General features: G+C 41.2%; 1 protein-coding gene across 3 annotated transcripts; it reads right to left on the bottom strand.

Moving 5' to 3' along the window:
• Positions 1–37,193: 37,193 nt before the first annotated feature.
• Positions 37,194–131,946, bottom strand: ZNF831 (zinc finger protein 831). 3 transcript variants are annotated; one of them, XM_038750611.1, is made up of 8 exons: positions 131,841–131,946; positions 97,411–97,480; positions 90,741–90,793; positions 60,682–64,762; positions 59,107–59,231; positions 48,232–48,404; positions 40,504–40,670; positions 37,194–39,821 (listed from the first exon to the last, which is right to left on the bottom strand). In XM_038750611.1, the coding sequence occupies exons 4-8, from the start codon at positions 64,723–64,725 to the stop codon at positions 38,985–38,987; spliced, it is 5,346 nt and encodes a 1,781-aa protein (XP_038606539.1). In that variant the 5' UTR covers positions 64,726–64,762; positions 90,741–90,793; positions 97,411–97,480; positions 131,841–131,946; the 3' UTR covers positions 37,194–38,984. The 3 variants fall into 3 exon arrangements, with proteins under 3 accessions (XP_038606539.1, XP_038606541.1, XP_038606540.1); XM_038750613.1 differs by having other exon boundaries at positions 59,107–59,228; XM_038750612.1 differs by lacking the exons at positions 90,741–90,793; positions 131,841–131,946 and having other exon boundaries at positions 97,411–97,431.
• Positions 131,947–144,179: the final 12,233 nt, after the last annotated feature.

Genomic DNA, 144,179 nt, shown 5'->3' with positions numbered 1-144,179 from the left:
GGAAGCGTTTGGGCTGGGTTGTAATGGGAGAGGAACAAGGATAAGTAGATAGGAGAGAGCTGATTGAGTGCCTTGATCTGACATTGAGGAATTTCTGCTTGATGCATAGATGGACGGGCAACCATTGGAAAGTTGCACAGAATGATTTTTTAGAAAAAGATCTAGGCAGCAGAGGGAAGAATGGACTGGAGAGGGGAGAGGCTGGAGACTGGGAGGTCAGTGAGGTGACTGATGCAGTAATCAAGATGGGATATGACGAGTATCTGAACCAGTGGGGTAGCAATTTGGACAAAGAAGGAACAAAATCTAGAGGTGTTATGGAGATAGACTCATCAAGATTTAGTGACTGACTAGAATACAGGTATGAAATTACACAATTAGAGAAAGATAAAACAGCCATGGAGGAAAATCAAGAATACAGATAACATAAGTATATACACAAGATTCATATTTAGGTAGTTGCAGTGAATGGTTAAACTAGGGCAGTGAGATATTCTGGGAAAGGTTTCTTACAGGAAATGGACTTTTTAGTAGAGGTTTGAAGGATGGTTTGGTAGAGCTGAGTGATTAGGGCATTTCAGGTCAGGGAAATGCTGGGTGTGCTGGTGTAGATGAAATAGCTTTATGTGGGGGATGGTGAAGAGGTTTCTTTGGGTGGAGCAGGAACAGAAAAAAATGACACCTAGGTTTTATCGTGCAAAGTGCTGGAGTCCCATGAAACCCACAGTCAAGAACTTCAGTCTGATTCAATCAATTCATCATATCTATTGAGCTCTTACTGTTTACAGCGTACTGTACTGAGGGCTAGGGAGAGTGCAATATAACAGAGTTGATAGACACATTTCCTGCCCACAGTGAGCTTGCATTCAAGTGTTGACAGAACCATGAAATCTTTTGAGAGTCTTGCAGAATAGACCACTGATTGTAATGACAGACTGGAGGGGGAGAATCTGGAGTTGAAGACCGGTAAGGAGGCTAATACAGTTGAAAGTTAAGAGCTGATACCAAGGTTGTGCTTTAGGCGCAGTAAAGGAAGGGATCATGAAACACTGCTGAGGAAGAAGCTGCAGGATTTGGTGACCTATAGGGTGTGGAGAAATAAGCGATAGTAATAAAAAAATGCCCTGGTTCTCCAAGGCAATGAACACTGTACTCTGCAGCTCTGAAAAAGCTGGAGTAAAAGATTTAGGAAGGGAAGATGACCAGTTCAGTTTTTACCATAAAATATTAACTTTGAAGTGATGACAAGCATCCAGATGGGTCTGTGTCCCAGAAATAGGAGGAAATATAAGACTGAAGATAAGGCAAGAAACACAGACTTCAGAGTCATTTTTATGGTGTTTTGTAAGTGCTTACTATGTGCCAGGCATCGTCCTGAGCACTGGAGTAGATGCAAGGCTAATCGATATGGACTCAGTCAACGTCCCACTTAGGGCTCACAGTCTTGATCCACATTTTGTAGATGAGAAGTTAAACGACTTGCCCAAGGTCACACAGCAGGCAAGAGGTGGAGCCAGGATTGGAACATAGAGGGGACATTTGAAACTGAGAGTGGATGAGCTCCACAATAGAGTGAATATTTATTAGAAACAGGAAAAACTCCAGGATTTAGGTAGGGCTTCAATTAAAGAGTGAGGAGAGAGGCCAGCAAAAGAGGAAGATAAGCAGCTGCCTGAGAGGTAAAGGAGAACCAGTCTAGGACTGTGCCCTTGAAACCAAGGTAGAGATGATATTGAAGGCAGCAGGGGGAATAAAAAATTTAGCACAAAAAATGAGTCCTTTGGATTTGACCAGCAAAAGGTTGAGAGGAGAGTTTCAGTGAAGTGGAGTGTAAAGCAAGATTTTGATAATATTCTCAAAAGGGAAGTTTTAGCATAGGCAGATGGTTATTTGGCAATTCTTGGTAAGAGATTTTACAATGTTCAATCAATCAGTGGTATCTATTGAGCCCTTACTGTGTACAGAGCACTGTATTAAGCACTTGGAATAGTACAATATAACTATTGTTGGAAGACACATTCCCTCCCCACAATGTGCTTAGAGTCTATTATTCTTTGATAACTTGTCCAGATTATTAATAACCACATTCTTCTGTGGTAGAAGTTGATTTCCCCCTCTGCTGTTTCTAGTTTTAATTTAATTTGGGAGGTTGGCTGGCCATGTGCGGTATATTTGGGATACAGAAGATAAATGCTTTATTGCCAAGACCCTTGCTATCTCTTCTCAGCTTTCCCTTTCCTTGTCTTTCTTTCACCTTCTGTAAAATAGAAAATAGGAAGTAGCTTACACCGCATTCATACCAACAGTCCAAGAATTAATGAAAGAAACGGGTAAAAGTCAGCCAGTCAACCGTATTATTGAGCACTTTCTGTGATCAGGGCACTGTATTTAGCCCTTGGGAGAGTACAATAGAACAGACACATTCCCTGCCCACAAGCATTCTATGCTCCTTAAGAGCTAGGAAGCCTGCATTTTCTCTTCAAAGACATCAGTTGTAAGGGACTGCAGTATTGATATCAATGATCTAAAATCCATTTTAAGATTCATTTTACTAAAATACAATACTGTATGCCTAAAAAACTCATGGCATACCCACTCAGTGTGTGCAGTGTATGTTTCAGAATACACGGCAACAATATATTTGAACTGAAGAGATGCTGATGGAAATGGAATGAGTTTTCTTTCTAATTCACTGTGGATGCATTTTCTCCTTCAATGGATAATATTCATTTAAATTAATGAAAAAAGAAGACAATAGATTCTAATTCCACATCTAACAACTAAAATCCTCCTGCAGTCATAAGGAAATTGCTTAAGATCTAGCCCTACCCTTATGTACTTTTGCATATGTTTCTATTACCTCCATTCATTTTGCAGTTTAGCTGAATTAGCGATTAAAAACACTGAAGGACCTTAAAATTTTACTAACTCATATGGTTTGTTAATAATTGTCAGAACTTTCTGGATCTTTTTATTTACATTGATGAAGAGTAATTATCTTCTCAATCTGCAAAGTTCTCTCCCTCCCATGATCTTTGTTGAAAGGTCACATTAAGAAATGGTCCATCACATTCTTTCTCTAGAAGCTATTAATTAATTGGACTCCTTTTTTTATGCCTCCAAATCATATTTCTGAGCCTCCTTAACTGTTTCCGCTATTCACACAGCTGAAAAAGTAATCTGTGTCCCTGTGTAGTTATGTATTTCAGTCTCTCTGTTTTGTTTTTTAATCATCTTACCCATGTCAGCAGTCGCCTTGTGGACCATCCACGTTCTCGGATTCCAATTTGAAACAAAGCTCATAAGAATTTTTATTTTACTTTATCTTAGATAACTATCCCCTCATGTTTCCTCTTTGCATGCATTATGACTCTTTTGAAGATTTTTTTTCAACTTAATTTAGGGGATTTAAATGGGAGTAATATAATACATTCTGTAGTTTTCCAGCATCTCAGCTGCAGTCTTATTGCAGGAAATGATCCTTTTTTTCAGATTATCATGGCTAGTACCTAGAGGGGTACCATGGAGTGTTTTCAAAGTTGATGACTAATTCTTTCTTAAATCAGGCTTAATGTGATGGCCCTGTCCGATCCTGGTGGCAGGAAGCAACATTAGAGAGGGAGCTGCTGCCATCTCAAACTGGGCCATAGTGGAAGCCACTGTGAGAGAGAATTGTCCCAGAGGTGTTAAGAGGCAGAGAAGCAGGAGGATCTGGATGAGCCTAGACCGAAGAAATTCCATCTCAGCTGACCTAACCTCAGTTTCCCAAAGGCAGGACTTACAAGTTATGGTATTAATTCAACACCCATTGGGTGTATTTTGTTGTATTAAGCACACTTGAGTTTCTTCAGCCTCTCTGCCACTACTGTCTGGCATTTTGCTGTTAATTCTGTAGCAATCCTGACAAATACAGGATTTTCCAATCATCAACAGTGATGGGTTAATGTACAATATAGCCACATCTTGGAAAGAAGAACTTGATTTCAAAAATTTGAGACTCAAACGTCTTCTGCCTTATCCTGAAATCAATTCAATCTAAGGCTCAAAGTGAAATGAATTTATTGATCTTCATTTATCTCAGGGCAAGGTTTATGTGCAAGGGATAACTACACGTTACATTGGCCAAATAGATAGGCACATTCCCATGCACTCATTACTTAAAAGAAATCAGTCTAGGGGCAGACCAAAGGGATACTAAACAGACTCTTCCTCTTCGTTCGACAACATTTTTAATTTGTTATTGTGATCATTGTGAGGGAAATCCTGTAGGTGGTGATTGTGTTCTCTCTGCTTTAGAAGAAGATTTAGGTACAATCAATCAATCAATTGTATTTGCCTGGGAGAGTATGATAGAGCTGGTATACATGATCCCTACCTTCCAGGAACTTGCAGTCTAACGGGTCCTCACTAGGAACGTTGGGAATATTAAGAAGGTGTTTCCCTATGGTTAGGATGAAGATGGATTATGCAGTAGGGCAACTATCACTTTGTTCTTCCCTGAATACTCTGGCCACGGTCAGAATCAGAATCTTGGGGTGGATGGACCATCAGGCTGCCCTGGGAATTGGCATTTCTTTCACTCTTATTTGAGATGAAAGTGAGCATGCCTGGAAAAGGGATGGGATTAGAAGTTGCAGAAGAAACCAATGCAAATTTTTGTTGCTGTCTACAAGATGCTTTCAAGTAGCTCGTACTTCAAGCCCCATATCACAGAAATACAAGATTGTCTGAAGAAGGAGAGCAGTCTACCTTCTCTGGCCCCAGGAGAGCAGGGAGAGCCCACCTTCCTCAGACTGGAGCAATAAGGAGCCTGAGGCTAGTTCCACCCCATGGAATGTTCCACACTTCTTCTTGCTTTTTGAATTGTTATTGCCTTTGCTGAATTTAGCCTGCCATTCTTTCGCTATAGATCTGTCTCTAGATCTTCCCTTCTTCTTTCCCCTTCCATCTCTTCCCTTTGATTGGAATTAGGAGCATTTCTGAAGCAGGGTCCTTGTATTTCATCCCAGTGCCAGGTAAAAGGTTACACACATTGTAAGTTTTTCCAAATACGCTTGATTCTCCACATGAAATACCACAAACCCAATTTTCCCAAGTAGGAGTCTTTATTTTTGCAGTATGTTTTGTAGAATTAGCCATTATTCAGTTGCTGCACTAACCTCTCCTTCCTCCTCATCTCCTCAAAATGTCTTCATAATAAGTTATAATAAATTCATGAATGAAGTGCCTGACTACAAGAGGCAGGAGTTCATTTTAGCATTCCTATATGGAATTTGGGCAAAGCAGCATAGCCTATCGGATAGAGCACCGGCCTGGGAGTTGACCTAGAAGGACCTAGGTTCTAATCCTGATTCCGCCACTTGTCTGCGGGGTGACCCTGGGCAAGTCATTTCACTTCTCTGTGTCTCAGTTACTTCATCTTTAAAATGGGGATTAAGGTTGTGAGCCTCATGTGGGACAGGGACTGTGTCCAACACAATTAGACCGATTCCGTTGTGGACAGGGATTGTCTCTCCTTATTGCTGTATTGCACTTTCCAAGTGCTTAGTACAGTGCTCTGCACACAGTAAGTGTTCAATAAATATGATTGAATGGTTCTCTTGTATCTACCCCAGCACTTAGAACAGTTTCTGGTACATAGTAAGTGCTTAACAAATACCATAAAAAAACTCCCATGATGTAGTATTGAAAATCAGGCTACCTTTCTGTTTCCAGGGGATGTACTGAATTTTTTCAGCTTGTTTCTTATTTGAAAGAATTTGTGACCCTCACCTACTAGTTACATTTCATAGAGTTATAGGAGAAAGATAATACCCTTGCATGAGTTCTTCAGAGGTATGCATCTCTTCTCTGCACATCCCCAAGTCACCCTCATATCTGTGGAATTGCCTTTGAGGCCAGCATGGTTGAAGGAAGGAGGAGCAGGAAAGAATAAATGTGACACATTTCTGGTCTGGATGAAAGTTTTTCATAGTTTGAAACTGAATCTGTCAAACTTCTATTGCTAAGAAAAAGAGACGCTCCAGCTTTATGGCAATTTCACAAAAATCTCCATAATGAGGTCCATATTTTCTCATGTTCACTCATTTCACCCTAAGAGACCAGTGGTTCCTTGTCAGCAAAAGGCGAGTTAAACAGAAAAAGTAATATAATACTGTGTATTTGAAAACTCATAGAGGACAGGGCTTGGTACCTTTTCTGAGATGTGGGGAAGGGTAACTAAATGTTGTTTGTGTTGTACAAAGAACACTGAAGCAGCAGTTCAGACACTATGCATCTTTCTTGTATTGTTAGTCCTCATTGTAGGGTTTGAATGAGAGATCGTTCATTCCAGTGAAAATATTAATTTGAAGGTACTGGATAGAGAATTAGAAATACAGACCAGTCCAGTTCTACCCATGATTAGATGTGTACTCTTCATTTAATTCACACCTTGGATTTCCCATCTGTGAACGCTTGGCCCAGCTCCTTACCTCATGGTGAGCTTCTAAGATAAACGAAATCCTTGGATGCTTGAAAGGCTTTACAGCAAAAATGCAGGATACCATTATCACTATTATATTTCTGTTACATGAACTGTTTCCTGAAAGACCTATAAAACTGTGTGAGTTGCGGTGAGTTTTTCTAGGTTCTGGAATAGTGTTTCCCCTTCAGGGTGTTTCCTGTTTCAAGCTTAACCAACCAGCACATACTTATATCTGATGAGCTAATGCCTCTGAAAACCATAGACGAAACAGCTGCTCCACTCAAGGAGGATTTCCAACCAATTCCCATACTCTCTGGCACTGAGCCAAAGCAAGGCACCCTGAAAAAATGAAAATGATTTGAGTGTGGAAAAGAATGAAGCCATGGCTCTCTGAGTGAATGTCATGCTCATTCCAAAGCTATTGGTGAATTTGTGTCACCATGGTGACCTTTAGCATCTAGGCCATATCAAGGGGTGCTGGAACTTGCCCAGGACTCATTCCTTGATTAGGAAGTTAGTCAGGACTTCCAGAGAGCTCTGGAACCAATTGCATAGGGGCTGTCCAAGAGGAGTGTCCAGCAGAGAATTCTGCCCTTTGATTTTTGTATTTAAGCTCCCACAACTGAAGTCTACAAATGCACTTCCACCTCAATTTTCTGGGCTATGTAAGCTCCTTGTGGACAGGGAATGTGTCTACCAACTCTGTTGTACTCTCCCGAGCACTTAGTACAGTGGTCTGCACTTAGTAAGTGCTCAGTAAATACCACTGATTGATTCAAAAACAAATCTACTTCAATTGTATGATAAATTCAGGCTAAACTGTATTATGGGGACTGAGTTTTCTGGGGGATTTGCTTTTGTAGATCCAGTCTCTCACTGCAGATCTGCCTCTCAGGAGAGTAGTTCGCGCTTGAAGTAATCCTGAATCTCAAAAGACAATTGTATCTATCTCCCTGTCTGCCTGAAATCGGAAAGCTAACATGACACCACCCTGAGAGCTTGGGGCAAGACCACCCATTCATCATTTGATGTAGACAGCTGATTTTTGGCAGATTTCAGGGGCTCATCATTTAGGGATTCTCTGACAACACCATCTTGGCTTCCTTTATGAAAATGTTCATTAAAATCATAGGATCTGTCTGGCCCCTACCTCAGGTGTCTCTGAGTTCATCTGTGTAGGTATTAGGTTGATTGCTCAAACTGCAGCTACATCACAGAGCCCTGTCCCCACCAGACAGTGGGAGAAGGAATAGGCACAATAACTTGAAAGTCTGTTTTAAGTTTATGGGGTGCTCCGGGCCTTTGCAGCCTTGGCAGTGAGATTGGAATTTGGCCAGGAGACAAACCGAAGGTAAATTATTAATTTCGCCAATTAAAAAAAAGTATGCATATGCGCACGCATACATACACACATGCACACACACACACACACACAGAAATGAGCTCTTTGCTAGTACTTGTATGTTTCTTGACTCATTCCTTCTCACAAGCAGATGGGTAAGATCAAGAATGCAAGACCAAAACCAGGGTTCTGTGGCAAGAAGAGAACCAGGATAGCATAGAACCTAAGAACCCACAGTACCGAGAGACTGATGCATGTACAGTGGAGGGTTTAAGGGTTCTCTGGGGAAAAAAAACAGTTTTATTAACAATTGTGCTTTTCTATCTCTCTTTCACCTAATCCTTCCCCTTCTGCTTTAAACCTTTGGCACATCTCCTAAAAAATGTTCATCCTCCTTAGAAATAAATATTATATTCCTGGCATAGTGCCTGTTTCTCATTAGTGTCTCAGTGGGCTCTGGAGTGAGTATAACCTTTGTCATCTAAGTGTTCCCTGCCACACTTCACTTTGTGCTTCTTTTGCCATAAACATCTCCTATCACAGCCCAATCCCATCAGTCTAACAGCAAACCTGACAGGTGTTTGTTTGGTGACCTTTATTCTCTCTTCCCTCTAATCCATCTCTCCACACTGAAGAAGCTTCCAGTGAAAAAATAAACAGGGATCTCTTAACAAGCTTGTTCCGAACTGAAGACAGAAGGAAGTGACAAATGAACACCTTTACTTAAAGAGATTAGAAAGATGAATTGCAAAGATTTGGCCACACAAATGATTTGGAACTTTTGACCATGGATTCACTGTAAATGAATGCCTGTATGATCCGGAAGCCTCCTCATTTAAACTTTCCGCAATCCCTGGAGGACAGCAGCTGCCTGCCTGCAGAATCTCCCGGTGCTTGCTATCCTTTCAGGGATGCTGCTGAGCCTCTGAGGGGAAGCAGGGTTAAAGGCAGAGTTGCAGGCTGCATGCCTCTCACCTTTGGTCATGCCCATACCCTGGGGACCAGGCCAATTCTTCCCACCAACACTATGTTATTGGCTGCTGTATCCGTCTTTGGCCCTTGTGGTGCAATACTGGAGTATGCTCCCATTCTGTTAAAAACCTGAGAAACAAGAGATGAAATTGCACATGGGACAAATAAGGTAAGAATGGTGGCAGTAAAATGTCACAGCTCTGTTAATTTTGAAAAAGCCCATCAGTCATCTGCTTCTGTTTTAAACTTTTTTGTCGTTATGTTTATGAAATAATTGCAGTCATCATCATGGGAGAAAAAAGGTAAAGAAAGTGAATAAAGCACACTGGGAGTAAAAAGAAGGGAAGGAACCACCAAGAGCTGGAATTCAAATAAAGCATTTGTCCCGTCCCTCTCCACTCTACTTCCATTTTTTCTTTAAATCATGGAAAAATCTTCAGAAGATTTCTCTAAGGGTATGGCAAGTGGGAACCTGTCCAGAGAGTCAAGGATCAACATGTTTCCAATAGAATATCTTGTTCTAGCTGAAAGGTTGAGCGTGCGGATCTTGAGTTTTCCACAGACTCCACTTTTACCCCAAGTAAAAGTGATGTATTCATCTTCTCATACAGCAGTTGAGACATTCTCATCCCTCATCTTTGGAATCAGAATAATTTGGGGGATTTGCTGGTAATAATTCCTGAATTCCATTCTTTTCGTTTTTCCCTTTTCTTTTTTACTATGTAGCCAATTACTTTTTTTGTCCTATAAACAATATTTATTCTACCCTTCTCATTCCAGATATTTTTTCCTGAAAGAAATATACCACTTAATATTTATATTATTTGGAATTTTAATAAAAAGTTTTGTTACCCATAATTTGAATTACCAGTACTAAATAATGAGATTACTTAAATTTTGCAATTTCAAACTCATTTTAATAGTATCTCTAGGCTGCTCCTCTCAGTTTCCCTTATAAAGTTACCTTAGTTTTTATTAATGGTATTAAGCACTTACTATATGCCAGGCACTGTACTGAGTGCTGGGGTAAACACAAGGAAATCAGGTTGGACACAGTCCGTGCCCTACATGCTGCTCACAGAGAAGCAACGTGGCTCAGTGGAAAGAACGTGGGCTTCGGAGTCCGAGGTCATGGGTTCAAATCCCGGCTCTGCCAATTGTCAGCTGTGTGACTTTGGACAAGTCACTTAACTTCTCTGTGCTTCAGTTACCTCATCTGTAAAATAGGGATTATGACTGTAAGCCCCCCATGGGACAGCCTGATCACCTTGTAACCTCCCCATCACTTAGAACTGTACAGATGAGGTAACTGAGGCACAGAGAAGTTAATGTTTTGCCCAAGGTTACACAGCAGGCAAATGATGGAGCTGAGATTAGAACCTGGGCCATTTCCAGGTTGTAATGCAATTGTAATGAGAAATACAATTAAAACTCCAGAGCTGTGGTAAATTTGGCTAAAAATTCAACCCCTTCAGACTAATCCCACACTCACTCCCCAAAGTGGTTAGCAGTTCCCTAAGGTTCTCACGTTTCCAGGATAAAGGAGACAAGAGGATGCATTTCAACCATAAAATCTAAGTACCTCCATTTCTGATACAACAATTACTGTAGAAAAATCTGAGAGCAAACAAACTTTTTGTTGGGCATGGTTCTAAATAAGGACTGTGAAATTAAGTAAACTTCCACTCAGTTATGAGCCTTTATATAAAAAAAAGAATAACAAAAGGGAAAACTTAAGTTTGAAAAACTTAGAAACAAACGGGATAAATTGAAGATGAGGTGTTCAAGCTGTCCAGTTGTTCAGTTAAGCTCAAAGGAAAACCAATACTAAAGTGTTTTATATTCACGATTATTTCAGCATTTATTCAGGGGAGGTCATCAAATTATCTGAAGAACTGTACTCTATTCAGCTTCTTATGTTTGCTAATCGTCACCGTACGATTTCAGGTAAAATTCTTCTAAACTGACATATATTTTTACAGAAAAAATATGATGAAGTGTGTAGACAATCGGGAATAAGAATTTGGTAGGTTGTGCTTTCACCCAAGACTCAAGAGGAGCATCACAGCCTAGTGGAAAAAGCACAGGCATGGGAGTCGGAGGACCTGGGTTCTATCCTGTCTCCAAACTTGTCTGCCATGTGACCTAGGACAAGTAACTTAACTTCTCTGTGCCTCTGTTTCCTCATCTGTAAAATGGAAATTAAGACTGTGAGCCCCATGTGGAACAGGGCCTGTGCCCAATCTAATTATCTTGTATCTACCCCGGTGCTTAGTACAGTGTCTGGCACATAGGAAGCACTTAACAAATACCAGTCATTATTATCATTTCCAATGTTTGTGTGACAATAAATGCTTTTATGAAAACTATATTATGACTAATGACACCTTCCTAAGGCATATTTACAGATGCCCCTTTCTGCACCATTTCATTTGCAGCATGTTTGCATTTCTTCCTTTTTTCTTGATCTTCCTAATTTCTAAACCTCAAGGTCATCCTGTTTCTGATTGCAGCATACCAGGTTGACATGTCTTCTGCTGTTGCCTCCTAATCCCGGCCACCCCCAGACTACATAATTTAAAGATTTTTTTATTATACTTTTAAAGTTTTTGTTCTGTCCAACATTATCCAAGAATAGACCCCATTTCAGCTCACAATACAAATTCTGCTTGCATGTCCTGTTTGTTGTCATCCATTCTTCTCACATGTCCCAACCAGCAAAGGCGAGGTTTACTGGGCATGAAAACTAAAATGAAAAACTGAAAATAGTGGAAATTTTTCAATTGTCCTGTGCCTTTGATGAGTGCTGCAAGCCTTTAATATTTCTGGCATTAACCAAATTGGGACGATACCTTTATTCCTTCAGAGCTCAGGTGCTATATTTAAAAAATGTTTAATCAATTACATTTATTGAACACGTACTATACTAAATGCTTGGGAGAGTATAGTATAAAAGAGTTGGTAGACATGTTCCCTGTCCACAGTGGGATTACAATCTAGAGGGGACATCATTTTTTTTAGCATACCTGTTGTTTTTATGCATAAAGATAGCTGCTCTTCCTACACATGGAAAAAGGAGTCTGTAACACTTTGCTTTTTCCATTGTCTTTAGAGATTTATTCTTGCATCGGTTACCCTTCTTTCTGATGCTAATTTTTTCCTTAAAAAATAGCTTTATTTGGCACCTAATTCAAAAACTTCTATATGATATACATTGACAACTTTTAGATAAGTTTATATTTTTCTGTATACTCTGACAGTTATTGGAAGTATTGTTAGCTGCATATTCCAAGCCTTTAAAGAGATCTAGTACATTTAGGATCAAAAGTTAATGTTGGTTGCCAGGGGGAAGCTTCATTTTTATTTTGTAGGTAAGGTGAAGAGGTCAATTTCAGGTTAAGGGAGGCTCAAGTGCTTACATGTTTCAATTGTTTTAGTGGGTGATTAGACACTCCTGGAGGAAACTTACTTATGTAAATTAAGCCAAAGTGTAATTAGTCGTACTGTACAATTGAACTCTCACTGGAAATAAAATGTTGGAGAAAAGGTGTCCAATATGAAAAATGTCCTTCTTCCTGCAGCCAATTTCTAACAAGGCTACATCATTGAGTCTAGGGTCTTCTTCTAGGTAGGCTTCTTAGAAGCTCTAAAATCTATCCAACTTGTACTTCCCAAGCACTTAGTACAGTGCTCTGCACACAGTAAGCGCTCAATAAATACGATTGAATGAATGAATGAATATCATTGGAAAATCTCTGAAGCACATCAGAAATCTGTAACCCTTTGAGTCTCAATTATCCCTAAATTAACCTCACCTACAAAATACGAAAGAAAAAAGTTTCCCTTTGGTCTGATCCCATTTTTTTTAACAGTAAATGGGAATTTATGTCCATGTCTCTAAGGTTACAAAATGTTCTTGTCATTTCAATGAAATGGATTTAGAACAAAGTAATTAGGACTTTAGGATTTAAGTTATCAGGGTGTTAGTTCTTTTATGTGTGGATTAAGGTGGTGTTGGGTTTAGGGTGGGGGTTTTGGCTGAAGGAAAATTGCTAGGAACAGAAAGGTCCTTTTGGGTGATTCAGCAACAGATTGTTTCCTCATCAAAGGGTGGTGGGGAGGAGAGACAGAGAATGAGAGGGAAAGGAGGAAAGAGAGAAAACTGTCCTCCCTATAATGAAGGCTTAATTGTGACAATTGTAATGCATCAAAATGGCTCATTTGATTGTAATATTTCACTAGGATGTCTCTCTCATCTTGGTGCCTTTATAGTCAAAGTTGTTGCCGCTTATAGTGATATTATCATTATGACCAATTAGGCCAGAAATGGCCAATTCTCAATCTGGTCCTTTGCGTTCTAAATGAGTATGTGTTCTGTCTTTTCCCTGGGGAGCAGCATGGCTCAGTGGAAAGAACACGGGCTTTGGAGTCAGAGGTCATTGGTTCAAATCCCGGCTCTGCCACTTGTCAGCTGTGTGACCTTGGGCAAGTCACTTAACTTCTCTGTGCCTCAGTTACTTCATCTGGAAAATGGGGATTAAAACTGTGAGCCCCACGTGGGACAACCTGATCACCTTGTAAACTCCCCAGCGCTTACAACAGTGCTTTGCACATAGTAAGTGCTTAATAAATGCCATCATTATTATTATTATTTTACTATGTTACTATTGGATGCGCTGTTACATAAGAACCTAAGCAGTCTTTCATCCCTAACTCTGACAATGACTACAGAACAGAAATTCTGTAGTGTATTCAAAATTCATCATAGAACTGAGTAGTAACTTAGAACTTAGTAGAAAGTGTGCCCTTGTAAGAACCACCCCCACCCCACCACACACACACACGCATGCACGCACTGAAATCTTACCCACATACCTCCCTAAAGTCTGTCCTACACCTCACTGTGGTGGAGGTACAGTCAGAAGTAGAAAAACTGGGGCTATGCCATCAGTGATTAAGGTTTTTGACTAAAGGACCACCTAGGAAGGCCCAACAGGAATTCTGAAAATAGCCTCTGTGATGATAAAGACTACAGCAGCTACTGAGTTGGTTACCCTGGAAACTACCTGATAGTCTATGATGCTATGGCACAGCACTGATACTATATTGTAGTCAGTGGCTGTAAATGGGCTTTATACATACAATTCTTGCCTACACTGTGCAACGCACTGCACCTCTATCTGCCTATTCACTTATTGCTTCCCCTACCCTAGCAAGAACATGAACGACACAGATAAAAAATTGCAAATAGTACTATGCTAACCACTAATAGTATAATCAATTTCTTCACCCAGACTAGTGGTCCCAAAATCTTTGCAACTCTACCAAGGCTCATCCATCATTTACAGTGGGAGACTTCATCGCCTAAGAGGAAGGCATGAAAGAAAATACATGTCTGACAATCTATTCCGTACTTTAGACTAATAACATAGTTCTTTATTCCGCTGATGCACTTGCCGCGTAGAGGGTCTGCTCTATTTTTAAGACTTACTACTGTTCTCTCCACCTTTGTGAAGCCTCCATTCCGAAAGAGCAACCTTTCTTCTGATTGTTGCGTTTGTTAAGCACTTATCGAGCACTGTATTAAGCCTTGGGGAGATACAATATGATCAGGACCCATATGGGGCTGACAGTCTAAGAAGGAGGGAGAATGAGGATTAAAACCCCATTTTGCAGATGAGGGAACTGAGGCAGAGAGAAGTTAAGTGTCTTGGCCAAGGTCACACAGCAAGTGGTGGAGCCAGGATTAGAGCCCAAGATCTCTGACTCCCAGGACCACGTTCTTTCCTCTAGGCCATGCTGCTTCTCCACTAGGCCATTGCTGCCCTCTTCTCCCCTCCTCACCTCCCTAGGCAGGCTACTCTGTCTGCCGCAGTGGGGTCCCAACAATACACAGCTATATCACATTTAACTTCTCACTGGAAAACTATTCCCACCCTCCTGAAGGCCGAGGGGCAGAGAAAGAAAATGGGTTGGTTAACTTCCCAAGGGACACATCCAGCATCACAGAGGCTGGGAAGTCTTGCACAATATTGGAGTTGCCCAAAGCCTCGAAAGGAGTAATTGATTTAGAGGAATGTTAAAACTACCTCCTCTGACCCTCTGTAAATCTTAGCTAAAACTTCATTCTGTCTGGAAGAATTGAAAAATGGTTCTAGGGGGAGCATATGTACTGACCTGGACAACAGGAAATAGTCTGAAGGCACCTTTATAATTGCAAAATCCAGAAATAACAACCTTTTCCTACTTCAGGAATTCAAAAAGCCCACAGCTGTGTCCAATTATGAGACACGACCTTCCCACCTAACACCCCACATTCTCACACATTTTCACTACTGACTTGAAAGACAACAGCAGTTCTTCAAACAAATTATATCTTCCAAACACTTACATGATGAAGAAAACACAGGCTCTCAAAGGATCCTAGATTTGGTATTTGTTCACTCACTACTAGCTTCTCTCCTAATACTGACCCCAGGAAATGTGCCGCATGATCTCCACCAGACCCAATCCATGTAGGTCCTGACTGAAGTCCTAATCATGTGGAGAGTATCAGCTGGGCTTATTCCTTGGGCTCATGCCCTGAAGGAAGCCCTCATTCCCTAACTAAGCCCTCATTTCTCTGATCCACCCTCCCCTCCCTGTATGCTCTGAACTTAGCTGTGTACCCCTTTAAGCACTTTGATACTCTCCCCAGACCCATAGCACTTATGTACATATCCTTATACTCTACTATTTCCACTTATCTGTAATTTATTTTATTGTCTGTCTCCCCCATAGACTGTAGGCTTCTTTGGACAGGGATCAAGTCTACGAACTCTGTTATATCGTACTTTCCCAAGTGCTGAGTACAGTGCTCTGCACATAGAAAGCACTGAAGAAATATCATTAATTGATTGATTGATCTATAGGAACCAAAAAATATGCTTTGGGAATGAGCTAAAAGCCTTTGGCAAGCATGTTTATGTGCCTTGTATAGGCCAAGTGCAGCAATAAGTTAGAACCCTTGCCTCTCTCCTCATTTGCCTTTACCTCTCTCCTTTGCATTCCCTCCTACCTCCAGGCTGTCTCTACATGGACATCTCCCAGTCCAGAACGTTGTTCTGAACTAATTTATTTACTCCTAAAGCTCCTCCAGTGATTTCCAATTCCTCTCTGCATCAAACAGAAAGTCCTGCCATCAGATTTAAGATGTAAAACAGACCTAGATGCGATGTTGGAAGACACTGCCACACTCTAGGAAACATCAAATTCAACAGACTCTGCATCATCCAAAGTTCTGGAAGTAGTCATTTTAGAATTATTGTATTCATATGACTTTGTTCTAGCAGCCTATGCCAAAGAAGATATGCAAATAATTGCCAACTAATTCATCAAATCAGCCAGATGTTATGGGCTGACAGTAACTCAATTCAATTGTATTTCTTGAGTGCTTACTGTGTGCAAAGCACTTTACTAAGCTCTTGAGAGAGTATAACAATTAACAGGTACATTCCCTGCCCACAATGAGCTTACAGTTTAGACATCTAAAAAAAACTGAAGTGATATCCTATTCTGTATCAGGGAAGCCATAAATCCAACCAAAACTTCATATTGACAATGCAGAGCTAAATGCTGTCAAAGAATTCTGTTACCCAGGCTGCACCCTCACCATCAGTGCAAAGAAAGATAAAAGTAGAAAAGAGTTAAGAAGAACAAGACATCCTTTAGGAGTCTATCAAAAAAAGTGTAGCAGAAACCTGGTATCAGGTTCCAGAATAAACCTAATGTTTACAGAACTGTAGTGTTTTCCAGCCTTCTCCAAATTCTGTGACACAGCCACCATTCATATTCATATCCTTGAGTAGTTCCATCAACATCATTTAGAGCTATACTCAATGTCAAATTACAAGATCATCATAAGCTATGAAGTTGTAGAAAATGGTCAGTCTCCCAGCACCAAAACTCTCCTCACCTTAACTCAGCGACACTGGGCAGGATGTGTGACAAGAATGAGTGACATTCAAACAACTTCTCTAAGGAGAGCTGAAATTTGTACACCAAAATCAAGGAAGACAAAGGAAAAGTTTCAAGGATATGGTAATCTGTGAGTCAGTTGCTTAGGATAAGCCAGCAATAAACCAGCAAGAATGAAGTGGCTCATTTAGAGCAAATGTTTTGTAAGGAATGAGAGCCAAGGAGGAAAAAGAGAAAACAGCACCAGGACTGCAAGCATTAAGCAACAAAGGACAACTTACTGCACAATGTGGTTGGGACTGTGGGTCCCACATTGATCTCTTTAACCACTAATAACAATAACAATAATAATAATAATTATGGTACTTGTTAAGCGCTTACTATGTGCCAAGGACTGTTCTAAGTGCTGAGGCAGATACAAATTAATCAGATTGGATGCAGTCCCTGTCCCTTATGGGACTCATACGTTTAATCCCCATTTTACAGGTGAGAGAGCTGAGGCCCAGGAAAGTTAAGTGACTTGCCCAAGGTCACACAGCAGACATGTGATGGAACCCAGGTCCTTCTGACTTCCAGGCCTGTGCTCTATCCACTTAGCCACGCTGCTTATCATGGATGAATTTCACCGCCAGTGATGCTGTCTTCAAACACAAAGGGTAGATAGATAGATAGATGATAGATAGATAGATAGATAGATAGATAGAAATAGATGGATAGAGATATACAGATTCATCTGTATATCTTCAATGAATGAATATTCTGTCTTCCCCTGAAATGGAATGCAACTATTCCCCACCCCCTGAATGCATGTGAGCTCATAACTTTTAAGAAATATGAGCTCCACTATTAGCCCAGTGGAAGGAACATTGATCTGATCTGGCTTGGGTTCTAATCTCAATTCTTCCTGTAGCTCCCTAACATAGGTGAAGACAGCATGTGTACTTCGCAGTGTGCCACGTCTACCTACTTGCTTGCTCACTATCAATCAATGGTATTTATTGAGCACTTACTGTGTGCAGAGCACTGCACTAAATACTTGGGAGCATACAATGCAACGGAGTTGGTAGACGTTCTCTGTCTGCAATGGACTTACACTGCGATCACTTTGTGCCTCAGTGGGAACAATCCTGGTACAGAAAAGGCCCCTGCACTATAATCAATCAATCAATCGATCGTATTTATTGAGCACTTACTGTGTGCAGAGCACTGTACTAAGCACTTGGGAAGTATAATCAATTCCTCTGCACAGGTTCTTGGTCCTGAGACTCCTCTGTCATTCCTAACAGAAGTTTCCTTCATCCATGTTTAAGAGAGGTTTGTCCATAAAAGGTGGGTTCCCTATATTCTGCTATTTCTGGAGTTCCTTTTGCCCTATTTATTCATACAGATGGTACTGCTCAACTAGTCCGTCTGTAATGAATGGTTATTTTCTCAAAATGTCTTTAGCTTTCTCCATCTGGGAACAACTAAGCAATTTCTCTGACTTATCAGTGCATCAGTTTCAGCACTATAATGTTAATGTTAATGACCTCAAGAAACGAGCTTCTTGGGAAAGATTGTCTTGGAGATTTATAACTGCGGTGACTTTCAATCTAGTTCAATCTTGTGTTTAGACTATTTTGAATAGGAATCCCCTCTTGTGACATTAAATAATTTGCAAATAGCATTAAGTTTTTGATTTTATTAGTTTTTCTCTGGGCTCCCAAAGACATTTTCTTAACTTATGTAATCTAGAACATTGTGCTATTGAATTGCGGTAAAAGGAACAATCACCAGGAGCCACTGAGTTGGCAACTCTGATAGGCCCTGAAATAATTCACTAAAAAAGTTCAATAGCAGATGGGTCAGAGCATGAACAGAATTCAGGAAAACTTTTAGAATTAGCAGAGACCCATAAACACACATTCTTAGTCTTTGCCTGTCATTTTTTGGTTTGTTTGTTTTCCTTTCCTGTCTGTCTTTCTTCCAGTATTTTGCATCTGGCACTGTCCTCCTTCAGCCTGGTACTCCTCTACTGCACTCTCTAAGTGCATATATGTGTCTGTATTCCTATGTTATTTATAGGCTCATTCATTCATTTTTTCAGTTGTATTCATTGAGTGCTTACTGTTAGCAGAGCACTGTACTAAGCGCTTTGGAGAGTACAATACAACAGTAAACAGATACATTCCCTGCCCACAAGGAAATGAGCTTACAGCCTAGAGAAGGGGGAGGCAGGAGTCACGCTCCTGCTTGAGATTTCTGCCTCTGTATAAAAACAGGTTTCTTTATGTCCCTGTATGTGTGTAAGTCTCTCTCCACTCTGATTTTAAATTATTCGTTCTTTCTTCCCTGCTCACATATCTGCATTCTCTAACAGTGTGATTCAGCAGTGAACTGTTGGAAGACCACTGCAGAAGACAGACCAGCCTCAGGGGCAACGTTCAGGAGAGTAGTTACTCTTCTTGCACTGTGGTCTGGTGAATAAGGTATGGGCCTGGGATCTGGGTTCTAATCCTGGCCCCTCCACTTGCCTGTTGTGTGACCTTAACTTCTCTGTACTTCAGTTTCCTCAACTGTGAAAAGATTAAATACCTGTTCTCCCTCCAACTTACACTGTTAACTCGTTTCCGACCTGATTAACTTGTATATTGCCCAGCACTTAGTACAGTACTTGACATCTAGTAAGTGCTTAACAAGTGCCATAAAAAAGAAATATAATACCGGGTTCCTGCCCTGGAAAAGTCCACCAATTAGAAAAATTTACAATGATTGAGAAGCATGCAAACTGACAAAGATAACAGACACAAGATAAACAACTCAAAGGCTAATCAGACAATGGTATTTAAGTGCTGACTATTGTATTTTACACTCCCAAATGCTTAGTTCAAACCTTTTACTCAACATTTGGGAGAGTAAAACACAATTAAGTTGGTAGACATCTTCTCTGCCCACCAGGAGCTCAAATGTTTAATGAATATCAAGTGCTTACAGGGTACAGTCTAAGTACATAGGTGATGCGGAATGGAGAGGGAGTAGGAGAAATAAGGGCTTAGTTGGGGAAGGCCGCTTGGAGGTGTAGTTTTAATCAATTGGTCAATGGTATTTATTGAGCACTTACTGTGTGTAGAACACTGTACTAAGCGCTTGGGAGAGTACAGTACAACTTGGAAGACATGTTCTTTGACCACAATGAGATTAACGGGCTTTGAAGATGGGGAAAGTGGTGGTCTGTCACATACGAAGGAGGAGGGAGTTCCAGCGCTTAGAACAGTGCTTTGCACATAGTAAGCACTTAATAAATGCCATTATTAATATTATGTGGACAAGGGATCAGCAGTGAGGAAGATGAGATTGGCTGACTGGAATGGTGGAAGAATTCATCGAAGAATACCTCCAGCAGTGGGTGATTTTTTTTAAAAAAAGGCTTTGATATTGAATCAGGAGGCCAATCTAGGTGGAGGGATGAGCAGTGAGTGGAAGGGTCAGGTAGGAGATTGCTAGGAAGGGGTGGAAAAAACTAGTTGGAGTGTAGCAGGAGCAGGTGGCTTGGGGATAGGAAACACAACTGGTGAGTAACTTGGTGTCAATGGTCAAGAGACGATGAGATGTTGTCATGCCATCACAATAATTTATCATAAAAAAATTGAATCCTTTCAATCAACCATAAATCAGGGCTAAGAAGACCCATTTTGAGAAGGACTCAAATGTTTTCTAAGTTGTAATGCACATCTGGTTTGAATTGTTTCGAAGCAGGATCATTTTTATGTTTTTCAATCTGGGGGCCAAGAACATTGAATATTTTCTTTTACCCAATTATTTTTTTTCTACCAATCTAGACCTCTAAATCCTCCTTGCTACAGTCTTGTCTGATCTTTCTTAAAATCATACAGGATGAGAGAGATTTTTATGCTTCATCACTGTTTACTTTTTCAGATCCTGTCAACCTTTTCAGAAGGTCTCATAGACCTGTTGGTCTTTCCAAGTTCATTTGCTCCTTTCAACCTTTTGCTCTGGTTGCATATAACATGTTTCTATAACACCCACATCAACAAACTTACTTGAACTCTTTCATAAACTGAATAATATGCCTTTGAATGAAAATAAAAAAACATTTTTGTCTTCCAGCAAATTCTGCCAGAATGCTCTGTAGTGGTTCTATTTGGTAATAACAAAGAATGCTGAATGGCAAATCTTCAGCTCACCAAAATCACAGCTCTTTCTCCCATTGTGGCAGTCTTCTTTGCACCTGCAGAATTACTCAAGACATTAGAATTGCACAAAAATAATTTGCATATGCCAGTGAGTAAGGAATGAGTGGAGTTGGTCACACTTAAACAAAGGTTGAAGTTGTAGCTTTCTACAGATCAATAGGCTGTGTTGATTTAAAAAAGGCTGTTATTTTTATAGTCATATATAGTGTGTCTGATTTAGATAGTATGGCTGCTGGAGGGATTTGTTCATTCATTCATTCATTTAATCATATTTATTAAGTGCTTACTGTGTGCAAAGCACTATACAAAGCATTTGGGAGGTACAATGTAACAGTAAAGACACATTACCTGCCCATAATAAGCTTACAATGAATTGATTATTGTGGTGCCTCGTTCAGTGATTTCCTCAGAAAATGCTTGTGTTATCCATCATACCTCATAGCTTCTACAGTCTTTGTCACTGATCCCTGGAAGTCTCAGTAGAAATATCACAGTCAAAATGGGAAGGTTTCATAAACCTGCCTTTTACTCCCTTAAGATCAAGATTGATTCTCGAAGCAAACAACAATAGTTGGGAGCTCCCCCAGACTGTGGTAGGAGTAGAAGGAAACTGCCATTTTTTCATCATTGATGCCCTTGTGTGGACTTCAGTTTTCAGGGGCTGCATTTCAGTCCCTTTCCACGGCACTATATCCTTTGTAAATAGTAAGTCTCAAAATCTAACTGTCCTCCCCAAGGGACAAGGGCATTGCTGGAGTCTTCTGAACTCAAAGTCCATTCAAACAGTTGCTGTTACGATCTGTGATGTTATCAAAAACATCATTGTTCCTTCTAATTAAGGATGGATGCACAAGCTCAGATAAAATCAGGCCAAATCTTGCTCAGACCTCTACTAAGCATAGCTTAACTCTTGAGTCTTGAAAGACTCTGGAAGAATTTTTGGAGGTTTTTTGTTTTCCCACCCTTATTATTACTATTAAAATGCAAGTCCTTTGCTCTCTGAAGACATATCCAGTAGCTCAGGATTTAGAGTTCTCAGAGAAGGCCACCCAAATGCAAATTGAAATAAAATTCCCCCTTGGTGTGTGGTGAATAAACTAAATCTACTAAGACAAAACACTTAATGATATTTGTTGACTAAGTCAAAGGAGAAGGTGGTGAAAAAGCATTGAGAATGCCAGACTGCCAAGAGTGTTCATATCAAACAGCCTGAGTAAATAACCCACTACACTGACTCCTTTTTGCATCACCTTTATACTTGGATTTTCACCCCTTATTCACCCCACAGTACTTAGGTACAGATCCATCATTTATTTATATTAATGTCTATCTCATCCTCTAGACTGTAAGCTTCTTATGGGCAGGAAATGCTTCTGCCAACTTTGTTATATTGTACTCTCCCTCGTGCTTAGGACAATGCTGTGCACGCAGTAAGCACTCAATTAATATGATTTATTGATTGATATTGAGTTATTGGGACTAAGCCACTTGAGTTACCATTGTTTCCCCAAAAATTTCAGCCATCCTTTCTGTTCTTGCCAGAGTCTGAGTTGTGATGTCTTAGATAGGATGAGGCATCTGCCTTCTAGCAGTATTGAATCGCTACTCTGGAGCATAATTTTACCTTTTATCAAAACTTAGTTCCCCATTGCCTGATTTTTTTTTTTTAGGGTTAGTCTGATTTCTTTCAGGCCCTCAACTTGTGGGTTTTGCCAATATACTAGGTCACAATATATCTTCAAAACTAAACAATTTTTATTTCATTTTAAGCATAATACCACTCCTGTAGTGAATCTGGTCTTTAAACATAGTAATGATGGTATTTGTTAAGCACTTACTATGTGCCAAGCACTGTTCTAAGCCCTGGGGTGATACAAGTTAATCAGGTTGTCCTACGTAGGGCTCACAGTCTTAATCCCCATTTTACAGATGGGATATTGAGACACAGAGAAGTTAAGTGACTTGCCCAAAGTCACACAGCTGAAAAGTGGCACAGGTAGGATTAGAACCCACGACCGCTGACTTCGAAGCCTGTGCTCTTTCCATCAAGCCACACTGCTTCTCTTTAGAGAGCAACCAGTCACTGCTTATTTACAGAACTGCTTTCTGAGGCTTACTTTAAAAAATGTAAGCTTTTGGATTCTCTGGTCTCCCCAGTCTAATTTTTTTTTCTGTATATAACTCTCTCTCTCTCTCTCTCTTCCCCCCCTAAAAAAAATCATTCAGTGCTTTCTTGTTAAAGAAAAACAATGCTAGCTCTCATGTCTGACCCTGGGATAACAAACCAGTGTATTTGTGCACCAGAGGAAGTCACAAGGGAGTTTTAACAGTGTAGATTTCCATTGAAGGCTCCTAGAGAACGGTTATTAATGGTAAATTACAGAAGAGTGAGAAGTCTGTTGTGGATATTCCTCCATGCTATGTAACTTTGCTTTAGGATATTTTGAAACAAACTTTGTTGTTTATTCAGACCCTGAAATACCGGCTGCCTAAATTCTGGAATAATCAGTTGAGGCCACTATCCACCATCAGCCCTTTCTTTTGGAGGTTAAAAATAGCTCATGCATCTAAAGTTTTTATTTCAGATAAATACCCAATCTGTACGGGGCAAACAAAAGACCATTTGGAGGAAAAAAAAATACCCTAGTGTCAAATTTCTTAATAATGGAAATACTCAGGACCTCGATCTCAACCCAGTTGGGGAGATAATAGAAGGCAGATTTTGTCAGTTACCTGTATCGGCTGAAAGCTTTTTGGATCCATCTAGCTGACTGCAATAATGGTATTTTAAGTTTCCTGATTGGCCCAGGGAGGGTTCTCCAAGATTGACACTCCCTGGGAGAAAGTATCTCTCGATCCTTACCAGTTCTCACTACTGTTGACTAGGGGGCCAATTGTTCAGTGGCACCAATCAGATTAGGAAAATAAGTGGTCTTCCCAATAAAACCAGCTCTGAGAAAAGGACCAGGAGCAGGTGTGGGAAGACAATCAGAATAACCATCATGGATTTTGTGGCCAGTAAGACACTGCTTGACACAAGGGTTCAAGTTCAAGGGAATGGGCAACAGCTGTGGCAGCAGGGTAAGCCCTACTTTTCGAGGGAGGCGGTGGGGAGGAGGCCTAAAAGGAGAAATCACAGCTACCTCTATTTGCTTTTTCAAGAATCCCTCCCACTTCACCATTTCCTCCTACCATCCTTGGGGTACTGAAGTGATTGACTGCTGTTATTGCTTCCCATAAGTATAAGTATGTAAATGCATCTATAGCAAAAAAAGGCCCTGTGACACTACTGCCTCTGTCCTTTATTTCAATCCTGTTCTGCCTGTATCTATTTTCTTCCTTTGCTCAGATAGAAGTGTCATTCATCTCCCACCATGTTGAGTAACATCTTCTCAGAGATTCTCTCTTATTGCCAAAGCATCATGGCTTAGTAGAAAGAACATGGAGTTGGACAAGTCACTGTAATAGCTCTGGACTTCAGTTTCCTCATCTGTAAAAGGGGATTAAATACCTGTTCTCTCTCTCCCTTAGAATGTCATCCCCATTAGGGTCAGGGACTGTGACCTGATTATGTTATATCATATCTATGTCAGCTCTTAGTACAATGCTTGGTTAGCTACTATTGTTACTATTCTTAGAATATAGCTAGATGTATACTATATAGCTATAATTCTATTTATTCTGATGATATTGACACCTGTTTACTTGGTTTGTTTTCTTGTCTGTCTCCCCCTTCTAGACTGTGAGCCTTTTGTTGGGTAGGGACCTTCTCTATACATTGCTGATTTGTACTTTCCAAGCACTTAATATAGTGCTCTGCACACAGTAAGTGCTCAATAAATACAATTGAATGAATGAATGAATAAGTGAATATTCTGTTTTCTAAACTGCTCAGGACTACAGTACAACCAAAGGGATAACGGAGCAATACTTAGAAGGCAGGAAGAGGTCCTGACCTGTCATCAGTTTCAGGGTTCCCTGGCCAGACTCTGAGGCAGAACTCGTGGTCTATGCTTCCACAGACAAGGATTTTTGTTTGGAGCAAAACTCCTCTTTTTCACAACAAATTTCCTCAAATGTAAGTTCTTCTTCCATTCAGACTTCTTCCAAATGTTAAGTCCCTACTAAATGTATTTCTATATAATTTAAAGCCCAAAGTGTACTTTGGCCTAAATTACTGATTCCAGGTTAAATATTTTTGGCTTCTCTGTGAGTGTGAGGAGCTTTGGTTTCAATTGTCCAGCTATTTCCCCATTTTTTGATAATTTGGTTTCAAAATACTTGACCTCCAACCATTCATTTTAGGTCAGAAGTATCACTTTAGCTTAAAGTAGTTTGATATTCGTGGCTCAGTGGAAAGAGCATGGGCTTGGAGTCAGAGGTCAGGGGTTCAAATCCTGGCTCTGCCAATTGTCAGCTGTGTGACTTTGGGCAAGTCACTTAACTTCTTTGTGCCTCAGTTACCTCATCTGTAAAATGGGGATTAAGACTGTGAGCCCCCTGTGGGACAACCTGATCACCTTGTAACCTCCCCAGCTCTTAGAACAGTGCTATGCACATAGTAAGCACTTAATAAATGCCATCATTATTATTATTATTATTATTATATTTGCAGTTCTGGTATATTCTGGTGAAGCATAGGGTTTTCAATAGATTATCTAGATAACAGAAGTGTAAATGTAGAGTTATCTCTGGCAGTTCTGGTATATTCTGGTGAAGCATAAGTATTTCAGTGGACTCTAGGTAGCATGCTAGTGTAAATTTAAAGTTGTCTCTTGCCCAAGTGTCCTTCAATTCATATTGCCTTCTGCCTGAAAAGTCCAGCCTAATGCACACTATATCGTCACTTTGAAATTTATATATAGGTAGTTGAAAACTACACTTTCTTAGCCTGCATATGAAACAGCTCACCACTGAACAATGTGATTAATATTGAGGCATCAGACAAATTTGCGCCTTCAATCTCTCAATTTTCCTTTTTCCAATATTATTCTTGTGATCTTTAATTTTTTACCAATATAGTTATGAGCTGCAGAAAATAAAATCTACGAAATTTCTATTACTTCTTTCTTAAATGTTTCCCAGGTGAAAGCATGATGGAATTTAAACAATTATGAAAAAGCCCCATTCATCTTTTAATGGCAGAATCCTATCTTTCTGTTCTCTCCTTGAGTTTTTTTCCACCCTTTCAACTCTGTTGGTAACACTGGGGCGGAGTCTATATGAGGAGCCTGCAGTTCTACTTTCTTTGCCACTTGTGAAAATTGACTCTTTAAAGCTCATCTGAGTTGATGATAATTTATAAGCTACCCTGCTGTGAAACATTTAGCTTTGGTTCAGTTGCATGGGCCAAGCTAGGTTCTAAAGCAGCTGCACAAACAAACCAACTTTATGGTACAAAGATGAACCTCATGATTTACATCATCAGCAATTGTTTTTAAGATATTTAATGTTGTTCATTTCCAACAATTATCCTTAATGTAAGCTTATAAACGTCCCTCTCACACATTCAAAGAAAGGCTCAGTACCTTACATTTTCTAGAAATTATTTTTTACACCCCATTTTAATACAGCTCTATAATGAGGTGCATAAAATAAAGCCAACTCATGCAGTATAAATTGCTTATGAAAGTGATTAAGGATGTTAGAATTTAGAAAAGTCCTCCTCTGGATGTAGAAGAGGCATTCTAGGTGTAAACTTTTCTAAGTTGAAATTGAAAGGCTTCCATGCTTGAAGAAGCATCTCCAGTATAATGACAGAGATAGAGACCTGTTCCCTATTGTGTGATATGTTACTAAGCCATGAAAGTGTACTAGCTCTCTGTATCCCTAGACGAAATTTGTACAGTTCCGAAGATTTTATCCACTCCTCTAAAAAGGCCCCACGCCTAAAAGAATGACAGATTAAAAACATTTTAAAGTCTCCCCTGAACAAGACCAAAAAGATAAGCTATCATTCAGTCTACCAATCTGAGCAATGAATTTATCAACTAGCAATGAGAATAGCTAAACCTAATTTGATGAATGGGGGTGTAGGATTACTTCTTTAACACGGGGAAAAAATTACCACAGTTTTCAAATTAATCCAATCCCAAAGAGAATTGAATCTTTATTTTTATACTCATCACTCAGTAGTATTTTTTGAGTGTTTACTGCACGCAAAGCATCATCATCATCATCAATCGTATTTATTGAGCGCTTACTGTGTGCAGAGCACTGTACTAAGCGCTTGGGAAGTACAAGTCGGCAACATATAGAGACAGTCCCTACCCAACAGTGGGCTCACAGTCTAAAAGGGGGAGACAGAGAACAAAACCAAACATACTAACAAAATAAATAGAATAGATATGTACAAGTAAAATAAATAAATAAATAAATAGAGTAGTAAATATGTACAAACATATATACATATATACACTGTATTAAGCACTTGGGAGAGTACAATATAACAACAGACACATTCCCTACCCATGGTGAGCTCAAAGTCTACTCAACTGATCCACTTTGGATGAGTGGCTATCAGATTAATGCAGGGAGTTGAGAAGAATAAACCAGCATGAGTTTGTGGGGGCCTTTCGCTTCTAATGGAATCATACCAAGAGAATGGTTTGGTTTGGTTTATGTTGCCAACTTGTACTTCCCCAGCGCTTAGTACAGTGCTCTGCACACAGTAAGCGCTCAATAAATATGATTGATTGATTGATTGAAAAGGACCCACACTGCTGACAGCAATGGAGTCGCAAGTTTTGTAGTGTACTTACCTCAGGAGCACTGGTGAAGTGGGCCCTTATAACATGCTGGGAATGTCTCCCCTTTACAGATGAAAAATCTACACCCCTAAGATGGCAAAGGAACAAACTCAGGGTCATGGAATAAAATCTACAAACTTAACTCACAGCTCTCTGATGAAACCAGCAGGAAATGTTTCCAACCCTAATCCCTCTCTGTTTTTCCTCCACGTGCAGAGACTGGAGGAGAAATATGGCCACCCAATTCAGCCCTCTACCATCATTTACCTATAATTACTAGAGTTCACTAACGAAAGACTCTCTCACAATGGATTTTTCATTGTTTTCTTCATGCAGAAAATTCATTTATTCTCATCTTGTGCCACAGACCTGTCTTGTAATTGAAAGCTTTAAATGCTTGGATTCGACATGATTTGTAGTGATGTCTCTTTTGCTATTAGTTTCTTCTTACTCTTGTGTTAGGTGCCAAAATGCTCATGTATCAATAGCATAACTGAATAAATGATGGATTATATAGGTGTAGTACGTTTTTACCTCAGTTTTAAATTTCACAGTAATGGAAGAGAGGATTTTCTAGTACAAAACAGATAATTAGGGTATGCCAACTGATCATGATGACTTTCATTAAAGGAGACGTGCCTTTTTATGGTATCTAAGTGCTTACTATGGGCCAGACCCTGTCCTAAGTGATGGAGTAGATATAAAATAATCAGATTGGACAGAGTCCATGTCCGACATGAGGCTCACAGCCTCAATTCCCATTTTATAGATGAGGTAAATGAGGCACAGAGGGGTTAAGTGAACCGTCCAAGGTCACACAGTAGACAAGTGGCAGAACTGGCATTAGAATTCAGGTCCTCTGAGTCACAGACCCATGCTCTTTCTTCTAGGCCACCCTGCTTCCCAGCCTTAAAGGACTAAAACTTTCTACACACCAATTATTCTACTCACAGCCAGGGGAAGATAAAAAAAAAAAGATCGCTAATTGGTCCCAATCGAGCAGGCGAGGGCTAAAATATTACATACTTTTGTTTAAAATTTGGCCATTCTTGTATCATTATTTACCATTCAAAGTTTAAAAATGGGTTCCACGTGACACTAAGGAGCCTAAGGACCCCTCTGCTGGCCTTTTGAGGCCTCAAAACTTTTAATGAAATGTAATATCCTACTTTTGAAGAAGAAAATCATGAGGAGGAGGAGCGAGATATAAATAATGAGTCTGCTATCTGGGCTGGGAGCCTTCAGGCAGGTTCCTTGTCTTTGCGTGTATAATACAGCCTAAAGTATGCCGTTGGAATTCAGTATCCAATTATATTTGTTATTGTTCAGTAATAATTGGGCTCCTTAATGTTAGTGCACTTTTTTGCGGTTTAAGCATCAGCTTATTCACCTGCATGAATTAACTACTAGGCCTGGGAGTAACCATGCTCAGTCAGCCAGAACGCCTACTGAAGCCATGTGAAGGAGGTGATGAAAGCAGAGCGGTCTCGTCATTAAATCAGCCTTGTCATAAGACTCATAACCATTAATAACCTCTGCCCCATCCCCACACACACTGCCCATTTGTGGATGGGCAGGCCCACAAAAAAGACAGTGGTCCCAGAAGAGGTGAGTGGGAGATGAGTCCAGAAAATGGGATGTAAGAGCTGAGGGTGAACAGGGGGAGGGAAAGAAGCGAGGCTCAGAGCCAGGAGGTCCATGAGAAGATGGGCTTACATAAAAACAGCTAGGTAGCCAAGGGGAGAGTGAGGCTGAGGGGCTAAAAGAGTGGTACGGAGGAGTGCAAGGTGGAGAGGAAAGTGGAGATCAGCGATCAGTGAGACTGGTAGGAAGGTAAGCGGTGTGTGTGTGCGTATGTGTGTGTGTATATATATATATATATATATATATATATATAGGAAGCAGAGTGGCCTAATGGAAAGAAGATGGGCTTGGAAGTCAGAGGTCATGGGTTCTAATCCTGCCTCTGCCATTTGTCAGCTGTGTGACTTTGGGCCAGTCACTTAACTTCTCTGTACCTCAGTTTCCTCATCTGTAAAATGGAGATTAATCAATCATATTGAGCGCTTACTGTGTGCAGTGCACTGTACTAAGCGCTTGGGAAGTACAAGTTGGCAACATATACAGTCCCTACCCAACAGTGGGCTCACAGTCTAGAAGGGGGAGATAGAGAACAAAACCAAACTTATTAACAAAATAAAATAATTAGAATAGATATGTACAAGTAAAATAAATAGAGTAATAAATATGTACAAACATATATACATATATGCAGGTGCTGTGGGGAAGGGAAGAAGGTAAGATGGGGGATGGAGGGGGGGGGCGAGGGGGAGAGGAAGGAGGGGGATCAGTCTGGGAAGGCCTCCTGGAGGAGGTGAGCTCTCAGTAGGGCCTTGAAGGGAGGAAGAGACTCCTTCCCACTAAGACTATGAGCCCCACGTGGGACAACCTGATTACCTTTTATCTCCCCCAGCGCTTAGAACAGTGCTTGGCACACAGTAAGTGCTTAACAAATACCATTATTATTACATATATATGTAATAATGCATATATGTATATGTAATTATACATATATGTATAATAACAGATTAAAAACATTTTAAGGGCTCTCCTCAACATGATCAAAGAAGACAAGCTATCACTCAGTCTACCAACCTGAGCAATGAACTTATCTAGTAGTCAGGGTGGCTAACCTAATCTGAAAGGGGGAGCAGGCCTACTGACTCCTTTAGCACAGGGAAAAAATGAGCACAGTTCTATTGTGTGCAGAGCTCTTACTATTTATTTATTTATTTTACTTGTACATATCTATTCTATTTATTTTATTTTGTTAATATGTTCGGTTTTGTTCTCTGTCTCCCCCTTCCAGGCTGTGAGCCCACTGTTGGGTAGGGACCGTCTCTATATGTTGCCAACTTGTACTTTCCAAGCGCCTAGTACAGTGCTCTGCACACAGTATGCGCTCAATAAATACGATTGATTGATTGATTGATATATAGCTCTTCTTTGTAGTCAAAGATGACACCGTTCTCAGTGAAATTCACCTCTGAGCGCATATGTGTCTGATGGGCAAATGCGAGACCCACAGTCCCAACCACATTATGCACCCAAAAAGAGTGTGCTGTGTCGATATTCGCAGTGCCTAGTGTTGTTTACACTATTGCCTCCGTGTCTTTCCGCCTTTACTAATCCCTTGCTCAGGAGTCCTGCTCTTCTGTTAATAGCAATATGCCAAGCTGGTCTATCTCTGGCAAATGACTACCAATTCTTGACTAGGATGCAGCATTATCATATGTATATATGGTTGCACATATTTATTACTCTATTTATTTATTTATTTATTTTACTTGTACATTTCTATCCTATTTATTTTATTTTGTTGGTATGTTTGGTTTTGTTCTCTGTCTCCCCCTTTTAGACTGTGAGCCCACTGTTGGGTAGGGACTGTCTCTATGTGTTGCCAATTTGTACTTCCCAAGCGCTTGGTACAGTGCTCTGCACATAGTAAGCGCTCAATAAATACGATTGATTAACTGATTGATTGATTGATTATCAGAGCTCTGTTGTCCCGTGTACTTAAAATCATTCCTCTGTCCCGCTTGCTTTTCACGTGGGCAATTTGTCAGCACTGTAGTATCTAAGAGCAGGCATCTTCTAAACAGGCATGGATCTCTTGGAATCATCTGATTATTAGAGTTTGCCACGTAAAATGGAGTTTGGATTAAAGGGAAGCAGCATGACCTAGTGGAAAGAGCACAGGCCTGTGAGTCAGAGGACCTGGGTTCTAATCCTGACTCCTCCACTCATCAAGTCACTTAAGTTCTCTATGCCTCAGTTTCTTCATCTGTAAAATGGAGACTCAACACCTACTCTCCCTCCTATTTAGACTGTAAGCCCCATGTGGGACAGCAGCTGGTGTACAACCTGATTATCTTGGACCCGTCCCAGTACTTAGCACATGAGTAAGTATTTAACAATTAAGATATTTTACCGAAATTGACTTGCAGAGCCTAATATCGCCTTGAGTTGTTCTGTGCCTACCATGAAATATAAACATAAGGCAACAAATTTTTCCTTAGGTTTCTGACCAGACCTATAGCAGAATTCCAGATGTTATGTTTTCTGAGAAAAAAAGCCCATTCATTTCCTTAAAGGAGGGCTTTCCTTCATGGGTGTCAAGTGGGAAAAAAAAATCAGGTATTTAGGAATTCAGTATGCGACATAACAGCTCATGTTGATTGATCGTGTGTGATGCAAGACACTCTAGGATGCAATTGGGAGATGATGCAGAATAGGCAGTTTTGGCAGTGGAAATTAAGTTCCCAGATGGCTTAACGGCAAGAATTATACATTTCTGGACAAAGCTCACCACCTCGAAGCAGGCTGCAAAGAACTAGGAGACTTAGGACTTCCTTTCTGAGCTGCTGCTGCTGCTGTTGCCGCTATGCTCTAGACCTCATTTGGTTGTAATCTATGGGGATGGAGGTATGCTCGCTGCAAAGCTGATGGAAATAGTTTGGAATTTAACATGAAACCCTGAGCGCGCTTTCCCGGTAGATCGTGTTACACACACTTTCAACAAAACCCAAAGTATTCCCTGGGATCTTGCGGGTTGTATGGAGGTGCTGCTCGGGCCTGGAATGTTTTCACTAAAGTACAAGGGTTGGCTGAAAATTGACCTGATTAACCTGCAACTCTACTCAGCCCCCCAACTCTACAGCTCTCGAGGATAAGGAGGAGATTCTAGAGTTGAGTTCGGAAAATATCTCCTAATAAAGGGGAAACTGCTATACTTCTTAGATTTTTGGTTAATGACTATAGAAAGCTTGACAGGTTTGTTGTAAATGCTTTTTATTCACCAGGGACTAACAAAAAACTCCATTTTATCCAAACTCCTTAAATTTTTAATATGGTCACGTCTTTTAGACTGTGAGCCCACTGTTGGGTAGGGACTGTCTCTATGTGCTGCCAACTTGTACTTCCCAAGCGCTTAGTACAGTGCTCTGCACACAGTAAGCGCTCAATAAATACGATTGATGATGATGATGGAGGGGCTGCCTGGACAAGAAGAAAATTCATTCATTCAATCGTATTTATTGAGCGCTTACTGCGTGCAGAGCACTGTACTAAGCGCTTGGGAAGTACAAGTCGGCAACATACAGAGACAGTCCCTAACCAACAGCGGGCTTACTGTCTAGAAGGGGGAGGCAGACAACAAAACAAAACTTGTGGACGGGTATGAAGTACAGTTATGGTTGTACTGTACTCTCATTCATTCATTCAATCGTATTTATTGAGCGCTTACTGTGTGCAGAGCACTGTACTAAGCGCTTGGGAAGTCCAAGTTGGCAACATATAGAGACGGTCCCTACCCAACAGTAGGCTCACTTCACTCCTCTGGGCCTCAGTTCCCTCATCTGTAAAACGGGGATGAAGATTGCGAGCCCCACGTGGGACAACCTGATCACCTCGCCCCCCCCCCCCCCGACAGCGTCCAGAACAGTGCTTTTCACATAGTAAGCGCCCAACAAATACCACCATCATTATTATTATTATTTGCACCCAACAAATACCATCATCATCATTATTATTTCCACTGCCACGATTACGAGAATTATGCCGTGCTGCCTCGGGGTGGGGAAGCGAGGTTGAAAATGTGAGTGTGGGGATGGAATTGGATTTAGACGACGTGTCGGTGTGTGTAATACTCGTTCGAAATACTTGTTCTTTTTCAGTGTTGAAACCACTGAGTAAGCACAGAGGAAATCCGAGTTATTCTTGCAAGTAGCTACACTTTTTCAGTGTTTAAATTACACCGCGTAGGATATTGCAGGTATTATGAGAGCAGGAATTATCTCTAGTGATGGTGCCCTCCTGTGGCTTCAAAGCTCAGTCATGTAAAATTCCACTTGGTTTATCGAAAGTGTATAGTTTTTTCAGAGATACACGGGGAAACGGCAACCAGGTGCAGAGCTCTACATCTGCCCTACCTCAGTCCCTCCTGACATCAGACACCTCTTCTTCCTTGCATGCAGGGCACGTGACTGCCAACTCTTTTGTTATTCTTTTTTGTTAAGTGCTTACTATGTGTGAAACACTGTTGACTAATTATGTATTTATTATTTATATGTCTATTTAACTGAATAATCAATTTATTCTAAGTCCGTTGCTTATATTTTGGTCTGTAATCCCTGTTTTAGTGCAATCTGCACGTGGACAAGGAACGTGTCTTGTGCTTCTGCAGCACAGTGGACAGAGCACAGGCCTGTGAGTTGGAAGGTCGTGGGTTCAAATAACAGCTCCACCACTTGTCTGGTGAGTGGCCTTGGACAAGTCACTTACTTTCCCTATGCCTCAGTTATCTCAACCGTAAAATGGGGATTAAGACTTGAGCCCATGTGGGACATGGACTGTGTCCAACCTGATTTGCTTGTATCCACCCCAGCGCTTAGTACAGTTCCGTGGCTCAGTGGAAAGAGCCCGGGCTTTGGAGTCAGAGGTCATGGGTTCGAATCCCGACTCCACCACGTCTGCTGTGTGATCTTGGGCAAGTCACTTAACTGCGCTGGGCCTCAGTTACCTCATCTGTAAAATGGGGATTAAGACTGTGAGCCCCACGTGGGACAACCTGATCACCCTGTATCCTCCCCAGAGCTTAGAACAGTGCTTTGCACATAGTAAGTGCTTAACAAATGCCAATTATTATTATTATTATTATTATTCCTGGCACATAGTAAGCGCTTAACAAATACCAAGTATTATTATTATTCAGTGCATTACACTGTGTTTAATACATGTCATTACTATTACTACTGCCAGAACCATCTAAGCCTCCCTGCCACAAATCCCACTTCGTGGAAGCTTTGCTCGGTGATGCACTGTTGGGTAGGGACCGTCTCTATATGTTGCCAACTTGTACTTCCCAAGCGCATAGTACAGTGCTCTGCACACAGTAAGCGCTCAATAGATACGATTGATTGATTGACTATGCCTAGCCTGCTGGGTGGATGTCACTTGACTCTGAACCAATACATAAATGACTTCTTGGGACAATGGGGCCGGGTGTTCCTTCAGTTAGTCAGTCCACCACAGTGCCTGACCTACTGTGTACACAGCCCTCGACAAGGTTCTGGGGAACAGTGGAAAAGGGGAAAGTTGGGGGTTGCTGAAAAAGGCATCCGATTAACCAAATTGCTGACTTTACCGGGCCTCAACCCTTAACAAGTCACTCAACTTCAGCAGCATTTTAATCTTCCATTTTATTTTTATCAAAACAGAATAATTTAACAATATAAAGAAAAGATAAAATTTCCATAATCTACAAAGAAGTCATTTACTTCCTTGTTGACAATTAACAGAACAGTAAGTAATGTACTATACACGGCCGGTTCAGCTCATTTTCCAAGACCCCAGTTAGCATACAATCAAGGCTGCTGCCTTTTCTGCCTCCTTTTCTTTCCAGTGATGTAGCAATAATGTGACCACATTTTTATGTATTTCTTGGGGTCAGCACTAGATACTAAGGGGTGAGCTTCCATTCTACAGAAATCTACATCTTATGCCAGCAAGAAAGGATGATGGGGGATGAAAATCCAGTACTTAAGAATTTGTTCCAAGTCTCAGGATAAATGTTCCATAAGTTCATATAAAGGCAATATGCTCTTGGAAAATATATCTAGTGACTCAAGGCATAGACTTCTCCCTCCCCAAAACTAAGGGCATTTACTGAACTCAGCCATACCCCAGATTTCAAACCATCTTTGGAGATATAGCTTTATATTTGAACATATCGGCACTCCAGTAGATCACTATGAAAGATGCACTGGATGCCCATATGAAGAAATGGTGGTCTCTCCACCATTAGCTAAAATTTGGGGATTAAGAAGTCTCTCATCAATTTTCAAGAAAATAAATGAATTTATATAAATGATTGACAAAGACCCTAGTGGAGAAGGGCGCTCAAAAGTGACAAGAGGCAAACAGAAGGAGGTAAACAGAAGAGGTAAACAGAAGGCCCACCTCAAAGTGTTTTATGAATACAAGAGAAATTCTACTGTTCAATCTAGATTGGAAAAATTATTCACTAAAGTTGCAAAAACACTCCCACAGTAAGCAGAGCAAGCTTCTACTTTTCCAGCCTCCTGCAGAGATTCGTAATTATACTTCAATTCCTTGTTTAGTTATGCTTTGAATTACTTCAATGAAGGTTAAACAATAGTTTAGTGATGCCTAATGTAACACTATATAGCACAAAGAGGAATTTCATATTTCTCCAGAGGTTTTGGACCAGATCCCACCATGTAATACTATATGTCTGCAAGAAAAATGTCAAGCGACCATTTATTGCAGGAGTGAAAATATAGTAAGAACCAGAGGTCTGTAAATAAACCATGTTCCACCCTGCGTTCAGTTATGCTGGGAGAGTTGAGGGCACTAAGATTAGTACCATTGCCCATGACTGTAAAAATGTGATACAGTCGACTTAAATTCAAAACGCTGACCTCCATGCAGGTGACGTGACTGTTCCTCTTCAGCCATGGATGTGAATATTGGGATCTAAAGTTTGGCACTAGATCTCAAAGCCATACCCCTGCATCTTCACTGACACTCTAACACAAGCCTAAGTAAGTAGAGGTGGAGACAAACAGGTTAAATGACTTTTTCAGGGTCCCATAGTTTCTATTGACATAGCTGGGATTCAGCTCTCAGGCCCGTGAATTCTCCTTACTAGATTTCTGAACTGTCTTATTTCCCTGGGCCTCATCCCAAACCATATTTGCCGCTTCAAATATCTGAGAAATTACATGGCTGCTGGCGATGAGCCATTCTTCATCTTAACTGGGGCAGAGTAAGAGGAAATACGTCTAAATTTCAACAAGACTATAGGATAGCTATCAAAAAAGCTTCAAGGCCTGCAAGAGCCTCTAGACAATGACACAAGTCAACAAGGAAAATCTGGATTTTTTTTTAAGAGGTGAGGTACTCATCTCTCTGGGATGGTTTAGGGGGAGGAAGAGAACTGGATGTCCTCTGAACAGCCCTCCTTTTTTATACCTTGTAATTAAAGAGTGGCTTGTTGCCAAGGAGTTCGAAGTCCTTCGAAGCATAATCCTATATACTTTATCTTCGCAACCACATTCCTAAAATGACTGTTATTATGGATACCATAGAAGTGGAGGCCTGTGCTCTTGCCTTTCACAGAAATCAATGACTTTCTCTTCTCCATCTTTACAGTGAAAAATCAGCTGAAGTCGTAAGACTAGTAATGTAATTATAAAAGGTAGATATTTTATGGCCAAAAGCGTTCCATTTTATTTATTCTGTTTCCACTGCTTGAGGCTTTCTACACTTAAAAATCTAAGCTCTTATATTAGGCAGGAAACTTGTTTTGGGCTACCACTGCACTTATCTGGTGCTTAGTACAATGCTGTGTATTCAAGAGACACTCAGTGAATACCATTACTACTACAACTCCTCGTGTTTAAATGTAACTGGCCCTTCGGTTATAGTATATGCCTACTGGATGATTCATGGCCGTCCCCCCTGACTTTTTGAACCATTCTTCCTTATGCCAAGTGATCTACAGGCAGTTAAATGAAACTAGATTTTGGGCATAAGTTGTTGTTGCCCTGAGCACGTGGCTAGATGCAAGGTTGGTTTAGGGGAGAACAACAATGACTCCACATCCATTCTCAAATGGTTCTATCTGGCAACATGTGAGTTGTAGTGTTCAGGTAGTCAACTTCAGTAATGAGCCCGTGCAGCACTATTCTGCTGGTAATTCCTCAAGGAAAAAAATTGGCAACTTTCTACTGGGTTATGTAGCTCTGTGGGAGCCTGGAATGTGCTGTGATTCAAAAGAGGACTCCAGATGCTGTGGCTTCCTCACTAAATTTACTTCCTAAAAATTGAACACTTCTCAAGCCCAGAGCTCTGGGGACCATTACCTTATAATAATGCATCGTTGTTTCTCCTCAAGCCCTTCGCTATATAAATACTCTCTCATCAAAAGACCCTGCATACAAATTTCTAAATTGTACAAAACTCATACCAAAGGTACATTTAAAAAATTGTACTGTAGTACAGTAGTGCAAACTTTTTAAATTTCTTTGCTCTTTGAACAGGAATTCAGGGAGTGAGGTTAATCTGTGGATAACATTCACTTTGTCAACTGACATTTATTTCTCGGCTCTTCCGTCCTTCAGAGGATCTCTGGCTAAGGGTACCAGTACCCTGGTACTGTGTGGTGCTGTTCAAATTTGTCCAACACAAAAGGACTCATTTAGAATATGATACGGTACATAGAACAAAGAGACACCAAATCTAGAAAATAAAACCATCACAATCAAATTTCAATTAGTTTTGCAGCCTCAGAACTTCTGGGAGAAGATACAAAACTTTTCAGCTTTAACGGAGATAGCTGAAATGTAACACTCACTGAAACTGCTTAAAGCGAAATATGACAAAAAGAATCATAGGAAAGACTTTTTTAAAAAAAACTTCATTAGAGAGAACAATTCCATTAACTCTCAACACCTGAGTCCATGGAGTAGGGCTAGAAAATCAAAGTGTTTCATGGGTCTTAACAGAAAAGGCACCAGGCACAAAGCAGTGCATTCTTATGTCATCAGATCACAAATAAGCATTGTCTACTTGTGCAACATGTTAGAGAAAAATCAATATTTCACCACACCTTAGGCATTTGGAGAATATATACAAGTGCCACCAAACTGATTAGAAATGACAGCCAAACCTGGATTGTTTTTCATAGTCTCTGATGCCACTTTGGCTACTGCAAGCTAACTTGATTATCCAGACTACTCTGCCTACTTACAAACCATGTGCATTTCAGGAGAATGTACTTGTTGCGCACATCTTTGAAGTAAACTCTTATTCTGTAAGGTGAGGAATCTGGTGAGGGTATTTTACTGGAAAACAAATACACAGAACCCACTCTAGGGAAGCAGGAATTGTGAAAACTATAAAGACAGGGAAAAGGGACCTGTAAAGAATTTTTATGCAGCTGGGAGCCAGCAGACAGCATATTTACAGTTGTCATTCAGCAACAACTTAATCCCTTTCCTGCTTTGAACAATGGTATTTATTCACAATAAAGTAGTCTAAGCCTTGCATTGGAAAGCTACAGTCCCTTTGAGAAACTATTCCTACTGGTCCCTGTAAAGACTTTTTTTTCTGACCTGAACATACTTTCATGAAAAGAGATCAACTGATCCTCAATTCAGTGGCACTTAAACTGGGGATGGGGCAGACTTTTTCATATATGGAAATCTCTTCCTGAAGAGCATCTATATTTCTATAACTAACCGATCTTCATCGTCACTGCTTGTATCACTGTACTCCACACAAGATTGTTTCCTCATTCCCTCCAAACCCTTCTTTTTCATTGTCTTTGAAGGCATTCCAGCGATGTCTGTGGCTTCTGCTGGACCAGGACACCCCTGTCCTTTGCTTTTTGGACGGTTTCCACTGTTGCTGCCTGAGAGCAAAACCATTCTGTCCATTTCCCCACTTTTGTAGGGGAGGCCGGGAGGAGAGTATGTCATTGGCCTGACTTCCATGGGATAGAAACTCCTCTTGCCTGTTCCTGAAGCTGGTGTCTCACGTGAAGTTGTCGCAATTGTCCTCAGTGAAGCTGAGTTTAAAATTCTGGTACCAGAAGCAGCATTCTCGATTGGAATCAGATTGGAATTGTCTTCTGCTGCAGGTGGCTTGTTTCTGGCACTCGGTGCCAAAGTCTCTGAAACAGCCAAACCTGGCCCCTGTACTGCTGGTTTTGGAAGGGCCAGTGTCCTTTCCCTTGTCCTCGTCTCCGAAGTGACAGGACTTGTGGTCCTCAAGTTTGCAGCATCACGCTGATGAAATATCCCTTTAAAACCAGAAGGCGTGGGCACGGAAAAGGACCCCAAAGGAGCTGAGCAACTGCTGGGATTTGAGTCATTTAGGATACTTTTTGGAAAAGCCAGAGGTTGAGTAACTACTGAGCAAATGTTGAGGACGCTATCAGATTGATGAGGGTTGCTCTCAGCTCCTGCTAAGCAGGAGATTGTTTGCAGAGATAATCCTGAAGCTGCAGTAGTGTTTTGATAAAGGAGGTCACTACACTCAGGAAACTGAGAAATATCCTGGAAGAAATTTAAGGAGAAGAGCAAAGATGTCATTTTTTTTTGCTTAAAAGTCAGATAAATTTTGAAAATAAAATAGTAATGATTGCTTATACTATTCTAATTTCAGTGCTGGGCCTTTGGTGTGCACTTAGACAACTTAATTAACCAAATATTGTTATTGAGTTGACAAAGCTGACCAACATTAATGACAAAAGAATCAAATTATCGCTTCAGCTGTTGAAATCAGCATGGAATAGTGGATACAGCATGAGCCTGGCAGTCAGAAGGTCGTGGGTTCTAATCCGGCCTCCGCCACTTGTCTGTTGTGTGACCTTGGCAAGTTACTTTATTTCTCTGTGCCTCAGTTACCTCATCTGTAAAATGGGGATTGAGACTGTGAGCCCCACATGAGACAGGAACTGTGTCCAATTCAATTTGCTTTGTCCAACACAGCGCTTAGTACAGTGCCTGACATACAGCAACTGCTTAACAAATACCATCATTAATTAATTACCTAATTATTGTTGTTATTTGTTAAGAACTCAATTATCCAATGGGTTCTAAACACCTTAATATCTAGGTCACTTCCAATTTCAAGTCAGCACATACTTTAGTTTTTTTGTTCTCTAGGGCATTACTATAGCAATTAACTACATGTCATAACTAGCAGGAAGAGGAAGCTCACAATTAAAATACCTACTTTCCCATTCAATTTGTCTTTCTCTCTTAAGTTTCTTGAATGTAGACTGTGAAAAAAGGTTCCTGAGTTATTTCTGCAGTTACTGTCTTCATCCTGACAATCGTCCCCCTGGCAATGGGAAATTTCAGGTGTTGCACAAGGTGGCGGCACGTCCTCTAAGCTCTGTCCTGAAAAATAAACAATTTGATATTAATATAACTATAAGTAGTCATACTGTAAATCTCTCAGAATAGAACTGCTTTCTTCATGAGGATCTTTTTGCTAACTCCCATCACAAACTGCTTAACAAGCTAATTTATTCCAACAATCAATAGAATATACTTAGCACCAACTTTTTACACAGCATTGTACTAAACTTCTAGACTGTGAGCCCGCTGTTGGGCAGGGACATTCTCTATATGTTGCCAACTTGTACTTCCCAAGTGCTTAGTACAGTAAGTGCTCAGTAAATACGACTGAATGAATGAATGAATGAATGAATAAACACATTGGAGACTACGATAACCCTAGAAGACACAGTCCCTGACCTTAAGGAACTTACAATCTATTGGGGGAGACAGCAGACAAAAAGAAATAAGATCATAAAAGGTTAGAGAAGATTATAGAAAATTAAATCTGTGAATAAATAGTTTATATAGAATGACAAATACCACAAATGTACATATAAATAAATGCCAAAGTGCTGAAAATGGGAGTAAATACCTTCTAGCGTTGGTCACTGGATCGACACAATTTGAGGACACTAGGATTAGTCAGAAAAGGCTTTCTGGAGGAGATGGAATTTCTAGGAGTGCTTAAAGATGGGAAGGGTTGCCGTCTGGTAGATTTGGGGTGTTTGTTGGGGTGGGGAGGGGCACTGGGTGGGGGAAAAGAGTTTCAGTTAAAGGGGATGGTGTGATGAAGGGGACAGAGGCAGAAGAGACCAAATCACGATAGGTGTGCTTGGGAGGAGTGAAGAGTGAAAGACTGGTAAGAAGCCGGTGAAGAGAACCAATATGTATGAAGAATAAAACCAGTGGAGAGTCTTGAAGTCAATGGTAAGGTTTCTATTTGATATAGTGGGAAATTGGCAGCCACTGCAGGGTTCTGAGGACAGGAGGGGTGAGTGCCAAATGACACTTTGTAAAGTTGACTTAAGATACGGCATGTGGTAAGATCTGGAGTGAGGAGAGGCTGGGAGACCAGTGAGGAGGCTAATCGTGAGATAAGGGCTTGAAGAGGGTGATAGGTGTTTGGTTGGAGAGGAAAGAGCAGATCCAGGAAATGTGTGGAGGAAAAAAACAGCTGGATTTAGTGATTGACTGAGTACAAGAGCTAAAAAGACAAAAGAGTTGAAAGTTATACCAAGGTTACAGGTTTCTGAGGCAGGAAGGCTGGTCATGCGGCAACCAAGATGGAAAAGTGAGCAGCAGAAGTGGGTTTAGGAGAGGAAAAAAAATAAGTTCACTTTTAGACACACTGAGTTATTTTGCATTCTTATATAACAAACTTGGTCTATTAGGTTACAATGTAACTTGGAGGCTTTCTAAATTATTTGTCTTTGCAGTATTTTTCCACCACCTCTAATGTCTCTCCTTATCCTGAACTTGTTTTCCTATTAAAGATTCTGGAAACCTTTAAAATTCCAAGTGTAAGACAGGGAAAGGAGTGCCTGTCTGCAACTCAAATCGTCAAGGGTACACGAGGTAGAATGAAAGAGCCTAGTTAGAAAGACATAGTACAGTTAAGCTTTAGGTAACTATGGCATCCAGGATTGGCAGGGATGCACTGAAAGAACGCACTGTTTCTGAATCTCTTAGACACTGTCAGAGTTCAGTGGAAGAACTGGGGTTTGGCAAAGTAAAAGTGAGAAGATAGAAGAAAATACTTATTTTCCATTTTTTCAAATGGTACTGGATATTATTCTATTCAATCTCTTTTTTTAGCAAGGGTCTTTATTAAACATCTACGGAATGCAAAGCACTACACTAAGTTCAGCAAAAGGAAGACATGTGATCACTGCTCTTCAGGAGTTTTTCATTTAATGGGGTGGTTATGTCAGACACTGATAAACCCATGGTTGGTCCACTAACCTCTAGAAACATCAGGGGTACTAAAAAGAAGTGGAAGTGTTTCTAGGTCTGTAACACCACCTCTAACTTGGAGAGATTGCTCCCAAGACCCATGCCACTCTTCTTGGTGTGTCCTCATCTTTGCAAGGAGCAAGAGCACCATGAGAAAGGTAGGGGAGTGGGAAAAGCCTTGGAGCCTGCAACCTTGTATGCTTCGGAACCCATCATGGACCCAACTCCCTTCAAGAGTTTGGTAGATGCTATGTCCACTTCCCTCCAATCTCCACCACAGTTCTCCACTACCATTTTCAATTTTTTGTGCCTGCATTTTGCCACTTAATCCTTCTTTGTAAAGAAAGTCCATCCTATTTTCATAGGTTTTTCATTGTATTTTGATTTTTTTATTTAACACTGCAACTACAGAACATAGAACTACAGAACATTAAAAGTAACTGAATCTACTAAATATGGTTGAAGAGCATAAGCAAACTTTTTCAGCTTTGTGGCAGCCAAAAGAGAATACAGCAGTTACAGAGAGGGTGGCTTGCAGAATTAATGGTGGTTATGAGAATCTAACCCTCCAGAACTATATTTTCAATCTGTATTTGCATGAAATAACAAAGGAAGGAATTTAGGAAAATTTGTTAATGATCATGAGTTTGTCAAAGTCACGTTGGTGGTATCAACTCTAGGAATGTTCCTCAGATCCTTGCAGAAACAGGAATAGAACTCTGCACTGTGCCCCAAATGCACCTGCAATAATTTAATTATTACTGGTACTAATATTGACATGTTCTCCGGGACTCCAGTTCATTGTACTTCAGAACCCAGTACAAGAAGGGTAATCATACCTGCAAAATAGAAGGGGTTGTGAATCTCCACAGCTCCTTATATAGTGAGTGGACTAGAAAACCATCTAGGGTGATTTTATCTAACTGGCCTTTTTTATACATATTTTTCCTTGAGTACATACACTGTGCTATATCTAAGACATTGCTGAACATTTTGAGAGAGAACCTGCCTTAATCCAGTATTCAGACACACCAAAGGAGTTAGAGTTTCTGCTGTTAGTCTTTTTCTTCAGCCTTTTTCCATCATTTCTCCAGGATTTTAAAACCAATTCATCTCTTGTTGGACCGTTGTTTTTTGTTTTGTTTTCCAATAGTATCTGATATTCACTTATGAGTCTACCACCTAAGAACTTGCATGTGAAACCTACACAGTGATCTCTATTACATAAAAAAAGATTATGATTTTTTGAAAACTCTCCAACAAGAAACAGATAATTCCCTTTGTGGCTAGGCACATGCCCAAATGCCAAGTCCTCATTTCAGCACCATAGTCAGTGCTATGTCATCATACACCTGGATCCCACAAACACTACGTTTGTGGAATTGCCAGCACAATTAGTTCTTCTGTTAGGGTAGGTGTTCCATTCTTGAGAACCCCACGTTTTACACCACTTACATGCATACATCTAATGCCCTAGATCCAGATACACGTTGTCAGATAAATGTTCCCTAAATCTGCAGTCATGTTCGATCCAAAACACATAATGAAAACACATTATGGATGAACTGACTGTTCCTGGGAAAATGATCAGAAAAACCATTTGTTTTCAGGCTCCAAGGAAAAGTCCCCAAATAGGCCTAAGTCAAAAGGGGCATCCCAGCACATGCTATTCCTGATCTGAACACATGCTGGTTGCAGTGGTCAGACCACTAGTCTGGACACACATCTGTTGTTTTTATTATAAATAAACCACTGATACTGTTTGCAGGTGCAGCTCAGAAACTAAACTCCCAATTCAGAAGTCCTTCCCTGTTTGCTCTTGTGCTTACCTGTAACTTTGCTTTAAAATCTCCATTTTGCAGATGAGAAAATGATATTAAGACCCTGGATGATGTGAGCCTCCTTCACAAACCCTGAATTCTGAAAACGTTTAGTCATTTATGCAGGACCCTGCTCTTTTTCCCTTCCATATTCCTCAAGAGTATATCATGAAGGAAGACTAAACAACTGACTGCTCTAAAGAGAGCAGAAAGAACGTCTAAGCATGTTAGCCGAGAGTCTAAAGCTCTGTGCCATCTAAAAAAACCTGATGTTGTAGGGAGCCTTAGAGCAGAATCTGAAAGCAAAATGACCACTCAGAGGAGAACATCAACTCCTCCAAGTCTTAATCTTAACCTCAGATCCTAGAAAATCTGACTTTGTTCATCTGCATCTCCAGACTTGCCCTCTGAGAATATAGAGCATTCCAGACATCCCTCAATGCCTCTTACATTGAATTGCTGATTAGCTTTAGTTTTGGGGAATGAAGACTTTATTTCTAAGTTCCATATAAAAATTGTCAAGCAGAAGCTGGAGTTAATATGCCTTTATCCCACAGTAACTCCTCTGCTCTTCTATTTGAGGATGACATCACTCTCAAACCATCTGTTAATTAAAAGTATTATTTCCATGCCATCTGAGAAGCCCCGTGGAAGGTGGGAGATATTTTCCTCCATAGGCTATCTCTTTTTAATTCTTGAATAAATAGGAAGATCCTTTAAAGACTGTGTTACTTGGCAATGGGGAAGAAGTCAGTTGTTGGGTCTCTTTCCTGGGCTCCAGCAGGCTGCTCCCAGCTTTGGATTTCCGAAGGCTTTAATGAGTCCGCGATTCCAGGCACCAAATAGGCTTTCCTTGCTAGTTGGGTAGAGGTTGTTTCTCAGTTTGGGAGGCATCAGAACCAGGAATCAAGTCAGTGGGAGACACTGGATCTGCTGTGGGTGCTTGCCCTGGTTCTATCACCCACCAGCTAGCTGCAAGGCCATGGGAAATCACTTAACCTCTGTGTCTTCGTTTCCTCAGCTGTGTTCATGGAAATAATTATAACTTCCTTTCCCTACCTCACAGTAATGTTGGCAAGATCACCAGACCATTTGTGTAAAAACACTTTGGAATATAGAAGCAAGACTGTAATTCAAGATGGAGATGTAGTATATTAGATTATGTTAACAATCTTCTCAGGGTCGACCCTAAATTTTATTTGGCTGAATTTTGTCTCGAGCTTCCTAGCTGCAGCCAACTCAGACCACCCAGAACACCGACCTGGCCTTTTCTTTTCAACAGTTAGTGTATTCTGGTCAGTCATTGGTGTGAGAAGCTCCCTTGCTTACTTGCTCCCTTTTTGTTCACCCAGACCCCAGTGAGTCAAAACCTTTTGAGAAAGTTGTTTGCAAATTGGTGGAGGACAAAAGCTCATCTTCAAAGTTACTTTGAAGTTACAGCAGTTTGTCTTCCAGAGTGCAGCACATCTCCAGTGCCAATCTCCCAGCTGGGAAATATTGTTGTTGGCTACTGCTACGTAATAGAAATCAAATTCTCCTTTGCCTTTGATTTTCTTTCCATATTTATCTTGATGTAATCTTTCACCATCTTTCTGTGCTGTTTCCATCATGGCCTGGAACTTCTGACCTGCTGACTGGGTGACTCCCCGGACCCCGGGAAGGATCATTTACCACAGCAATGTTCCCTCGCCTTACTCTGACACAACAGGATGGAATGGTCCTGTGATTGATAGAAGCTGGGCCAGCACGTAAACTAGATCAGATGGCTCCACACCTGCCTTTCATTGGATATTTCCCAGCCTCTTCCTTACTGGTGGGGGGGCAGAGAGAAAAGGAGGGAAGAATGGTGCCTCTATCAACTGCATTCACTTTGAACAACCACTAGAATAACAAACATGAAAGCTGAGCCCTTCCCAACAGTTCATAAGTCGCAAGAAATTACAAATGAGAATCCTAAGGTGCATTACTTCGGGAACACGCAGATGGTCAAAATGTGAACTACAGGCATTGATCTTGGGTCTGTCCTGTAGATCATTATTTTTTAAATGTAATTCGTCTTCACAATTTGTTTTCCTTCACTATGTTCTCTCATCACTCGCTATACTTGCAACTCTACCGAAGACCCTCTCTATACATTTCAGCCTGTTCGGTGCTTACATCTGAACTTAGATATCAGAGTTTTGCGCTTGGAGGTGACAGAAGTGATGGTGTCCATTTTCTATCCTTTAAAGTTTATGTGGCTGGGTTTGGGGTGCTGTCCATGATGGAAGGTATCAGGGATTTCCTAGGCAACAAGGAGGAATGGCTGGAATAGATATTTACAGGAAAAAGTCCCTGGAAGAGGGAGAAGAGAGAAAAACAGGATCCTGAAGACACTGGGCAGCTTCTGTTCAGGTGCTTATGTGAAATGCCAAAAATGAAACTTTCTACTTTAAAATGCACTTGCCCCACCCATACAATTACTGTGAAGGTAAAGAAATATTGGCTATAAAATATTCATTCAATCATTCATTCAATCGTATTTATTGAGCACTTACTGTGTGAAGAGCACTGTACTAAGTGCTTGGGAAGTACAAGTTGGCAACATAACATAAATATGAAGGTTGGGTATTAAAAATGGAAGAGTTTCTTGAAATTGTCAGATGCCGAGTATGTCACTGGCATAAAAGGTTTAGATACCACTTGTTTAAGACCACTTGGAGCCATGGAGGGTTGAAATCATGCTTCGCCCTCCCTTCCTTTCATGGCTCATTGCTACAAACTGGGACAAGAGAACCTGTGGAAAAGGATTCTGCCTTTTGTCTGTGCTTTCAGGTATCAAGCCCTAAAATACAGGCCGTGCCCATTGTTTTTCCCAATAGGACTGCCGTTTGGTGTTTTGCTAGTGAACTCAAGGGAGGTATCTTATTTATCTTCAATATTTGCAATCATTTCTGAATCACCACGCAAATAGAATGTGGAAAATTCCCTGACACCACCTGGCATTTTAGGATTGGTAGTGAGTAACCTTCTCAGGCAATGTTATTTCTCAACCAGTTCAAGCTCCTGTTTGAAAAACCCAATGAGTCAGGCAGGGAAGCCCCAGGAAGGTAATTTGAATTTAGATTTGATTAATTCTCAACCTGTATTGTATTTCTGTATTGCAGGTTGCTGTGGCCATTGGCATTGGGGATTTTAGAGGAAAATGTCTCAACAGGAGCCCAGATGCTGCATCAAATTAATTCACAGAGGTATTGAACAAAGTATTTGTAAAGCAGGAAGTTTCATTTCTCCTCTGCCCGTTTTTTACTGCTCTACAAGTAAAGAGTTTGGAACATTCCTCAGGAATGTGAAGAACATGAATTCTGTCTAGAGATAAATTTTGGGAGAAGAAGACAAGGGAAAGAAGGAAGAAGAGAAGGAGGAGGAAGGGAAGAAGGTGGGGAGAAATAGAAAACGGAAGAGGAAAAAGAGTACGGGAAGGAGGAGGAATATCATCATGATGGAGGAAGGAGGAGAATTTAGCATGCAGTTACTGAGTACTGAAAAGTTGATCATTGTCACTGGAACCAGCAAGTCTGTATCCCAGTTTTCTTCAAATATGCTACCAAGGTATGCTTTTGACAGGCCTACATCAGGGGTTGGGATTATTAGCCCCATTTCACAGAGTTTGGGAAAATGAACGCTCCAGCACAGAGAGGTGAAGGAGGTCTGGTGAATCAAGAATACACATGAGAGAATTGAGAGAAGCAGTCAGACCTGCCTCCATGACACAATGTTGACTAGGCTGAGTCCTTTATTCACGGTTAACATGGAAAATGGAGAGAAGAGCATTTCTACCTCATGGCAGGTAATGGATGAGTTACCTGGCAAGCCACCCAGAGAAGGGTGGCAGTCCCTGCTCTGTCCAAGGCCATCCTGTGTATAGGGAAGACAGGGCTTCTTTGGAGCCTCAGGAATCTTTCTTAGGGCTAAGTGCTGCTTGTGCTGTTTACTTATCTTCAGCTGAGCATGTCCCTGCAGCTGACCTCTTTTGGGCCTGTAGGAAAGAGAGGAAAGTCATTAGGAAACCTGGATTTTTTAAAAAAATCTTCTAGCCCACAATGTCTTCACAACCTTCCACATATATGTACCAAGAGCACTAGTCACAATCCACAAAAGCAGCATGGCTCAGTGGAAAGAGCACGGGCTTGGGAGTCAGAAGTCATGGGTTCTAATCCCCACTCAACCACTTGTCAGCGGTATGACTTTGGACAAGTCACTTAACTTCTCTGTGCCTCAGTTACCTCCTCTGTAAAATGGGGATTAAGTCTGTGAGCCCCAAGTGGGACAACCTGATTACCTTGTATTTCTTCACCCCCCAGCACTTAGAACAGTGCTTGGCACATAGTAAGTGCTTAACAAATACCATTATTATTATTATTATTATAAAAGGGCATGGAGCACCAGTGACCTAGCAAATAATATGTCAGTGTTGTTTGTCTCAATTCAATTTTTACTAAATTTCATATTTTGCCCCAAGTCTGATTTATTTTAGGCTCTTGTTAGGTTAAAAAAGTTATTTCATCCTTGGGTTTATTGAGCACCCAGGGCAGGGAAGGTTTGGACTCCTTTAGAACTAACATCCTCCCTTCACTGTGCTCCTATTCAAGGATGTGCCTCATATCCCCCAAATTCTCACCTTCAAGGTGCTCCTACTATTGGCTCTAAACTGGAGCCTGATCTAACACGGTCCCATATCCCTCCCTGCTAAGACATTCTGTGCATTTTTAAAATAGTATTTGTTAAGCACTTAGTACTTGTCAAACTCTGTTCTAAGTCCTGGAGTAAATACAAGTTCACTAGGTTGGACACAGTCCCTGTTCCGCATGAAGCTCACAGGCTAAGTAAGAGGGAGAACAGGCGAACTGAGGCACAAAGAAGTTAAGTGATTTTCCTGAAGTCACACAGCAAGCATTTGGCAGAGACAGGATTCGAACTCAGGTCTTCTGACTCCCAAGCCCATCCTTTTTCCACTAGACCATGCTGCTTCCTTGTTGACACTCCATTTGGGCCCAAGGGACCCAGGTATAGAGTGATACTGGCCGAATTACCCTACTCCATTATCCTGTATGTGAACAAACATGCCCAGCAGCCACAGAGTCCACTCTAACAATTTCTTCTTCAGCATCAAAGAATGACATCCTCAAGAATCTGATGATTGCTATTTTCCTTTCATTCTCAGTCCACTGGTGGCTCTACCAGTGCTAAAGAGAATGTAGAATTAGACATAATCCCCTAACCTTGCAATGAATTTGCCATATTTTAAATATACTTACCATTCACCATTCTTCTGAGTTAACTGGCCACAACAATTGGATATAAAGGCCACGACAAATGACATTTGTCAGTGATTAGCATCACTTCAGGCATATTGATGCAGTAAAGATGATTATGAGTCCTGCAGGAAAATTTGGCTCTAACTGGCCATCGCAGGTTTCAAAGGAACAATTCGTTCAATCAAATTTACTGAGAGCTATCTTTCATTCATTCATTCATTCAATCGTATTTATTGAGCACTTACTGTGTGCAGAACACTGTACTAAGCATTTGGGAGAGTACAATTTAACAGCAGACACATTCCTGCCCACAATGAGCTCACAGTGTAGAGGGGGAGATTGACATTAATATAAATAAATAGATAGATAAATTACAGACATATACACATGTGCTGTGGGGATGGGAGGGAGGATGAATGAAGGAGCAAGTAAGAGCGGTGCAGAAGGGAGTGGAAGAAGAGGAGAGGAAGGCTTAGTCAGGGAAGGCTTCTTAGAGGAGATATGCCTTCAATAAGGTTTTGAAGCAGTGGAGAGGAATTATCTGTCTGATATGAGGAGGGAGGGTGTTCCGGGCCAGAGGTAAGATGGGGGCGAGAGGTTGGTGCCGAGATAGACAAGATCAAGGTACAGTGAAAAGGTTAGCGTTAGAGGAATGAAGTGTGCAGGCTGGGTTGTAGTAATAATAATAATAATAATGACATTTATTAAGCACTTGCTATGTACAAAGCACCATTCTAAGTGCTGGGGAGATTACAAGGTGATCAGGTTGTCCCACGTGGGGCTCACAGTCTTAATCCCCATTTTACAGATGAGGGAACTGAGGCACAGAGAAGTTAAGTGACTTGCCCAAAGTCGCACAGGTGACAATTGGCAGAGCTGGAATTCGAACCCATGACCTCTGACTCCAAAGCCCAAAGCCCATGCTCTTTCCACTAAGCCACGCTGCTTCTCTGGGTAGTAGGAAAGTAGTGAGGTGAAACAGAAGGGGGCAAGGTGATTAAGTGCTTTAAACCATTGGTTTAAATCTAAACCCCCGCGTGCTGAGAAGGCTCTGGGAATTTGGGCGGCTGCTTCACAAATTGAAGCAGTGAGCAAATGGGGCCTCCTGCCATGGCTCATTCAGAGTGTGATTTCAAAGTACAGAGATTGGTGTAAACAAAAAAAGGTGTGGCTGCATGGAAATGACGGTTTTATGTGGGCTCCGAGACCACCTTTGCCCCCTTTCAAATGAGACCTTGCAGGTGGTGAGAAAAGCTGGACAGCTGCAAGTGTGATGCTGTTCTACTTTATAAAACCTGCCAAGCTACTAGCCCTGATACAGAGGCCTAGATAAGGAGGAAATTCCTTAACCTTCAGCTCCACCAAGTTTACACACTATTGCTTCTGAGTTGTTGTGAAGCTGGCAGCAATCATACGGACTTTGGCCTGCCTTAAGGATTTCTCTGTGGTTTTTGTATTGTTATTTTGCTGTCAGGATACTGTTACTGTGAGATAGCTGCTTAGTCTTCACCTTCTGCTGGAGCTTCCTTGTTACCAGAGACCATAGGGTAGAGCAACGTGACACAGAAATAGTTTTCTTGTCCCATTCTCAACAAAAGTTCATCATAACTGGGAGTCACGATGCCAGAAGGGGACAGGTCACTTGATGTCAATTTTTTTCGAAGGGGAATCAACCTTTGGCCATTTTATAATCTGGCACCTCCTGCTTTTTGTGTATTCTTAGTGGCCTAAATTCTTATGCACTGAAATAAAACACTAAAATGTAATGACCCTAGGATAAGGGCACATCACTCTCGATGCAATTTAGTGTGCTTTAATTTTCTTTCACTTTTTTTCCAAAAGCAAAAATTCAGATCAGAGGCACACAAGCCCCTTCACATCTGATGGTAGCCCGGATTCCTGACCTAAGAGACAACCATGTCCAAGTCTTTCCCTTCCTTCTTCTTCCCCCTTCTCACCCCCCACCCATTGCAGTAGGGAACCAGCTGATAGAAACACTCTCTGGGATTCTCATAACATGCTTATATAGAGGGAAGGATGGCTTCTCCATAGCACTCAAGCAGTTGACTGTAGCTTCAAGGAGTTACCCTGCACCTGCAGCTGTAATAGAAGGGGCAGCCGGGGTATGTCAGGTTTTCAGGACTGATAATGTAAACTTGGCCATCCACATAGTAGTCAATGCTGTGTCCCCAACAGGAGCTTTGTTACTCCCACTGATAATTATGGCATTTTTTAAACTCTTACTATGTGCAAAGCACTGTGGTAGATATAAGGTTAAGGGATTGGATGTAGTCCCTGTTCCACTTGAGGCTCATAACCAATATGATTTCCATTTTACAGAGGAGGAAATTGAAGGCCAGAGAGATGTGCCCAAGATCATACAGTAGACAAGCAACAGAACTAAGTCTCCTGACTTGCAATTTGGTGCTTGTTCCACAAACCCACTCTGCCTTCCTCCAGGGAGCTCTTACTCCTGGGGAGTTGAGTCCATCTAAAGAGGAGACTAGAGGAGTGGAGCAGAGAAAACAATGTGGTCTAGTGGAAAAAGCACAGGCCTAGGAGTGACAAGATGTGGCTTCTAATCCCACCTCTGCCACTTGCTGCTGTGTGACCTTGCGTGAATCACCTAACTTCTCTGGGCCTCTTTCCTCCACTGTAAAATGGGTATTCAATACCTGATCTCCCTCCTACTTAGACTGTGATCTCCAGATGGTACAGGGACTGTGTCCAACCTGATTAACTGTATCTACCCAAGTGCTTAAAATGGTGCTTGACACATGGTAAGCACTTAACAAATACCATTTTTTTAAAAAAAGAAAGCTTTCTTGTCTTTATTCAGCCCGTCCAAACTGGACAGGAACCAAGGCCAACAGGAAGATATGAGACACTACCTCAGAAAAGGAACTAAGGTAAAGTTAGGGAAGAATCTTATCAACATTTCATCCTACCATTTTCATAGATTTTCAACCTGACCTTTAAATTATTATATGTCATCTGCTCAGGCTCAGTGGAAGCCTCTTCCTGCTCTAAGGATTCTGTGATCTACAGTCTAATGGTCTCACTTCAAAAGTTGCCCTCTTTTCACTTAATTTACTTAGTCATTCTATGTCACTGAATAACTAAGAAAGAACTGTGACTAATGTGATTGACCCCACATTCTGCATTAATATCAACCTTATCAATATCTGGCAAAGTAAATGAGTTAATAGATTCTCATTTATATGGTGTTTTATTCTGGCAATGGTTGCTTTTTTTTCCTCCTTCTCTTTCTTTACACATCACTTCCCTTCTCCCATACAATCTCCTTATTCTTCATTATTCATTTCACTAACAATTATTCAGCATCTCAGGATTTATCTTTATTTTCCTGTTTCATTGTTGGTCCAACTTTTTGTACGCTAATAATAAAGAATAATAGTAATAATCCATCTCTGCACACAGTAAGTGCTTTATAAGTATGACTAATACTATGATCTAATGATTCCTTAATATAAAAATGCTTTTTTTTACCTTGCTAGGGTTACTTAGATAACATAAGAAGAATTAAGTCATTGAATTTGTTTGTTTTCATTTGCTCCACCCCTTCCTGAGACCTGACCCTAAAATTCTCATTTCTACCTTGTTTTTTTAATGACACTTTCTTATAGAAATATAACACCCATGAAAGTTTACCAAACTAGTGGACCAGAGAGGGGAGGAGAGAAATACTGCACTGATATTTCACTTCCTGAAAAAACATAAAAATGTCTGGTAAACGGGAACTGAAAATGAGCAAGTGAGCTTCCATAAATGTATTTCTTGCTCAGAGAAAAGGACAGTACAGTGTACTGTTATTTTGACCCTCCAATATCTCCACCATTGATAATTCAGCCTCTTCATATTGAAGGCTGTTTCTTGATCTGCTTACTGTTTTACAATAGACACAGACTTGGCACTTTGATTAAATCAATCCTGGTTAAAAGCACCACCAATTGTCCAGAGGTTCTGCTCGATATGGAAGGGAATGGGCAGTCATTGGAAGTTTTGCAGCCTGGGAGACCTGTGCAGAATGATATTTTAGAAAAGTGATCCAGGCAGCAAAGTGAAGTATGGACTGGGAAATGGGAGACTGGAGGGAAGAGGTCTATGTGGAGACTGATGCAGTAGTCAATTCAGAATATGACAAGTGCCTGGACCAGCATTCAGAGGAATGGGTGTATTCTGGAAATCTTACAGAGGAAGAACTGATAGGATATGGTGTGGCAGACTGAATATGGGTATTCAGAGAGAGTGAGGAGTCAAGGATAATACCAAGGATATGAGTTCAGAAGTGGGGAGGATGTTGGTTTTTATCATCTGTGATGGGAAGTTAGGTAAAGGAGAGGGTTTGGGAGGAAAGAGGAGGAGTTCAGTCTTGAGGATGATGAACTTGAGCTGCCAGTCCTGTGATCATGTAGCGATGTCCTGGAGGTAGGAGGACATTGCCAAGATCCGCCCTTTCCTCTCCATCCATACCGCTACCCTGCTCGTTCAAGCTCTCATCCTATCCCGTCTGGACTACTGCATCACCCTTCTCTCTGATCTCACATCCTCGTGTCTCTCCCCACTTCAATCCATACTTCATGCTGCTGCCCAGATTGTCTTTGTCCAGAAATGCTCTGGGCATATTACTCCCCTCCTCAAAAATCTCCAGTGGCTACCAATCAATCTGTGCATCAGGCAGAAACTCCTCACCCTGGGTTTCAAGGCTGTCCATCACCTCGCCCCCTCCTACCTCATCTCCCTTCTCTCCTTCTCCAGCCCAGCCCACACCCTCCGCTCCTCTGCCTCTAATCTCCTCTCCGTGAGGCCTCGTTCTCACCTGTCCCGCCATTGACCCCTGGCCCACGTCATTCCCCGGGCCTGGAATGCCCTCCCTCTGCCCATCCGCCAAGCTAGCTCTCTTCCTCCCTTCAAGGCCCTACTGAGAGCTCACTTCCTCCAGGAGGCCTTCCCAGACTGAGCCCCTTTCTTCCTCTCCCCCTCGTCCACCTCTCCATCCCCCATCTTACCTCCTTCCCTTCCCCACAGCACCTGTATATATGTATATATGTTTGTACATATTTATTACTCTATTTATCTATTTATTTTACTTGTACATATCTATTCTATTTATCTTATTTTGTTAGTATGTTTGGTTTTTTTCTCTGTCTCCCCCTTTTAGACTGTGAGCCCACTGTTGGGTATGGACTGTCTCTATATGTTGCCAAATTGTACTTCCCAAGTGCTTAGTACAGTGCTCTGCACACAGTAAGCGCTCAATAAATACGATTGATGATGATGATGATGATGATGATGATGATGATGATGAGAGATTGCAGAGAGGAGGGTAGGTGGGGGCTAATGAGGTAGATTTGGGAGTCAGCTACAGAGAACTGGTAGTTGAAGCCATGGGAGCAGGTGAGCTTCCATAGGTGCTTCTTCCATCACACTCCAACTCACCAACTTCATTCTTCTCAAGCCAATTTACTCACTGTGCCTTGTTTTCATCTCTCCTGCTACTGACCTCTTTCCTGTTCTTCTGCTTGGAATTCCCTTCCCATTCACAGCTATCAGATTACTTCTCTTCCCCTCTTCAATGCCTTTCTGAAATCACATCTCCACCAGTGGGCCTTCCCTAGTTAATCTCTCATCTCTCATTCTCCCTCAATTGCCACTTTGCCACTTCCACATTACCTAAATAATACTCACACACATCTGCAACACTTATTTACATATCTTCATGCTCTACTACTTATAGACACTCTTCTGGCCAACTCATTCCCCATCAACTCACTCCCTGACAGCCCACTCCCTTTAGACTGCCTCCCTGTCGGCTTACTCCCTATCAGCTCATTCCCTGTCATTCCCTGTCGGCTCACTCCCACTCAAATCATTCCCTGATGGCCCACTCCCTGTTGACTCATTCCCTGTAGGCTCACTCCCCGTCGGCTCCCTCCCTGTTGGCCCATTCATTGTCGACACACTCCCTGTCAGCTCACTCCCCAACAGCTCCTTCACTGTAGACTTACTCTCTGTTGGCCCATTCCCCATCGACTCATTCTCTGTCGGCTTACTCCTTGTCCACTCATTCTGTCGACCCCATCCCTACCGATTCCCTCTGCCCAACCCCCCTTTTCTAAATCAGTTCTGCGCCTTCTATGTGTATCATTCAATAATAGCTTATGGGCTGGTTGAGAATTGATTCTGTAGGAACTGTATCTGCTGATCAGAGATTCCTGGTGTGAGGAAATAACCCTCCCACTGAGAGAGAGCCTGCCATTTTTTAATGACTAGGCCTCATTTGGGGTCATGGAGACTGTTTCTGATGTCTTATAAGTCTGACAACAGAACTTAGTATATAGACTCACCAAACCCTCTTCCCTCAGGTCATGCCTTGACTCCTAGACTGTGAGCCCCAATGTGTCCTTTTATTGTTTATTGTTGTAGCACTTAGTACAGTGCTCTGCACTCAGTAAGCACTCAATAAATACGCTTGCCTGACAAGGACAATGTCCAATCTGCTTACATTGTATTTACCCCAGCACGTAGCACTTAGCAAATACCATAATAATTATTATAAAAAGAAAAAGAGACAGAATAAGTTCATCAGCAGCAAAGATGTTTGAGAACAATCCACGTGATTCCACTAAGACTCAGAAATAAATTAGGGAAAAGATGAAATGGAAAAATACTTGTTGACTAGGCTAGGGGTAGTGACAAAGGTGAAAATAGGTACTGATAAAAATCAGACCTGGCTTCAGATAGGAGGAAAAACTAATTGGTAGTGTTTAGTTAGCATGTACTACATGCAGTATACTGACCTAAGCACTGTGCAAGAGGTAAAAGGCCCGATCCAGGGAGTTTAAAATCTAACACGGGGATCAACATATCTAGCGTTCCTTGGAAGCAAACTGCTACCATATTAATGCAAGCACTTATCCTATCCCGCCTTGATTATTTTATCAGCCTCCTCGCTGACCTCCCTGTCTCCTGTCTCTCCCCATTCCAGTCTATAGTCCACTCTGCTCCCCGGGTCATTTTCCTTCGAAAACGTTCAGACCATGTTTCCCCATTCCTCAAGAAACTCCATCGGTTACCCATCCACTTCCACAACAAACAAAAACTCCTCACCATTGGCATTATTCAATAACCTTGCCCCCTCCTACCTCACCTCGCTGTTCTCCTACCTCACTGTTCTCCTGCCCTCACACTTTGCTCGTCTAATGCTAACCTTCTCACTCTACTTCAATTTTGTCTACCTCGCCACTGACCTCTGGTCCATATCCTACCTCTGGCCTGGAACACCCTCCCTTCTTATACCAGACAGATAATTGCTCTCCCCAACTTCAAAGACTTATTGAAGGCACATCTCCAAGAAGCCTTCCCTAACTAAGCCCTTCTCTGCTCTTCTCCCACTCCCTTCTGTGTTGCCCTGACTTGCTCCCTTCATTCAACCTCCCTCCCATGCCTGCAAAACATATGTATATATCTGTATTTTATTTATTTCTGTGTATTAATGTCTGTCTCCCCTTCTAGGCTGTGGGCAGGGAATGTGTCTCTTTATTGTTGTGCTGTACTCTCCCAAGTGCTTAGTACGGTGCTTTGCACACAGTAAGCACTCAATAAATATGACTGAATGCACGAATGAATACTGCTCCCTCCTATTTCCAATTATTTTAGTTCTGGCTTCCCATCTAGGTTGTAAACTCCATAAGGACCTGGATCATGTCAGGAAACAGCATGGATATAGCAAGAGCCTGGGAATCCAAATGATCTGGGCTCTAATCCCAGCTCCACCACTTGTCTGCTATGTGTGACTTTGGGCAAATCACTTAACTTCGCTGGGCCTCAGTTACCTCATCTGTAAAATGGGGATTAAGACCATGAGCCCCACGTAGGATAGGGACTGTGTCCAACCTGATTAGCTTGAATCTTCCCCAGCACTTAAAACAGTGCTTGGCACAAAGTAAGTGCTTAACAAACACCACTATTATTATTATTATTACTAGGTATGCTGCACTCTTCCAAGTGCATAGTTTAGTGCTATGCACAAAATAGGTCCTTAATAAATGAAATTGACTGATTGTTTGGATGGTTCTCTAGGGCAGAAACAGTTCCTAGGAAAGGAAACAGAAGTTTTGACAGTTTTAGGGCTAGTGAATTTGTTCCAGAATGTCAACAGCCAGCACCTGCCCACACAGTAACATTCTGGTCTCACTTCAACAGGATTCAATCATTACTAATTGTGACAATTGATTCCCCTATGTCAAGTATTTGCAGGTCGAGGTGGTTGAAATGTACAGTGAGATCCTTTCCCTGGCCTTAGAGGGGCTCTTCACTGACCCATGGCAACCAGAATGCTTCAGTCTTAAATCAAATGGAGCTCAGTAAAACGATGTTTACCCATTCACTGGACTTTCTTTAAGATAGTATTTGTTCTTCGTGCCACAACCAGTCTCAGAGACTTCTAAGTCTGTGTTTTGACTCCAGCTATTCTTCCCAACAGGAGCAGGTGTTTTGGACCTAAATTGGCCCTATAGGCGACACCCACCACAAGCCAGAAAAAACAATACACAAAGAAAGCTGAGCGATGGCCAACTAATAATTTTCCTGGTCTTTGTAGTGGTGAAGCATTTTGTCAGCTGCCTAAAGAATGTGTCCCTCAAAGCAGCGACTTTCAAATTATGATTTGTTCCTGTGGAAAACCCACATTCCTAGCCTTTGGGGGGGCTGAAAAAAATAGCCTGGTTATAGCAGAAGGGTTTAAACCCCTTGTCTATTCCATGGCTCCTACCCACTGCCCAGATTTCACACCAGCATTGATTTTGTCAGATCAAACGGCCATACAGAAAGACTACAAACACCAAAAGTTTGCAAACATTTGTCTTAAGGCAGGACAAATGGGCTTTCCCATTTAAAATGCCAAAAGCACTCCCTGCATTTCATCCCACCCCCTTCCAAACACTGATTTGTGCTCTGAGGATTCAGGTCAGTTATTTCCTCTGGGAATCAAACATGGTCAAGGAAGCTTCATAACAGTTCGGTGACACCTTATGAGATGCTATGTCACAGGTTGAAGTTCTGCTTCCTTTTCCTTTATATCTTGTACCTTTCTGGGATAAACCGAAGAGGGGGATTGTCTTTTGGCTGGAGGAAAGGAGTCTAGATGCAGAATCATCACAGCTTTTTAAATTTACCATTAAAACCTTGAGACCTGGAATTGAAAGTCTTTTGCCTCCAGAGTGTGCCTTCCATCTTGTTGAATCACTGATTCTGAGCATGGATATGTAAACAGATTTTAGCCAAGTTAGAATGAAAACTTCTGTGCAAAGTGAGGAAAGTGGAAATGGTTGAAGTGTATAAATGCTAACTATAAACTTCATCATCACCATCAGCAAGAGTATTTGAAATGGTTTTCCCTACCTTTTGGGACTGATCTTCAGTTTTTTCTGTTTGTTGTTCCTGCCAGATTGATTTGTGATCATTTTTCCCCTTCTGGAGGGTGTTCCTTGTTTCTCTTCTTGTTCTGCAGCTATTGAGCAGGCCTGCTGAAAGCATCAGTCATAATGTCAGCCTACTCTGTTCAAACCAGAGGAATTCTCCTGACTTGAGTTGGAGAGAGAAATTAAACACGAGCTTAAATAAGACTACAGCACCTTTGGCAAGGGACGGCCAGTAACAGCAGCACGGGTCAAGCAAAGAGAAATGGCAGCTGATCCCACCCTTATTCAGCCTCACCCTACCTCTATCACTGTCACCAAGCTCACTGTTCCTGACCCAGCCAAAGCAGTTAAGAGGTTCCCACCAGGACTGTCCTTCACACCTCTCTGACTGAGATGTACCCCCCAGGGGGACAGCCTGCAGTAGAGGCAGCAATATACAGATCGGCAGCAGCGGGGAATTGGAAGGGAAGCTTCGTTTGGCTACCCTTTCTCTATAGTTACCCGTTGCTGTTGCTGCTGCTGCTTCAGCTGCTGTTGGATGCCCTATTCTGACCTCCCCGCCACCACTGCCTCCATGGTGACCATCTCTATGGACATTCACCACTTAAGCTAAATGTGGGACTTGAGGATCCCGATGGTCATTTTTTGAGTGGCCAGTGCTATCCTGCCATCTTATTTAGACAATACATTCAAACCCATGGGTACTCGAGGCACAGAAGGAGTGATCTATCACAGGTCTGTTGGGTAGACTTTGTCTTCCCAGCTCTGTGTCAAGTAGGCAACATCATGCGATCCATCCCATATGGTCCTGAGCATTGTTCTGGGACCTGCAGTGAGTGGGTTATACTCCGGCATCCTAGAACACAGGAATTTCTTGAAATCCTCTTATAAGAATCCCAAATGGAAATTAAGTTACATGAAACAGCTTTCAGAAAGTATGGCCAGCCTCCCAATAAACCCTTCCAGAAAGGTCCTGTCCCTTTTCCTGCTCACACTTCCTAATTGGTCTGGGAATACAAGAGGATAAGTGGAGAAGCCGAATGGGTTGTTTCCAAACCCTCTGATGCTAACATTCATCCAGCCATGTGGGCACAGGTTTGGGGCTCTCTGTTAGGGTCAGTCCTGAAAGTCTTGTCTGCTAGAGAATGAGATTCAGTTTCTTTATCAATCAATGCTATTTACTAAGCACTTACTGTGTGCACAGCACTGTACTGAGTGCTTGGGAGAGTATAATTTAACAAAGTTGGTAGTCACGTTTCCTGCCCACAGTGAATGAAGGGCCATCTGCATAAACTCCCAAGATATGACCATAAGCCAACTACATCTCAGGACTCCCCCTGCCTCCTCCCCAACCATTTCAGTCCTTGCTCCAAAGAAGATTTTTCCACTGGCTTTTCACTCAAGGCTTTCACTAGCCCTGGAAGCCGCTGGAGAAACATGCTAACTCTCCAACCCCCTGGAATGAGACTGCCCTTTCACCTTCACACTCCCTTTCTTTCAATTAAAACGCTTGCCTGAATAATTATACTCCCTTGGCCCAAGAAACAATTGGTACCTTTTGTTTTGGCTGTCCCCAGGAAAGGGATGAAGCCAGGGTTTTCAGGCTTCCGCTCGTCAAGCTGTAGGTCACTGTCTTGGTCACATTTTTCATGTCGAGTAAAGAAAAGTCACATCTTGACCCCGAACCTTTTTCCTCTGGGTTATTGTGACAGATGTGCAGGGAGGAGTAAGCTGAGTAAGCTTTCTCCTTCTGCTCTGCAGGCAGAGGGAGGCTCCGGGAGAGACAACACCACGTCAGCCTAGGCTCAGCACTTAAGGATGGGAAGGAGCCCTTTGCCCCTGAACTTCTTGGGTATCCTGAGTGTGGGATCAGACATGTTTGGGGCTGTGCGGGGTGGCCTCCATGCTGAACAGTGACCGCTTGACAGTAAAAAGTGCCAAAGGAATGGCAGCTGTTGGTATCTTCTGGTGACCTAACAGGATGCTGAAAGAGCTGGGAAGTCCAGTCTTGGCCATCTGAAGAATCCCTGTACCTCTCCCACCCCTGGCTCAGTTGATCAGCACTATCCCAAGATGGCATCCCTTTTCCTGATGAGGACGTCACTAATAAAGCAGTACTTCCTGAGTGAAGGCGGCTTAAGATCTGACTCTCACCTTTGATGTCGGTCGCTACAAAAAAGCCGCTTGTGTACATGGAGGTGAAGGTTAATTTTTTCCCTGTAGCTTGCACAGAGCAGGTACTTCTGAGGGACATCTTCTCAGTTATTTGAGTTTTATCATCCACTCTACATTCACTGTCCATCTTATCCTGAGACCCCTTTGTCATCTCTTCTTTCCCTAGATGATTGTTGTTTACCATGGTGGAGCCTGATCCCGGGGACAGACATGGTTTCAAAGCTTTTTGGGGTGAGGGACCATCCCACTTGGGCCCCACTCCTCTATCTTGGCATTTGGCATCCAATTCCAACTCTCTGTGTCCTCTGCAGTCACTACGTAATCGCTTTTCTTGCTCTTCACCCTGTACAACTGGTAATTCAGGGCAGGTCTGTTGTGGTGGCAATTTGAGGATATACTTTGGAGAAAGAGAGGTCCCTGATTCAGAAATCTGGGGTGGCATTGCAGGCAACATACTGCTTTCTGCTGGGGTCCCGGGACACTGCTGCCCGACCACTACATCTGCAGGTCTATGCAGAATGAACTCACTGGGGTCTCTTTCCTTTGATGAGCCAGGCCTGGGTCCGGCAGGAAATGATGCTGAGTTGATGGTCATTGAATCTGAAGCGTTAGCTCTCCCATCATCACCTCTCTCTCCCTGGTAGGGTTTGCCTCTCTCACATTCTGTGCCATCCGTCTGTCGAGTGGATTCATTGAATCTTTTGTCCCAGTTGCCCTCTTCTTTTTGAGCACTGTGTTTCCCAGATTGAGGGAAGTTAGCATCAGAATAACCATGTAGTGTTTCAGGGCCCTCGCTACATCCTTCACTCCTCCGAGCCTGCAAATCTATGGGGTTTTCTCTGCTCTGCATCTCTTCGACCTTGAACTTTTTTCGTTCTGATGGTAACTTTTCAGCCTCTTTCACGGATTTGCTAGCGCTGCACTTGTGAAGCCGAGGAATCATCTGTGCTCTCTGATGCAGCTCCTGGCTATCGCCGTCGTTACAGGGGATGCTCTCCAGTTTCGAGGCAAGATCAAGACAGTCTTGATTTGCAGATGTTTCCTGAAGCTCAGGCCTCTGATTAGGCCTAAGGGTTGGGGGCAATAGAGGGCTTGTACTCTCCACCTCTTTCCCCCGATTGGCTGCGATGCAACAACTCAGTGTAGGAGAAGTGGCCCTGCTTTCTACTGAATGTGATGTTCCTATCGCTTCTGCCAAAGTGCCTGATTCTGCTGGCAAGGAAACCACCTGGGATACCTGTTTAACTGGAGGGCAGGAATCCACAGCTTTGTGTCCTCTGGGAGAAATGGCTGGCGGGGAGGAAATGGGGCTTCCACATGTGAAGTTCCTGCTGCTGCTGCCTCTTTGCTGCACCATCCCCTCTCCCCTTGCTGCCTCCGTTCGATCAGGGATCGAGTCTGTCTTGTCTAGCACCTGGGCCTTCTTTTGCTTTGATTTCTTGGTGTTTTGGCTGGTTTTGACTTTCTGATAGATTTTCTTAAATGTGTCATCCCCATATATTTGCCACTTCTCCTGTGAGAACATCTTCAGCTTCCTCTGACTGCATTTCTTGCCCCCAGCTGCACATTTAGCTTCCTCCACAGGCTTTCTACTGTCATTCGTCTCCTCAGGTGAGGCCTGTTTGTCCGCAACATTAGTCTGGGGCAAATCATCCACTGCCCCTTGTCTGACGAGCGTCCGCGGGTGGCTGTTGGGAAAATCCACTGTGCGCAGGGCGTGGCTGGTAGCGAGGGGCAACTTGGCTAAAAAGGCGGCCTGAGGGTTAGCCCGCTTCTCCTGCCAAGTCTTTGTGCTTTCAACGAAGGGAACAGAATTGCTCCTTGTGATGGGGACACAGTCTATGGTGGTGGAGAACTGAGTTGGGACTGAGTGAAAGAATATTGGCTTGGATTTGTCGAGGGGATTGAAGGTGGATTTGGCTGAGCAGAAGGTGATGTTTTTCTTCCTGGTGGCATCAAGAGACCTGATGTCAAAATGAAAGGAGTCCTTGTATGTATAAGGCATTGGCAGGTCGATACTTCCCTGCTTTGAAAGGTTGGTTTTCCGGGGTCTCACGTTGTCTAGTTGTGTGTCATCCACCACCGCCTTATTGTGGGAAATCAACTTGGAGATGTGTTCTTCCAGCTTCTTCTTCTCTAGAGTTAATGTGGTTGCTTTCTCCCCAGGCTCCAGGTTAGAATTGTTGACCACCGGGCCCTCGGAAAGGCTGGGTGGGGTTTCATTTTCAGCTTCCACGCTGTGTTCAGACAGGCTGTTCAGCGGGCTGGAAGACGGCATCTGCTGCTCTATACTATCAGAGCGTGAGAGATAGCCAGAATCAGTACTCTCACACTTCTTTAGTTTATACTCTGAGGTTCTAAAGTCCCAGTGTTTGTCTGTGAGCGTCGCTTGCTGCCTTTGTAACTGCATGTGCTTGGTTGCTGTGGGGGATCTTTGCTCCTGCATCTTCCATCTCTGGTGCACATTTGCTGGTAGAAGTCGTGGTGACGACATGCTCTCAGGATTCAGGGTGGCCTCCCTGTCTAGGCCACTGAGAGAAGGCTCCTGACTATGAGAAAGCTCAGATTTAGTCCCCAGACTTTGGGACGGAAGAGACTGTAATGGCTTCTGCCCAGGACCCTGAAGCATTCTCACAGCACGCAGTGAGGAAGAGCTCTCCAAAGCCTGATCTTCTGTTCCTGTCACCTGTTTTTCACCAATACTGCCATGGAGCTTGAGAGTCTGCCCCGAGACTGGGTTTTCCGCTGTTTTTTCCGTATGCTCCTGGAGGCTGCTGCTGCTGCCATCTGATTCCAGGGACAGCCTGGCGTTGTTGATATGTGTCTGGGTCCTCCGGTGCTTATACAAGTTGCTCTGGGTCTTGAAAGCGATGCCACAGGTCGTGCAGGGAAAAGGTCGCTCTCCTGTGTGAGAGCGAATGTGTTTTTCCAGGACACTTGGCTTCAGGCAGTCCCGCCCACAGTGCTTGCAAAGATATTTTCCCGCATTCTTTGACTTCCCTACAGTCGCTAGGGCTGCACTGGAACACAAGCTACCTGGGGACAAAACTGGTAAACTCCCCACTATATTCACCGTCAAGGTCTGGCCCTGCAGGCTCTGAGAATGAGATGGGTCTATCTTCTCCGAATGCAGTAGGGGACTCAGGATTAAAGGCAAGTTGCTGCTTTCCAGGCTCAAACCACTGCTGCTGGTGGTGACCAGTTGATGGCATGGCTGAAAGCCCCCGGGCTGGATCGGGTGGAACAGAGGGATGGTGAGTGTCTTCAGGTACACCGTGGGAGGGAGACCTTGATCAGGCTGGATGATTACAGAGGTCGGGTTCAGCTGGGGTGAGCGCTGCATGTTAGCAGCCTGAAGGCAGGAGACGTGGACTGACTGATCTGTTCTTGGCGCTGTGGAACAGGCAGGCCGTTGGGCCTCCATCTCACATGGTTTGGGTCAGCCCCACATGCAGAGTAATCTGTGGGACAGAAGCACAGAGTTGTGAAGTGACTGGAGACTATTCTGCTTCCGCCACGAGCAGGTGCACAAATGACCCTTAAACCACTACCACATCTGCTTTTCTTCAGAGAGAATCCCAACACACCTGACCTACTTTCCACAGACGAGAATTACTTCCCTATCACACTGCCTCTACAATGCAGAGCAGCAGCTGCCTAAGAACAGCAGAGTCCCTCTCTTTAACTATATCAATCCGGAGTATCAAAATCTATTGCCATCCTAGGGAAGGAGCCCTAGTGATCCGGCATCCGAGCCATTCAAAGCTGCTCTGTAGCCCGTCCATCAAACCAGCTGGAAAGTTGAAATTAAAGGAAAGTGAGGCTTAGAATCATATACTGAAGTTCTCACCAAAGAACAGGCTTAGGAGAGGGAGAGGCAGGGTGGGGAAAAGAGTACATGTGCTCTGACACGAAATTGAACCTGGCCATGGTAGAGAAACTTTGACTAGCTAAAATGTCTCCCAGGCCTACTTTCACTTCTCTGGGATCAGGATTCTGGTATGTTTGGGGAGGTTTATAGCATATTTATCTAGGATTTACTCCACTGACATTTTCATTTTCCAGTTAAGGCAAATGAGGTGCAGTTTGCTTGTGCAAGTTAAAACATTCACAGGAAAGGTTTTATGTTAATCTTAATCCAAGGTATGTTGTTAATCTCACTCTGAGAGCCTGAATTTATTTTTCTATTGCTCTACCTCAAAAACTAAAGATGAAAAGAAAATAATCCTGGGTTAAATTTAAAAATGAGATGGAACTGATAAATGGAGATGTTAGATGACGAGGATGATATCTTGGATTTATTTAACACTTTTCTTTTAACTGGGTCAAGTGCTTCCATTCTATTCCACTTCATTCCATTGTTGGGGAGAAGTGAGTTGGCAGGGATTATTAAAGCCATTTTATAAATAGGCAAATTGAGGCAAAAAGCAGTTAAGTGGCTTGACTCATAAAGTAAACCAGTAGAGTATATGCAATTAGAATCTCCTTACTGACTCCAAAGATCTTTTAATGAGACTATACCTTGAATGACCCCAAGCGCTTAGTACAGTGTTCTGCACACAGTAAGCGCTCAATAAATACGATTGATGATGATGATGATGATGATAACCATGAAGTGTGAGATTCTCAAGGTGGAAGCAGGAGGGTTAATGAATTCTCATTTTCAGTTTTCATATCCCCCCAGTGAAAATAACTAATGAAGATTTAAATGGAGAAATGAGCACTTCCAGGCCACACATCTTCTTTCAGTGGCTCCACCAAAATAGTAGCTCAATTCCCACAACTGAGTTCTTTCAGTTGAAAATCCAGTTTGATGTTTGAAATTTAGACTCAAAAATCCCTTGCAGTTTCACATGCCTGGACCTCCAATCAGCTCACCCAGGCACTCACTGTCCAAAGCTTGGATGCAGCACAAATGGTTGGGTTTCAATTTAATCAGCACCTGCTACTTGTAAGGGCGTCTAGCGCAGACAGAGCCCAACTGAAAAAGAAACTTGAGTAATTACAGACAAGTTGATTCTAATAAGCCGTTTTCTGCAGAAGTTAAAAAAAAAGGCAATGCCTGGTTCACGTTAACTTGGGCTCAACACACCTCAAAGATTAAGTGGCGTATTTAAATATGAAGAGACCAAATTGAAAGGCTTTGTGTACCGCTTGGCCACTTAATAAATATCTTTGAGGATGATGATGAGACTGCACATAGGAGGTTTGAACAAAACAAATTTGGTAAGAAGTGTCAATGGAAACCACACATAAGAGAAAAAAAATAAACAAACAAATAAAGAATCCCAAGACCGGGAAATCTCAGCTTGACTAAGCATATAACTAGTGTTTGCAAAATTGGAGTAAAGTTCTACCCAATCACTTAATTTGCATGCACAAATTTCCAGGTCTATCTCCAGATGGCAGCTGAGATCAGCTATTATTTTCACCACAGGTATTTGTTGACCTTCTACATCACCCAAGCAGTTAACTACTCACCATCTCCAGTAGTGTTTATGCATGTGTCTTCATTTTCTATTATTTCCTCTTTCCTGCAGTTTATCTTACACTCTGTCTTCCCAGCTAGAGTGGAAGCTCATGTCTACTAACTCCACTGTATTCTCCCTAACATTTTATGGCACTTGCTAAGCGCTTACTACGCCTTAAGCACTGGAGTGAATACAAGTTATCAGGCCATATACAGTCCCTGTCCCACATGGGAGTCGCAACCTAAGCGGGAGGAAGAACAGGTATTGAATTCCCATTCTGCAGTTGAAGAAACTGAGGCACAGAGAAGTTAAGTGGCTTGCCCAAAATCATGTAGCAGGCAAGTGACAGAGTTGGGATTAGAACTCATGTCCTCTGTCTCCCAGGTCTGTGCTCCATCCACTAGGTCACACTGCTTCCCTTTAGTATAATTACTACAATACTCTTCACTCAGGCACTTAATAACTATGTTTGATTGAGCTCTCACAGAGTACAGTCCCACACAGGATGAAATTTCCTGCCCAGTCTAGTCCTATTCCGGATCCTAATGACACAGTTTACCCAATCCCAGGGTATCTGATCAACTTGTATCCAGACAGCGGCGCTTGACACATAGTAAGCAGTTAACAAATACCACAAGTGTTCTTACTTTATTATTACCAAATCCCCCGTTACCTGAACCTAACTTGCCTCATACCAAACTAGAAGTGGGTTCAGATGGACCTAGGCTTCAGATGGTTCTAGGTTTTCCTCTGACTGGTCCTAGTGCAACTTTTTTATGGGAAGCAGTGTGATCTAGTGGAAAAAGCACTCAGTTGTAATCCTGCCTCCGACAAGAGTCATGAGTTATACAAGCCCTGAGTTAAGCCTGACCAAACATAAGTTTGTTCCCATTGAACCCTCACCTTTAGGGTGGGGGCCCAAGGGGTCTGCAGGCTGGGAGTGCCCAAACACACAGTACGTAGCACTGAACTAGAGTAGTGCTTGCCATGAGATTGTTCACTGGTTTGCAGATGGTAAAAGCAGAGCATGTGAAAAGCCACTGACCCATGTCTGCAAAATCCAACTCAAAAGTCCCACATGCCTGAAATCTGTTTCAGGACTCACTGCCTTTTCTTATAATAGAAATGGGCCAGGAAAGTACCTTCTGGCAGGATTACTCTGCTCCCCTAAGAAGCCTAAAGCCAAAATGAAGAACTGCGATAATGGGGAGTTCATCCACATTTTTTTCGCTCCTAAAAAGCCTCATCTTGGCTTTTTGCTGGAACCTGCCACAGAACCTGTAGGAGGAGCCCCAGGATTGGTGGTGGAGCCTGACACCTCTAAGATATGAATGTAGTAAAGGGGGACAGAGAAATCACAAGGTCCTGGGGGATCTTCAGAAAGGGCTTGTCCCACTTTTTACACAGTCCAGTGTTTCTCCAACTGTTATAGTTTGTGGGGAAAGTTGGGGATTTTTTTACTCCTCACCTGTCACTCCCTCTCCCTTCGCCTTCCTCTCCCTGAGTCTTCCCTCTGGGAAACAGTTCATTGGCATCAGAGACTGGGAGAGGAGAGTGGAACAACTCGGCACCCCAACTCACCACCTCTCCTAGTAAAAGCTAAGCACTGCTTCCAAGCTAGCTCATAGTGGGACTTAGGAATAGCCCTCCACTTCATCTTTCCTGCCATTCTCTTTAAAATAAAAAGCCTGGGACTAGTCTTCTGACTTAAAAGAAAAAGCAATTCACTACTTCTATGCCAATCTGTACTGGAAGATGAGTTTGTACAAAAACTCAAGGGACATGCTGTCACTGTATTGACAGAAAAGCCAATATGGAGTTAATTGGATCTATCACAGTATATGTTCAATAGTAACATCTGGGGAACGACCCTGGATTTTTGTCCATGTAGCAAGACCTGAATCATTACAGTGTTTCTTTGCTTTATTCTAACTGAACCCCTGAGAAGCACCTTCCCAAGACCCCAGAGAAATTATGTAAATGTAACAGAAGGTCCTTTGAGTTGTACGGAGCACTTCAGCCAAATCACTGACATCTTTGTGTATCTGGATTTAAGACAGCCACTGTTCAACCCAAAAGGATGAAACTGTAGACTATATGCCTACAACATTCTGATTAACTTACTGGGGAAATGTTCTGCATCTTACTCCCTTGTTCCACTTAAAGTATATAGTCCATATTACATAACAATTACAGAGGCCTCATCAGTACAGTGCTCTGCACACAGTAAGTGCTCAATAAATATGACTGAATGAATGAATTTACTGAGCTTTGGGATTTTATATCTAATTATTGAATTGGGTTTCCTCTCAGAATATCAGGATGCTTGATAAGTAAATACTGAATTGGCCCTCATCTTGATGTAGATATTAGTGTACCATATTGCCTATATGGAAAGTACAGTAGAGAAGAGATTAATGGTCTAGTTTCTGGGGAGGTATGATAGAAACAAGGAATGCAACCAGTTGAATTGACTCCCAATCAAATATGTGCTCTCACAGTCTTTTTTCTAGCATAGAGAGCCCCCCGTGGGACAACCTGATCACCTTGTAACCTCCCCAGCACTTAGAACAGTGCTTTGCACATAGTAAATGCTTAATAAATGCTATTATTATTATTATTTACAGGGGCATCTGAGCTCCCCTAGAAAGACAATAAATTATGCATGGTGCCAGTAAACCCAAGTCATTTATGATTCCTTGGTGCTCATAAAAGCATAAAATAAAATGGCATATTTCACTTAAGTTCTCAATGGCCTAACCAGCTTCAGACTTTCATTCAGTCATTCATTCAATTCAATCCTATCTATTGAGCACTTACTGTGTGCAGAGCACTGTACTAAGCACTATACTAACAAACTGACTTGTTTGTTTATGGTGAGATGTAATGTAATGAATATTGCACTTGTAACCACTTGTTTTATGTTAAGTATTTGCAATATTTAACCAAGTAAAGCTAAAGACATCAACCCTATCCAGAGTGAGGAGCAGGAAGTGGAATAAATATGAATAGTCTATTGGTACTAAATAAAATATTCAAAATTGTCATGTTTCCCTATATATCAAGTTTTATGGGGGTTTTTCTTTTACAATAGAGATACATATGACATTGATATTGGTCAATCAATCATCAATCATCAATCATTGATTGATTGATATTGATAAGTGCTTAGTACAGTGCTCTGCATACAGTAAGCGCTCAATAAATACGATTGATGATGATGTAGTCTATAAACACAGTTCTTCAGGGCTTGATGACACTTATGGTGGTGGGTTCTCCAATTGTGTGTTTTGCTGATTCTGAAAAGAAATTCAAAATGATCTGCATATCTTCTTGGGAGGTGGGCTTCTACAGTACAGTCATCAATACCTAGGAACTCCTACGAGAGCCATTCCAGGCCTGTGGATGGTGCTTTCAAAACATCGCTAAAATCTGCCCTCTTCTCCCCATCCAAACTGCTACCATGTAAATACAATCACTTATCCTCTCCCACCTTGAGTACTGTATCACAGCCTCCCGGCTGACCTCCCTGCCTCCTGGGAGGCCCCCAACTCCAGTCCATACTTCACTCTGCTGCCCAGATCATTTCCCTACAAAAAGATTTAGGGCATGTTTCCCCACTTTTCAAGAACCTCCAGTGGTTGCTCATCCACCTCCTCATCAAACAGAAACTCCTTACCATAGGTTTTAAAGCGCTCAATCGCCTTGCCCCCTCCTACCTCTTCTCACTACTCTCATACTACAACCCAATCTGCATACTTCGCTCTTCTAATGCTACTGTCTCACTGTACCTTGATCTTACCTATCCCATCGCCAACCTCTCGCCTATGTCCCAGAACGCCCTCCCTCTTCATCTATGACAGACAATTACTCTCCCCCCATTAAAAGTCTTATTGAAGGCATATCTCCTCCAAGAGGCCTTCCCTGACAAAGCCCCTCCTTTCCTCTTCCCCAACTCCCTTCTGCATCACCCTGACTCGCCCCTTTTATTCATCCCCTTTCCCAGTCCCACAGCACTTACATACATATTTGTAATTGTATTTATTTATATTAATATCTTCCTCTCCCTGTAGGCTAATATGGTTGTGGACAGGGTATGTGTCTGTTATATTGTTACACTGTACTCTATCAGGTGCTTAGTACAGTGTTCTGCACACAGTAAGTGCTCAATAAATATGCCTGACTGACTGACTTTCTGCCTGTTTAGTTGCAAGAGTTACCAGAATATGAGAATCATACTCTCACAGCAGCCTTTTTTTATTTAGTGGTATTTGTTAAGCGCTTACTATGTGCCAGGCACTGTACTAAGTGCTGGGGTAATCACAAGCAAATCTGGTTGAATATAGTCCCTGTCCCCATTTTACAGATGAGGTAACTGAGGCACAGAGAAGTGAAGTGACTTGCCCAAGGTCACACAGCAGACATGGGGTGGAGCCAGGATTAGAACCCAGGTCCTTCTGACTCACAGGCCGATGTTCTATTCAGTAGGCTGTGCTGCTTCTCCCAAGTAAAATCTTTCCAGGAACGTCTTCAGATTTGGCAGCTTTGCCATTGTGCATGGCTGTAATTACAACATGTTGGTAGTTAATTATTCTTCACAGAGTGTCATTCTCAATGGAGGATGGTGTTCTAAGGAGATTATTGAAGTATATACATTCTCCACTGACAACTAAGGGGATAAATACTGGTTCACAGACTTTGCTGCGTCATGGAGTCCGTGCTCTTCAATTGTGAGATCTCACGATTTGTTTTATGGTATTTGTGAAGTGCTTACCATGTGCCAGGCAACAATTGTTCGTGTCACACATAATCTTTGTAGACCCCCTCAAATCTGCTCAGTCTATAGTTCCCTTGAACTAACTCTGCAATATTACTAAATCCAGAGGACATTTAAAAATTATTCTATTCCTAAGAAAATATCCAGAATGCTTTAAAAAAGTTTCCCAAGGAAACAGTATCTCTGAAATTTATCTGTGCCTGTCTTAATGAGATAAACTGCATGGAGGTTGGAATTTAGTTTTTAAAAAGTTAATGGGTCTTTCGTGATTCTCAAGGAGTATGCATGTTAGCAGCTTCATTTTCAAATTAATGAAAAATTATTTGTAACTTGGGCTTTTTGCTGCATTTCAACATGGTTCCCAAAATAAATTCTAAGCGGAGCTCATGAAGATTGGGCAGTCTTCCAATAGGATTGATTCCTTGAGCCACATAACTGATCTGGGCCTGGGGAATTCACTCAGTGGAGAGCAGCTGCCCAGTGGGGTGGTAGCACTAAACCCCACCTCCCACTCTGTCACTAGCCTTCCTGAATTCTTGGGGTGGTTTTTTTTTATGGTGTTTATTAAGTACTTACTATGTGTCAGACGCTGTTCTAGGCACTTGGGGTAGGTACAAGTTAATTAGATCTGACACAGTCCCTGTCCCATATGGGGCTCACAGTCTAAGTAGGAGGGAGAACAGGGAAGTTAGGTGACTTGCCCAGGGTCACACAGCAAGCAATTGGCAGAGCCAGGATTACACCCCAAGGCCCCAGTAAAATCAAACTTCCTGAAGGCTTCTGATTCCTAGGCCTGTGCTCTTTCCACTAGGCCATGCTGCTTCTAAGGACCCACTGGTCTGCAGCAAAGTGAATGCGCAAGGTTACGGGGGTTGAAAAATCCAAGAATGAGGGGTGAGGGAGCCGAATTGGGCAGAAAAAATGGTGTCGTGGGAATGGAATTGTGCATTAAGAAAGGAGAGGCTAGCAGGGCCACCAAATGGGACATAATGGCCTGGGGTAAGTGGAGGTGTTCTAGAGATCAGGGGTCTTTGCGAGGGGAGTGAGGTATGTGGATGAGAAGGCAGGTTAGGAAGTTGTGGTCAAAAGTGGAATTCCAGAATTGACGGGATTAGAAATGGTATGACTTGTCCTAATCTAGCCCTCAGGCTTTATACGTAGTCACCGATATGCATTTAAAGGACTGCATTTAGTCTTTTCACTAACCCATCTTAGAAGTTACCTCTGCAGAATCATGCAGGTCAGTACCCTAGGTGACTGCGCAGTCATCTGGAGTCCTCGGTACCAGGGTTGCCCACATCAGTTGTAGTTGCTGTGCCCCTCAAGGGCTTTACCAAGGAAGCAGAACCTGTGTGTCTGTCCTCAATGTTTCTGTTGCATTTAGTCCTAGAAATTCTAGGAGCATGTAGGTACCTTTCCCTCTCACCTGCTGCTTGCCTTCTTTCATCCCCTGTTCCCTTGCCCATCCTGAGTCCTCCACAGGAGAGAAGAGGTGAGGAGGGTGGTCCTCGACACCCTCCCCTGCTCTGGACTCCTAAGGCTGAATATTTCATCCACAGAAACATTTATTCAGTAAAATTACTCAGAAGCACCATGCAGTTCTTTTGATTTCAGCATTTAGGAATATGTTTCAATTACTATTAATGACTTGAATATACAAGAAATATTTACTTTAAGACTAAATATGATTTAAGAATTATTCTTTCTAATTGGTGCTGACATTTATTCTATTTTCACCACTAAACTGATAGCATCATTTTTTCTTTCAGAGTTGCATCCTGTCTAGTTTTAAATTTGGCAGATAAGATCTACTATCTCATTTTCGTTTACAGAATTGCTATAGGCAGGCAAGTCTTGTTAGTGTCTTTGATAAGTGTCTGCTTTGGCAGCTTTTTAGAATAGTCTCTGACTCATGGTTGATTTTTGATACTGATGTAGCAAATCTATAAAAGAATATATATTTCATTTTTCCATTTAAGTGAAAAAAACCTGCTCTCATGCATAATGCTATCGCTTGTACTTTTCATTCATTCATTCAATCGTATTTATTGAGCGCTTACTGTGTGCACAGCACTGTACTAAGCGCTTGGGAAGTACAAGTTGGCAACATATAGAGACGGTCCCCACCCAACAGCAGGCTCACAGTCTAGAAGACTTTTGTTACTTTTGTTACAAAAATACTTTTGTACTTCTTTTAGCTTGCATTATAAATGCTGCTTTTAGAAGGTCTACTAATAGAAGTGACTTTACCAGCCAAATCCAAGGCTACCATTAAGAGAGGAGAAATGATTGATACAACTTCACTTGGGTTAGTACATCGATTGCTCCTTTAACACAGACTATAGATTATGTACATGATTTTTGTAAACTATCATGAATTATATTAATTATTATATGAATATGTTATTTTGCTCATTTTGAGTTGCCTTATGAAATATATTCTGTTTTATTTTAGTAAAGAATGATTATAATTATATTTCAATAAAGACAATAGTGTATCACATGGTGGCAGAATAGGAAGTGAAGACAAATGTAAATGATTTAAAAACACAAACTTCTATGAAAAGATATCCCCCTTCATTAACATTTGTTACCTACCTTTTTGAAGAGCAGAGCAATCTCCAATAAAAGCTCCTGTAACACAGCAGCCAGTTTCCTGATTTGAACAATAGGTACAATCCATAGGCACCAAAAGGACAACTCTCTTTTGCCCAAAGGAAAAAAAGCTTCCTGGATTCTATACACACCGTATGACGCTCACTACTTTCTACTGCTAGGATGGTTTACAAAACAGCTTCCAACCATTCTTATTTCACCTAGAGCATTGGCAAATATAGTCAAATAAAGCAAAGTAGCGCATATAAACTTAGAACTTAACCAAAAGGAGCCCTCACTGTGGTAATGTTTGAAAAAGGACAGAGAGAGAGATAGAGAGAGCACACCAACAGGGATGAAACTTAGAACCGATCAGAAATAGGAAGTGAATCATTTTCGATTCATTAGTGTCACGGTGACAACCTTTTAGAAAACAGGAAGAGGTAAAAACTGAAAATGAGGTAGCATTTCAACATTTTTCTGTAATTGTGATTATTTCTCTAACAGCTCTTAAACACAGCTACCTAGAAATGTAGGTGTTTTATACAGTGGATTATGGATAATGTTAAGTAAAAGACTTCAAGACTGGGATGGTAGGAGTTTTTCTCACATGTGATGGAAGCAAATTATTCCTTCAGTTTCTGAATCCTCCAAAGCTGAGTCTACAGCAAGTCTGTAATCCTACAGCAAGTCTGGAATATTTGAAATGAACAAGGAAATGTTTCTTCCATGGTCACTGTAATCATTGTAGGATGATGCATACATACCCCAAGAGGTTCAACCAGGTACACTAAACCTTGGAAGTAAATTGTAAGTGGAGGAAGGTTAAAATAAAGCTTATATTCAAAAAATACCATTTTTCCAAGTAATGGAAGATGCAAAAAAGATTTCTGGAAATTGATTCAGTGGAAGCTACTAATAAAGGGTGAGAATGAATAGGTTAAAACTGAAACTGGGGCACGGCGACAAGTAAAACTCATCAAAGTGATCACATGCCACGGTGTTATTTTCCTCTCGTCTACAAGTTAGTTGAAAGAGTGGCTTTTTTCCTACTTTGCCATTATAATAGAAGAAAATTGGATTTGGGTAATATACTTCAAAATTACAAGTTTGCCAAAAATAAAAATCATTCCTAGGAATGTCAGACATCAGAGTGGACTGGGGAATTGAATGATATAGGCCAGCTGACTGCACTGATAACTACCAACTCTCTATTTTGCATTGTGCTGTGTAGACCTACTCCAAGTGGACTTCACAGACTGAACTCTCAATACAACATAGCAGATACAAAATAAACAACTGCTACATAAGGAAAGCAGGACAGCCTTTCAGCCATGGCAGTGAAAGGTTAGAATCCGCAGGCATGTGTAAAACAGGATTCAGTGCTGTTTAATAAAATGAACAGATGAAAAAAGTTTCACTTGAGGACCTGCTTTCTCAAAAGACAAGTTACCACTTGGGGAGGTAGTTCCAAAAACCCTGTATTTTTTCTAAACATCCTGCTACACTTCGAATTTTGCAGGGTGGGTTACTTATAACTGATAAACTCCAAACATAACAGAAATGATCTGAAAAAAAATCCAGGCAATAACTTCTTTTCCTCCTATCCTTATCTTTTAAAAGGACAAATCGTACTTGCTTTTATCTTGCAAGTAGAGTATGTAATTACATTTGACCAGAAAATAGCAGTATTCATAAATGGAAGTTTAAAATTGAGTTATTTTGTGCATGCAGAATAAAAGCAGTGAAATAAGAATAAAATCCAATATTCCAGAAATAAATCTCTCATATGGGTCACGATTTCATTCGTGCTGCACATTTGGATAATCACATCAATAAAAGGTAATATCTTGTATCAACACCATCAAGTTCACAGTCCTGACACAGCCCAGTTCTGACTTTACAGATGAAGAGGCAAAAACAAGTTTCATTTGGAAAAAACAAAACTAAAACTAAAACAGAAATTTAATTGAATAATGATAATAATAATAGTGATAATTATAATAATGAAATTTGTATAGTGCTTACTATTTGCCAAGCACTGTACTAAGTCCTGGGGTACATACAAGATAAGCAGGTTGGACACAGGTCTTTGTCTTTCATGGGACTCACAAAGTAGAAAAAAACCAGGTATTAATCCCCATTTTACAGATGAGGAAAGTGAGGCACACAGAAGCTAAGGGACTTGCCCAAGGTCACACAGCAGGTAAGTGATGGAGCCAGGATTAAAATCCAAGTCCCCTTATTTCCAGACCTGTGCTCTTTTCACTAGGCCTACATTTTTCAGTGGTACAAACCAAAAGCAGGCTCATCTTCAAACCTGCAAAAAGGGAATTTGCAAAGAGTAATTTATGCCTACAATTACAAGTGGCAGCTGAAAAGCCATTAGATTAAAATCATTCATACTGATTACTGGAAATCAGTTCCAAAATAAGAAAACATTTTGGGACAGGTACTTCAGAGAAGCAGCAGGGCCCAGTGGACAGAGCACAGGCCTGGGAGTTATGGGTTCTAATCCCATCTCTGCCACTTATCTATTGTGTGACCTGGGCAAGTCACTTCACTTCTTTGTGCCTCAGTAACTTCATCTGTAAAATGGGGATTAAGACTAAGAGCCCAATGTTGGACAAGGACTGTGCCTAACCCGATTTGCTTGTATTTCACCACCACCCCCAGCACTTAATACAGTGCCTGACACAGAGTAAGTGCTTAAGAAATACCAAAATTATTATTATTATTATTACTAAGGAAGTGGGAATGGGGGGAGATGGTGAAGGGATGGCATGAGCAGTGCCCCCACATATGTGCAGCTGGACTGGGGAGGGGCCTTGTTGTCTGGCTCCATCCCCAACCTTTGCTGTCTCTCTGAGCAGCAGTGTGGCCTAGTGGAAAGAGCACAGGCTTGCTAGTCAGAGGACTAGTTTCCTCATCTGTAAAATGGGGACTCAATACCTCTTCTCTGTCCCCTTTAGACTGTGAGCTCCATGCAGGAGAGGGACTGTGTCTAACCTGATTATCTTATATCTACCCTAGTACTTAGTACAGGACTTGGCAAGATAAAGCACACTTAACAAATATACCACAATTAAATGGTCACCAACAACCGCAGCCCTGACTCTCCTATTTTTTCCCCTCTCCCTCTCACCCCCTGAGGCCCAGGACTGCATGCCTAGGGTCCTCCTCAGTGGCTGGACAGCCATTCTCCCCACACCAAAAGCCCACTCCCTAACTGGGCAGCAGGCCTGGCAACAGCCACTAGCGTTCAGGTTAAAAATATTTGTTTAATTTTGGCCTGGTCCTAATGGGAGTCATTGATGCAGGGTAGGGACTTCGAGACTTTTCCCATCCTAACCATGTAAATGACTGGACATGGATTTTTACAGATACTGTAGCCAGACCCAGGACTGTTGGGGGACAGTTCATCTTCAGAAGTTTCCTGGGGGAGGTGGACAATGTGGGAAGAGAAAGGAGGATTTGCAGTTGATCGTAAACTCAGACGGCAGGGAATATTTGTTTTGAGTCTGTGGTACATTCCCAAACAGTTAAATCTTTGAACTCCGATGTTCAACAAATGTCATTAATTAATTGATCGATTGAGAGAGGGGTGAAAAAGGGTCACTACTCCTTTTCTGATCTTTGGTGTCTTTTCCCGGAACATAAAAACCTCACTTTCCTAAACAGCCCTTTTAGATACAAAATCACTCCAAGAGTTCAGATCACTGCTCTGTGGGTTTAGGTGCCTGTGGGTTTAGTGCAGGGCTTCCTTGACTTCCCCAAACAGCCATCCTGTTCCCTCAACTCACCCTAACAATCCAGATTATTGAGATTTGAGCTCTAGGCTAATCCTGACCCACTGTCAGGGGTCAGGACTGATCTAACCCTGAACTCCCCTGGATTGGTAGTAATCTGATTCATTCAGGGTGAAGTGGGAGAGGTTTGGGGAACCAGACCTTGTGTGGGATCCCCAGGAAGGAAAAAGTACCTGAATATCATTTCACTGTTTGTTTTCCAACCAGAAAACCTCAAAGGGGACCTCTTCCTTATGGCCATTTCCTGTGAGCTCTCACCACCTGCCTTCAACAATTCATCCAAAAAGATCTTGTCTTTTCTTATGCTTTCGAGTCGTTTCTGACCCTTAGTGACTCCATGGACATCTCTCCCAAAAAGCCCCACTTCCATCTGCAATGGTTCTGATTGTGTATCCACACAGTTTTCTTGGTAAAAGTACGGAAATGGTGTACCATTGCCTCCTTCTGCACAGTAAATTTGAGTTTCCGCCCTTGACTCTCTCCCACGCTGCTGCTGCAGGTGAGTTTTGACTTGTGGCAGACTGCCTTCCACTTGCTAGCCACTGCCCAAGCTAGGAATGGAGTGAGTATGACTCTGATAGACTCTCCCTCCCACAGCCGAGGCTGGTAGAGTCCAGGAAACTCCCCAGTGTGATGCTAAGAGGGTTCCAAAAGGATACCCACCTTTTTAAGGGGCATCTCCAGATGATATGGAACTGAGAGTGGCCCATTTCCAATGAGGGATGAAAAGATTGATACTCCATGAAAGGATCTAAAATGTCTGCCCTCTAGACCTATTTCCAGCTCTGAAATATGAAGGCTGTGATTCTTGACCCTCTATTCCTTTCAGGATGGTAAAGAGGAGGCTGTCGAATTAATATCTCTGAAGGAATTTGGAACTCTGTGAAACGGAAACTATGTGTTATTGTAAAACTCAATTTTCTGGTTTAATTTGAAGATGAAACTATCAACTCTGCTATCAAGAGGCACACTCCAATCCTTCCCACAAAGAAGGCCCAGGTCTGGCCCACTCCTTGATTTAAGAGTGGGATTTCTAGCGCCAGAAGCACATTGAGCCCCCATGGTTTTTTAGAGGATCTCAGCCCCCTGATAGAACTGAGCTTGTCTGGGTTGCCTCAAGAAGGCTCCTCTGGGCCTTTGCTTTGGAGGAAAAATTCCAAGGGTTTTCAACCACCCAGTCCCTAGCCTCTTCTCCAAATGGCCCCCTGAATTATTCCACAAGAGCAGAAGCCCCCGTGTATAGGCATAGTGCCTGAGTCCCTTCGCTTGGTAAGAAAGGGAAGGAAGACAGGGGAGTGGAAACCTTCTCTCCCAGGGAAAAGGGCCTAAATCTAAAATGACAATCATCATGAATTTAACGCTTTTATACAGCCCTTTTTGCTCACAAGAGAATATGATTCATCTTATTACTTCTGGGCAACAGGAGAATCTGGCCCAGTGTAATTATGCATAATTACAGTTCCAGTTGTAAAGTGTCTTTATTTCTCAACATAATATATTCCTCACTCTATTTTCCATGATAGTAGAGATCTGGCAAAGTGTTGACTACAATTATCAAATAATTTTTAAAATCATTTTAGTTGGTGCTTTGAGCATTCTTCTTCTCCAAACTTTTTTGGCAGAACTACTAACAAGAAGTAAAATAGACTGATGTGAACTCATTTCATTTATCTGCTCCTACTCAACCTCTGGAAGAATTCCTGACAAACAGTAAATTGGATTAAAAAGTGGATAGCAAGCAGAAGGAGGATAAGCAGCAGGAAGCAGTGTGGCCTGGGCATCAGATGACCTGGGTCCTAATCCCAGCTCCACTATTTGTCTGCTGTGTGACTCTGGACAAGCCACTTAGCTTCTCTGTTCCTCAGTTACCTCATCTGTAAAATGGGGATTAAGACTGTGAGCCCCATGTGGGGCATGGACTTTGTCCAAACTGATCGGCTTGTATCTACCCTAGCGCTTAATACAGGGCCTGGAGCTTAACAGATACAATTAAAAAAAAAAATAGTAAGGATCCTTGAAAATCCAAATACTGCAAAAGCAGCTCCTAAATATTAGAGAATATGTAATAATCGAGTGTTTTGGTCTTATATAGTGAGATCCAGGGCTCCTAGGTTCAGAAAAGTCTTAACAATCAATCATATTTACTGAGTGTTTACTCTGTGCAGAGCTCTATAAAACATACTTGGAAGACTACAATATAACAGAGTTGGTAGATGTGTCCCCTGCCCACAACTAGTTTACAATCTAAAGGAACAGCTAATAATTCTTCAATCCAAGTAATTATTCATTCCATAGTCTCATCTTCATCTGGTCTGAGGGTAGGGGGAGCGGGGCCGGGATTTACCGCTAATTATAACACTCTGCCTCACTTCAACTTAGTTTGCTTCTGAAAGATTTCATGGGTACTCACTGACTTGGTAAATATAGCATATTATATTGTGCTATTCCCCCTAATGAGGCTGGTCTTATCACACTTGTTTCAGATGAACATAAGGCTGTGTGATTCTGAAGATTCATTCCAAGGTGCAAAACCTAACAGTTCTCCCTTCTACCACATGTCCTTCTGTTCTTAGTTGCCAGGATCCTTATGCAATTAATTCCACTGAATCACCATTTCCAAATGTAATATAACTGCATCAGAGATAACAAAAGCTACCAAGTACAAAAATAACTACCAAGGAAGGTTGTTATTGCTGTTGTTATTTTTCTAAAACTTGTACCACAGAAACACAGCAAGAGAAAGCAAGATTATCAAACTTAAGCTTTAAAATGAAATTTTGAGAAGGTAAAAAATATTTTTCCCCAAAGGCCTGTATTGTTCTTGTAGATTAAAAACAAAACAAGCACTGAAGCGCTCATATGTGGTGACTCAGACCAAAAAAAGGCTATAAACTTTAATAATCCATTGCACGACACATGGGGTCTGTACAGGAAGAGTTTGCTGGCCTAAAACAAACCTATAGATGCCATAGATGCTGAAAAACTCTACCTAGCTCTTCCCTTAAAGAATCCGTGTTCTTCTGGATTCTCAAGGGATGCAGCTTTATTTACAAAAGCCAAGTATTTAAACATTTCAATAAACAGATTATACAACAGATTTGTCTGTCGTCCTCTGCCAGATGATTACCAAAGCCAGAAATACTTCAATCATTTAAAAAATGAAACTTATGGTTTCTCCTCTTAGCTAGTGCTATCCTGGCTATCTCAGGGACACTGAACCATCATACCCATGCTTCCTGGCCCAATTTTGTTTCTCTTCAGGAATGTTAATCAGAAGGCAGTCATAAAATCTTCCGAAGTGAAAAACTCTTCTGTCAACTTTATCCTACTTGGTAATGAAGTGCCATTTGCCACATGTTCCATCTGTTTTAGATGTTGGGGTGGAATAGTATTACACTGGCCCTTTTATAGGGTAATGATACTAAAGCATGCTTCTCCAAGATTATTTTTCTCCTGTAAGTGTATTCTCATTCCTTCTGTAAGCGTTCACTTTTCAAATGGCAATATTTATTTATATTGTTGTCTGTTTCTCCCTCTAGACTGTGAGCTCGTTGTGGGCAGGGAATGTGTCTACCAACTCTGTTGTACTCTCCCAAGTGCTCAGTACAGTGCTCTGCAGATGGTAAGCACTGAGTAAATACAACTGATTGATTGATTGATATTGATTGACCCCTCACTGAGTGAAGAGCCCTGTACAGTGCACTGGGGTACAGGGCATTGGGGTGGGCTACAAAGAAAGGGCTAGGCACAATCCCTGTCCACAAGGAATTTACAAGATATGGGGAAAGATAGACAATTCTACAAATAAACATAAAACAGAACAGAAAAATGTGCAAAAGCATATAAACAAATAATTTACAGGGATAACAATAATAATAATGGCATTTGTTAAGCGCATACTATGTATGAAGCACTGTTCTAAGTGCTGGGGGGGGATACAAGGTGATCAGGTTGTCCCATGTGGGGCTCAAAGTCTTAATCCCCATTTTACAGATGAGGTAACTGAGGCACAGAGAAGTTAAGTGTCTTGCCCAAAGTCACACAGCTGACAAGTGGCGGAGCCCGGATTAGAATCCATGACCTCTGGCTCCCAAGACCATGCTCTTTCCACTGAGCCACGCTGCTTGACTTCTCCAAACTAGGAGACCATGTACCTCAAGTTTCATTCCCATCATTTTTTAACCAAAGTCATTACACTGCTCCTTGTTTTCTTTTCTCCATTTGTAAAAATGGGGATGTACCTGCCTATTCTACTTTGCTGGGGTGTCATGTGATGGGATAATACACAGGTAAGGACTATGAGCTCTTTGTAAGAAAAGTATGAGGACATGGAAAGCAGAGACGCTATGCATTTTATCTTGGTCCCATGTGCCTAGTTGCAGTACTTACTGCAGCACTTTATAGTCTCCTTTGTAGTCCCTTGAGGGTATTCAGTCATGCGTCCTTCTTCTCCAATTACTACCAGCTCTTCATTTTTCTCTTCCTTCCTCTCTCCCTTTTCCTTTCTCTTTTCTTGTCTCCCTCTCTCTCAGTCTCCCTCTCTTTCTCGCTCTTTCAGCAGGCACTGGAGTGTCCCGGTCTTGTGGAAAACCTACGCTACTGAGATCTGCACTATTCCTGACTCATCTTCATCAGGTACCATTCCCCAGTCCATTGTTCAGATTTAACATATTTGCTCTTTAAATCTGATATTGGCAGCAATTTGCACCAGAGCAACCGAGACAGGGGTCAGTCCAATTAACCACCTACCCATGTGGATATTGACCCATCATATTATTATAGAGCAACTTTTTTTTCTGTCTGTCAAGGTCACAGGCACGAAATAAACTAGCCATGAAACTAAGCAATGGTCCAGGATCTAAAAGAAATCAGGTCAAGTGTAGATTAAATGAGGAATCAACTGGAAATCACATTGTGAGCCTATGGGAAATGTAGTTTCCTAGGTGTCTAAGGCTACTGGTGCCGCTGATGCTTGGGTGGTTTAGCCTTGCTGGAGAATAGCAGGAACATTCATAAGGCTAAAAAAGGAGAGAGGGAACATGTAAAGGTGGGTAAAGCAAACCTAGCTTTTGCACGACTGTGGGAGTTCCATGAGCTTAATTATATTTGAAAATTGGAAGACTGAAATAAATTGTTTTTGTTTCATTTCTTCTTCCATTTCTGGTCTTTTTACTCAAAAATACTTGCTCTTGGGTGAATTGTTCTCACTTCACACTTCTCTGTCTTAACTACTTGTCTTACCCCCAGACATGATTTTAACCATTGTCTTTTTCCCCTCTTTAGTGTTTGCATATTTCCTTCTTACCACAAGAATTAAAATTCAAAGCAGAGTTCTAATGTTATAAAATGTTATATATAATATAGAGATATATATATATAGATATATATATAGATATTTATATATATCTATATATATATATAATGTTAAAATGTTATAAAAACAGTGCGAGGTTCCCTGTAGATATAATGTGAAAATGTGATGAAGACATTGAGGCTGATGACTGTATTTTCTTAGATGCAGTTGAGCACTGACATAAGCATATTCCAGAAGGATGTCTTTGGTTTTCACATCAGCCCCATGGAAAGCCCATAGCCCCATGGCCTAGTGGCAAGAGCATGGGTTTGGGAGTCAGAGGTCGTGGGTTCTAATTCTGGGTCCGCCACTTGTCTGCTGTATGACCTTGGGCAAGTCACTTAACTTCTCTGTGCCTCAGTTACCTCATCTGTAAAATGGGTATTAAGACTGTGAGCCCCAGATGGGACAACCTGATCGCCTTGTAACCTCCCCAGCGCTGAGAACAGTGCTTTGCACATAGTAAGTGCTTAATAAATGCCATCATTATTATTATTATTATTATTCTCTGTGCCTCCATTTCCTCATCTGGAAAATATGGATTAAGACTGTGGGCCCCATGTGGGACAGGTACTGTGCCCAACCTGATTACCTTGTATCTACCCCAGCGCTTAGAACAGTGTTTGGCCCATAGTAAGGGCTTAAGAAATATAATAATTATCATTATTATTATTGTCATTTTAAAATCAATTCATCTTGAAATGATTGCCTCTGGGATTTTCACCTTTGGGTCTTTGCTTGGGCAATAACGCCATCCCCCACTTTCTGCTCCAATAGCCATAAGCAAGCCCTCCCCAGTTCCTGGCCCTTGGCTTTTGTCTCCCCAGTCCCTGGAACAACACTCTGCTCCTCTGTTTCCCCAATCCTCCCAGCACATTCAATTTTTTTAATTTATCTCTGAACAACTCCAGTGCTACTTGGTTCCACTGGAGAGCCTGGCACTGTGACTTCCCCCACTCCAACTGCTTCCTCCACCTTCTGGGACTGCAAACCTGAGGGCCTGGGCCAGACCAGGGTATGACAGGAGAAGGCCAAGCAGCAGGGGAGAAGCTCTGAACAACCCCATAAAACCCCTCTTCCACCACCGTGTGAACCTTATCCCCAGCTGCCGCTGACACCTCCTCCACCCGCTCCTTCTTCTCCTCCTCCCTCACAAGTAGTGATTCATTACTGTAGTTTTGATGCCTTCTGAACAAGGCAGAACTCTGTGGTCACGATATTCAGGTTTACACATAGTCTAGAGGTTTATGCATCCCACAGAGCCTTCCCCTTTTGGCATGGTAGTTTAATAGTATTGTTGAGGGATCATTGAGGGACATTTAGTGTCACACTTAGTATAGGTAGCTGCCAGGGAAAAACAAAATATGGTCCCTGCCTTCAAGTAATAATTTAAGGGATGAGAACGACGTAAATACATATGAGTAGGTGTAAAGTACATGTGCCAGGGATAGTACTTGAATGATCCAAGGAATAAAAACTGGAACATACAAACATAGCACTTAGAACAGTGCTTTGCACATAGTAAGCACTTAATAAATGCCATTATTATTATTACTTCATAAATCAAGTCCCCTAAGTATTCACTGGTGTTCAACTGGATCACAATCTAGCATACTAAACTGATTGATAAAATTTCAACAACTCTTTCCAGTATATCTGGAGGACTTTGTGCAACACTACATAATATACTATTCTGGAAGTAATCAGAATTGGAATCAGGAGATTATAAATATTATCTCAATAAGAGGCTAGTCCCTAGTCTAATTTTATAGAATGGTTTAATTCTTCAAAGAGTACAGTACATTTATATGCTACTTATTTCATTGATACCTTTTGACTTCAGGTTCCACAGGTTTAATGGTGAGTTGGATTTAAATTACTTGGGTGTGGTTTTGTGACCGTTTTTTTAAAATCTTTTAAAAAAATCTGTTCCTCCTTTGGTTTAACTGAGTCAGGGACTTATCACAACAAACATGAGGTTGTGTTTTCTGTGTTAACGCACATGTGTGTTTATATAAATAGTGGTGATGTTTCCAGGACTCCTGACTTTTTGGGTGTATACTAATGATGTGAGAATTGACACGTCACATAAAAAAGGTGTGTTCTAACAGCAAGGATAGATCAAAAACACTAGCCCATAGTTGATGATGATGGTATTTCTTAAGCGCTTACTATGTGCCAAGCACTGTTCTAAGCGCTGGGATGGATACAAGGTAACCAAGTTGTCCCACATGGGGCTCACAGTCTTAATCCTCATTTTACGGATGAGGTAACTGAAGCACAGAGAAGTGAAGCGGCTTGCTCAAGGTCTCACAGGAGACAGGTGGTGGAGCCTGGATTAGAACCCATGACCTCTGACTCCCAAGCCCGTGCTCTTCCCACTAAGCCACGCTGCTTTTTGCCACAGCTGCAATTATATACCAAGGCCTCTCTCTCTGATATCTTGAGATACCGATGATACCTTCTCCCACTATAAGTGACAGTTGACTAAAGTCAGAGGTCTTTACATGGTGAGTGATTTGCCCATTGTGGAGATCTGAGCTTCCTCAATGATTAACAACATATTACCCACCTTATTTCACTGACAATATGCAAATATTAATCAACCATATATCTGGAGCACTTATTGTATGCAGAGCACTAAACTAAGCACTTGGGAGAGAACAGTATAACAGAGTTGGTAAACATATTCCCTTGCCCAAAGGAGTTTAGAGTCTATTGGTTAGGGGATTTCCTTATGGAATGATTTTAAATGGCATTGTTGCATTCTTGTCTGACTCTACATGGTGCTGGTGAATTTTTGAGAGGATTTTCAGTGAGAAATCCATTTTTATCTGACTCTGCATGAGGCCAATATACCACTTGCATCAAATCCAAGTTCAAGGGAATGCAGTATGAGGTAATGGGTATAGGCCCAGCTCCAACAGCTCAGCCATGAGCCCATAGTGGCATGTCTGCCGGACTGACTGTCTGCAATTTGGGGTTTACTAGTCTCCAATCCTGTGAGCCCATTCCACTGGTAGCTTGTGGAACACTGAGGCAGTCCCGAGAGTTTAGGTATACTGGCAGAGTGTGAGGAAGGGAACACAGAGTCCAAGGACTCCCAGCAACTCTATTTAGGCAAACTTCTGGCCAATAGTGGCCAGAAATCTATGTCTACATAGGTTAAAGTCAAACAGGTTTCAGAAAATCTAGAAAAGCTATAACAAAAATAATTAGATGCAAATCCTCCATTCATTGGATTGAAAGTGTGCCTTGGAGGTGTTTTGCTTTGTTCCTTTCTAACAAGCACTGGATTTGTTCTGGGCAATATCAACCATTTAGTCATTGAACAAACAGTTGGACAGATACCCTTTTGTCTGTGTTTGGGATGTATTCAGCATGAGAGAATTTGCCACAACAAGTGCACCACTGGATATAGCTTTTACTGAAGTCAGATTAAGCTGTAATCAGTTTTGTTCTGGAGACAGTGGACAATAATCTGTAAAATTTATCCCATGATTCACAAGTGCTCCTATAAATATCTCCCTATTAATGTACTGTTTCCCTACTCATTTCCAGTCAGACTATAGTGAAATGGATAAATGTATTGGTAATTTTCATATACAAAATAACAAGGAATATTTTATATCTTGAAATCACTTCTTCAACAAAGAAAGCAAATGCAAGTTTTACCCAAGCCATTCTAGTTCTACAGAATGCCAGGAGAGTCTTCCCCTGAGCCCAGAATAAGGCTCACTCATCCTCTCCTTTCCTATCTGAGGTTCCTTTTTTGAATATTTAGAAGGTCACTTCTCCTCCTTCCCCGACTAAGCCCTCTTGTCACTCTCCCTTCCGAGTCATCTATGCACTTGGCTCTGTGACCCTCGGCCATTTGATATTCACCCCATCCCCAACCCCACAGCGTTTATGTACATATCTTTAAATTATAGATTATAAATTTACTCATATTAAATTTAATTTACTCATATTAATGTCTGTCTCCCCGCCTAGACTGTAAGCTTGTTATGGACAAGGAACATTTCTGCTAATTCTATTGTACTCTCACAAGCACTTGGTACAGTGCTCTGCACATAGTAAGCATGCAATAAGTACCATGGATTGATTAACTGATTGGATGAGAGAAGAGGATGTCAAAATCTTGAGTGATTCCTGGGTTGTCAGAAAGGAGCCCTATGATAGCAAGACAAAAATGTATGACTGGGAATTGTAATGTAATAATAATAATCGTAATAATAAGGGCACTTGTTAAGTGCTTACTATGTGCCAAGTACTGCTCTAAGTCCTGGGGCAGATACAAGTTAATCAGGTTGGACACAGTCCCTGTCCCACATAAGATTCACAGTCCAAGAGAATCACAGCATAGGATTTAATCCCTATTTTCCAGATGAGGTAACTGAGGCACAGAGAAGTTAAGTGTCTTGCCCAAGGTCACACAGCAGACCCGTGGCAGAGCCAGGATTAGAACCAAGGCCCTCTGTCTCTCGCGTCTTCTTTCTCCCAGGCCCATGCTCTTTCCATTAGCCCATGCTGCCTCTAATAATCAGCCAGAAATCCCTGCTGGATCAGAAATAATATTACTGTTTAACAGGTCATGGCGATTTATGAACTAAAGCCAAACTTTTTACAATGCATGCTGCCATCATTTATCTATCACTTCACCAAAGGTACATTTACCAAGTAAGGGCAATATTCTGTCTGAATTTATATTCGTATTTAGTGTAAATTCAAACAAGGTGCACAACTACACCATTAAGAAGATCTAACACCTTAAACCAAATTAAAATAGGAACAAATTAAAAAAACTGGAGTCTGGGACCTGTTTTTACCCTGTGACCATCCAGAATTTAGACCAATACCTATGAACTGGGACAGAAATGTTCTAAGAGGAAGCATTGCCAATGTTCTGCTGGCTCACCTCAGGCAAGTTACTTAACCCTTTTGTGCCTCAATTTCCCCAAGTATAAAATCGGGATAATTATATTTACTTCTTGAGAATGTGGACAGAATAAATGAACTGTTTGAAAAAGCACTCCATAAGTCTCAGCATAAATGAAAATCCTTGGGAAAACAGTAACATTCTCATAAACAGCAGCATGGGAATAGAATGAACATGGAATCTTCTAGGAGAAACTGCTGAATGTGTAGCAGTGTATAGAGAAGGTCACTCAGAGTAGATTAGGAAATGGACACCAGAATGATCATTTTCTTTCTGCTTTTCCTGAAAGTCTTCAAACCACGCTTAAGAAACACTCTAGGTCCACTGATTATGAATTCCCTGTTTATGGCTAAATCCCTTGCCAACTCTCACCTTTACCTTCAGATCCCAAAATGGCAAAAGCAGTATCTGACTCCTGGTGAGTAAACTAAGTTGGAAACCTTGTTTGTCAAGCATACACTTCTGAGGAACAGCAGAAGTGGCACCCTGTGCTGTTGCTGCATATTCCAGAAATTACATACAAAAATGACTAAGACTTCAGAAATGGTATACTAAAACGATTAAATAATAAACAAATTATCAAAGGAAAGATAAGTAGCACAAGGGTGGTTATTTTGGGGAGCATCTAAAGGACCTTGCTTTCCAGTTGCCTATTCTAAACAGCAATTCTATTGAGTCAGAAATTATTACAGATTTCTCACAAGGTACTTGTTCTATTAAGCAGTTACTCTGCTTCCCCTACAGCCCTTTTCTCATTCTTACCTCTTCCTTTTAACTGGATGTTGTCCCCTGCTATCTCCTATGAACAAAAAGGGCTATAGATATGACGGCTCCTGCATTTTAATTGCAGTGGTGATTCACAGTCTCTTCTCCGAAACATGAATAATCATCTTTCTCACAACAATCAGCCTGACCCACAATTTCAGTAGAGATAGAATCTTAGTCTTTGTAACATAATTAGTCCATGCCAAAGTCTACACTTTGCCTTACCTATACTGAAATGTTCTAAACAGTTATAAAATCGATTCTGTAGTAATCAAAACAATTTTGAGATTAGGAAACTTTCAGGTTTACTTCTCTGGTTTTGTAGTACATAAAGTCACTCTATTTAAGTTTATGTCGGACTCCAGTTTTTAAATTTAACAATTGTAATTTTTTGGCTTTTTCCCCAAATGTCATAAAATATTTTCCCCAAATGTCATAAAACGTCATAAATAGCCAAATAGAGATGTGGTGTTTGAGGCCGGAATTCGTGTTGATCCCTGGTGCCTGAGGAAAAGAGGCATGGCACAGCCAGGATTCGACTAAATTCTGGAGCTGCCTATTCTGAGAGTGTCACGTCCCCTAATGTCACATGATACCTCCTCAGCCAGTGTGGCTTGGGAATGTTGGACTCTGCCATATTGAATTTACTGCACGATGGCACCCCCAAGTTTGACAAAGATGAACAAGGAGCACCCACGATCCCAGTTCCCATAAACTTTGAAGAAGGCGAGCGAGAACCGATAAACTCACAGAAAACTCCTCCTGGGACTAGTGTTCCTCGTAATGAAAAATATTGAAAAGAACTGTTCCAGAGAAATGGAGATTCTTAAATCTGACTAGACCATAAAATCTTTCAGAATATGTGAATGAAAACAAGTCTCCATGAAATATATTAACGCCAGAAAAAAAGGTACCAGTAGATCTTTTTAATTCTAAAAATAGATATATGCCAATATGATTCATCCCATGCAGCCCAAAATTCAGAGACTTTTCATCTTATTGGTTACTAAATATACGGAGAATCTGCTCTTTCTTTCTTTCCCTCTTGACATTCCAAGGTGTGACTTACCCAGAAGTTTTATCAGTAATTTAGTAAACTAAAAGCTACAAACATGTTTAAGAGGCAATGAAATAACCTGGCTTTCTATCCATTAATGTTGTAGCCAACATAATGTGTACGTTAATATTTTCCATTCCAATGCTCTTGCCTGTTGAATCATTCAGAGCACTCTTCAGTTTCCAATTACAGTGCTTCTAATTTCAACTTTGTTTATTTTCAGTAGGAAAAAAACAGATTTAGCACACATCAGTTGGAAATCTCTCTGGCTACTTATTACCAAATATAAAACCCCAAGAGAAATACAATTGCAACTTCCCGAAAGATACAGGAAGTTTTCATCCTATCCCAAATAAATTGCCCAGGGTTTTCCATATGAGGAAAGAGTTAACAATCTCTCAGCCAACAGCCGGCAATCAACAGGTTGGTTACGACAGAATAATACCTTCATCTGGCATTTAAAGTTGAGCAAGCTGTCAAAAAACCTGATTAAAAAACTCCTATTTCAGGGGTGTTAAGATGCTGGGTATGTTCTGAAGGAAAGCTTCCATCATGCCTGTTTGATCTAATCACTCAGTAGCAACAGGCACGACTTGATTTATAGCCCTCTTACGTTGAGTTGAATTTCCTCAAACCTCTATCTACATAAAGAAATGACAAAACACTCGCTCACCTTTAGGTGGCCAGTCCACAGGCAGGTGGGGGAATCCTTTTCTCCACGGAATCCTGGTGAATCAAAAGAAGCAGCATCCTGAGTCTTACTCCCATTTCTTGCTTGCTGGCTGTTTCCTTTCCTTTTTTTTCTTTCTTTTTTTTTTTTTTTAAACAGAACTGATCATTGAATGGGTTTTGTTGTTGTTGTTTGGAGTGCAGGGTGGTGGGAAGAGGAAAGAGGGAAGTGGGGGAAGATTTTCAGCCTACACTGGTGTGGGAAGAGGCTTAATGGCCGTTGCTGGTAATACGGTTTGCCTGCTACAACGTCTGCACTACTGCAGCTCTGTGTGGGCGTAAGCAATGACACGGCTGGGTTTCAAACCATTACACTGAACATTTGCAAACAGATAAAAAACCCCAAAACCATCAGGTACAAATGAAAGGCTCTTTTTTCCTTTCATCTGTTCACATACCTCCCCTCGATTTATGATAAAGGGTCATTTTTCCTGGGGCCAGCAAAACCCCATGCCCTTCTCCTATATTTATATCTCTTCTTGGGCCTTTAAAATGGGTATGGTCTCCAGAACATGCCACACCCTCAGCAGTCCTATCTGAGGAATATTTCAACATCAAGTTATCATATTTCCTCTTAGCCATCTTGTAAAGTGAGCCCGCTGTTGGGTAGGGACCATCTCTATATGTTGCCGATTTGTACTTCCCAAGCACTTAGAACAGTGCTCTGCATACAATAAGCGCTCAATAAACATGATTGAATGAATAATGTGTACTTCTTGGTGCAGGGTGATTAGTTGAGAGTATGCGGATATTTCACCACAATCCATCACCACTATTACAAAATACAACTCAAGTATATGTCCAGCAGGTGGAAGATCACACATTTCCCCTCTTAACTAATAGTGTCCAAGACAGGCTTGGCTAGGAGCCAGAAAGGTTGCACTGAAGTATTTGCATGGGCACAATGGTAAGAGATTTCTAGTGTGACACTCACCTCCATGGATAAAATCTCACTGGAAGATTTCTCAGCCTACAGACTCACAAATGGTAATCTACCCTTTTCCAAATCACCTTAACTACATCCCAGGCTGAATCTTAACACTCTGTATCTTTGAACAGGGCCTCTCCAAACCAATGTGAGCACAGCCTTGCCTCCATCCCTGGAATCAGTTCCATTTTATGAAAGGTCAGTAATACAGACTGGTGAATTCATTCATTTTATCATGTGCACAGTGCAGATTGCACTGCTTTGGGAAAGGTTGGGCTGGTAAAGCATTTTACGGGCAGGGAAATGTTTTGTATTTCTATACAAGGTTATTTTAATTCACTCATTTATACTCAAGCGACTACAGATAGGTATTGTGACCAGCCACACTGGCAAGTCACAAGCACCAGTTAAAGCTCACACTAGAAATAAAACTCTGGCTTCATGAGACTTACTCCAAGGCCAAAATACCAAAATCACCCAAATAATACTCACCTGGAGCTGAGCTAAATACTGTGCAAAGCAAGGTAAACTCACCTTATCTCTGCCTTCTTGAAGCGCTAAACTAAAATGAGTCGATCAATCAATGGTATTAAGCATTTACTGTGTGCAGAGCACTGTACTAAGCACTTGGGAGAGTACATTGCACAGTATAGAAGTAGAAACACATATAAAACAGATGATTATACAAATATCAACGAGCCAACAATATAGGACAACTTTACCCTTTATACATGAGTAAATACCAGTGGGAATAATGTGCAACGGAAAGAAGAGGGTAGACTGCATGTCGGAAGGCAGAGTAGTAATAGCAGTAGTAATTATTGAGGGCTTATTTGGTGTGGGGCACTGTATTAGGCACTTGGGAAATACAGAAAGCAAAGTGACAAAGGGCCAACTGTAGCAAGTTACACCACCTATTCAATTTGCTGTACATTCAAAGGCTGGTCTAGTCCAGCTGAATCTGATGTGTTTAAGGTCCAGATGGCCCTGACCATGATGGGCTAAACAGGTTGACTCAGCACTGCATCAGGGAGGAGCAACTGACCCTGAGTCATATTAAATCCTGATAAATTAGAGAGGCCAGGTTTATATTAGGTTTCAGGCTGCTCTTAAGGGCCTAAAAGCGACTTTGCTCAAACCAGATCCAATCACCCCCCCAGTCCCCACATAAAGTAACTCAAACTTTACATGGAGGACAATAGAACCAACACTGTTTCCATACAATTGGAGGACCAGGGCCAATTTGTGAAGCCTGAGTTGTTCCCCACGCATTGGTTTGAACCTAAATCCAGTGGGCTTGGCCAAACCCAAACCAATCTCAGGCTGACCGGGTAGATTGGCAATAGGTTGTGAAAAGAAGTAGTCACTCTCACTGATAGATTTCCTGATTCTCTTTTCTGAATTAACAATACAGGGAAGATCTGGCTTTGAGGCAAAGTCCAAACAAAGAAGAAAGAAAAACAAAGAGGGGGCTTGGCCTACTATTCCTGAGTCATGCAGGAATTTGCTTTGCAAAAGTAAATTATGCAAAGTTTGATTAAATGCTATTTAATTTTTTTTCTCAGCAAAAGAAAAATAAGCAGAGTGAAATCATGGTGTGTTTTTGAAGTAGATTAATCAATCAATCAGTGGTATTTATTGAGCTCTTAATGTGTGCAGAGCACTGCACTAAGCCCTTGGGAGAGTACAAGATGAGGAAAGAAAGTATCTTAATATTTCTTTAAACTGACAGCAGCATGTAAAAGATATGGCCTAGCATGTAAACCCTGGAGAAATCTTGATGTTTGGCAGAGTTGGAAGGGTCAGCCGTTCTGAGGATCAAAGTTCCTTTGAAATACAAGAACCACGGATTATAGGCAGCTCCAGGCAGAGCCGCAGAAAGCCCAAGTCCCGAAAGAGAGGAAAGAGTTTAAAAAAATCAGTGACACCGCAAGTGCCCTGTGACCCTACACAGAGCTTCCTGGCAGAGCAGTTGGTGCCTAACATATGAATGAGAGGTTGGCCTTAATGATGTGGACTCTGATCTAAGGCTGCTTAAGTTAGTTTGCTGAAGAGGGCAGATTTTTCTGGAAGGCACTAGGAGTGCACACTCTGTCCAAGTGCCAAAAGCAGGAGGTCAACCTTTTCCTGAAGGCTTATCTGTCCTTTGTGGCCCTAAAAAGAATGCCCTTCCCTGTTCAGTAACAATACCTCTGGCCTATTAGCCACTCCGTGTCCTGCCCAGCCAAAAAAAGAAAGGAGTAGGGTTCTTTACAGAATCATTCATCCAAATCAAGTCCTACTTCAATTTGCAATAGAAAAAAAAACATAGCTGTTCTAATGAACTGATCAGGTAAGAGGACTGAACTGAGAAGGTGTACCTGTTTGGTGTAGAAATCCCACATTTGGTGATTCTGCACACCAAGACCAGCATGCATATAAAATGACAACTGACAAGTGTAAAGAAAAAGCCTAAACAGACAACCAGTTAAAACGTTTTCTGGGTTCAACTGATTCTCTTGGCTTTGCAAATTGCTTTCTAATGTGGTTTTCAAAGGGCAAAGGGCTCCAGGCATTACTTGGATTAAAGAATTGTGGGACCATAGAACACGCTTATTTCTAATACATTTGCCAAATAACCTGCCCCTCCATAGGATATATCTTGGCCCCTAATCAGAGCCAACTTTCAGCATAGGCAATAAAGACATTTGTCTGAGTCATGGGATTTGGATGGCACAAGATTTACAGCCTAGGGATAGTCATGTTGCAGTCATTACTAATGTTATCAATGGGGTGGAAAAATCCAGTGCTATTTCTAAGATTCTTTCAGTCACCCTGCGCCTGGTAGCGTTCATTTCAAGGCTGGCCCTCCGTGTACAGGTGTAGAAGGTGGAGAGGTGCTGTCTAGGACAGAGAAGCTGATAAGAAATCCTTCATGCTCGCAGAGAAATTAATGTGCCCCTTGCCAGAAGGTTTCCAACTCCTTTGGCATAATTCCACCTACATTCTGTGTGTTGCCATAACTTTCATTCATTCATTCAATCGTATTTACTGAGCGCTTACTGTGTGCAGAGCACTGTACTAAGTGCTTGGGAAGTACAAGTTGGCAACATATAGAGACAGTCCCTACCCAACAGTGGGCTCACAGTCTAGAAGATAACTATATGACTATATAACTTTGTATAGTCATTAAGAATTTCCTTCAGACAAGGTGCATTTTAATTTGAGACGGCTGGTAATTTAAAATGTGCTTGCTGTACAGAATCAAACACTGTTTTTGATGCTACTTTAGGGGTGTGTGAGGAGCAAGAGAGGGTAGACTCTAGATGCAATGTTATAGTGCTTTCTCACTGCTACATTGCCCGACACTGCCCCTCAGTTCCTGCCAAATCCTCCCTACAACTTGAACAGCATCCCACTTACCAGATGCCAATGAACACACCCTCTCATTCACACCAGTGAAATCCTAACATTCCACCTTTATGTCCAGTAAGTCTTTAATAACAAAAAAGATATCAATCTATCTGAGCCTAGACTAATCTGAGAGTTATCTCAATATTTCTGAGAGCTAGACTAATTGACTTTACAAGATCCTTTCCAGCCCCCAAATCTCTGTCGAACACGCGACCTTTCCCTTGCAGTCTTTATATATAGATCAAGTATGTAACAAGTATACTATGTGCGAATTACTATGGTAAGTGCTGCAATAGATACAAGATAATCTGAATGGAAATCGTCCGTATCCCATGCAGGGATCATAGTCTAAGAGGGAGGAAGAGCAAGTATTTTTTCTTATTTTATTGTGAAGAAGCTGATGCCTAGGGAGGCTAAGTGACTTGCTAAGGGTGACAGAGGGGCGGTCAGTGGCAGAACTAAGACTAGAACCCCAGAACTCCTGAATTCCCAGTCCCATTCTTTTTCCATCACACCACAGTGTCTTTAATAAGTAGATAATAATAATAATATGATCATAATATGTAGAGAAATAATAAGTAGATGCCTACAAATAATCTTGTTTTATACAGTGAGAATGGTATTCACACTGTATAAAAGAAAATGCAAGGTTCTAAAGACAGGGATGGTACCATATTTAAACACAGTGTTTATATTCAGTAAATACTAAATAAAATCTAGGAACAGCCTTATCTCCAATCAAAACCTTAGATTATTACAGAGTTAAATTAATTACATAATAGGGTAATTGAACTGAACCTAATTTCCACAAAGGCTTTTGTTGAAAAAACATGGGAATATCAGAAAGCAGCTTTTGGGCATTAAATTAGGATTAGAAAATGGTCTAAAATCAGCTTCAATCGCCGCTTCAAAAGTACATTGCATGTGACAAATGCATTACCCTCTATCAAAATTAATCCCATGTTAATTGATAAGCACTGAACATCTTCACAGTACTAAAAAATATAGAGCAGATTTAAGGATCTAATTGCCTAAAAGCTGAGTATCAGAAGTTTTGGAGATCAATGTGCAGTGTTTAGTTTGTCTTGGGTGCTGTGTGCTAACAGAAGTTGTACTGTTAAATCTTCCCCAGGATAAACCTCCCTGTGCCTAGCAAGTCTCTGGCAGGGCCAGGGCCACTCTCCCTAGCAAGATCAATCCATTCCCAAAAGGGGGAATCTAGAAAGCTGCTGCTTGGGATGGGAGAGAAGCCCATTTTTCCTCCCTTGGCCTTCATCATACTGCAAGACTGTTACAGTCAGTGCTTGGGTCTCTTTTCTCCAGGCAAAACAACCCTGTTTCTAACCTTTCCTAGGATTTATTTTCTGTCCTTTTAATCATTTTTTTCCACCCTTGTCAGAGCCTCATTAGTTTTTCCCAACTCTTTTAAATTAAATTTCAATAACCACAACTAGACTAATAATAGGGACAGTAATAAGAATAATGATGACAACAATAATGATAATAATGGCATTTGTTAAGTACTTACTATGTGTCAAGTACTGTTCTTGGCACTGAGGTAGAACAGGTTCAGCAGGGTGCCCATCATGGGGCTTACAATTTATTACTGTTATTCTTAGCAATAATAATAATAATAATCTAATGAGGTTCTAATCCACAGAGACTACAGTAAAACTACTACTTCTCAGGCTTTGCATATCACACCTCTGTTAACTTTTGGATTTTCGGTGGGGATTTTTGTTTTTGTTTTGTTTTGCTTTGTTAAATAATAGCAGTACATTGCTGACTCACACTTGGTTTGTGGTCAATTATTACTCTCTCAGGTCTTTTCTTGCTTTTTCCTATTTGCCAATTGAATGGTATTATAACACTAATAACCTGACCTAAAATGCTACTTTAGAATAATACACTCCCTTTGTAAAAGGTCTATACACTGTATTTAACTTTATATAGTACTAAAATAGGTTCAAAGAAACCTGATGAGATGCCCAACCCACTCTGATAGTTGTGTTTTATATTAAACATAACGAACTACTCTCCCACCGATCTTCCCCCTCCTCCCCATCTCCCAACTTTCCAACCACACATGGTCTTATTCACCATATATATTATGCTTTCCTCACCTCAGGTTTCAACGGTATATTATGGAATACACATAGGAGAAGAAATTCAACAATGATAACTTGTAAGGGCCGTAAGGGCAGATCAAGAGGCCTTTTGAGGATGATGAAATGTCTCATTTCTTATTGTCTTTCAGGATCTATTCTTTGGAAAGGTATACTCGAGTATGTACCTCTGATTGTATCTGGTGACAGAAAGTCTCATTTCTTCACATCATAAAAAAAGCACTGCAACATTCAGCTCTAGAAAGAAAAGTAGAGAAATTAAACCAAGATTATATTTAATTATTCCTGATCAAAATCTCAGAAGTTGCAGGCATACTATAACAGCATTTAACTGAGGTAATAAATAGAATTGTTAGAAACAATGAAATGATTTGAATGAGAGGCAGCTTTCATCAGCCATGATCAATTTGTCCAAAGCCTAAAAGAAATCAAAGCAAGGATAATAATAAAAAATCCTGGCCAAAGCTAAAGGAAGTTTAATGTTTTGCTTCTCCTTGATAATCCCTTTAGTTTTGTGTTTTTGGAAGTCTGTATTTGGGGGAGAATTTTGCATTTGTTGAAGGTAGACCTTTGTGTTCTCCTAATTATTAACATGGGGGTAACAGAACACAGTAGGAAGAGCTACGCAGGAAAATAAGGGGATTGAGAAATGGGGGTGATCAAAGGCAAATTTAGGGGATCAAATAATTTTTTGGAAAACACAGTAAGATTGTAAAACTGGTTCCATTTCCCAGGGCTTTCTTGGTTATTTTCATTGTTCCTTCTACTCAAGGCTAACTCAAATTTACTCATCTACAATGGTTTACTTGTTATCTTAGATCGTAAATTATTTTTTCAATAAGGTCAACTTCTGAATTCTTGAAAACTGAATTGCCACCCTGTTTTTATTTTTTTTTTTCCTTTTAGAGGCAGTGATGCCAATTCAGTGGAAAAAAAAACATTGGGTGAATGTAATTTTGGAGACCGGGCAGTCTCAATTCCTTTAAATATCTAAAATTTACTTAAGGCTGACAGTAACTTGTCACTCGTTTTATCACTCAAAATCATTTCTTACCCAATTACATTATTTTCCAAAGTGTAACGTAAAATAAACCTAACAAGTCTTCACTAGAATGAAGAACATGTAGATCACCTTAATCTCTATTATGAAGTATCATGATAATTCCATCTTGACTCCCAATTTTCCCTGAACAACCTCCCAATGGAATTCAACAAGTCCCCTCAGTCTACCCATTTAAATACCTCCTCAAATTACATTAATTCCACAGAGTCGCCTTGGACATTTTCAAATTCCTTGGTGCCACACAGAAATTTTCAGTTTTCCTAAGAATTTTTAATCTCTTAATGAATTTGGTCCCCTTCCTGGCACTAAGGCTGCTCACCTGTATTTCCTCTGTTTGGAAGATGCCTACTATTTCATGTAAAATGTAAATCCCAAAGACAGAAGGAGGAGCAAATTCTATCTTGAATATACTTTAATCCAAAAATGATAATAACATTTATTTCACTAATTTGTTAAATGTATAATGTGAATTCACTTTAGAGATAAAGATGTTGCCAGAGGACTTAAACTTGGAACAGCTGACATTATTAAAAAGAAAACAGAGAAAACAAGTCAAAGACAAGATTGAATATTGCAAAAGAAAAGGGATCAGAGGATCAATAGGGGGTAAGAAAAGGAACAAACTCAACTGCCATTCGATGGGGTTAGACTGAAGGTGTCCAGCCCAAGACCTTCAATTGATACTGTTTCTAATACTTTACTGAGCACCATGTGCTGAGAGAGCAAAGGTCTCTCTTCTAAATCAATGATTTAAAAAAATGTCTGTATAAAAACCTATTAGATTGGGGCTAGGTGGAGAAAAGTAAAATATTGGGTAGGGAAGAGGTAAGAGTCAACTTAATAACTCCATCAGTTCTTTCAGTTAAGAGTTTCTAAGAACTGGATTCTTCAAGCATCTTAAGCCAAGAGAGGGAACCTGACCCTTCAGGGCTCCAGTGCCTGTCCATTTTGCCCAGTAAAACAGATTTGTAGGAAAGTTCTTAAGTTTCATCGCTCCTTTAACATATTCAATCAGTCAACAGGTACTAACAGGAAATGAGTAAAGCAAAACAGTCTATTTCCGCAAATGAAATACAGGTCAAAACTGCACCGACTGAATTTCATGTAGATGTTAAATTTGACCAGAGAGAATATTGGAGAGATCAGCTATCTTAACTGACGTATACAAACCTGGGGAAGCTAAAGTATACAAACGAAGCTACATGGCAAATTCCAGCATAAAAAGGGAGCTCTCTTATGAAAAAGACATCTTCCTCAGCAATGTGAGGAATAAAAGTAGTCATTTGATGCTGCTATTTGATTATTTAAAATGTAAATTCCACAGTGGTCAACAGAAGCCTAAATGTCATAAAAATAAAAGAGGAGGCACTAGCAGCCAGATTTAAAAAATAAAAGGGCTTGCATAACTTGGGTGACTGAAAGCTTCATTGCTGCACATTATTTCAGGCATAAATAAATAAATAACTGCTTATTAACATGGTCCAGTGTGATTGGAAAAAATGATGATAGCAGAGATGCTAATTCCATAGGAGCAATTACCCCCACACTTTTTCGAGCTGAGCTCCCAATATGACTTATTTCTAAGTCTCCCTACAAGTCCTGAGAGTTTCCAATTAGGGTTGAACAGGGTGCTTTTTCTGGCCTGTTAGCTCTTTGAAGCCATTCTCCTCAAATCCCTGTCCCCTCTCCAACCCTGCACTCAAAATGAAAGCTGGCACCAAGGGATGATAGGTAGCCCAGACTCTAAGAAAAATAAACATCTAAATGATTTATTCTTCAAAAAATCAATCTTCTTGGACTCAATCCCCCACTAAACCTGCCCACTCTTTATGGACCCTTTATGACATCTTGAATTGCCATTTGGGAGTGTGAGAAAGAAAACAAGGCAATTGTATGCATACTTAAACACCCTTGCCTGTTGATGCCTACCCATATCAGATATTCACAATCATGACCCTCCATCCAGAGACCCAGACAAATGTTTTGTTCAGTTAATGCTAAAAAAAGTGAGAGCTACAACTCTGGAAATGGCACATTCAATACTTACAGGTTTGGCTTGAAGGGGAAAGAGAGATGGGTCCAAATGGATGCGGAGAAACTCTTTAACTTTAGGTAGCAGAAACAGGTTTGAGTGAAGAGGGCCTGTTTCCTAACTGTCTAACTGAAACAGTAATTTTAGAGATGAGAAATTTGGTTTTTTGTATCGCAGCAAACTAATTATAAGTTTCCTGAAGTTTTTTTTTAATATTGCTGAGGTTCCACAGCTTTAGGGCACGCTGAACAGGATGGATTCCCTGAACAAGTTTCAAATTAAACACAGAGTAATAAGAATAATAATAATGTGCGATATTTGTGTAGCGCTTCCAATATGCCAGGAACTGTACTTAGTACTGTGGGGGCTACAGGTAAATCAGATTGGACACAGTCGCTGTCCTGTGTGTGGCTTACAGTCTTAATCTCCACTTTATAGATGGGGTAACTAAGGCACAGAGAAGCCAAGGTCACACGGCAGACAATGGCAGAGCCGGAATTAGAACCCATAACCCTCTGATTCCCAGACCCATGCTCACTTCTGCACAACACCTAGCCTAGCCCTAACTGGTCCTCCTAATTTCTGCCTGGCCCGCTCCAACCAGTACTTACTTTGTTGGCTCAGTATGATACTAACTTTAGGCATTTACTTTCAATTGCCAGACAATGGCTCTAAGAAATGCTACAGTCTGCCCAACAGATTAAGAGCTCCAGAGAAGCAGTGAGACTTAGTAGAAATCCCACAGCCCAGGAGTCAGAGGACCTGGATTCTAATGTCGGTTCTGCTATTGCCTACTGTTGTGACCTTGGGCAAGTCACTCTGTTGTTTGTCTTGTTTTGCGGTAATAATAATAATAACTGTGGTACTTGTTAAACCCTTACTATGTGCCAGGCACTGTATTAAGCACTGGGGGAGAAACAAGATAATCAGGTTGGACACAGTTCCTGTCTCATTTAGGAGTCACAGTCTAAGAGGGAGGAAGAACAAGTATTAAACCCTCATTTTACAGATCAGGAAACTAAGGTACAGAGAAGCTAAGTGACTTGTCCAAGATCACATCACAAGCAAGAGGTGGAGGCTGGGATTAGAACCCAGGTCCTCTGACTCCCAGGCCTGGGCTCTTGCATTAGGCCACATTCTTTCACTTAACTTCTCAGTGGCTCGGTTTCCTCATCTGTAAAATGGGGATTCACTGCCTGTCCTCCCTATTATTTAGATTGTGAGCCCCATGTGGGACAGGGACTTGTGCTCAACCTGATTATTTTGTACCTACTACAGCTCTTAGTGCAGCATTTGACACACTGTAAGCATTTAACAAATACCACAATTATTATCATTATGATTCCAGAAGTCCACAGGGTTATTGTACACAAGGGGCAGGATTCTCCAGAAGTGAGTTCCAGGATAATTACAATTTGTTCTGTTCTCACTATTCAGCAATGCTTCGTGAGTCCTACAACAGCCTCCATTGGAATTACAGGTTTGCAAAGAAGCCAGAAGTTTGCTAAAATCTGTCCCAAACCTGGCTAGGTTGGCTCTATGCCAACCCAATCCCAGGTGTTTTGGGCCTAGTTCCTATCTTTACTGGGCTCCGAGATGAAGAATTCCCAGTACCCAACTGGGTTCAGTCGCTTAAAGGATAGGAAATTGGTTTTTTTTTTTTCTGAAGGTATTTTCTAAGCACTTACTAAGTGCTGGGCACTGTACTAAGGGCTGGGGTAGGTACAAGCTAATGAGGTTGGACAGAGTCCACGTCCCACATGGGGCTTAGTCTTAACCCCCATTTTACAGATGCGATAACTGAGGCACAGAGAAGTAAAGTGACTTTGGGGTCACAGAACAGACAAGTGGTGGAGTCAGAATTAGAACCCCGGACCTTCTGAGTTCCAGGCCCGGGCACTATCCATTAGGCCACAGAATAAGCTGACCCTCTCTGGGTCCTTTCCCCATTTGCCGAGCTACAGCACATGGTAAATAGAAAAAAACCCTGTGTTTTTTAAATTAATATAACAGATCATCAGATGAAAACATAGTCTTAGGGGGAAGGGAGGCATGGTAATATTTATGTCACCCCTCACATCCCCACTGGGGGCCTAGTGAAGAGGAGGGTATGGACCCAAAGTCTTACCACAGATTAAAAATTCCAACAGAATATGATGTATAAATTTATGTGCGCTCATAATATATTGATATTATACACAAGTAATATTGCTATGAAAATTGTAAAATGAGAATGGATTGTCCCCCAGCTGCTAAGATTTATATAAAGACAGGCTTTGGGTGCACAGGCCAATTGTTCTGGTAACTTTGTCAACTTCTCTCTAATTAGTGGGTAAATCATTGCAGTTGACTATAGTTCCATATTAGTGAATCATTAGTACATTAGTTTAATTCTGAATCACTGTTGGCATTTCTGAATAAAATGGATGATTTATGCTGCTGACCTAGCATTAGCAAACCAATTTTTAGACCTTTACCAAATTCACCTTCATCACCAAAGACAGCAAGACATCTAGGGTCATACAGACTTTCAGGTAGTTCCAGTATACAGGAAGTCTGCATGGGAAAGTATATTTTAGGCAAGGATTTTTGGCCCTATCTGCCCAAGGTAAATTTATTATTTGGAGCTAAACCAACATTTTCAAGGAGAGGTCTGTGCAGCCAGGGGTAAACACATGTGATACTAGTATTTTCTCCAAAGTCCAACCTAAAGATCAGGTTCTATCCAACGTCCTGATTGACAAGGCTTTCAGGATTTTTGCAACCCCCATTCCTATCCCTGGGCCCCAGGGCTGCTCTGGGGAGCCTCAACTAGCCCCCCACTGTCCAGGGAAACTGATGACAAGTGGGTTTAGTGGTGCAGTGTAGGACTCCTGGCCCACCCAGACAGCTGTTGTAAATTGGGCAATTAGGCCCACAGGATCTATCCATTCTGCAGACTAAAAAACCAGTTTTCCATGTGCTTAAATAATAATAATAATGTTGGTATTTGTTAAGCGCTTATTATGCGCAAGGCACTGTTCTAAGCGCTGGGGTAGATACAAGGTAATCACGTTGTCCCACGTGGGACTCACAGTCTTCATCCCCATTTTACAGATGAGGGAACTGAGGACCAGAGAAGTGAAGTGACTTGCCCAAAGTCACACAGCTGACAAGTGGTGGAGCTGGGATTTGAACCCACGACCTCTGACTCCAAAGCCCGTGCTCTTTCCACTGAGCCACGCTGCTTCCCCAGTCACTGCTGCAACTAGAGCTGGTTGCAAATTCTTTCATTTGCTACTTTGAAAAACATGTACATTTGAGATTTTTTTTAAACAAACATATGCTATGACTAGTACATGTGTAGCCACTGGGATAATTATAATTCCTTGAATGTGAATTTTTTTTTTTTTACTTTTCCAAATCATTTCAAATCAATTATCTAATTTGGTCCTCACAAATTAGGCATTTTACAGATAAAGAAATAGAGAACATTAAGTGATTTACCCATGGTTACACAGAAGCTGGCAGGTAGAATTTTAACTAGAAGCCACTCTTCTTGACTTCCAAACACCAGTCCTTTCCGCTAGACCACACTGCCTTCATGCTGAGGAGCACTCAGCATTTACAAAGATGTCCTTTTTTTGCCAGGTAATTAAGGAGTTAGCATAGGATTTACAAAACCAAATCTATGGAAAAGCTCTGTTCTAAACTGTGAGCCCATTGTTGTGTAGGGATTATCTCTGTTGCTGACCTGTACTTCTCAAGCGCTTAGTACAGTGCTCTGCACACAGTAAGCGCTCAATAAATACAATTGAATGAATGAAATATGAGTGAATAAATGAATGAATGATATTGCACTCCTAAGTGCTTAGTACAGTACTCTGCACATAGTAAGCACTCAATAAATAACACTGATGATGACAGTGTCGATACCCACAACAGCTAAATCTATATAACAGTGCACTGAAAAGCTGTGCGGCATAGTGGATACAGCACAGGCTTGGGAGTCAGAAGGACCTGGGTTCTAATCCTAGCTTCGCCACTTGTCTGCTGTGCAATCTTGGACAAGTCAATTAACTTCTCTGGGCCTCAGCTACCTCATCTGTAAAATGGGGATTAATACACTGAGTCCCATGTGAGACACGGACTGTGTCCAATTAGCTCATATCTATCCCACTGTTTAGTATAGTGATTGGCCCATAGTAAGCACTTAACAAATACCATTTTTTAAAAAACGAAGCTTTCTTCCTCCATAGAAGACTGGGTAATGGAAACCCTATAATTTTGTGATTATGGAAAAGGAACTGGGCTTCTTTTAAACCCACTGTGAAGTTTGTCCCAGTGGGAATATTTTTTCTAACTGAATCCAAATGGATTTATCACTTGAGTTATATGTAACTTTGTCTCTGAGTAGAAATAATAGAACAAAAAAAGGTCAGGAATTAAACTGTTACAGAGAGTCTCTTTGAACATTCTTAGGTGAATATCGGCTGATCCACGCTACCAGAACTACCCACAGGAAGAATCAACTGTATGGAATTCATTGGATACCTTCCAATCCATGCGACCCCAGACTCTATCATATTGATATTTCTTTTAACAAGTTGATTTTTGTGGAGGTTTTAGACTGTTTACTCCCCATCTTCTTCTTTTGCTTTGACTCAGTTAAATTTTTAGACCAGTTGTCAAGGCAACACTAGGTTTCTCCCCTTGCACTTTAATGTCTAGATGTGTGTATCCATAGCAACAAGAATACCTTTTGATTTAAAAGTATGACCTAGCAGCTTCACAAAACTTACTGGAGAAAATGATGTTTAAACTACTTTTTTCCTCCCAAAAATTTTATATTCAGCAAGCTATATTCTAACGATTTTCCTCCAAATATCTCATAGGGAGTATCCTTTGAGGGGGGGGCGGAGGGGACGCGTCATCCTCCAGTTTAGATTTTAACCCATTATACTCACAGTGTTCATGCCATAACTTCTGTACTTGAAGCTGCAGGGATTAGGATCAGATTTTCTTAAAAAGCTAAATGTGTTTTCACATTTCTGCCCCAAAGTGAATGTCCCATACTGTAAAAAGATTGAAAGACAGCAATGAAGAATCCCAGCTGAGTCTCAGCACCATCCTGGCCCTTCATAAACATAGGAGTGAACAGTTCATCCAAACCCTCTTTCTTTCATTCCCTCATTCCTAAATTCAGCTGACTGGGGAACAGAAGTAGCCTAGGAGGTGGAAAATAGGTGTAACGTTTAAAGTGGAGTTGTTGAACTGTTGTTGTGGTTGTTGTTTATTTTCCCAATTACATAGAGTAGCTTCAGGTTGGACAACCAGGGAGCTCAAATAACTGACATCTGGATAATCAGTTTTCCTGGGTTTATGGACTCTCACTCTTTTACCAGATGACTTATAAACCTCCCTAGTAACATTACGTTGAACACTCAAATGTACAAATCACTTACAAATAGTACCAATACTCTTATCTCATACTTAATCCAAAATTGAAAGAGCAGTTCAGCCTGTCATTTTTTAAAGATTAAGAAGGGCATGGATAGTTAGTCAATTGATTGTAGTTTTAGAGACCAACAGTTAGGTTCATAGCTCTGAACTTCAGGCAGCAGTAATTACATATTAAAAAAAAAAATAGGTAGGCTTGCCACAATTAAGTGAAATGTCTAATTTTTTTATCATTCTTGTGCTACATTGTGATACAGAAGTGTTGTGGCAATCCTTCGTTCATGAAAGTGTCATAAGGTTGCCTAAATTTTAAAAGGCTGAAATTGACATTATCCAGTGAAAACTCTGCAAGTGCTTCTGGGTCCTTTAGCTTTTCACTATAGTTTGACTACGATTTAGTACATAACTGATTTTTCTGAAAATTTTTCCAATCTTGTTTTGCGGTTTTATTACGTAAACCCCTTTTTAACTTAGGGATTTTAAAACTCTTCAGTGGGTTAAAACAATAACTAGGCAGTGCAATATGGACTTTCTTTAAAAAAAAAGCCTTTTCTCCATTTATAACAGGGTTTGGTAATCAGCACGTGCAACCTCACTGCACTCTCATATGGAACAGAAACTCTCTTACCAGCCACTTGAAATAGCTGTAAGTACTCTAAAAACACACATTTCATCGGGGCATTAAGTCAGAAAACTTTCTACCTCATTTTGGTATGTCCTCTTTAAAAAGAAAAATCATATCTTGGGGAAACATGATGCACAGAGACATTGTTCTACAGCTGTCCGTCACGAGAAGCACCATGGCCTAGTGGAAAGAGCACAGGCCTGGGGGTCCGAGGACCTGGGTTCTAATTACCAGCTCTGCCAAATGCTTGCTGTATGACCTTGGGCAAGTCACTTTAACTTCTCTGTGCCTCAGTTCTCCTGTTCTCCCTCCTACTTAGAGTGTGAGTCTTGTGCAGGACAGGGACTTGTCCAACCTAATTCACTTGTATCTATTCCGCGGCTTAGAATAATTTTGACACATAATAAGTGCTTTAACAAATACCATTTAAAAAAATTGAAAGATGATGCTACTGACAGTAAGGTCCTTTCTGTGCATACACTTTTTGGATGAAAAAAAAGATACGTGAACATCATTCTCTTCTGTATTTAGTGAACATAAAGGGTGTTACTTGCTATGATAATGCATTTGTCCCATACTGGTCTGATCTCTGTTTTCAAGCCTGATTCTTGATGTAATGATTGTCACAAAGGACAGCAAACCCACTCCCATTTGCCGATCACTGGTCTGTCTGCTGTAATGGTTTTCCAACAATCACAGCTATGTTGCATGATCCGAGCCTGTACTTCACCATGTCTTAAAATTAGTCTACCTTCCTGGATTGCTTTTGAGCCTCTTTCATTCTCCTCACATGTTCCATGCAGTGAAGCTGTGTTGCTCTGAGCATTGGCTGGATGCTAGTGAACTGACCATAATCTAACACTGAACTGCCAATAATCTTGATTATGTTGACTGTGGCTCATAGGTGACATGCAAGGGGTTGGCTGTGTTTCTGTGGTAGTTCCAGGTTTCACCGACATAGTTAAGCCTGGTCACAACAATAACTTTACAGGCTTGCGACGTGATATGGAACTTTATCACACACCTTAATCTGCACATCTTCCGAGAGCCATGCTGGACTTTTTTATCCTGTTTAAGATAGATAGAGCACTGCCCAAAGAACTGAATTTGGTGGCACTTCCTTGCTGCTGATGAAGATATTTGGCTATGTAAAGGGTTTCCCCAGAGGAGGCTGGAGGTTTTTCAGAATTATTGTTAATACAGAATCATTCCCAAGTTTTTGTTTGCCTGGGCAACAAGAGTACAGGGTACTGCAGTTCCTGGATGTTTGTCTCAAAGACTTCTGAGGCTCTTCTGAATATGTTCATCTGAAAGAATTTGCCAGTACAGGAGAAGCAAATTCTGACTCCAGCTTCCAGTTTTCTTGCTGACTCACCACACATGATAATTAAGAGTAGGATGAACAGACAGGGATGTGTCTGTTCAAGCTATCATGCATTTGCCCCTGCACTTGGCACAATTCTTAGCACATAATAAATGTTCAATAAATCAGTAAATACTATTGCCTAACAAAAGCTATACGGTCCTACACATATTACCACAGCACAGCTGTGGTAAACTGGATAGGTAAAACGGAACCACCTTTATTAGTGGGATTCTTACAAAGATGACATGAACATGTCTTCTATCATCAAGGAAGAAGGCCTTCAAAGAACAGAAAAACGACCAAAATGTAAAGAAATGACCATAACTTTGGCTTTTGAGGAAATAGTTTCCACCATCAAAGCATGAAAAATGACAGAATGCCTATATCAGATGAATTTATTAGCTTATCAATTCAGGTCTTCCGGATTTAATCAGTATCTCAGGTTTACAGAAGAGGGCTCCAGTTCAGCAATAAAAGGAACCTATACGACAGGGGACCCAGCCCTTCTTGCCAAAGGGGATTTTGGCACAACAGTTATAAAAGTAAATTAAACTTAATGACTAAAGGTGCATCATCTCAACACCTCACAACGAGTTAGGTTTCTCTGTTGTCAAGGAAACACTCATGAGTTTCTTTCCTCTGCACAGTAATGCTTAGATTTATGTTGCCATGGTTTCAAGAAATCTGTAGTTCTTTACCACAACAAACACATCTACAAACACTTTAGGGCTGTGTTTTTTTAACTAGCCTGAGAAATAATGCCCAAAGGCACTGGAACCACATCCCTTTATACACATAAATCAGCAGTTGGTTTTTATTGATTTACAAAGCACAGGATTTCTTCTGGGTTGGGCAGCAGTTTCTGGGTTCAGCTGTTCCACTTCTTGGTGAAATTGAGACAAACATAGTTTTAAGGACATAAGCACCTCACCAGAATTAGATGTGAATTTGTGGGACACCCTCCTGTGAGAGAAGTGTATACATAATAATAATAATAATAATTTAGGTTTTTGTTAAGTGCTTACTATGTGCAAAGCACTGTTTTAAGTGCTGGGGAGGATACAAGGTGATCAGGTTGTCCCATGCGGGGCTCACAATCTTAATCCCCATTTTACAGATGAGGTAACTGAGAAACAGAGAAGTTAACTGACTTGCCCAAAGTCACACAGCTGACAATTGGCAGAGCCGGGATTTGAACCCATGACCTCTGACTCCAAAGCCCGTACTCATTCCACTGAGCCACGCTGCTTATAATAGAGGGTTTGATAACACAAGTATGAGACAGTTTTTATAATAATAATTTTGGTATTTGTTAAGCACTTACTATGTGCCAAGCACAGTTCTAAGCACTGGGGTAGATACAAGGTAATCAGGTTGTCCCACGTGAGGCTCACATTCTCAATCCCCATTTCACAGATGAGGTAACCGAGGCACAGAAAAGTTAAGTGACTTGCCCAAGGTCACACAGCTGACAAGTGATGGAGCCAGGATTAGAACCCATGACTCTGGCTCCCAAGCCTGTGTTCTTGCCACTAGGCCATGCTGCTTCTCTATGGCGATTAGATGTTTTGATGTGTATATATGTATAATTCTAATTATTTATATTGATGCCTGTTTCCTTGTTTTGATGTCTGTTTCAACCCCTCTATACTGTGAGCCCACTGTGGGCAGGGATTGTCTCTGTTGCTGAATTGTACTTTCCAAGTGCTTAATACAGTGCTCTGCACACAGTAAGCGCTCAATAAATACGACTGAATGAATGAATGAAAACTCGAAAGAGACTGGAGCTGGGGCATTTGAGAGGGTTGAATGACAAAGAAATATTTATTCCAGGGCCAACTGACAGTTTGAGGATTGATACATCCAAAAAATGTCAGTGTTAATCTTCAAACATCCACGTTAATCTTCAAACAGGAAAGTCTCCTCAACCACAACTAATTTCAGCCTTAATCCAGCCCTATCTCTAACCCTAACCTAACCCCACCCTTGGATGATTGGTTTTGGCGGTGCCTCATGGTTGACATTTAATCTGATACCAAATTGTCCCGATTCTTCCTCAGTAATATTTTCCCAGACCTGCCTTTCTCCTCCAAATTTGTGGTCAAAATCCTAATATAAGGCCTAATCCTCTCCTGACTGATATTAGAGCAGCCCTTAGGTTCAGGCTCTCCCTAACTCAATCTAATCTAAATGCAACAGCTCAAATCAACTCCTTAAAACTGCAACTGGGTCATATCACTCCCCTCCACCAAAGCCTAAAGTGCATCTCATTGCCTTGTAAAATTAATGCTCTTGACCACTGCTTTAAAGGTTCTCCATCTACTACCATTACTACTAGTGGCTCTCTCAGATTTAGCTTCACTTCCTGGTGTGCACTAACTCATGTTCTCCCCTCCACCCAAAGCCTTCTCATCAGCATGACAAAAATCACTTCCTCTCTAAGTGATTTCTGCTTTGCCCAATTTGCCAGGGAGGTAACCCTCTCCTTGCCCCCATCATACTCATCAAGCCCTCCCTGGCTCCCAGCCCGTGGCTTTTCTGCCCCATTTCCCTTACAGCTCACAGCCCCTGACAATTTTCTCCTCTACTTGGATTATTTAACTTGGCTTATTTTAAAAGATGCTTCCACTACCGCTGCTACCTCCACTAGTCTGTGGCTTGTACAGCCCAACTTCTGGGGCTGACAAGTCAAGTGGCTGGGCTCAGACTGGGCTGGGAGCAGGAAGGGCATCCTCACCCCCATCCCACCCCAGTCGAGCTTCACAGCCCTGGAAGGCAGGAATATGTGAACTGTGGAAGGGGACAGCAGTGGCAGCACAGTGGCATTGAGGTAGCTAAAAAAAAATTAAGTTAAAAGAATGAAAATAGAATAGAAAAACTCTGGGGAGGCTCAGGGGGATGAGGTAGATGAAGGTGGTGAATTTTGATGTATTAGGGATTAGCTAAATCATGGGGCCTGGCCAGGAACTGTAAAAGGACAGGGTCAGTGGGGTAAAGAGCAGGGCTGGAGTTAAGTTCTTCATTAAGAAAGAAATTGTGTTCCTCCTGCACTGCTCTACAGCACAGCAGAATTCACTAGGCCGATGAGTAATTTGTCATCTCTATTCTTCTCACTATCCTAAGCACTCTATCTTCCTGCTCTGTTCTCCCTGCTCCACACCATTCCTCCCTCCAGGAAAACTCTTTCTCCTACATGTCAATTTCCTTCCTTTCATGGCCCTACTAAAAGCCCACTTCCTGCCTGACACCTTCCCTGATTAATTTTCCCTGCTTTCATTACCCTAGTCATACTCCTCACTACAGCTATCTAAGCACCTTTGCTATGTACACATACATTTTGTTTATGGCTTTGCATTTTATCTAATTGAGTGTTCTTGTTCTTGTGGTTTCTTATCTTCCCCAACAGATTGTAAAACACTTTGGGGTCAGGAATTTTCATCTTTTTTTCTTTTGTAAATTCCCCCATTGCCCAGTACTATGGTTTGCACAAAACATGCAAGTAGTAAATGCTAGAGGTGGTCAATCATATTTATTGTTGTATTGTACTCTCCCAGGCACTTAGATCGATGCTTTTTTTAGATGTTAAGTGCTTACTATGTGTCAAACACTGTTCTAAGCACTAGGGTAGGTACAAGTTAATTAGGTCAGACACAGTCCCAAATGGGGTGCACAGTCTACGTAGGAGGGAGAACAGGTATCCCCATTTTACAGTTGAGGAAACTGAGGCACAGAGAAGTTAAGTGACTTGCCCAAGGTAAAAAGCAAGCAATTGGCAGAGCCAGGATTAGAACCCAGGCCCTTCTCCAAGGCCCAAGTTCTCTCCACTGGGCCATGCTGCTATGCACATAGTAAGCACTCAGTATTGACTGTTTGATTGATTGTGCACTTACTCCTTGCAAAGCAATGTACTAAGTGCTTAGGAGAGTGTAATATAACAGAGTTAGTAGACATGTTCCCTGCCCACAGCGCATTTACAGTCTAGAGGAGGTGGTGGTGAAAATTATCTCTGATACTGCTGGATTTCTAGCACTGCCAAATTTCAATTGGCTTCATCGGATGGCATTTTGTTGTGCTGTATTTAAAGTGTCAAAACCCATAGGGGTTTTAGATTAAGGGGCTATGTAATATACCAGTAGATAGTCCATGGAAATATGTATTATCCACCAGTGATTTGCATTTCTCACTGCTATATCTAGACCCTTTGGTAAATCTGTCACTGCACAGAGCTCTTTAGGGGGTTAAGTAACTTCCAGGTTTACTCAGATAATTAAAGGCAGAGACGAGATTGAACTCACTGTTCCTGAATTTTCCAGTCTGTTCTTAGCACACTGAGCAAGTCTTTACAAATGCCCTAATGCGCCACAAAAACAAAAATGGGGCTTGGTAAGGTCTAACTAGGTGTCTATCAATCAATCAATTAATTAATGGTAGTTATTGAGTACTTACTGTGTGCAGAGCACTGTAATAAGCACTTGGGAGAGTACAATACAAAAGAGTTTGTAAAAATGTTCACTGCCCACAGTGAGCTCTCAAGTAAAAAGAAGGCAAAGTGTGAGAAAGTTAGGTAACAAAAGACGATAAGACTCAGCAGATATTCTAATCAGCAATTTTGAAATGTTATTGCTTCAGGGTACCCAGGTTACATTAAGATAGATTAATGTTAAAGGACAAAATAACTGTATTTTTCAGAAATGCTCATTAAGCATCATTTGCATGCCCAGGCTTTTGCTTAGGTCAATCAATCAATCAATCAATCAATCAATCGTATTTATTGAGCGCTTACTATGTGCAGAGCACTGTACTAAGCGCTTGGGAAGTACAAATTGGCATCACATAGAGACAGTCCCTACCCAACAGTGGGCTCACAGTCTAAAAGGGGGAGACAGAGAACAGAACCAAACATACCAACAAAATAAAATAAGTAGGATAGAAATGTACAAGTAAAATAAATAAATAGAGTAATAAATATGTACAACCATATATACATATATACAGGTGCTGTGGGGAAGGGAAGGAGGTAAGACGGGGGGATGGAGAGGGGGACGAGGGGGAGAGGAAAGAAGGGGCTCAGTCTGGGAAGGCCTCCTGGAGGAGGTGAGCTCTCAGCAGGGCCTTGAAGGGAGGAAGAGAGCTAGCTTGGCGGATGGGCAGAGGGAGGGCATTCCAGGCCCGGGGGATGACGTGGGCCAGGTCACTCTGCCAGACTTTCGATTTTATATATCCCAGCTCCGCCCCTTGTCAGCTGTGTGACTTTGGGCAAGCCACTTAACTTCTCTGGGCCTCAGTTACCTCATCTGTAAAATGGGGATTAAGACTGTGGGACCCATGTGGGACAACCTGATTACCTTGTATCCCCTACAGCGCTCAGAACAGTGCTTGGCACATAGTAAATGCTTAACAAATGCCATCATTATTATTGTTATTATATATATTTGTATATGTAAAGGCAGGCTCCTTATCAATGTCTACATATAGATATCATCCCCCCACAGTCAAATTTTCTTGATTAGGGTTTGAAGCAAACACAACAGCCTTCAGAAGAACCATACATTAAATTCAAGGATTATTTAATTCGCTGAGAGATCCCAGAATAATTACATTTATTTATACTTTCTGAAAAACAAGAGCTACTGATACCTTTCCTTCAAAATGACTGTGATGTGTAAGAAATGCCTCCTGCTCTCACTCAACAGGATCTTAGATAAGAAGAAAACATTGAAATGCAACCGCCATCACCTTAGGGAGCTTTTGCTTTTCAAAACGAAAGTCCAGTCTGACATTAACAAAGAAAACAACACGAATGACAGAGACCTGACCTTGATGAAAGACTCATAGAATCTGAGCATTGGAAGGAAGCTTGAAAGATCATTTTTTTAAAAAATCCCCCCCTCTACTCTTCATCACAGCACTGATAACTTCAAAACATGAAAGAGAAATATAGTCACAAAGAAAGTAAAACAACTCCATCTGGATGGATGGTATTTCCTTTTTACTTTGAGGGGAAAATTAATTGGGGTCAAAAGTTTGTCCCAAAGCAAAACAGTGAAAATAAAATGGTGTGGTGATTAAATTTTGTAACTGGTTCATTACTTTAGAAACCATGGTCTCCATCTTACATAGAAGATCCGTGACTTCCTAAATAAGTGCTTAGTACAGTGCTCTGCACACAGTAAGCATTCAATAAATACGACTGAATGAATAAATGTTTAAATCCAAGTTCTAATCAGTTAATCCAGTAACACAGAGGACAGCAAGTTAGCAAGAATGAATGAATGAATGTCTACTAATTCTACTGTACTCTCCTAAGTGCTTAGTACAGTGCTTTAAATACAGTAGGTGCACAACAAATACTATTGATTGCTTAATTTTTTTAATGACACTTGTTAAGCACTTACTATGTGTCAGGCACTGTACTAAATGCTGGGATAGATACAAGCTAATCAGGTTGGACACAGTCCATCTCCCACATGGGGCTCATTGTATTAGTCCCCATTTTGCAGATGAGGGAACTGCAGTACAGAGAAGTTAAGTAACTTGCCCAAAGTCACACAGTGGACAAGTGGTGAGCTGGGATTAGAACCCACGTCTTTCTGACTCCCAATCTCGTGCTCTATCAACTAGCCCATGCTGCTTTTAATTGATGTACATGCATGAGTTTGAAATTATGCTCATATTTGAATTGATAATGATAACAATGGTATGTTAAGTGCTTACTAAGTGCCAGGCAATGTCCTAAGCACTGGGGTGGATATGAGCAAATCAGGTTGGACACAGTACCTGTCCCACATGGGGCTCACGGTCTCAATCCCCATTTTACAGCTTTTACGCATGATTAGAACTCATGATCTTCTGACAGATACTGGAAAGTCAGGTGAGAAAGCAAAGGTATCACAGCTTGGTTAAGGAGCTGGATGGGGGTTTTGTAAGCTCAGGGCACTGGAGAAGGTTATAGGTCACGGCAGGAAACTCATGGACCAATTATGACCTGAGTATCCACTGTTGAACCATGGTTCCTTGTTCAATTAATTCAAATAAAACAGCTCTTCCTAATAAACTAATCCAGCAGCTTTATGGGGGTACATTTATGAACTAAATCAAACCTTTTTTAATGAAATTTGTTTAGTGCTTACTATGTACCAGGCACCATATTAAGAGCTGGGTTAGATATACAATAACCAGGTTGGACACAGTCCATGTCCCACATGGGGCTCACAGTCTTATTCCCCATTTTGTAGATGAGGTAACTGAGGCAGAAAGAAGTTAAGTGACTTGACCGAGGTCACACAATAGACAAATGGTGGAGCCATGTTCCTTCCCCTAGGCCACAGGCTACATACTACCCTTGGACATTTGACATGCACATTTTCTTCCACTCCTAGAGAAAATAATAATTATTATGGCATTTGTTAAGCACTTAGCATGTGCCCAGCACTGTACTGAACACTAGGGTAGATGAGATAATCAGGTCAGATATATTCCCTGTCCCACACTGGGCTCAGTCTACAGATACTGAATCTCCACTTTACAGATGAGGAAACAGAGACACAGAGAAGTTTTAGTGACTTGTCCAAGGTCACACAACATAGAGCCAAGATGAAAACTCAGATCCTCTGCCCTCTAGGTCTGTGCTGTTTCTACTAGGCTTCGCTGCTTCCCAAGGAACGGAAAAGGAATGTCAGCGGCTACACTGATAGTAAGAAAATGCACCCACCTCCTCATCTCCAGACATTCATTCATTCATTCAAGCATATTTATTGAGCACTTACTGTGTGCAGAGCACTGTACTAAGTGCTTGGAAAGTACAATTCGCTCCTCCAAACATCTGAAGCAAACCCCTACGATAGTGCTCAGTAACTTCCTGGGCTGAGCTGAGCTCTGGAAGGAGTGAGAGAGAGAGACCATTTTCTCCATTTCTGTGTCATTTAAAATCCAAAAAAGATGCCTCTATCTGTCAATCAATCAATCAATCAATCGTATTTATTGAGCGCTTACTGTGTGCAGAGCACTGTACTAAGCGCTTGGGAAATACAAGTTGGCAACATATAGAGACGGTCCCTACCCAACAGTGGGCTCACAGTCTAGAAGGGGGAGACAGAGAACAAAACAAAGCATATTAACAAAATAAAATAAATAGAATAAATATGTACAAGTAAAATAAATAAATAAATAGAGTAATAAATACGTGCAAACATATATACATATACATATATACAGGTGCTATCTACCCTTAAGGTAGCCCATTTCCCCTTTGCAAGGGGCAGAATTGGGCTCAATAACAGTAATTTTATAAGAGAAACTGCAGGTGTTCTCAAAGGAGCTGCCAGCGAGGGTTTTGAAGTGGTTTGTAAATGGGAAATTATTGTGACAAACCTGTTTCTTACTAGGTTGAAGCCTATAATCAGACAAACGCTAACGTCTAAATATTGAAAAGGGAAGTTGTAACGGATAAAGATTATAGACCCTAAAGATCTGGGTGAAATAAGCTTTTGCTTCTAAGTGGCCAGGTGAATCCAGTGTAAATGTAACGTTTGGTGAAGACCTATCCCAGGGGCGAGAGGTGGACAGAACTGGGAGCTCCCCACTAACAGGATGCCAGGGTCCCCAAGCTGGCGCCCAACACAGGCAGAGGTTAAAGACTATCTCATAAGAGCAAGACAGATGGAAGTCCATCATGCACAAATTTGAGGTGTGAGCCCACTGTTGGGTAGGGACTGTCTCTATATGTTGCCAATTTGTACTTCCCAAGCACTTAGTACAGTGCTCTGCACATAGTAAGCACTCAATAAATACGATTGATGATGATGATGATGATGGATACGGTAATACAAACAGGAAGGGGTGTCATTTGTAGGTAGAGCAATGTGGATGTAGGAATTCAAATGGGAGGTGGACTTGGAGTTTTGGGAGAGGAGTGTGGATAGAGGAATACAAATGGGAGATGGAGTTGGGATGTGGGGAAGAGACGGGAGACTTGCCTAAGGTCATATTACTAGTACGTATAAAATTATTTTGTATTCAATGATGCTCTACGGTGGTGAGCTTTTAGCCACTTTTGAGGTGTGACTGAAAAAAAATTGCAGTCCTTTTCATTCAAGTGTCAACCTAAAGGTTTTGTTTAGGAGGGATGTCCGTCCCCAGAATAACTCAATATCTCACCTCTGAATCTCTTCTTAGGCACCACAGTGCCTCTTCTTTCTTTCACTCTTCTCCCAAGATTTCCCCCTGATTCTGACCATCACTACTTTTGAGTCATTAGGGGTTTAGGGACATTGATAAAGTGGGTGGGAAGGAGGGAGGAGACATCTGACGAGACCAGCAAAGATAGTCCTGGGTCTCTTTGGAGTTAATCAATGTTTTGTAAGCAGTGACCTCCAACCAGTTATCACTGAACGCATATTTTGTACAATTAAAAACAACCTGAACAACCTTCACAGCCCCTACAGTGAAAGTTGCTACGTGGCAGTCAGCACCCTCTAGTAAGCGGTACAGAAAAATACCAATTTTTTTTGTCAACAGCTGATAAAATTGTGGTTATCACTGTGCCACTACCTCCGGATAAGAACAAGGCAGTAAACTCAAAAAATTCCTATGAAAACCCAGCCTTAATAAAATGACCAATTCTTGAAGTCACAGTGAGCATATCGTCTCGTAACTTTATTTATTATTTATGTTGGTTGTTTATGTTGGTATCTGTTAAGCGCTTACTGTGTGCCAAGCACTGCTCTAAGCACTGGGGTAGATACAAGGTAATCAGGTTGTCCCACGGGGGAGCTCATAGTCTTAATCCCAATTTTACAGATGAGGTAACTGAGGCCCAGAGAAGTTAAGTGACTTGCCCGAAGTCACACAGCTGACAAGTGGCAGAGCCAAGATTTGAACCCATGACCTCTGACTCCAAAGCCCATGCCCTTTCCTCTGAGCCACACTGCTAGCCACATCCCACTTCAGTCAATCTATTTATTAATTTATTCATTTACTGAGCCCCTAAATGGCTGGGGCAGTACAATAGAATTGATAGGCATGATCCCTACCCACAAGGATCTTAGAATCTAGCAGGGAAGAAAAACACTTAAATAAACTGCAGCTAAAAGAAAATTAAAGAATACATCAAATATGAACATGATGTCTCAGGGGGTCGTAAGTACTTAAGTGCTTGAAGCGGCCCAAAAGTACCCTGTGGCGGTTGGGGGCCATAAGCAGGAGAGACTCGAAATTAATCAGGGAAGACTTCCCGTAGGAGATGTGATTTCAAAAGGGTTTTGAAATGGGGAGAACAGTGGTCTACAAGATGTATAAGAGGAGAGAGTTCCAGGCAGGATGGAGGATGTGAGCAGTAGGTCAGCAGTGGGAGAGGGAAGAACAAGGAACAAGGAGTGTGGGCTTGAAGAGTGTGGGCTGGGCTGTAAGGGGAGAAGAATCAATAGAAAGCAGAGAGCTGAATGAACATCTTAAAGCTGGAGTTTCCGCTTAATGCAGATAGGAACAGGCAGCCCATTGGAAGTTTTGGGACAGTGAGAAGTTATGTGCCCATTCAGAAAAATGATCTGGGCAGCAGAATTAAGTATGGACTTCAGTGAAGAGGCCATGAAAGACCTCGATGCAATTGTCAAGCTGGGAAATGGCACGTGCAGGGACTCATCTGATGGACTTTTAGATGAAGAACAAGGGGCAGACACCGCAAATGTTGGGGAGAAAGCAACGACAGGATTTGGAGTCAAACTGAATATGGGGGTTGAAAACGGAGGAGGATCAATCAACGGTATTTATTGAGCACTCACTCTAGGCGGAGTACTGAAAGAAGCACTTGGCAAAGTACAATACAACAACAAACAGACACTGTTCCCTGCCCACAATGGCTATCACTTTTTCTAGCCTGTAACTTCATCATCATCATCAATCGTATTTATTGAGCGCTTACTATGTGCAGAGCACTGTACTAAGCGCTTGGGAAGTACAAATTGGCAACATATAGAGACAGTCCCTACCCAACAGTGGGCTCACAGTCTAAAAAACTTCAGAATTACAATGCTACACCTGCACTGTTCTCAGTCTTTTTTGTTGACTGTCAGAAGATACACATAAAACGAGTATCATCTCATGTTCAACCTGTGAGAAATTTTCAAAATAGCTTCTTATTAATCCAATAATTCTTGGGAACTAAGCGCTGGGGCAGATGCAAGATAATCAGTTTGGACACAGTCCATTCCCACATTGGACTCACAGTTTTAGTCCCCATTTTGCCTAGTGGATAGGGAACGGGCCTCGGAGTCAGAAGGACCTGGGCTGCAATCCCAGCTCTGCCACTTGTCTGCTGTGTGATCTTGGGCAAGTCACTTCACTTCTCTAGGCCTCAGTTACCTCATCTGTAAAATGGAGAATACGACTGTGAGCCTCCTGTGGGACGGGGACTGTGTCCAACCTGATAAGCTTGTATCTACCCCAGCGCTTGGTACAGTCCCTGGCACATAGTAAGTGCTTAACAAATACCATAAAAAAGAAGAGATGAGGTAACTGAGGCACTGAGAAATTAAGTCACTTGTCCAAGGTCACACAGCAGACAAGAGATGGAGCCGAAGTAGAACCCGGGTCCCCTGACGCCCAGGCCCATGTTCTTTCCATTAAGCCATGATGATGATGATGATGATGATGGCATTTATTAAGCGCTTACTATGTGCAAAGCACTGTTCTAAGCGCTGGGGTAGAGACAAGGTAATCAAGTTGTCCCACGTGGGGCTCACAGACTTAATCCCCATTTTCCAGATGAGGTAACTGAGGCACAGAGAAGTTAAGTGACTTGCCCAAAGTCACACAGCTGACATGTTGGCTTCTCTGCTTTTCCACATCTCCCACTAAATCCCAGTTCACACTCTCACTGCTCCCAACTAACTTTTTAACAGTATCCACCTCACCACTCCACTGTTCTGATTCACTGCTCACACTTTTTTCCCCGCATGGAACTCCCTCCTCCCTCACACATTATCTGGCTGATTCCCTATCCTCCTGGACATACCACCTGATCTGTGTATATTTATTTTTTATTTATTTCACTTCTTATTTTTTTCCTTTTATCATTTGAATCTATGTTATTTCATTTATTTGACTTTTTGTTTCTGTTTGTCACAAGGACAGGACATTTTCTCAAGGACAGGGAGCATGTCTTTTACTTCTGTGTTGTAACCAAGCAACAAGTGCAGTGTTCTGCACACAGGCACTAAATAAATGCTTTAGATGATAATGACGATAAGATTAGTAACCATTTCATTTTTGCTTCAGTTTATAGCTTTTACCTTCTGGAGTCTCTGTGGCACTGATGCTTAGAACAGTGCTTCAGCGCTTAGCATAGTACTTTGCACATAGTAAGCGCTTAACAAATGCCATCATTATTATTATTGACAGACAGTTTATATGCCCCAGGGAGTGTGATGAATTTGCTCCAAATTGGATTAATCATTACATGGCAAGTAAACAGTGTTTTTTTTAGGATTTTGATGGTGGTAATAACAATTGTATTTTTTAAGGGCTTACTATGTGCCATGCACTGTTCCAAGTTTCAAGATAGCTGAATCGGACACAATCCCTGTCTCTTCAAAGCTCACAGTCTAAGGAGGAGGGAGAACAAGTACTGAATCCTCTTTTTGCAAATTAGGAAACTGAAGAACAAAGAAGCTAATAATAATAATGGTATTTGTTAAGTGCTTACTATGTGCCAAGCACTGGGGCAGATATAAGGTAATCAGGTTGTCCCACGTGGGACTCACAGTCTTAATCCCCATTTTACAGGCGAGGTAACTGAGGCACGGAGAAGTGAAGTGGATTGCCCAAGGCCACACAGCAGAGAAGTGGCAGAGCCGAGATTAGAACCCACGCCCTCTGACTTCCAAGCCTGTGCTGCTTGTAATGAACTGCCCAAGGTAACGCAAGAGACAAGTTGTGGAACCGGGAGTAGAACCCAAGTCCTCTGATTCCTGGGCTCATGCTTGCTCATTCATTCAATCATATTTATTGAGCACTTACTGTGTGCAGAGCACTGTACTAAGCGCTTGGGAAGTACAAGTTGGCAACATATAGAGACGGTCCCTACCCTACAGCAGGCTCACAGTCTAGAAGACTTTTGCTCGACTAGACCACACTCCTTCTCAGGTCGTATTCCCTGTTTTCAGAAAAAAATCTTAACATCTACGGTATATGTAATTTTTTATTCTATGTCATCATTTTCAGGAGACACACTTGTGGTCAATTTATTTTGCAAATGTGATTGTATTTATTTTTATCAAATGTAGACACTAGACTACCCAAGATGCCATACAAAGTAAATATGGGGTTAAAAAAGAAAAAAAATATTTCTTTGAACTGACTTGCAGTAGAAAAATAATAATAGAATAAGAAATGTAAGAAGGATTTGAATAGGAAAATAACTTGGAAATGTTCATTTCTGAACTTGCCTAATGTATATTTTTTAAATAATTATAAGCTTAGGACCTGAATGAAATGATGTAGAGGACCAAAAATGATTGTTATTCTCTGACATTCCATCTACACTACCCTTTTCTTTTTTATTAATGGTATTTGTTAATCACTTACTATGTGCCAGTCACCCCTCCCTTAGCCCCACAGCACTTATGAACGTAGCCATAATTTATTTATTTATATTAATGTCTATCTCCCCCCTAGACTATAAACTCATGGACAGGGAATGTATATACCAACTCTGTTGTATTGTACTGTCCCTAGTACTTATTACAGTGCTCCACACACAGTAAATAATTTTGATATTATATTATAAATTGATATTTATAGATTATTCATGCCATTTGTGATTCTTTTCTCCTCCTCTACCCAAGGTTCAGTAATTTTAATACCTGTGAGGACTGCCACTGAGTTCATATTTTGAATACTTTTATTGCAAAGTCTCAGTTTTATTCTATGTGAATCCCACAAAGACCTATGTAAATTTCATTAGAACCACTGAAACTGGCAAATGCTTGATGAATTATTCTGTAATTTAGTTGTAATTTTGGAGGAAGTGCTGTAGGATCGGACAATAATTTTAAATTCTTTTGCATTTGAGTCCTACTTATTTTCCAGCATCCATAAATAATAGTGTTATCATTAAAAATCATTGGCATTGCTTTATTTTTCATTGCCTTTAATTTACGGAAAAGAAATATCTAAAACCTCCCTGAAAAGAACACATTTTTAATTCTCTTTCTAATTTATGAAACAGAATGTGGGACATGGACTGTGTCCACCCCGATTATCTTGTATCTACCCCAGTCAGTGCTTAGTACAGTGTCTGGCACATAGTAAGCACTTAAAAAATATCATAAAAAATTCCTGTCACACTGTTTTATGCCACATCTTAAATTAAACAGGGCTTATTTAAAATCATTTTTTTAAATGAAAAGCTACGTAACGAAATTAAGCTAAAATGTTGAAGGCTCTTCAGTCTGGAAACTGAAGGCTAAGAAAGAATATGATTGAAATTTTCAAAATGATGAAGGATGTAACCAGGGCAAAAATAAAGTTGTTTTCCACTAAATGCCATAACGCCAGGATGAGGGGCACCCCCTGGAACTTGAGGGTGGTCGATTCAAAACAAACAAAAGGAAACATTTCTTCACATCGCAGGTGGTAAGCATATGGAATTCATTGCCACCAGAAGTTGTGCAGGTCAAAAATATCAGTCAGTTCAAAGGAGTTTGGCTAAATTAATGGAAGAGAGGTCCAAAGTAGGTTACTCTAGGGAAAGTTCAGTATTGAAGAGGGAATTTTAGGGATGTTAGGTGATATATGGTTAAGTATTGGGGTGAATGACAAGGAGAGTTTTTCTCTACAAATCTACTCTTGCCCTGTTGGAAACAGAATACTGGGCTACATGGACCACTGGGCCAATTTAATAATATCATTTCTTATTTTATGAAATAAAATGATTATTTTCAATCAATCAATCAATCAATTGTGTGCAGAGCACTGTACCAAGTGCTTGGGCGAGTACAGTGAAAACTATATAACGGACACATTTCCTGCCCACAACAAGCTTACAGTCTATTTTGGCTTTATATTCAGCACACTCACATAACTGGATATCATTTATGGTATTCAGATAACAAACATATTTCTCCACGAATCTCAGACCATCGTAGAATCAGCGTGGCTCAGTGGAAAGGGAACGGACTTTGGAGTCAGAGGTCGTGGGTTCAAATCCCGGCTCCACCAATTGTCAGCTGTGTGACCTTGGGCAAGTCACTTCGCTTCTCTGGGCCTCAGTTACCTCATCTCTAAAATGGGGATTAAGACTGTGAGCGCCCCATGGGACAACCTGATCACCTTGTAACCTCCCCAGCACTTAGAACAGTGCTTTGCACATAGTAGGTGCTTAATAAAACAGCCATCATTATTATTATTATGAACTGAGGTAGGTTACTCTCCTTCCCACTGAAGTCTGGGATTGCCATTGCTGACCTTGAAATGGGATCTGAATCTTACCCTGGTTAGGAGATTGGACTCGACTCTGTTAATTTAAAATTCTCAAGTTGAAAAAGCGATAGTTTGCTGTAATTCCTTTCTATAAAATTTTATGTAGTGATGTTCATAGCATCCCTGTGAAGCCAATACCTGCATATGAAATACTACTGGCCCACTCATTAAGATGGGTTTTATAAACTGAATTTTATGTAAAGTACCAAGAGTTAAACAACAACTAGTGACAATGTCACAGTAGCCAATAATAATTTAAAACATTGTAGGGATCCTATTTAGAGGTTCTTTTTATCTCTAGAATTGATACTTCAGAGAAAGGAATCTGAAGAAAAGTGGAGACAGTTGATCTTGAAATCCATGAAAATATTTTATTCAATAAAAATCAGTATTTTGGGGGAGTTTTTCAGACCTCACTTCTACATTTGGCTTTATTTTCAACATACAACTATGTTGCCATTACTTACTATAGAGCTGATTATATACCCGCATAAGTACCCTAGTAGAAGAAATGAAGTTCTGGGATTTACCATCTTTTCTTCTACATACCTACTGTGGTGATGATTTTTTTTTTGTTGTTGTTTTCAGAATTAAATACGGGTCAAGCATTTTAACTGAATGTTTTCAGGCCTACCTAAAATGATCATCAAACTTCCTTAGATTTACATGCATAAAAGTCAGTTTTGCTTTCATGGAAGTGTTGTTGCTTGTAGGTGAGTCCATAGGCTACCAGCACTGGGGCTGCAACTCTCCTCTTCACCAGGCATGACGGGAGAGAATAGGATTCATTGAAAATGGTTACTAGCTAATCCAGAAAGTAGCTAACTCCTAAGTAGTCAAACAGGCAATTCTATTTTGCATCTAACTAATGGTCAAATCTAATTCCATGTATGAAAATCAGATAAGTACAAGTACAAGTACAGATACAGATACAAGTACAGATACAGATACAGGTACAAGTACAAGTACAGATAAGTAAAATCAGATGGGAAGTACAAGTTGTGTTGCCAACTTGTACTTCCCAAGCGCTTAGTACAGTGCTCTGCACACAGTAAGCGCTCAATAAATATGATTGATGATGATAAGTGCTTAGTACAGTGCTCTGCACGCAATAAGCGCTCAATAAATATGATTGAATGACTACCACATTTTGAGGCAGTTTTTTAAAGGTATTTGTTAAGTGTTTACTATGTGCTAGGCACTGTACTAAAGTGCTGTTACAGAATTATGGGCCTCAGCCCAGTAGTTTCATTCACGCACAGACAACTAGAGCAACTAACAGCCCTTGTGACACTTGCCCGCAGAAGTAGCTTCCCAAGAAGGTCCACCTGTATCTATTCAGTTTTGGACGTGGCTTCCTTTTCTCTGGACTGCCTGCAACACTGCTGCTCTTGCCACAGCATCCTATTGCTCTTATTGCATTTATTGTGAGCTTTGACTTTTATGTTGATTTTGCGGTTTTATTATTTCATCTCTCCATAACGTGTCCTTCACCACCCTCCTTCCCCGCCTTATTCTTAGAGTGTGAGCCTTTTGGGGCCAGAGACTGAATCTAATTTCTCACCACCATATTTTTTCTCAGGGATTAGTACAGTGCTTTTCACACAGTAGGTACTTAATATGAGTACTACTACCACCACCACTACTTTGAGTACATTTTAGGACTCGGGCATTGGATACTATGGATGATCAAAGTCAAGGCTATGTCATGGATTGTGCATGAGCACAGCTGAATCAAAGCAGGTTGGGCAAAGCCACAGATTTTTGGTCTTTATTGGGTTTTTACTTCTCGTCACTTTATTTTTCAGCCACACTTGAAGTTTATAAAAAACATTTCACTTGTTTAAAACTATTCAAACAGGCTCTACAGACTGATTTTCTCCCCCTAAGCCCAAAAGCTCCCTTAGGGATGGTCTTGAGAAAGTAACGTGCATTTTGCATTTTTACATGCAATATATTCATTCACCTTGATTTGAAACAGCATGGAGTATTTGTGTGCCATATTGTCATTTGGCAGAACACTGTCTTTTCTAATCAGTTTTATTAGTCTGATTTTTCAGAGGATCTCATTATTTCCATCTTCAGTCCAAGTATAATCCTCATGACACCAGGATAAGGATTTTTTAGAATTTGCTCTCTACACCTCTATGCTCAGCTCTGTCATAACTCGTATTTTCACCACACATTTCGATTAGAGCACTGTTAAGGAATTAGGGAATGTTCACTGACATTGGCTGCCTTTTTTGGAAATGGTGTGCCATGGTGACAGAAAAACAGGATTGTGTATATGTGCAAGGCACGACTGAGTGCTTTCAGCACCAGTTTTACAGAACGAGAAGTTTTGTAAGGACATAACACCTGCATTATAGGGAAACTAGGTTTACAATAAAAAGCAAAACAAAAATTCCTTAATATCAAGGAGCTTAAAAACTAGTGGGGCATTAAAAAAATCAAAATTATTTGCAAAGAGTGGAGCAGGAAGAAATGAAGGACATAAATAGTGTTATGAATATTTCAGATGAAATAACAAAAATAATTGGATACACTAAGTTCTGAAGATGAATATAAATATTCAAAAACAAAAAAATCAAATTGTGTTTTCCCTATTTTTTACAGATTTGAGAAAGAATAAAGAATAGGACCAGAAAGGAAAAACAGGCAAACTATTTAAATTGTGACTGAACAGTATTTTTAAGTGAGTTACAAATCTATTTCAACTATCCATTTGTGTTTAATCAAAATATCATATTGAAACTGTGTAATTCTTCAACTCTTCTGTGGCTCAGTACTATGAGAACAATTTGGTATGAGCAAATTAGCGTATACAACACATTCTCAACATGATCTGAGCAAACAGAACTAGTTATTAGCTACTTCCCCTCTGGAATTCCATCGTTGCCTTTTGGTCTTTTAAACAAAATGTATTTACATAATTTTTTGAATCAGTTTTCTCTAATTTTTTCTTGTTTTCCTATAGACGACAAGCCCAACTTTCATAAGTAGCCTTTAACTTAAAACAAACGTGAAAACAAGTAGTCATGTGAATGAGTATCAGCAAGGATTAATGTGAGAATAGATGGATATTGCTACATTTATAAAAATAATACTGAGTCAAATAATTATAAATATAAGCAGACAGGGAACTGTTTCAGTTTTCTCAAGAAATTCCTTTTCAAAGCATTATTGGGGGAGATTCAAGCATTCCCAGGTGATCATTTAGACTCTTTTCCCATGAAGCAGAAATGGACATTCACTCAGGTTTTAGTTTTAACATGATTTTCAGTAGGAGGTGATTTCTGCTCTAAGGTGATGGTTTTTTCCCTATTTTTTTTTTTTGGTTTTTAACTATAAAATGCATGCTGAGAGCTTTTAGGGATAAAAAAGCAGGGAGAGATGAAGGGACTTAGTTTCAACCCACAGTGTTTATCATATGGTTTGTTTCTTTTGGTGTTTCTTTTTAGGGACAGTACAAAAATACCTTTTGTAATTTTAGCAAATTAATCAGTGGAAACAGAGATAAAGTACTGGGGTTCAGGAAGTTTTTTTAATATCTATTCTAACTGTTGATAAATTGATTAAAAAGATTCTTTATGTATATTTACCCCTCAGGGGAGGTTAAGAAAAAAGAACATTACGAATACATATGCCTGAATTTTTTCCATGGCAAGATTGCAAGAAACAAGCTAAATGAAAATGGCAAAAATAAGTTCATATATTTCTTCATGACACAGGAGTACATTGCTTTCAAATTTAACATCTTGGAATAGATAAACAACTTTAATTAAAGCCCATCCACGCATCTATGCATCCTATGCACAATAATGCACAAGTAATGGGGTAGAAAAGTTAATTACTCTTCCTTTCACCTAATTATAAAACTACTGTGTCTACAATTCCCTTTGAAAATAGTGGATGTCCTATATGGAAAGGAAAATTGTTTCTTCGTAACTGCAGTTAGGAATAGGAGAGAAGGAAAATGGGGAAAGTGCAAGGCGGGCACTATGTCTCACATTTGACTGGATCATTATATTTGGGACAGAGTCAACACCACTAGCACAGGGGTCCATGTCCCCATTTGCCACTCTCACTGTAGTGGTAAAGATGACTATCTGCTGAATGGCACACACATAATAAAGCCCGCACAAGAGTGAAAGTATGCCAGTGGTGTTGAAAGCCACCAGGACCATGGCTGGGCCCGAAACTTGGGGCCCGCTCTTAGTGTCACTTTGAGGATGGACATGGTTGCTCTCAGTTCATGGATCATTCCCCTGGGCGTTCCTTAAACCTCAAACCCAGAAACATAAGAGGGGTATTTCCAACCTGGTCAAGGCGCAAGGGACCATTCTATAGCTGCAATCAAGGATGGAAATGGAATCCAAGTTACCCCTAAAGTCCCGGTAAAAATATTACCTAAAGATAAACTTTTCTTGCCCTGGTGACAGAACTTCCTCTGCTCTTAAACTTCCCTTGCAGCAGACTACTTAGAGGTGCAATTAAAAATTAAAATTCAGAAGGAAAATCAAGCTATAAAGCCATGACCAGAAAACCAGGCCCTTTTTCACTGTGAAAATATATCTCGCAAGGATTGATTAAATGTGAAAGACAGTGACTTACTGGGTGCTTAGCCTCAAACCAAAGCTTAGAGCAGAAAAGGAGCAGCTGCTGTCACCCGGCCTACAGGCCAATGGTAAGGAATTTCTTCTTAGTGTGGAGAGGAAGCATCATGATCTAGTGGATGGAGCATGGGCCTAGGGGTCAGAAGGATCTGGGTTCTAATCCCAGCTCTGCCACTTGTTTGCTATGTGATCTTAAGCAAGTCACTTAACTTCTCTGTGTCTCAATTTCCTCGTCTGTAAAATGGGGATTAAAACCATGGAGCCCCGTGTGAGACCTGGACTGTGCCCAACCTGATTAGCGTCTATCTACTACAGTAGTAATAATAATAACAATAATAATAATAATAATAATGGCATTTATTAAGCACTTACTATGTGCAAAGCACTGTTCTAAGCACTGAGGAGATTACAAGGTGATCAGGTTGTCCCACGGGGGGCTCACAGTCAATCCCCATTTACAGATGAGGTAAGTGAAGCCCAGAGAAGTGAAGTGACTTGCCCAAAGTCATACAGCTGACAATTGGCAGAGCCCGAATTAGAACCCATGACTTCTGGCTCCCAAGCCCATGCTCTTTCCACTGAGCCACACTGCTTCTCTACTTAGTACTCTGCTACTTAGTATAGTACCCGGCACACAGTAAGTGCTTAACGAATACCATTAAAAAAAGGGAATGGATAACAAATCAAGGTTTTTAAGGAATGGTGAGCTGTGAACACATTTTAGAACAATAATCTGGGAAGCAAAATGAAATGTGGATTACAGAGGAGAGACACTGGAGGAAGGGGGACCAGTAGGAAGACTGTTACAGCAGTCAAAGCTGGGATTTGATAAGCACATGCCCAACATAGTGACCATTTGAATAGAGAGAAAGGATTGAATCTTAGAAATGTTGTGGAAGAAAAACTGGTATGATTAAGCTACAGACTGAACTGAAAAAGAGGGAGGAGTCGAGGATAATGCCAAGCTATGGAGAGGGTGGTGATATTGTCAACTGTGGTGGGAAAATTAGTTGGAGGAGAGGATTTAGAAAAGATGAGTTCAGTTTTGGACCTATTGAGTTTTTTCCCAATCCCCATAGGAACCACTGATTTGTCACTTTAGGCCACAGATGGGATAGCATAATTCAATATTAAATAGAATCGTTCTTTATTTTAATCTGAATCTGTCACAGTACATGCAAAAACGGGTGCCATAGTCTGATACCTTGGAGGCATGACACTGATAATTATTCATGACAATCAGCCTGCCAATAGGACACGCCAAAAACTGCATTTATGAAGATATTTCCCAAGCCCTTATGCTGACCCAGGTCATGCAGTAATAGGCCTGTGTAACCTGAAGTTTGCCATTCTGGCAGTTACACAGCACAGAACTGACATGAGTAAAGCACTGCTCTCATTCTCCAAGGTTTATTTTATCAACATTGGTTAGGGAACGGAGAGGAAATGGTAGCATATGCCATGGCCCAGGCAGAATGGGAGCTGCATTTCAGGCTCTATGTTGTACCATTATCAGGCTGTTCTGCCATACTTTTTGATGACTACATTTGTGCAGTATTCAAGATGATGAGCCATCATTTATGAGTTTCCATTTATCAACTCTGTCTGGAAACTTCTTAGTGATAACTCGACCACGTACCTCATTATCACACCATCATCAAAGGACTTTGAGTGAAACACACCAAGTGTGAAAGTAGGCCACAAGGTTGTTGTTTAAATTTTAGAGATTGAATTGCACTAATATTAGTCATGGTTGAAGGATGTGTTATTTCATGTAATTAATAACCTACTCCTTCTACTTCCAACCTGCTTGTCCACACTTAAAATACTTCATAAGATAGCAGTAAATGCAAATTTTCTATTATGGGTGATCCAAGGCTTATCCCTATGTGTTTGGCTGTAGAGAAGTAACGTGGCTCAGTGGAAAGAGAATGGCTTTGGAGTCAGAGGTCATGGGTTCAAATCCCTTCTCCGCCAATTGTCAGCTGTGTGACTTTGGGCAAGTCACTTAACTTCTCTGTGCCTCAGTTACCTCATCTGTAAAATGGGGATTAAGACTGTGAGCCCCACGTGGGACAACCTGATCACCTTGTAACCTCCCAGCACTTAGAACAGTGCTTTGCACATAGTAAGTGTTTAATAAATGCAATTATTATTATTACTATCATTATATTTCAGGGTCCTGGAGACCTTGATCCTGCAGCACTTAGAACAGTGCTTTGCACATAGTAAGTGCTTAATAAATAATAATAATAATAATTAGTTGCAGTTTGATGTTCCAAGTGGATGTTCAGTGGAGACAGTGCACCACTAGAAGCGATTTACTTTTCCACCCACTCTTCGTCTCATAATAATGAGTTTGAACTTCAGGTTTGAAATGCAAAATAATTAAATATTGAAACCCATAACCAAAATTGGATAGCCAGTGCTCATACTTGTAGATACTGGGCACCAGACACCTGTGATGTCCAACATGCAACATAAGGTAATGCCTGTGACCCACCAGTGACCTGAGAAGCCCTGAGAAACAGTATGGCCTAGTGGAAAGAGCACAAGTCTGCGAGTCAGAAGGACATAGGTTCTAATCCTTCTCTGCCACTTGTCTGCTCTGTGACCTTGGGAAAGGCACTTAACTTCTCTGTGTCTCAGTTACCTCTCTGTAAAATGTGGATTAAAACTGTGAGCCACATGTGGGCCATGGATTGGGTCCAATCTGACTAGTTAGTATCTACCCCATTGCTTAGTACTGTGCCTGGCACATAGTGAGCACTTAACAAATTAAAGGAAAAAAAAGAAAAGAAAATCCTGCTCAGTGTCCCTGAGGAGAGCCATAAACCCTTGTAGACTCCTAAAGCCCTCCAGTATCCCTTTCCAGGAATGGGCAATATTGGGCTCTCTGCCCAGTGAACCCCACTCCTGCACCCCCCTGGCCACTACTGCCATTTTTTATCTTTCAAATAAGTGCTCTCCAAATAGCAAGGGATCATTTGGAGTTTAGCCAGCTGCCCCATCTCTTGAGGTTGGCAGCAGGATGACTGGGGAGAAAGAATTCCTTCCTACCCCTCAGCTTCCCAAGAAGCACATCTCCCTAGCAACCACTTGGGTGGTAGTGGTTATAGCTCAGAATGGTTTTCTTAAAGTAGTGAAACAGCAAATAACATTCACACAATAGAAGCAGCATGGCTTAAAGCTAGCCTAGCTAGCTAGCCAAGCTAGCTCTCTTCCTCCCTTCAAGGCCCTACTGAGAGCTCACCTCCTCCAGGAGGCCTTCCCAGCCTGAGCCCCTTCCTTCCTCTCCCCCTCATCCCCCTCTCCATCCCCCTCATCTTACCTCCTTCCCTTCCCCACAGCACCTGTATATATGTATATATGTTTATATACATATTTATTACTCTATTTATTTATTTTACTTGTACATATCTATTCCATTTATTTTATTTTGTTAGTATGTTTGGTTTAGTTCTCTGTCCCCCCCTTCTAGACTGTGAGCCCACTGTTGGGTAGGGACTGTCTCTATGTGTTGCCAACTTGTACTTCCCAAGCGCTTAGTACAGTGCTCTGCACACAGTAAGCGCTCAATAAATACGATTGATTGATTGATTAAAGGAAAGAGCATGGGCTTGGGAGTCTGAGGACATGGGTTCCAATCCTGCCTCCACCACTTTTCTGCTGTGATCTTGGGCAAGTCCCTTAACTTCTCTGGGCCTCAGCTACCTCACCTGTGAAATGGGGATTAGAAGTTTGAGCCCCACGGGGGACAACCTGATTAACCTGTATCTACCCCAGTGCTTAAAACAGTGCTCGGCACATAATAAGCATTTAACAAATACCATAATTATTAACTATGCCCCCAAAACACTATCCCCATCTCTAACCCTTTTTCTCCGTCCCCCAGGACCCTTTCTGCAGGCATTCCAGTGTACACGTTCTTCTTGTCCTTTCCCCTCTTCCCTCAGGGTGACCCAGTTTCCACTTTTACCTCTTTTGAATCCTTCGGATGCCAGGGTAAATATGACGCCAATCTTCTGGGTGTCCTAACCCTCCAGGATCACACCTCAGAAGCTTCAATCTTCTGGGTGTCCTAACCCTCCACCTCAGAAGCTTCTCTCTCCAAAATGGCCGACAGGTTTCTCCAACCCTCTAGTGCCCCCTGTTCCTCCTTCGTTAATCCTCCCCTCAGCATTGGCTCCAGTATCGCCCCTCAGAAGCTTCTCTCTCCAAAATGGCCGACAGGTTTCTCCAACCCTCTAGCGGCCCCTGTTCCTCCTTCGTTAATCCTCCCCTCAGCATTGGCTCCAGGATCACACCTCAGAAGCTTCTCTCTCCAAAATGGCCGAGGTTTCTCCAACCCTCTAGCACCCCCTGTTCCTCCTTTGTTAATCCTCCCCTCAGCATTGGCTCCAGGATCGCACCCCAGAAGCTTCTCTGTCCAAAATGGCCGACAGGTTTCTGCAACACTCTAGCGCCCCCTGTTCCTCCTGCATTAATCCTCCCCTCAGCATTGGCTCCAGGATCGCACCTCAGAAGCTTCTCTCTCCAAAATGGCCGACAGGTTTCTCCAACCCTCTAGCACCCCCTGTTACTCCTTCGTTAAGCCTCCCCTCAGCATTGGCTCCAGGATCACACCTCAGAAGCTTCTCTCTCCAAAATGGCCAACAGGTTTCTCCAACCCTCTAGCGCCCCCTGTTCCTCCTTCGTTAAGCCTCCCCTCAGCATTGGCTCCAGGATCGCACCTCAGAAGCTTCTCTTTCCAAAATGGCCGACAGGTTTCTCCAACACTCCAGCGCCCCCTGTTCCTCCTTCGTTAATCCTCCCCTCAGCATTGGCTCCAGGATCACACCTCAGAAGCTTCTCTCTCCAAAATGGCCGACAGGTTTCTCCAACCCTCTAGCACCCCCTGTTCCTCCTTTGTTAATCCTCCCCTCAGCATTGGCTCCAGGATCGCACCCCAGAAGCTTCTCTGTCCAAAATGGCCGACAGGTTTTTGCAACACTCTAGCGCCCCCTGTTCCTCCTGCATTAATCCTCCCCTCAGCATTGGCTCCAGGATCGCACCTCAGAAGCTTCTCTCTCCAAAATGGCCGACAGGTTTCTCCAACCCTCTAGCACCCCCTGTTACTCCTTCGTTAAGCCTCCCCTCAGCATTGGCTCCAGGATCACACCTCAGAAGCTTCTCTCTCCAAAATGGCCGACAGGTTTCTCCAACCCTCTAGCACCCCCTGTTCCTCCTTTGTTAATCCTCCCCTCAGCATTGGCTCCAGGATCGCACCCCAGAAGCTTCTCTGTCCAAAATGGCCGACAGGTTTCTGCAACACTCTAGCGCCCCCTGTTCCTCCTGCATTAATCCTCCCCTCAGCATTGGCTCCAGGATCGCACCTCAGAAGCTTCTCTCTCCAAAATGGCCGACAGGTTTCTCCAACCCTCTAGCACCCCCTGTTCCTCCTTCGTTAAGCCTCCCCTCAGCATTGGCTCCAGGATCACACCTCAGAAGCTTCTCTCTCCAAAATGGCCAACAGGTTTCTCCAACCCTCTAGCGCCCCCTGTTCCTCCTTCGTTAATCCTCCCCTCAGCATTGGCTCCAGGATCGCACCCCAGAAGCTTCTCTGTCCAAAATGGCCGACAGGTTTCTGCAACACTCTAGCGCCCCCTGTTCCTCCTGCATTAATCCTCCCCTCAGCATTGGCTCCAGGATCGCACCTCAGAAGCTTCTCTCTCCAAAATGGCCGACAGGTTTCTCCAACCCTCTAGCACCCCCTGTTACTCCTTCGTTAAGCCTCCCCTCAGCATTGGCTCCAGGATCACACCTCAGAAGCTTCTCTCTCCAAAATGGCCAACAGGTTTCTCCAACCCTCTAGCGCCCCCTGTTCCTCCTTCGTTAATCCTCCCCTCAGCATTGGCTCCAGGATCACACCTCAGAAGCTTCTCTCTCCAAAATGGCCGACAGGTTTCTCCAACACTCAAGCGCCCCCTGTTCCTCCTTCGTTAATCCTCCCCTCAGCATTGGCTCCAGGATCACACCTCAGAAGCTTCTCTCTCCAAAATGGCCGACAGGTTTCTCCAACACTCTAGCACTCCCTGTTCCTCCTTCGTTAATCCTCCCCTCAGCATTGGCTGTGTTCCTGCTGGCAAAGCCCGATCGGCCTCTGTGGCCTTCCCTCAGTGAGGGAACCTTAGGCAAAGTGTCCTCTTCTTTCTTCAGCAGCCTCCAGAGTTTCTCCTCCCCATTTCCTCTGAGTATGGGACTAGTTTGAGAGGCCTGTAGAAAGTTATATGGAACGTTTTTCAGAATTTTCTTTGGGTGGGGCCCAGAACCCTCCTGAGGCTTCATAGCCTTTGAAATCCACTCCCATATTCCTGCAAACAAGGGCCCTTATTGGTATAGTCATAATCAATAATAGAGTTACTTGGTATAGTCGTAATCAAAGCTTCCAGAACAATCGATCAATCCAATCAAGCTATAATGGCATTTATTGAGCACTTCCTCTATGCAAAGCACTCTTTCAAGCACTCGGGAGAGTAAAATACAACAGAATTAGCGGACACATTCCCTGCCCAAAATGAGCTTACAATAACAGGAAAAATCTTGTTGTTGTGGAAAATCTTTCTCGTTGAAGGGATGGTGTCAGTGTTATGAGTCACACAGCCTGTACGATTTATTTCAATTAGTGCCGAGAGTCACTTTAAAATTGAAATTGTGTGTCATTACTAGGCAGTAAACCTTTTAAGAGAGTTTGTCCCACCTACCTATGGCATTTTGGTTCTCTGCAAGATGAAAAGGTATAAATTGTAATTTGTTGTCTTTTTTTCAAAGAATTGCTTTAATGTGTTAAAACTGAAGGGAATGTCACATATATCTACTATTTCACAAAACCTAAGCACTAATGCCTAAAAGTGACATCAAAGATGAATATGGAAGCTTCCTTGGAAACAAACTATATTTGCTTAAGATTAGAGCAATTCTATCAAATCTTCCCTTTGAAGCAGAGTTGATATAAAAAAATTAATTTTACTAGGAATGGACAGTTAGAATTTAATTTGTAACATAGTGTAGGCGAATGGATGTGTATCTGACATCCATTTGTATTTTAAGTGTGCCCAGAAAAGACAGTTTTCCTTTTGTATAAAGTGAGGAAAAAATAAACTGTTGTTGAGTTACATCCTGCTCCATAAAGATCTTGAAACTGGATGCAACCTCCTGGAAAAGCCCGAGTTAATATTTAGGGAAGCCCTAAACAGGCCAGCACAGATCCTGGAGTGAGTATGAGGAGACTAACTTGGGGGCAGGGATTAATAATTAAATAATTAGGGTATCTGTTAAGCGCTTACTATGTGCCAAGCACTGTTCTATGCGTTGTGTATCTACCGACTCTGTTGCATTGTTCTTTCTCAAGCACTTAGAATACTGCTCTGCATACAATAAGCGCTCAATAAACACCAATGATTAATTCAGTCATTAATTGACAGGGAGCCAGGAGGAACAGGAAATAATCAGGGAGCTTATGACTCACATCATCATCATCATAATAATAATGATGGTATTTGTTAAACGCTTACTATGTGTAAAGCACCGTTCTAAGCGCTGGGGCGGTTACAAGGTGATCAGGTTGTCCCACAGGGGGCTCACAGTTTTAATCCCCGTTTTACAGATGTGGTAACTGAGGTACAGAGAAGTTAAGTGACTTGCCCAAAGCCACACAGCTGACAACTGGCAGAGCTAGAGTCTTCATCTCTAGAAGACTCTGAAGCAAGGCTGAGAAACCCTTCTGTTAAGACTCTGGCCTTACAAGAAGGTCCAAGTTATTCAATCAATCACAGTTACTGAGCACCTACCGTATACATAACATTTGGGAGAGTAAATTAGAATTACTGTACTTAATCCCTGCTCTCATAAAGTTTATAATTTAGCAGGGAAGAATTATGAACAAAAGGAAGTAGTAAAGTATATATACATATATATATATATATATACATATGTATATATATATATATATATATATACTTTACTACTATATATATATATACAAAAGTAATAATTACTGTATTTGTTAAGCGCTTACTTCGTGCCAGGCCCTGTGGGGTTGTGACTACTAGAGGCTTAGGTGGAATAGAAGAGCTGAAAGCAGAGAAATTAAAAATTAATCATAGATGACTTCCTGGAGGACAAGTGCAGGACAGGACTCTCCTGGGGGCTCCTATTTGAGGAGATGTTCTGTTGGTAAATCTGTATCTTCCTACGCTAAGATTCATTGGATGGTAAGTAGGGGCAACACTATGGTCTCATACAGTCCAGGTAGTTAAGGGGACCTGGATTCTAATTCCAGCTCTGCCATTTGTCTGCTGTGTGACCTTGGGGAAATCACTACACTTATCTGTGCCTCTGTTTTCTCATCTGTAGAATGGGGATTAAATCCTACTCCATTTTACTTAGACTGTGAACCCCATGCGCTTGGCACATAATAAGCATTTAAGAAATACGATGAAAAAAAAGCAAATTTACGCATCCCATCTGCTATGACTGCTTATTGCACACAGCAAGTGCTCAATAATTATGATTGATTGATTGAATGATTGATTGATTGGGGATTGCTCGCTGATGTTAGGAGAGTCGATGTTAAAACCAACTCTGAAATCTCTACAGAAACCTCACTACTGCAAAGAAAACAGTGAAGGAGAAGTCCAAATAGAGTGATCAATTCACTAAGTCTTTCTGGGAGTTTTCAAGTCATTCATTCTCTACATATTTATTTGACAAGGATTTGGTTAATGAAGTGTTCAAGGGCATCTTTTTCTGAAGAGGGTGTTTCATCAGTTATGACAATTCTGACTTAGTTGGCAACTGTATGTAAGACAAAAGTAAACATAAAATTTTAAACATTTAATTTTCTATTTATAGATAATTTTGTTTCATGCCATGCTAATTTGTCATACCTTTCTTCCTGGATTTGTCGTTCCAGACAAGTTACTAAGTCCTTCTCTCTAATTCAGTTTACATTACTGAGACCCTTCTTTGGTGCCTAACCATTCATTCATTTATTCAATCGTATTTATTGAGTGCTTACTGTGTGCAGAGCACTGTACTAAGCGCTTGGGCAGTACAAATTGGCAACATACAGAGACAGTCCCTACCCAACAACGGGCTCATAGTCTAGAAATCAAAAGAGGTTCTTAAATGCTTGCCTGGACAGTTGACTTAAGCTAATGGATTTTTCAAATGCCCTTCAGAGGATTTTTAATCAATCAGTTGTATTTATTGAGCACTTACCGTGTGCAGAGCACTGTGCTAAGCACTTGAGAGAGTAAAATATAACAGAGTTGGTAGACATGTTCCCTGACCACAGCATATTAATATATTTGAAGAAAGAGTTCCAAATGTGTTCTACCTTTCATATAGGTAAACATTTAGTCTTTTGGGAAATATAAATTACTTTTTAAAAGGCAACACTCTATTAACTCCGAGAAAGCAATTTCTTGTAATTATCCAAGTAGAAAGCTCTCAAATCATATTCTTAGAACTTAAAAAAATAAAATGTTACTAGAACGGGGCCCAGATTTTTTTTAAATGAGGATATTTGGGGGATTCAAAGTAATTCTATTACTATTTTATAAATAGCTGATGTTAATAATTAAGGCAGCTGAAAATATTCCAGAATAGCAGTGAAGAAAGGCCAGAGCACACAATGTCCATTTTTCTAAGTTTAAAGACAAGAAAAAAAGGCCTTCTGGAACCATTTAAACCTGAAATATTTTTTAAATTATTCCTTATTTGTGTGTATCCACTTGAAGGAAAATAATGATTTAAATCTGTTGTTTCTGTAGAGGATAAGGTGCTCATCCTATTATATGCTGGGCAATCTGACTTCATTTTGGATACTAAGAGTTATAGTTTTTATAATGCTATAACAAAGCATTTATGACCTAAGCGCACAGAATTTGGTTTTGCTTGGCAAAAAGATCAAATGGCTGTTGAGATGATTTCATTGTTAGAGAATTCAAAGTTTTTTAAGTCATTTTTCATCATCTAAGCAGTAAAAGTTCTCCATTATAATGAGTGCCTGGATTGGATTAGAACAATATTGGTTTGGGGACCCACACGCCACTTGTTTCTAGAAGGACATGGAAGGAAATTACTTAGTTACAGATTAATTTATATGAAATGTATGCGATCAATTGATTTATTCTGCTAGTAGCAGAATTTTAACTAGTCTGAAACATCGTATTTTTAGCTCCTCTATCCCCACATGAACTTAATTGTTATTAAATAGAATTGAAACTCAGGAAAATAAGGATTTAGTCTAAAATATGCTATGCTTTAATTTCTTCATACGTTTAAATTTCTTTTCCTATCAGCACCACTGTGTGCCAGCAGATGGAACACATTTTGTCCCTTTCTCAGGTCAAGATTTTACTCTGGAGAAGCTATGACTGAATCAATCAATCGATTGTATTTATAGAGTGCTTATTGTGTGCAGAGCACTGTACTAAACGTTTGGTAGAGTGCAATACAACAGAGGCAGTTGGCATGTTCCCTGCCCACAACAAGCTTACACACTGACTCTAATGCAAGCATTATGAGTCGGTATCCTTTGCAATTCATTTGTTTATTCAGCAATATGTGGATTGCATTTTTTTCTTATGGATAAAAGGTTATGGTCTTTTTCTTCTGTTTTTAAAAGTTTCCTTAACGAGAGCTTGCTTTTACACTTATAGGGGAGACCAGTATTTAAGTTACTTATTTATATTAATGTCTGTCTTCCCCTCATTTCAGTCAATCATATATTGAATGCTGACTGTGTGTAGAGCACTGTAAGCTCGTTATGGGCAGGAAATGTGTCCACTAATTCAGTTGTATTATACTCTCCCAAGCACTTGGTACAGTGCTCTGCACATAGTAAGCACTCAAATACCATTAATTAATAATCTGGAGTCTCATTGACAAATTTTTATTGTAGACAATTGAAAAGACGGATATTGAATGTACAATTATGAATATATCCTGTGACATTATTATTTAACAATTATTAAATACCAGTGAGAGGTGACTACTGTTAGTCTTGATTTATTATAATAACCAAATATCAGTTAAGCAATCAATGTTACTTATTAAGAGCTGTTTGTAGAACACTGTACTAAGTGCTTGAAAGAATACAAGTAAAAGACAAGGGAATGCAATCTAATGGGAGAGAATGACAAATTATTTACAAAGATCAATAAATTGTTATCTATCTATACATAAGTGTTGGAGGGTGGGCATAAATTCATATATGCTAAGAATGGCTGTTGGCTTGATGTTGGGGAATCTATCAGTGGAGGAGGTACTTTTCAGAAGACTCTAAAGATGGGGAGAGCTATGTGGCTTGGAGGATTTTGAAGAGAGAGTGTTTCTGACATGGAGAACTGCATGAAAAAGGGAGAATTGAGAGCAAGGTTTGGTTAGAAGGTGAGCTTGAGGAACGAAGAGCACTAGCTGGGAAGTAGACGGTGGAAGCCAATATGTAAGAGGGTAAAAGCTGGTGGAGAGCCTTGAAGCCAGTGATGAGGAATTTCTGCTTGACTTGGAGGGAAATAAATAGACACTGCAGGTTTTATGAAAGTTGAGAGACATGTGCCAAGCAACTTTTTAGGACGATGATATAGGAGTGGCATGTAATATATATGTAATATATATGTAAATATATATGTAATATATATGCATATATATTACATGCCACTCCTATATCATCATCCTAAATATAAATATATATATATACGGAATTAAGTGGAAAGAGGTTGAATTGAGATCCGTGAAGAGGCTGATATAGTATCCAAACTGTGATGACAAGAACCTGAACGAGGGTGGAGTTTGTTTGGAGTGAAAAAAGGGACAGATCTGGAAAATGTTGTGGAAGAAGAACCAGTAGGATTTAGCACTGGGTTGAATATGATTTGAAAGAGTTTGATTCTTATAAATTATTTTAAAATACTGATAAAAAAATGTTTTGGATGGTTAACTCGTTACAACAGACTTTTGTTTTCAAGAAAAAAGAAAACTATTGTTAATTCCATTTGACTCCCTTGGCCAATTTGAGCACGGCATTAAGGCATGCTTGCAGTCTGTGTTTTTCTTGCTGAAGCAAGTTTAGTCTATATTTTCTTTGCAGCAAAGGCTGACAGCTGTAAGAATAAATGCTTTGTACTTGGCAACCTGTGACATATAGTATTGCATGTTTTTGGAGGACCATTGCATAAAAAGTAGATAAAATATGGAAAGCTGATGTTTGGAAATCCACCCAAGGACTCAATAAATACCATTGATCGATTTATCTGTAACCCATGTAAATGCAGAAAATGGAAAATAACTATACTGTACTTTTTTGTGATATCCCTATTCACTCCCAAGGTGATATTATATGATATTGTATTCTAAAACAACAGCAACTTTAGTATATTTTAAAGAGAGCATGCAGACTTTGTATCCTACCACCAACAGGGCAATTTAGAGTATAAGAAATGCCACAATTGGCCAAAACAGTTGTCCCTCAGCCTATTGTTTTGCTCTGACAATAGCAATATATGATGCCTAAAGGAACAGTGAGTTAGTTGCCCTCTTTGACATCTGACTTTGTGGTTAGAAATATACCATCTAAAATCCCTGGTATTTCCCTGTAATAGACTTTAACATCCCTAAATTAACCTTTGAATAATCTATAATGAATGAGCGTCTTCTTAATGAATTTATCTAAATCCTTCTTAAATTCCGTATTCTTACTAACCACTGGGGAGAAAGATATTTCCTTTTTTTTCATTTAGAAGCCACATTGAACTTCAGTGACTACCACTTTGCCTTGATATTGCAGTATTACCCCTCTCTTCCTTTCTAGCTCTGTTCTGTCGTTCCAAGGATGTGGTAATTAAAATTGCCCACAGAATGCCAGGTGCATATATACTTGACAGAACCGTGTTTTTGTTGGGTTTTCTGTGTATTTTATGATGATGGCCAGCATTTCATTGGCCTTTTGCTGTTTTTGCATCAGAAATAACTGTTGCTAGCCAGTTCTGTTTAAACTTTCATGTTGCTACCAGTTTGGGGTTTTTTTACAGTATTTGTTAAGTGCTTACTATGTGCCAGGCACTATACTAAGCACTGGGGCAGATACAAGTTAATCAGGTTGGACACAGTCCCTATCCCACATAGGGCTCACAGTCTTAATTCTCATTTTACAAAAGAGGGAACTGACAGAGAAAAGTTAAGCGACTTGCCCAAAGTCACACAGCAGAGAAGTGGCAGAGCTGGGATTAGAACCCAGGTCCTTCTTACATCTAGAACTGTGATCTATCCACTAGGCCACTTAAACTATTCAAACTTTTTCCTTAAGTAAATAATTGATCAGTGGTATTCATTGAGCAGTTCTTGTGTGCAGAGCACTATACTGTTTGGGAGAGTACAATACAATAGAGCTGGTAAATACAATCCCTGTCCTTACAGTTTTGTGGGAAAAACAGACTTTAAAATATAGACTGGGGAGATGGCAAAGAATAAGGAATGTATATAAGTGTTGTAGGCTAGGGGTGGGGTGAGCATCCAAGTACTTAAGGGGTCTAGATGATGCGGAAGGGAGGGTGAATAGAGTGGAGAAATGAGGGGAGAGGGAGGGAAGACCTCTTGTAGAACGTATGAATTTAGGAGGGCTTTGAAGATGGGGAGAGTAGTGTCTCTTCTCCAAACCCCTAGCCTCTCCTGACAATTCCAAGCCCTGAAACTAACCCATCTCACATGCCTTTTAAAAAGTGCAAAAAAAAAAAGCAACTAGTCCTACCCTGCTTGCTCCTGTCCCTTCCCAATTCTTGGCACTTTCTGAGTCTCTTAAAACCATGGGACTGAATTGAGAATGGGGAGAAGGGAAAACAGCTTTAAAAGGGTAGGTGAGTCCGGGGGAAGACAAGAAGCTATGGAGACTCGGGTTTAACAAAGGGTGAAGACCAAGGTTAAAAAAAAAAAAAAACATGGGAGGGCAGGTGAGAGGTAACAAGGTATTGGGAAGGGGTAGATGAGTTGAGTAAAGAAAAAATAAAAAAGCTTAACTAGGCATTAAGTGTGATCAACCAAAGAGATCAGAATGTAAAACTTTGACCGGTACGAATCATTCAGAAATAAGAGGTGCACCTTTAAAGTACCGTTCCTTTATTCAGCCACCTACTTCAAGGGAGTTACAAGGTGCTACTGTGCCAAAATCAATCAATCAAACAGAGGCATTTATTGAGCTCTTACTGTGTTCAGGGCACTTTATTAAGCCCGATTATAAACTTGTTATGGGCAGGGAATGTGTCTGCTAATTCTGTTGTCCTGTACTGTCCCAAGCGCTTAATACAGTACTCTGCACATAGTAATAATAATAATAATGGCATTTGTTAAGCGCTTACTATGTGCCAAGCACTGTTCTAAGCGCTGGGGGGATACAAGGTGTTGTCCACCAGTGGACTTGGCATGACTGACTCCATTTTGTGCATGCCGACAGTAACCCCCCATTTTGTGCAGGCCGAGAGCAACTCCTTTTTGTATTTTATGCAAGGCTCAACAACAGAATGTCTTCAAGGCCAGTAACAAGTAACACCTGTCTATGCAAGGTTGACGGGCCGATAACAAGTAACTCCCGTCTGTACAAGGCTGTGAGAACAGAGACTAATGAAAATTCACAACTATCCTGTCGGTCCTCATTGGTTCCCTGAATCAATCAATCAATCGTATTTGTTGAGCGCTTATTGTGTGCAGAGCACTGTACTAAGCGCTTGGGAAGTACAAGTTGGGACTTGTTTTGTTGTCTGAAGTTCCCATTGCTCACTCCCGCATTGCTGTAACTCAATAAAAGACACAGTGGGAATGGGATCGGAGCTGCTTGCCACTCGGACCTCTCTCGGGAGGTGAACGGGCAGGTAGTCAACCTTCCTCCTTTCCTGTTTTATCTGTACTCATGTCTCCGAGTCATTTTTCCTATCTGTGTCACCACCTTGGGTTCTCGAACCCTGCGGCCTACTTACACCGTTTAACCTATTTTGCACCCTACTTTGCGATAGCACAAGGTAATCATGTTGTCTCACATGGGGCTCACTGTCTTAATCCCCATTTTAACTGAGGCCCAGAGCAGTGAAGTGACTTGCCCAAAGTCACACAGCTAAGTGGCAGAGTAGGAATTAGAACCCATGACCTCTGATCCCAAGCCCATGCTCTTTCCACTAAGCCACGCTACTTCTCTAAGCACTCAATAACTACCACTGATGATATAAAGTATTAGAATTGGTAGACCCGATCCCTGCCTACAAGGAGATTTAAGTCTAGCGGGGGAGACAATTAAAATAAATTACAGATAGGGAAATGGCGGAATATAAGGATACTTTGTACATAAGTGCTGGGGGCGGGGTCAATATCAAGTGCATAAGAGGTACAGATCCAAGTGCTTAGGCATCACAGAAGGGAGGGTAAATAAGGGAAATATCTTGTACATATTTACTATTCTATTTATTTTGTTAATGATGTGCATATAGCTTTAATTCTATTTGTTCTGACGATTTTGACACCTGTCTACATGTTTTGTTTTGTTGTCTGTCTCCCCCTCCCCCTTCTAAGCCCATTGTTGAGTAGGGACCGTCTCTATATGTTGCTGTCTTGTACTACCCAAGCGCTTAGTATAGTGCTGTGCACACAGTAAGCGCTCAATAAATACGATTGAATGAATGAATAAAAATGAAATGGGGGCTTAGGGAAGGCCTTTTGGGGAAAATGTATTTCCTTTTTCAGAAACCCTCCCTCTTGATTCAAAGATATTGTTGTAGTCCCTGGTGACTTGGTTTCTGTTCAGTTAGGCCCCCCGAAAATAAACCAGTCATTTTTAGGGGTGACCTGCCCTGTGTGAAGTAAAATATGTGCCAAAAGGACTGGGTAAATGACAAAGGAACATCATCATCATCATCATCAATCGTATTTATTGAGCGCTTACTATGTGCAGAGCACTGTACTAAGCGCTTGGGAAGTACAAATTGGCAACATGTAGAGACAGTCCCTACCCAACAGTGGGCTCACAGTCTAAAACACCATGATAGACCTACTGGTTTTGCTTATTTTATGAATCAGGTAGCCATAATTTACCTTCTAAATGCAGCCAGACCTAAACTCCTAACCTTACCTCCAATTCCCAAATAAAACACACTTATCTCTGGAATATGAAATGCAAGACTGTCCAGGAAGCAAATGCACAAACTGTTTTATAACCAGTTGTATAACAAGTACTTACAAAACAGCCAGAGTCGTTACAAAACAAGTTCAATAGCCCTGGGGGGAAAAAAAAAAC

This window comes from Tachyglossus aculeatus, chromosome 8 (genome assembly GCF_015852505.1).
Source record: "Tachyglossus aculeatus isolate mTacAcu1 chromosome 8, mTacAcu1.pri, whole genome shotgun sequence".
NCBI lineage: Eukaryota > Metazoa > Chordata > Mammalia > Monotremata > Tachyglossidae > Tachyglossus > Tachyglossus aculeatus.
The sequence above is the reverse complement of the archived record's forward strand: the minus strand, read 5'-3'. Positions and strand labels throughout refer to the sequence as shown.

What these genes read in the sequence shown, in the direction of transcription:
- ZNF831 (XM_038750611.1), bottom strand. Translation starts at nt 64,725, where the DNA reads ATGGAGGCCCAACGGCCTGCCTGTTCCACAGCGCCAAGAACAGATCAG. An exon ending in TTCTCTGGGTGGCTTGCCAG is followed by an intron (nt 40,671 to 48,231) that starts GTAACTCATCCA and finishes TTTATTTTTCAG; the next exon opens with GACAGAGCTTAGAGGACGTG. An exon ending in AAGACAAATTGAATGGGAAA is followed by an intron (nt 39,822 to 40,503) that starts GTAGGTATTTTA and finishes AATTTCTTCCAG; the next exon opens with GATATTTCTCAGTTTCCTGA.